Source organism: Nilaparvata lugens, chromosome 11 (assembly GCF_014356525.2).
Source record: "Nilaparvata lugens isolate BPH chromosome 11, ASM1435652v1, whole genome shotgun sequence".
In the NCBI taxonomy this organism is placed as follows: Eukaryota; Metazoa; Arthropoda; class Insecta; order Hemiptera; family Delphacidae; genus Nilaparvata; species Nilaparvata lugens.
The window spans coordinates 17,395,280-17,517,175 of record NC_052514.1 but is presented as its reverse complement, the minus strand read 5'-3'; the positions used below and the strand labels follow the sequence as shown (position 1 = coordinate 17,517,175).

The window sequence follows — 121,896 nt, the reverse complement described above, 5'->3', positions numbered from 1 at the left end:
CCATCAGAATATAATATAATGTCGATATTAAGTGTGTAGTCAATAGAGAAAGTTTGGGGTCCGAATGGACCCACTGGGCACATCATACACAAGCCAGACATAACCTCAATTCATATTCTCTTGTTTGTAATCTATTTATTGAACTTCTGTAACGTTATGAATGAAATATATTGTGTTAAATATTGTCATATGATCATATTTTGATATTTTAAGTTTGTTTCTGATAGGTACTTTGTTCTGAAAATTATTATTGCTGAAACTTTGATGAAATGTAGCCTGTAATCTACCTAAAGACCTACCTAGTTTGTAATCTATTTATTTATTGAACTTCTGTAACGTTATAAATGTAATACGATAGCACGTCCAGAAAGTAAGTTCCGTTTCAATTTATATCCGTTGCAGCACTGCGATCTCAGTTCTGCACATGCGCGGTAGACGCTCTGTATCAAGGAGAAGAAACGTGCGCCATTTGGAGATCGCTGTCAGCCACGTAAGTTTTGTTGTGCTTGTTTATAATGTCAGTGTTGATTGAAAATCCCGCCGCTTGTGAAATCAGGTCTGTGATTCGTTTTCTGAATGCAAGGAAAGTGAACCCAAGTGAAATTTATCAGCAAATTTGCAATGTTTATGGACAAAGTGCAATGAGTGATTCAATGGTGAGAAGATGGGTCTGTCAGTTCGACGGACGTAGTGATGTGCTTGATGAAGAACGAAGTGGGCGTCCATCTTTGGTTACAGAAGAACTGGTTCACGCGATTGATGACAAGATCCATGAAAACCGAAGGTTTACAATTAGTGCTCTCGCTATGGAATTTCCCCAAATTTCACGATCACTATTGCATGAAATTGTTACCGGAAAACTGAAATTTCGACAAGCTGAAAACGACGAGCTGAAAGAAACTGTTTCCAACAGGTTGAAGACACAGGCGGCAAATTTCTATGAAGAAGGCATACAAAAACTTGTGCCACGCTATGACAAATGTCTGCAAAATTTCGGTAGTTATGTGGAAAAGTAGTTTAAGAGTTGTAGAATTTTGTGCAATAAATAACTTATCTGTATCTGTACACAATTTAATTTTATTACCAAACAGAACTTACTTTCTGGACCTACCACGTATATTGTGTTGGATATTGTCATATGATCATCTTTTGATAATTTAAGTTTATTTTTGATAGATACTTTGTTCTGAAAATTTTTATTGCTGAAACTTTGATGAAATGTAGGCTATAATTTCCCTATACATCATGTCAACAATACTGTTTGTACTGTTTCAGATGGCCGTACCTGTTGACAGTAATGAGTGACAAACAATTCTTTTCGATGGAGATTTATCTGATAACGAGCTACTTGAGGGCGATTCTGATGATGAACGAATTGAAGAGCTACTACAAGCCCCAGATGAACAACCGCCTGACGAATTTGATGGCATTGTCTTCAAAAATCCCAATGATTCGGTGCAGGTATCTGATTATTAAACACCAAATTCTTAAAGCAGACCTTCAGCAAGTAGAGAAAAATTGGTTTGGCATTTTGTAGATAGGCCTAATGTAAATAGTGAGTGTGTTGTCAACCACTGCGATCCTCCTCCAGAGTTGACTCCGTTTCAATATTTCAAGAAATTCTTCTTTGATGACATAATTGAAATGTTTATTACCGAAACAAACCGCTACTCAGTTCAAAATCCGGGGGGGGGGGGGAAACATAAATAAAAATGAAATAGAGCAATTTTTCGGCATACATGTCATGATTGGTGTCATACAAGTACCAAGCTATAGACTATATTGGGCTGATGTTAACAGGTTATCATCTATAGCTGACTGTAAGCAGCGAAATAGATTTGATACATTGAGATCAAATCTCAAACAATGAAAATATGCTGCCAAAAAGTCACCCTGATCATGATAGGCTGTTCAAGGTTAGTCCTTTTCTTAACATTTTGCAGCAGAATTTTAGAATACTTGAACATGAGGAGTTCAGTGCTGTTGATGAAATGATGATTCCTTTCAAAGGTAGGAGTAGCATCAAGCAGTATGTCAAGAATAAGTGGGGTATAAAAGTATTTTGTTTGGCAAGAGTCGTAGTGGCCTTCTAATAGACTTTGAAGTGTATATAGGCAAGGGTACAGCTCCATCTGTTTCGGGTTTAGGTCTAAGTGGGGATAGTGTTATTTGGCTTGCTCAGACAATCCCCAAGCATAAGAATTACAAGTTGTCATTTGGCAATTTGTTTGCATCCTATAACTTAGTTGTAGCTTTGAAAGAAATTGTAATTTTGTCCGTACGTACTGTACAAACAAATCGTATACCAAATTGTTCATTCCCTTCAGACAAGGAATTGAAAGATAAAGGTATAGGTTCTTCTTAGTGAAGACTAAAAAAAAGAAGTTATAGTTGCTGTCAAATGATATGACAATAATAGTGTTCACGTTGTAGTCATGTAGGTTGTGAACCAATAGATAAAGTGAAAAGATGGTCTGTGAAGGAGGGAAAGTATGTCGAAGTTGAACTTCCTGCAATGATAAAAGAGTACAATAGCTATATGGGTGGGATTGATCTACATTACATGCTTGTGTCTCTCTATCTTATTGATATGAAAGCAAAACGTTTCTATTTGCAAATTATTTTTCATTTTGTGAACATTTGTATTGTCTATGCATGGCTCTTGTATAAGAGGCATTGCTCACAAAACATGGAGACCCCAATCCCCCTTCTGAAGTTCAGGCTTGAAATAGGAGAAGCTTTGTTGAAATCTGAAAAATCTCTTTGTTTCTAATATGTATGACACCTTCAGAAAATGTCTTGTTATGGCTTGGTCTCATGTGGGCGAAAGCCTTTATAGTGGTAACAAGCTAATTACCTAATTGGAGAGTGGTTAAAGTATCTAATTGCTTAGATTAGATGAGTGACATGTTCTTAGCACTCAAGTTGGAATGGAGACTGATTGAGACCAGCTTCACTAAGTTATTGAACTGGAGGTTCAAATCAAATAAAATCAAATCAATTTATTGCCACAGACAAACACTTTACAATTTGTATCGGCCACGTCAATATTACAAACTATATTAGACTACTCATCTAAAGCAGTACCTAATGTAGTAGCAATACCTAATGCAGTAGTTAATGTATTAAAATAATAATTTATTAAAAAAAAACAACTTATTCATCATTTACATCATAAGCAATTACCTAAAAATCTAGATAGACTCCATGTTAACATTGCAATATTACATCATCCACAAAAAGCCTTTTGAAGCATAAGACAAGGCTGAATTTGGTGATATGTTTGGGATTGAGCTTTGGCTGCATCTTCCATGGCCGCAGTCAGTGCTTTGTCCCTCTTTGTCCAACATTTAGACCACTCATTTGGTGTTTTTATTGCTGCACTCACAAGATAATATTTTCTCATTGGATTGTGTCTCAATAATGTTGAGTCAAAGGGTCCAATACATTGATCATGTACCCAAGCTCTCTCAATTTTTGGCCAAAATCACTTGGTATCAGTGCAAGCATACTGGAAAAAACTGAATAAAATAGATGACGAAGAGTGTATGGTAGAGTCATTGAAAAAGTAGCAATTTATAGAACAAAAACCCAGATAAAACATAAAGTAGATGTTGTTATTTTTTTTCAACAGGATGATGTAAGCCGACTTGAGCCAGGAATCAAAGTACTAAAACTAAACATAAAGTGAAGAAACAGATCAGGACGCTGATGAAAACCTTAAAACTTTTCAATCAAAACTCAAGAAGATTGTTTATTGAGAAAATGTTCAAAATGTTGTCACTTAGATATTTGGATTGAAACATTTGAAAATAGTTAGCATAATGTTGAACAATAGAGAAGAAAGGACGTGAAATTCATGTTTAAAGGAGAAGAGAAAACAATGAAAAAGTAGTGGAAGAGAGATTTGAGATAGAAGTAAAAAGCCTAGTAGAGATGTTTTTCATTTTAGTACCTCCTTACATGAAGCATATTCCATACTTCGCTCTCATAAATTCCAATTTTGAGTATGGCTTGGAAATTTTTTGGGGGGGGGGGGAAGCATATAAGGCTGCTTTACATCCGTTGATTATTATAGAAAAATCATTTATGAGACAAAACAAGATATGATCACTCTGCACCAATTTTCAAAGAACTCAGAATACTGCCTATCTGCCTACTACTTATATATTTATAAAACCCTAAAGCAGTTTTTTTATAGGAGTGGTGAAATGCAGCTGATTAATATGCGCAGGGTTGGGAGGAATCAACAAAATGTGCAAGTCCCTAGACCCAACCTTACAATTTTCAAAAAATTCTTCAATTTTCTAGCACCAACGTTTTTTAATAGACTTCCTGTGGACATAAAAAGGTGTAGGCAGAAGACAACTTTCTGCAGATTATTACATAGCCATCTGATACATGAAGAAGTTTCTGGTTATTATGAAAATATTGTTTGAACTGCAGGCCTGCACAGTAGTACACTTTTTTTACAGGTAAGCGCGACATTTTTTTCAGTTTATAATGTTATTGTTTAAAGTGTAATATTGTTAGTATTTTAATAATGTTAAACTGATACTGAAGTTCTTTTTCCTTTTTTCTCGTCTTTTTAGTTTTTTTTACTCTTTCTCAATTTGCTTTGTAAACTGTAACACTTCTTTTTTATTCTAAGTAGTTTTTTTTTGCCCAAACAGGTTTTTGTAACCTTTGGGATTATTTTCCATGTATATTTGATTTTTGGTATTTTTTTATATTTGCAACATAATTCACCAATACATGTCAGTGAAAGATCTTAAAATGAATATGAAATCTGATTGAATTCTTATTCATATTGATTTCAGTCAGAATATGAGTGCAAATACTCCAAAGAAATGCGAAGTGTACACTTTGCAGGTTATCATCAGCAAGTGACTCTGCATACGGGTGCGTTGTACTACAAAGATAAAAATAATAATAATGAAGTTTAACATCTTTCTTTTAGTTCTATTTCTGAAAGTTTGAGACATGATGCATGGGCCATTGCATCACATCTGAATTGCATTCTCAATTATGCAAGAAAAAAATTGGGGATTCAAAATCAATTCACTTCTTGAGCGATACCCCCAACAACTCAGTACAGAAACAAAAAACGGCTTTATCTGATATTAAAACATTTATCAAAGTTTTCATTTATCAAAGAAGTCTATGACTTCTCAGAATGTGGGCATGGGAAGGGGTCCCCAGATGAGATTGGGGTTACCTCCAAATAATAGCTAACCAGGCAGTGGCTGAGGGACTTGACATACCTTCATTTGACGTTATGAGGTATCAAAAAAAAAGTTAAAACATAGAACTATTCTCAGGGAATAATGAAGATACAAAAGAAGAAATTGATGCTATACTAGTTAGGAAATTCCAACATTCAAAGGAACCATGAGGGTCCGTCAAGTTGTTTGGGAAAGCCAAATGGAAGATTTTCGAATGCGAAGCTTGAGCTGTTTGATTTGTGGATCAAAGGAATGTTCCCACTATTTCATTGGAACATTCAACCCGTACGCTTCAGAACAACAAGAAACTGGCAGTATCCTTTTATTCTATGGTTTTTATTGATTACTAGCTGGCCCGGCGAATAGTACCACCAAATAGATAATGCATCTATGACAAACTTTAGCTGGATGCACACCTGAGGAGGCGCGAAGCGGCATTTTGCATCCAGGTGCTTCTTGATTTGGATGAAAGCCCTCACACACACACAACACACACCCAATCGGGTATGGCGTGGAACGGTGTGATAAGGCAATCTCCATAAGATCGACACTTTGTATCACCAAGCCACGCCTCCTCAGGTGTTCTTAGCCTTAGCTTAATCTGATGCATCACTATATTTTTATGAAAATTATCCAACAATCAGTATTTACATTATATCTCAATATGGACTTTCTATGTGCTTTGTTATATCGTCGATGCAATCAATGGTAAACTCGCGAAACTAACAATTTTGCAAAAATGAGTTTTTTGGTCGAATCATCTGCTTCAAGTATCTAGTTTACCATGGCAAACTCGTAAATCTGTATCTTCTCTCATTTCTACACAATTTGCAATGTAAACTAGCGAAACTAATGCTTTGTTGATTTCTTTACTCCAGTAAAGTTGCGAATGACATGTTTCGTTAGTTTACTGCAGTCACTTTCTTACCAAGTTACTGTTGTATACTGGCGAAAGCCAGTGAATAAAATGAATAAAATACTCATTTGTAAATTTGAATAGCATAATAATATTAACAAATATATTTGTTTTAATAGTCTATAACTTACACTTGAATCAATAAGTGGAAAAGAAACGTTTAAAAGCAGAAGATGGTTACAGGACAGACATACACAACTGTGAAAGGAAAAACTATTGCAGCTAGACCACAAATAGAACCCTGTTGTTTGGAAAAACCTAAGCATCTTTGTTCAGCTCTAGTTCCATTGGATGTGAGAAGTGATTTATACAAACAGTTAGAGAATCTGACACTACAACGTTAATTTATATCAAAACATGTGATGATTGGCAAACCAAAAATAAGGACAACAGAGAATTCTCGGCATGGGACAACGGAATGTTACACTTTTACAGTTAATGGTGAAAAGAAGATTGTTTGCAGAGTTTTTCTTGGATGTTCTAAATATACCTGAAGGTGCTAGGAGCAATTGCAGATATGAATGAAACCGGATATTCGATGTCAGAGATGAGAGGTAAAAAAACTCCACCACAAAAAATAAGTGATGAGAGAGAAGCATTAATAATTATTGAGCACATACGCTCTTTTCCCACTTTGGAATCACATTATTATAGAAAATCAACAGAGTATACGTTCTTAGATTCGTCTCTGAATATTGGTATTATGCACAATACAAGGAGAAGTGTAGTGAGACCACACAGCTACCAGTTAGTTTAGAGAAACACAGAAAAGTTTTCCGTTGTTTCAAGTTGAAATTTCATAAACCGTAGAAAGATCTTTGTAAAACTTGTGTTGCAAATAAAGAAAAAAGTGAAAACTCAAAGAGGTTTTTCTCTCACATTTGCAAAGAAAATAACTTGCTCGTCAGTATACAAATGAAGACAAGGAAGCAGCCAAAAACGACCCTGCAACACTGCCATTCAATTTTGATTTACAGGCTGTTATAAATACTCCTAAAGGAGCAGCTGGTGGAAGCCGCCTGTTTCTCTAAGAAGAGATATGATCGCTGGTAGCACGATTGCTGATACAAGATACGTCTAGTTAGTAGGATAGGGGCTTGTTCGTTATCGGAATTAACCAGACTAATCGCTGCACCAGCTAAGAACGGCCATGCACCACCACCCACCAAATCAAGAAAGAGCTATCAATCTTTCCGGTGTCCGGGCCTGGTGAGTTTTCCCGTGTTGAGTCAAATTAAGCCGCAATTACTCAATTAAGTCAATTTACTTCTGGTGTTGCCCTTCCTTCAAATTTCAGCTTTGCAAACATACTTCCCCCGGAACCCGGAAGCTGCCGGCAGATCATCGGAAAAGACGCCGGCGGATCGCTGGCAGGCATTGTTTATGGTTGGAGATAGGGCGGTATCTGACTGCCTTCAAACCTCTAAGTTTCGTTCTTGATCGACGGGAATATACTTGGCAAATACTTTCGCTTCGATCCGTCTTGCGATCATCCAAGAATTTCACCTCTAACGTCAGCTGTGACGAGACAGTCTACTCTCAGACTTTACAAATGCGGCGCTTGATGACAGGTATATTACTGCATATTGAGCAGTAAATAATCGTGGAGCCAACGACAAGAATCAGCTTATACCTAATAATCAGGTCAAGTCTGCCAAAGGAAGAAAAAATCAGCAGAGAATACTACATAAGAACATACCACCATCATATTGAAACCAAATAACAGATTATATGACCACACTCAAATATCATGACAGACAGTGATTATCACTTTGCACTTGCTGGCCTCCCTGTTCATGTTCTTCTCCACGAAGTCTTAGAGCTGGAGTCTCTTTGAGATCACTGGCATTCATGTTGTGAACATTCTCGAATAGCCAGAATGTCTATAGTCTATTCATTACAGAATGTGATGAGACAGTCTACTCACACACTTTACAAATGTGGCACTTGATGACAGGTATATTACTGCATATTGAGCAGTAAATAGAACGCATCAGCTTATCATCAGCAGTATAATGTACTGGCGAAAACAAACAGTGAAATACTGCTTGTGGAGCAGTACTCTTTTTAGTCGATCAGATCGCTCAGCAATCAATAACTGAAACCAATAAAAATAGATGTTTGCTTGGAAACCAAACTTTACCTGGCCAAGATCGTGCCTCATAATGATAAATTGTCCTGAAATTCAATAATTATTTGATCTGTTAGAGCCATTCATATTGATCCAGCCATAAAGTGGACCTTTAAAAACTCTTATTTAGTTGTCAGGAACATAAACAGCAGCCAGAAAGCAAAATCTTGTTATTTTCACGCTTCAGCCAGGTTGAATATTTAAACTGCCTAAGAAAAGGATTCAACAATAATTGTGAGGAGCGCATCCACCATTTATTTATTCAAGGTGGCAGCGGAACTGTATGTCATCATACACTAGAAATACACTAGTATATTACCTAATATTTTGGCAGTATGAGATAAAATTCTCAAATTGGAGTTTTAGACAACGGCCTGTTTCTTCTTATTTGATTGTATTATTAAATTGACTATATAACAATATTAAATTAACTATAACAATATAACTATTGTATTATTTGATTGCTTCGTCCGACGAATAGTTATCATGATAATCACCATCATCTCAATCATCAAAGTAGAGCTAAGAATAGTAGGATACTGAGACACACACAATTTGGTTTTAAAGCTATTAGGAACAACAAAGTTTAACATGCATAGAATGTGGCGGCTGTGAGAAGCGACATGGAGGGAGATTCACCATATAAAGTCAGTGCAAATTATAGCATAAATGTGCCAGTGTTGCCGCTTTTCCTTTTCCATCTATAGTAGATAGTTATGATTCAAGTTATCCCAGTGAATCTCATCTGTTTGTAATTGTTGATTCTTGTCAATGTTAATAAAATCTTTTTAGATTATAGGCCTATTTTATTTGTAAAGAAATTATATTTTTCCAAGATTTGATAACAAATTACCATAATTGAGATGAAATATTTTGGTAGATCATCATATTTCCACACAGTTTACAAACAATTTGACACTGATGTGGAACTGGAAAAGGATAGAGCTATCTGCAATGTCTAATGACAGACAGGGATAGCAAACCAATATTAATCAGATGCTGACTTAATAACCTGAATCTCACTACAGTTCGCTGCTTATAACCACCATACAAGTTACATTTTGTCACAAGTTACAATAATTACTAGTAATAACAATTTGTAGTTACAACGAACAGCTAGATGAGTCCCTCGCGCAGGGGACGGGGATATAAGTTGCTATGCCACAGCCGACATCATCTGTTCGAGGGAGGGTCACGATTACCCCCTCGACCCCTCAGGATGGTCGATGCGTCTGACAGACTGTAGGTGCCTGGCTCGAACACGGGAGGGTACTCCAAGCCTGGATAGTCCGGAGTGGGGGGACTGCTGCTTGGGTCTTCCTTCTGCAACTGCAAATAATCATTCATTTTCACTTATTTATACATTGATTTATTTCATTTCATCCTAATTGGGGTATGAATGGGGTATGTCGTGTGTGCACACGAGTTCTGTGATTCAAATTATTTCTATGGACAAAATGGGAGTGCCTCAGAACTGCAAGTTTCAATTTGTCTAGTTTACGAACATAACCTTTTAGGTTCTGTTCAATTAGGTTTTGAAGGTTAAAGTAATGGTTGAGGAGTTAGATTTTAAATGGCAATATGTTAATATTATTTTATATGTGTTGATAATTTTATATAATAAACACAAATAACGAATATTTGAAATTCTCGCACTTTTGAGATATCACTCTTGCCAAAGACACCCAACAAAATGACAGCAGTCAATTACAAGAATTCAAGTTCGATTTCTCAATTGAAGAATACTAGTAGTTCTGTGAACAGTAGACCTCGCGCTTAAACTACAACCTCCTCTGAAACTGTCTATCAGAGTAAATTCTGTCCTGTCCGTTCATGACGGCGAGATATCATTGTAAAAACGGGTAATGACCGTTTGGGTTGTTGTATCAACAATGCTAATCATCTGTTGTATCTGTTGTAAACAACTACTATCATCAAAAGCCAACTTCCTACAAGACATACTGTGATACTGGCAACTGTTGCAACTGTTCAGCCCGAGTTGAGAGCAGAGAAAGGCGGAGAGGAAATGCTAAGCTACATTGAGTTATTAATTGCATGTGTCATTGAATGCAATCAATAATCCACTCGACAGCTGATTAATCATGAATAATCCCATAGTCCAATTTATACAGTGATATCGGACTATGGAGGAAATTCCTTTTACTTTTATACTCGTAGTTCTGTGAACAGTAGACCTCACGCAGTTTTTACATCCACAAGTATATGATGGACACAAGTACCACAGTACTACAGATGGACACAAGTATCCACAAGTACAGGATGTCACCTGTTCTAGTTGATTCAGTTGAATCACAATTCACAGTTGAATCTAATTTACTCTTAAAAACTGTTATTTGTTTTCTCCAAGATCAAAAACTCACTTATAAACTCAGTTCACGTTTGAATTTGTATCCCATATGATGATTTTTCCAGTTTCGTGATAATCTTTACATCTGATAAAAATATTTCTCAACTATTTAATTTTTTTTTTCTATCAAGAATATTATTGACCGAGTGAAGTGAGGTCTAAAATTCAAGACGACGGTTTTGCATTTCTCTATATTTATGTTTATGTATGTTTATATTTATGTTCCAAATTTACGGCGAAACGCAGCAATAGATTTTCATGAAATTTGACAGGTATGTTCTTTTTTGAATTTCGCGTCGACGTATACATAAGGTTTTTGAAATTTTGCGTTTCAAGGATAATACAAAAGGAAAAGGAGTCTCCTTCGAACGCCAATATTACCGTAAAAATCAGACTATGGAATTATCCATCATAAATCAGCTGTCGAGAGGCTTATTAATAGCATGCCTCATTGAATGCAATGACGCATGCAATTCATATCTCAATGTAACTTAGTAAGAAATAAGCTGTCGTGTGGGCTATTTATTGCATGCCTCAATGAATGCAATTTTTATGCACTAATAAATGCACTATAAGGCATTTTTATTTTCGAATCTAAAGAATATGATTGCAACATATTATCAAAAATAAATTGAATCCTAAAATCATGAAGTGTAGGAAATCAGCGTTATGGTAGACTATTTAATATTTCAACATACCGATTTCTCGCGACACAACAAAAAACCATCAGAGAAGATGGGCTTATTGGGTTGGCGTATCGACAGCCAGACCTGATAACAGCGCTCACACTTACCGATTCCGGGACGACAAGTCACGGTACGACATGACAGAAAGCTTTCTGATTAGCCAATTGGGTTGACGAATCGAGAATCAACCAATCGGAGAGCTTTCTGTTCTTTTATGCTGTGCCTTGTCGTCCCGGAATCGATGTTAAGCATGAAAATGGCAGTTTTCTATTAAATGTTCGTAACAGCTTATTGAGTTCCACATTAATATTTTTACTCCATGTCATATGAAATATAACAACTCTTCCATAGTGATTTCTATAGTTTGAATTTTCAGTTTAATATTTCAATTTTTCTGCTCTTTGTGTTACAGTTATTATATTCTACATTGGGATTTTTTCTAGACATTTTAAATTGATAGATTATTTATTTATTTTTGAGAAAACATAACAACAGGTCAATGTAACTTTCAGAGCGCGAGGTCTACTGTTCACAGAACTACTAGTAATTTCTTCGGCATTATTCAGTTCATTTAATCTTTTTTTCAATCACCTATTAAATTTGTTTTTCAAATGTGAGAATATCGATACTGATGGGCACTCATCATGAAAAATATTGAAACCCAACCTTATAGAAATAGACACGGCCAGACATCTGTGTAATGTAATGTTCAAGATATGTAACGAAATACGCGAAGCTTGGTCCCGAAAAACAAGTTTCTTCAAGGTTTAAAGCAATTTACTATGTTAAATATACAATAAACACAAAATATTTTTTTACAGAACTTGTAGAAAATTTAATTTCGAAGAGAAAGATGTAGAATAAGTCTATAAAAGACAAACGCAACCTTGAAAAAAATAATCCTTAATTACATACAAAACGCATGAAAAATAGAGAGCTTAACAGATTTTGTCTATTTTTAATGCGTTTTGTTTATAATTAAGGATCATTTTTCAAGGTTGCGTTTGTCTATTATGGACTTATTCTACACGTTTCTCTTTAAAATTAAATTTTTTACAAGTTTTGTTTTTATTGTACATTTAACATAGTAAATCTACGTCAAACCTTAAAGGAACTTGTTTTTCGGGACCAAGTTTCGCGTATTTCGTCACATATCTTAAAAATTACTGTAGCCTCAGGTCTGGAAAAGGTTTTATCCAATTTTTCTGTTCATTTTACATAAAGTATGCTAAATTGTACATCTTAATTAACAGCCAACAAATACCCGTGGGGCTTCGTTTCGGCAGGGTAACTGAAATCTTCCAGCCTGTACAACTTGGTAACTAAGCATTTTCAGACCTATGTTAATTAGAACTTTTCTCTTCTTTTGATGTGAGGGATCACGCCCTGACGTATGGGCACCTTTTTTCAGAGCACCCTGTAAACATGAATACATAAGGAGAAATGCGAAACCGTCGACTTGAATCTTGAACCTCACCTCGCTCGGTCAAATATTGGGTTAATACAAATTTTGAGTTTCTCAATTGGACGGTTTAAAAAAAGAAGACAGTAAATTATTTTACGCATTAGCATGAATTAATTATGTTTGAATAATGTGCTAAGTTGGCTTACCGGGATGACGTCAGCTTCCTCCTCAGGAGGCGATAGAGGAGGTGAGTTGAGGGATTCGCCTCCGGAATCACCCCGAGATGAGTTTCTAAATATTGCTTTGTGTAGTCTTGGTGAGCCTGTCAATACAAATATAATATCATTAATAGTAACTAAAAATTTGAATAACTGAGATGAGATATGCTAGTAGTTTATTTATTATATCTCTATTTCTACATAGCCTACCAATATCCCTGGCAATTTGGAAACGGTGCGCAGTTTGAAAAGTATGGAGTATCAGCTTTGTCGATATGTAGAAAAAACGTTTTTTGGAATCTTGAAAGTTATAACTAATAAAATATGAGTTTTAGAGGGAAATTTTATAGAACAAAATTTGTAGAGGACGGTTTTAAAAATATTTTTGTTCAAAAAACGGTTGAATATCTTGAACGGTTATTGGAATACAAGCGATATAGCAGAACCCTAAACATTTTGGTAGCTATCTTGTTTTCGAGGTGTTTACCTGTGATTTCGACTTATCATCATCATCACGATCCCTATTATGCTAGACCTAACGAAGAAATTGAGACATCTTCCACGGCTGTTATCCAAAAATGACCACGAAGTGCCTTTTTCATGACATTTGCGCCCGGACTAAATAGCCTAACTCTGCAGCGGGTTTATACAAAAGATACGGATTTATCCATAAATATATTTGTGTTTGCATCAATTTTGAAACTGTAAAATATACTGTTGTGAAACAGTAATCTAGAAATCCTTATAACAATAACAAACACCACCGTGAAATTAATACTAAATTATCATTGTTCCTTATAACAACAACAAAGATACCTTTAGGCTGGCCACTAACGACAGGACATGTTACATCATGCATGTTTTGTCATCAGCGAGAGGCTTTGAACAAAAAACAGCTGTTTGACGGTAGCTTCTAACATAATTAAAATAAAGAGCTAATAACAAGAATAAAACACTGGAGAATTACAAATTACAATGATACAAACATAATTTAAACTCGAATAGAGTTGTGAAGAGAGAATAAACAACAAAAAATCGAAGATACAAAAACCTAACAATTTTGTGTGAAGCCTTCTGATGTGAAGACAACAATGTATGACGACATGTGTGTACACACATGTTCATCATGCATGACCTGTCATTGGTGGCTAGCTTAGCAAGCAGTGCTGATAGTTTATGAAACTCATTTAATGAATAAAATCGACTGAATGTGTGAGGGCGGGCATACCTAGCAGAGTCTTGTGATCATTTGGTTTGCCGGTGAAGAGGCTCTTGAGCCGAGCAGCGGGGGTGGGGGTGTTGGCGGTCCCTCCCGAGCCCCTCCGGCCCCCCGTGGAGCTCCCCTGGTTCTGGTCGAGTAGCATCTCAAACGCCGCCAGTCTCATGTGTGACGACTGGTCGCTCAAGCCTGGCAAACCAAGCACACTCATAAATACAATTTTTATCCATTTATACACTTATAAGCACGTTTCCACTGTACCAGTTTGGCTTTGCAATGATAATCCAACAAGCTATCTGCGCATGCGCCGACGGTCTTTCCTATCGACCAATGACAGTTCTTCGTTTGTGGTACATTCTGAATGCACCGCGGTCAGAGTGTGAGGCAGGATTTATTTACCGGTAACTGGATTTTGAAACATGTACTGTCAAAATGGTTCCCATGAGACGTGGAACTTTTTATCGCTAGTAACAATTTACCGTGTTCACAGAACGTACACAATGTTGTATTAAGTTTGCTTCAATTTGTGATTCTTATAAAGATTAAACCACCAGCTGATCCAATTCAGTTTCAGCTTTCACTGTGTAAATGTCACTTATCCATACAAAGTGTGTGATTCAAATAGATCTTCTGTTGCAATTCATTATTGTTATTCTCATAATTAAAATTATTACTATTTATTGATGTTTCTATATAATTGTAAAAATGGATTTGGTAAAATGAAGTTATTATTAGAATAGTACACTTTTAACTAAATACATCATGACAACTGAAGAATACTTTAGTAAATGTTATGCTATATGCTGAAGACGATGTGGGGACAGTAAATATACTTTTATAAATGAAATACTTCATGACGACAGTTAACCATACTAATGTGAATGAAAAATGTACTCAAATGTATGCATAATATGCATGCAGCCAATAAATAAAATAATCAAAAGAAATTGTTTTCCACAATACGCCTATCGCCCGATTTCACTTTAAATAAAACAGTTTAGCTACATGATTTTTAATTGTACTAGCAAATTCTTTTCATTTTCTATTAGCAAATTCTGATCGATTCACGATATTAAATGACTTTCATTGAAAATCATTATGGTTGATAACGGAAATACGATAAGAAATTTGACATAATTATGAATTAGCTAGTAACATATGAAATTTAACAAGTGAAGTAGCTATGAAGGTACCTATACGGCTGGCCACTAACGATAGGACATATAATTATGATAAACATGCAAATACATACATATTTATCATGCACACACACACACATGTTCATCATGCATGTTTTGTCATCAGCGAGAGGCTTCTAACATAAAATAAACTCTGGATAAACCACTTTAAAATTACAAATTATAATGATAAAGAAATTATTTAACATCAAATAGAGTATCGAAGAAAAAAAATAGACAACAAAAATTCGGATAAGTTTTGAGTAGCTACTAAGTAGAAGGAATTTTGTCATCAATTCGGATCTTAATCTTTCTAAATTCAAAATTAATAATTGTTTCAAGTGTTTGTGTTTTGTTTCAATGTGGAAATTAGTGAAGAATTGGAAAGTCGCACATAACCTTTATTTGGACAATTTATTTTATGAAATTGGGAGAAAAGAAGTTTTGGACTGTAGTCTGTTTCTTTGTCCTTAAGTTGATTGTAAATGATAAATAAATAAATATAAAAAAACCTAGCCTCAAAAAATTTTGCTCGAAGCCTTTCCCTGTTATAACGCAACAATGTATGACGACATGTGTATCATGCATGTCCTACAATTAGTGACCATCCTAGGTAAACTACTAACTAATAGATAAACGAACGTAATAGCTAAACTTTAGAAAATCAAAGTTAATAATCTCCAGTTGGGCTAAATTGTGAAAATCAAACTAAATGAGACCAAGTCTATCCAAGTCAACTTCACAAACAGAAAATGTGAGCAAATTCCCCTAGCCATCAATGGGAAACCTGTTCCATTTGCTAACGAGGCCAAATAACTAAGCATGACTCTGGATGCAAGGTTGCGTTGGAAAGCACACGTGAAGAAGAAGAGAAAAGAACTAGGTATCAGATATAGAAAAATCTACTGGTTGATAGGCCGAAATTCTGCTCTTTCAACCTCCTCAAAGGATAGAAAGAAGTTTGGTGTGCTCTGAACAAATGCCTACATAGATTGATAAGATAATACTGACCACTGTTTTCAAGAGGAGCAACAGGAGGAGGCTGATAGAGAGCTGCTTTCTTGAGGTGATGCTTGCCTCTGCTGTCGGTCGAGCTACGCAGAGAGTCGATCCAAAATTTTTCCGGCGATCCATCTCTGTGCAGAAATTGAAACCAATCAAATAAACTTGTTTCCTCTTTATAATTACATTTCATTTAAGAAAATTGCAAGAATCATTTGTTTATTTTTACAGATATATAACTACTACTATTGAGCAAATCTATCAATTCTTCTTCTATTAACTCAATAACAAGCAATACCGTTTTCTCAATACCGTTTTCTCAATTACATTAGTATAAAATAATATTCAATTGATTTGAACCATTCAAGTACGGCTACATAAACATGAGTAAATCATTAATTTATTTATCAATACATATGCCTATAGTGAGGTCCACGTTATAATGGCGCAGTGTACGATTGATAATACTGTTGCTGTCCTTTTCTATCATACAACAAAACAGATAGCGCTATCTATCTCAAGCTTTGCAATGTTGTCTGTTTGCCAGAATATTTTATTTCTACTTTTGACAGTGACTGTACAAAAGTAGACAAACAATTCTCAGCCGCCATTTTTTTCTTCATTCTATCAAAATAGTTGAGTACACAAGTCGTATTATTGATTTGAAATGTATTTTTGAAACAATGGAATAATTTTTAGACATTACCGCATGAGAAACACAAATTGAGATACCTGAAATAACATTTTTAAAGTTGATAACTAACCATTCTAGACTTTATCCACGCTTCAGTTAGCCTACACGTATAATTTAGACCTACTCGTACCGGTATAAAATAATATTGAAAGGTTATTTCAGAATTATATCCATTGAAATTACTTATTTTGAATAGGATTTCTTTTTTTAAAAGAAATTGGAATAGAATACCTACCAAATAACTTTATTTCTGTTGTTTTGAAATTCAGATTGTTGCATCACAGCTTTTTAGATTAGCCGCCATTTCAGGTTTGTATAAAAATAAAAATCTAATCTCAGTTATGAAAGCAAATTTTTGAATCAAATTATGAAAAATATATTTTCTTGATTAATTTGACATCAAATTGATTATTTCATCAAGGGAATGATAATTATTATTAGATCAAATTTAATGGGATGAATTGAGTAACAGCTGTGTACAATCAGTGGCAAAATGGAGAGACTTGGCAACGTTGTTCTCCTATCTTTCTTCACTGCCATTATAGCGTGGACCTCACTATAGGCGAGAGGTGAGAGCACAGGCCTAGCCCAAAACTGCTCTACTCTCAAATTATATAAATAGTAAAATTTTCGGAAAATAGGTTATAATTTCACTTCCAATAATTTGCTTATCATTATTTTTAATTGTTCTTTTGATAATATAATTATATTGTTGGTTTCTTCTTCAATATTCATCTGCAGATAAACATTAAATCTATTTTACTCATTCATTGGACTTGAACGTGACACGTAAAGCATAGTCTTATTCTTTTTCGAAACTTCTATTTATACAAATTTGAGAGAAGGACAGTTTAGTACCTGTTGTCTTCATATTATTGTATGATATATGATCATTTGTGATTTTCAATAAATGAAATAAATAAGACTGTCTTATAAGTACTGGATATTCGATTGATTTGACTATGGCTAACTTGGGCATACATTTTTTTTTTGCATTTCGATTAAAAATTGGCTGGGTGCAACCAAGATTAACCAATACATATTTCTAACAAGAAAACACAAATAATAGAAAGAATGAAAAGTAGAATTTTATATAGCTCATACCGGTAATCTCTGGCTGACGTATCCACTGCATGTTTGTACAGACAATTGGTGAAGGACATCTTCTTTCCTGTTTTGTTGTCGTCAGTAGAGCTTGATGAAGAGTTTTCTAAAAGAAACAAATGGAAAAGGTTATGACAAGAAAACCATAAATGCAAAAAAAAATTACAGAAATTTAATGTATTAAAAACCACATACTTCATTAATCACACTTGTGATGAGAATTAAACGATCAATGCTTTCCTATGAAAAATATACTTAATAGACTATTAAATAGTAATTAAATACAATAATTCACATTAGAATATGCAATTGCATAGAAAGATACTATCATCATATTAACTATAGAGTGCTCCCCGAACAAAAGATTCAATTTCATACAGAATCATTACACAAACATAGATATTGTTGAAGATATTGATATTTAAAGATATTTTTTATATGTTATATAAACATATTTATTGGTGAAGAAGATTGGCTTCAGAGATTGAAAGAGTAATATTGTTCTTAGAATTGATCCTTCATCTAACAGAGAAAATAGAGAGATATCAAAACAGAGCATTGGAAAAAATTAATAATCACAGAAGCACAATTTATAGCAACAACACAATAAAAAATATGCAACAGAATAAATTATTTAGGATAATTAGGATCATCAAGTAAAGATCACCGGTACACTAAAAAATGGCACATTGCAGATTAATCAATTATTATCGTAAACTAGACCATCCTCTTCTAAATAGAGAGGTATCATTTGATTGAAAATTGAGAATTCCTTTAAAATAGAGAAGGTGAAATAAAAACAATAGTAGTGTAATAGTGAAGATTATTTAATAGTATTCATGATGTAAATTTTAAAATAGAAACCCCGAAAACCAAAAAAAAATACAAATACATTATCAAAACAATGCAGATTGCTATTTAAATAAGTAAAACATAAGTTTAATCAATTTCTAAAAAGCCATTGATGGGAAAGCATTGGTGTCGAAATGAAATAAATAAGTGACTTATAGCAACGCTATCACCTGATATTATTAAATAATATTACTTATTTAGGAATTCATATTCATATACGGAAGAAGCGATTACTTCTTTCAAAGAAAAACCACCATTTTTTTATCAACTGTGTTACTAGCCACTGTCGAGGGTTGCAACAAGCCAACACAACACCCATAATGCGCTAATATTGGCTGAGAATCAGCTGTTGGCAAAAAATAGCCAATCTAAGGACATTTCTGGTATCGTGCTGGCTTTTTTGGAACGATCAACAGTGGCCAGCTCAACTCGACCAATAAAATATTTTTACATATTTGTTGATGTAGATCAATATCCCTCCTTTATCATAAGTTAAGCCAAATTGTATGAATTGCTAATTACTTTTGCTTGTTCATGTAACTGATTATAATCAATGTGACAACGCTGCATCAGCTACCCCTAGCAGTTTTGACACACTGAATGGTATATGTGTTGAATAATAAACTTGTATTTCTCACAATATGACAACTCATATTATTCAGATTGTATTTTGAATTATTCAAATTCCAAATTTAAAGTAGGCCTAATAATATTTAGCACTTCATCTGATGGAATTAAAAAGTAACTGAATAATGAGAAAAAAAATTCCTGTATTTACTAGTAATAAATAAATTTATTAACTCAAGAATTTGGTTCAAACATAGAGTATTGTCAATAAAAAGAAAAAAAAGATAATTACACATTGTTAGGCATAGAAACAATATCAATTAATTAATTATTTACAGTTTCAGTCTTTAGTTATTGTTTCTGGTGGATTCACGGATCCATCGGCAGCCTTGATTGTGGGCTGATTAGTTTGCGCTTTCCTCCCCTTCCCCCTCTCCCAAAGAGGCAAGATAACCTCTCTCCCTCACCCCTCCTTCATCCTTCCCGTTTATCTTTCCACCCAGCACTTCAAGAATAGTGCTCGAGAAGTCAGCATGTCGTTTCGTTTCGTTCCGTGGCGTTCGAGTTGAACGCAATTATTACCTCGTCTCGTTTCGTGATATATGTAGCCTACAATATCATATAGGCCTACGCATAAAGACAGGATATCGTCAGCAGTAACTTCTACACACGAGATACAGTCCACTTCCTCGCCAGTTCCAAGGTTAGTGCAAATTAAAGACTTACTTTTGGGGTTGTCGACGTTTTCGTGAATTAAATCTTAACTGTACCCCAATCCATAGGTTTGGGGACAAGACGGGATTACCAGTTTCCTTAATTCCAGTTCAGTCTTTCATCTTACACTTTTAGAAACATCACATTTTAATTGATCTCTAGTCAAGATCAATTGGGTGTTACAAAACAAAGTCATATTGTAAACAGACAAATACCGACAGAAAACAAAACACAACAAACAAGAAACATACATTCAGAAAACATCCATATCACAGTTCAAATCAAGAATCACAGCCTACATGTCGAACTCAGTTTCATTCAAGAACTCAGCAATAGAGTAGAAAGGTTTCTTCTCAAACCACCTTTAAAGTCTACACTTATATTCATTGAAAGGAACTATTCTTACATGGAGAGGTAAACTATTATATAATTTTATACCACCCACAAGCCAGTGGTCTTGTGTCTTTTTCAGTCTACACCGAGGGACATTAATAATATGACTAGATCTTACATTAAAGCTGTGCAAAGAACCTCGTTCATCATAGTTTGATATGGTTTTCTTAACATGTATTAGAACAGTTAATATGTACAGGCTGTAAACAGTCAATAATTTTAATTTGATATAAAGAGGTCGACAAGATTCTCTGGGACTTTTAACATAGCTCTAAGAGCTCGCTTTTGACACAAAAGTATATTTTTTACTGAGGGAGCAGGGAGTATGACCCCATAGTTTAAGGCCAGATTCTATGTGGCATTGAAACAGAGCCAAGTACACAGTTCCCAATTTATCCACAGGAATTGTGTCTCTAAGTTTCCGGAGAGCAAAAGTGACTCTATACAGTTTAGTACAAAAACCGTTCACATGGGATTTCCAGTCCAGTCGCGAGTCAAGATGGATCCCAAAAAGTTTTACAGATGATACAGGATTTGTAAGTCCACCCCTTAGACCACAGACGATACGTTGAGTCTTATTTTCATTGAGGAGCAGTCCACCTTCAGAAAACCAGGCTGCTGTTTGTTGGTAGGGCTCATTTTCAATCTGCTTCAACATCTGCAGATCAGCATGACTCGAGACTAGCGTAGTGTCATCAGCGTAGAGTACTGATCTGCATGGCACACTTGATGACAGGTCATTAATCATACAGAGGAAGAGAAAAGGCCCCAAAACAGATCCCTGCGGAACGCCGAATTCAACTGCCCTTATATCAGATGTTGTGTTGCTGCTGAGTACGAACTGTTGTCTACCACTTAGATATGATTCAAGTAGCCTCCGTGATTCCTTCCGAATACCATATCTCTTCAGTTTGGACAGTAAAATACGATGTAATACGCAGTAAAAAGCCTTTGTTAGATCGCACAGAGTCAGTTGAGTAAATTCACTACTTTCAAATGATGACAAAATACACTTGACAATTTCCTCAACATCCATTGTTGTACATTTCCCTCGTCGAAAACCAAACTGACTTTTTTATAACTCTCAACTTTCTGTAATTCTCAACCATGAATCTGGCACCGTTCTTGTAAACTGGAATCACCTTTGATATTTTAAGGCAATCAGGGTGGTGACCCTCCTTTATACATTGATTAAACAATATTGTAAGAGATGAAACAATAAAACAAATTATTTTCTTCAAAATAAAATTTAACAACCCATAAATGTCTAATGAAAAAATACTCACAGCCCTTCTAAAACATCATTCTCACTTACTTCACACCATCTGAAATGACACTCAACTTCTATATTATTGTCTGACACATCAGTAATCTGTGGAATGTTTCCAGTAATTGCTGCTACAGAGTCTAAGAAAAAGTCATTCAGATTGTTAAGGTGTTACTCAACTTTATTACAGTTGTAGGCTTTTGTTTCCTATCTAACTAGTTTCCAGACAGTCCGACATTTATTAGAAGAATTTGTAATATGTTCACCATAATTATGTAGATTTTTTAGCCTCAATTATTTTCTTCTTGTACAGCTAGTTGCATTCATGAGAATTGCATTTGTACAGTAAGTTTAACGAAAGATTGAAAACTTGTGTTAGAAATGAGTATTTATTTTTAAAAATCTGATGTGGTACACTCACACAACTTTCCTTGCTCATTGAACTGTAAGCCTCATTCTTGAACGAAAATAATTTAGGGGAATAGCATAATGACGATTGGCGGCTACATATTTAAAACTATGATTATAATATTGTTATTAGTTATTAGTGTCATTTGCATTGTAAATAAATAAATATATATAATTGTTTTCAGAGTACATTTTCCTTTGTGTAAATTACTGTGAAATCCAATGATTTTTTAAATGTCGTCAAAACAGCTGTTCTACAGATGAAATATCTCGACTATGTGTTCTTTGGAATAAACTGCTCTACCTACTTACCACATGCACGAGAACGAGGTTATAAAGTCCATTTCTCAAGGATGGGTGGACTCACTGTTAGTTTCCCAGGAAGACTTATGCCAGTTGATAGAGTTGATAAATAACCATACAAGGTATGAATTTGAAAAAAAATCAGTCATTTTTGAGAAAATCGTAATAGAAATTTAACAAAATCCATTTTTCTCAAGAATATTACGGAGTAAAGTAATAAATGATCGACATGAAAATGATAAAAATTGGATGTAGGCCTAAGTAAAGTTATTGGGTAAAAATTACCTCTACGGTGCGATGAAGCTGATCGTGGACTAAGCAAAGGCTGTGCGTTATTATTGTTTGCATAGAATTTCACTTGATTGTGGTTTTTGAACGAGCGCCTCGTCTGGTTATTGACAATGGCGGCCGTGTGCTGATTATGATGGTTTTGATTTTGATTATGGTTGTTGTGCTCTTGTGATGGCGGCGTTCTATGCTGCTGCAATGCTACCAACAAAAAAAGCAAAAGCAAATTCTACAGTCAGTATTGTTGTAAATGTGCTTTTGTAACACATTATTACACTTGAAGTTTACAATAATGAATAAGATGAAAATAAAATACTACACCATCTTTGAACATATCTCATAAAACTCCAACTTGTTATCAACTTGTAAACATTTCTTTGCTAAAACAGTGTCCTTGCCGTAGAGGTAATTACAAGATTAGTATCCATGTAGGGCTTGCCTACATCACTATCCCCCCCCCTTAGGGATGTTGGTCTCCAATATCCAGATTTCCTTGATAAGGTGTTAGACGATTAATGTGTACAACCTTTGGTTTGGTTCTCCCTTCAGTTTTCTTAATCCTGTACACAATTGTCCTCTTCACAATATAGTACGGTCTACCGCCAATTGCTAGTTGTATAACGTTACTCCTTTTTGAAATAAAAATGCATCAGCAGAGATCGATCGATGAATGGTTCAAACGCAGGAAACATTTCAAGTAATGACTTTGCGCGTGAATAGTGTCGAAAAAATGAATACTTTTTAGTTGAAATTACTTTAGGAATCGACATATTTTCGACTCTTAGAAACGAGTCCAAAATGGCTAAAATTCCATTGAGTGACTATTAAAATATGCCATATTAATATACCATATTTTGTTAACGAGATTTGTAATTTTTATGGGTAGGGTGGAAACTACTACTAAAACTACTTTAATTTTTAACCAAGAGTTTTAATGCATCAAATATGTACAATGAAATGAATCACGACCAATAAATTAGGTCAGTGATAAAATGGTCTACACACTATTTTATGTTGGTTGTGTTGTATCATACAAACAATGATATTATGTTATAAAAAGAGAATAGCACAAGGTTACCTCATCTCTCTTCCTATCATTTTGATGATGTACTTATGGTAAGAAAGAATATAGATGTGTGTATTTCATATTACCTGCAGCATTTGGTGTGGACTGTAGATTGTTGTGATGGAAGGGATGATGGTGCGACGACAACAACCGATTGCTGTTGTTGTTAGCATTGTTGATGTTGTTGTTGTGCAGCGGGGTCAACAGGGACGCCTGTCTTCTCTCCTCGTCTTGTCGAGCCAGCATCAGCGCCTCCAGAGTGATGAAGCCTGTGGTGTCATGATCCTGCACTACCGACCGTTGTCTGCAATCAAACATCAAAACAACTTCATCAATAGATCTTAATTTGATAAAAAATTATCGATAAAAATTGCATGGTTAGAAAATAAAACAAGCATATCCCTATACTGAGGTCCACGATATAATGACAGTGGAGAAATATAGGAGAACAGCGTTGTCGATTCTCTGTTTTCTATTAATAGAAGATGGTTGATACCGGTATATCTAATGTAAAACTAACTGTTCACTAGTCCAGTCAATATATACATAAAAAAGAGGGTGTGCTTGCAATATAAATTGTAGTTCTGATTTTTCAATACATTATTTGGATACATGAGAGAAGTCCAAAACCAATTTATCCATGTAAAATTTCCTTGTGCTAGATACAGAATGGCCCAAAAACCTCGTATTTTCTGTTCATTTTCCAGTTTTTAGCTATTTCCGCAAAATCCAGTAATCGGACAGAAAAAGTTGCATCCGCCTTTTTTTAGATTATAAAATTCTGAATAAAATGAGATCATTCGGAACTGTGTATCTCCAATGAGTACTGGGATATGATTTTTCAAAAATAAGTGAAATTTGTAGAAAAAATCAATGTTGATGAATTTTAGTTTTTGATCAACAATATCTTCCGATTGTTATCATTTAGATGTATAATTCAAAATCCTTCTGGGCTCTCAAAAATGAGTAAAATTTAAAGAAAAAAATCAATTTTGATTATTTTCAGTTCATGATTAACAATATCCTCACATTGAATCCATATAAAGTCTCCTTCGTTTTCATGTGATTCATTTTGAGTTTTAGCCACCAACTGATTGAATTCAGTTTAAGCTTTCGCTGTGCAAACGGCCCTTAGATGTATTACTCAAAATCTCTCTGGGCGTAATTTTGTACTCCACAATCTGTGACCAGGTAAAGCGCTCTATCTCATAGATTTCCAGGTACACCTGACAACAATGCTCCTTGTATTGTGAAAAACACCTCATTTTTAGCTTCAATCATCATCACCAACTAAATTGTCCTCGCTGGATGATATAAGTTCATGAGACTATGCTCTTTGAGGATCACTCGTTAGATGCACTCTATTTCAGATTTCAGTATTTCCTAGAGGAGAGGCGCGCATAAGAACACCTCAAGGATCAACATTTCAAACACAACTTTTGACACAATGCTCGAATCTCATCGTACCACACTTCATTCTTCTCGGCTCAAGGCGGTTCAAAATCATGCGGTCAAATTCGATCGAACCACCTTGAGAAGCCGAGAAGAATGAAGAGTAGTACGATGAGATCCGACCATTGTGTCAAAAGTTATAAGTGTTTGAAATGTTGAAATGTCCTTGAGGTGTCCTTATGTCCTAGGAAATTCTGAAATGGAGTGTATCTAACGGGTGGTTCTCATAGAACATAGTCTCATGAACTTAAATCATCGAGTGAAATCTCATTGCGAGGACAATTTAGTTGGTGATGATGGTTGAAGCTAAAAATGAGGTGTTTTTCACAATACAAGGAGCATTGTTGGCAGGTGTACCTGGAAATCTATATGAGATAGAGTCCTCTACCTGGTCTCAGATTATGGAGCACAAAATTACTCCCAGAGGGATTTTGAATGATACATGTGAATGGTAAGAGTTAACTGTTCTCTTGCCTGATCCACTGACCAAAACAATTTTGGTAATTCCATCAGCCAGTTACACACTTGACCAACTTATCGGATAGTGAATGGCCCGCTCAAGGTCTGCAAAAATTAGGAAGTACAAAAATCTATGTATGTGTAACTGGCTAAATTGATTCAGAGATCGGACGATTCAGAGAATCACATATTTTTTCTACGTACCATAGATTACACAGAAAAATGAAAACTAAAAACCACATTGAACAATTTTTTAAGACAATAATCCAAGTTGAACACTGTATTCAGAGATGTTGTAAAATTTTCCCATCATGAAATATGAAGACAATATGTTGTAATTTCTGCTGGTAGTGTTTCATTTCATATGAAACATGAAGGAGTAAAAACGATAAAATAATCAAAGTTCTGTTAAATCGATCAGGGATTTCAAACATGAATAATTTTGGGGTTCAAAAAGCATGAAGAAACTCATTTTTTAGTGTTCAATGAACAAGGTTAATATTATCAGAAAATATTTGTCGTAAAGCACTAATCAAATTAGAAGTGAGGGTTATTCAGATAATACTAAATACTACAACTGATAGAAAGTGTGCGAATAAAATATTTCCAGGGAAAACACTATTTCTACGAATATAAGATAATTTATTTTATGATATAGATAATTACAGAGTAAGTAAAGGGTACAAAAAAATTTCAACGTGCTTTCTCGTGATTTATTTAGAAAAATAATAGAATGCCTTTTATTGCAGGGATCTCTCTTCTTTGAAAACTTCTCCATGCAAGTATGTACTTAGATTTTTTTTTCAAAATTTCTCTATGAAGTTATTTATGCATTTTCATTAGTTTGTATTTATTCAATCATATTTATTATGGAATGATTTGAATTTGATTTGAGACGTGAAAAAATACAATACTGCGATTCGAATGAAGAGCGGGAGCGAGATAACTTTTAACCCGTGATTGAATGGTTGAAATCGTAGTGGCCACCGTCAAGCAAATCTTTTCTTACGATATTATTGTATTATTTTTTGTTTTTTGTGCACATGGCTTAAAGCTCTATAATCATGATAAATAAACAATCATGACAATACTCTATTTCTCCACTCCAATTAAAATTTTATTTTTCAATTAAAATCCGTTGATTCGACGTATTACAGAATAGATTATGAAACTAGAAAGAAAAAATACAAGGACCTTTTTTTTAATTGTTTATATACGACATGTTTCGGTAATTGAATAGGTGTTTGAAATTTATATTCTTACTAGCAGGAACCCGTGCTTCGCAAGTATCTATTTTCAAACTTGATAATCTGAAAACTTGACGTAATGAAATCTAGAAGAATTGAAAATAGGCCTATAACCATCCTTGGTTAATTAAGAATCTAGCCTATATGCAAAATTTCAAGTTAATTAGTCCTATAGTTCAGACGTGATGATGCGTCAAACATAATTTTCCTATCCCGTACGTGTGTATAAGCCAACTCTTTATTTTATCATAGATATGGTTAACAACTGCAAGAGATAGTAGTGTGGAACAGAATAGTTGTGAAACTATGATAGCGCCAGAGGTGTCTCAAACACAATAGTAGGTACTACATGAACTTTTTGAAAGTGATTTGAAAACAAAATGTTAAAACAAGAGAACTGAAAGTTTTCAACCTTATCATTCTACCTCCATTTAAGAGAGGCTTTTGTTTGAGCCGAATGAAATCTTCTATCTTCTATATATATATATAAATGAATGTCTGTTTGTGTGTTTGTTCCCTATGACTTGAAAAATACTTGACATAACGGCATGAAACTTTGGGAATATGTTGTGTGAATATTGGGGATGGTTTCTGACCAGAAATTTCAATAGGGTGGCTGATAATGATTATTTATTAATCCACTTTACAGACCTATGTTTTCGAAATTGTCGGCCTAGCGGCTACCGAAGAACGGAAAGATGATCATGATTCAAGATCATATTGGGATAATAGGCCTATGATTTAGCATCTAAAGTTACCAGCTGTAATAAACACGTCACCCTATGATAAATTGTATAGGCTACTGGTATTACAACGGTAGTTTGGATTGAAGTGTAGTTGATTGATACCAGCTGTAGATAATGATTCCTTAGAAGACCTATACAAATAATTATCACTCCCCTATCAATGAGTAACCGGAGAATGTTGGAAAAAAATTATTCACCTCATGGAAGAGAGTTGTTCATATTGCATTCATTAATGGCAGAATAATTTACAATGTTTTTTTAATTTAGCTTAGCTTATATTCATCCTAAAATGGAAGATGGAAAGAATATGTAATTCTGTGTTTCATTGTACATTGCATATATTTCCTGGACCATCTATTGACAATCAACAACTATGAAAACATTGAATTCATCTTTGAAACACTGATTTATAAATATCTATTTTTTTTTTAATTCAACACTTTAGTGTTAGATATTACTACCAATTGATTGAGAAGAATATGTTTTGGGAATAATGAATGCTGCATGACTAAGCACATAGGAAGTCCGAATTCAGATGTAAATGAAAATTTTGATTGTCAGATACATTTCATGATTCACCAAATAAAGTAAAGTGTGACATGAGATACATTGAATTTTTCGTGGTACGAAGTTCGCCAGGTAAGGTATTTGTACATAAAGCTTTATTATTAATAGTCAACGCTGAAAAAAGACAGGCTCAATCACCAGGAATACTATAAATTCTAAGAAGGACCAGTAAGCCATTAATCTTGAGTACTGTAGTTCAATCACTTCCATTATGGACACTGAATACATTATGGACAATCAATACGTATGAAATTTATTAGCTACAAAATAATAAACTTTGATTGAAGTGACCCCGACTACTACAATATGAATAGCAATTTAGATCAAATATAAGAAATTACTCACATCTCTCATCAACTCGTACTTTTTGTTCACAAAATATCAACACAAAAATATAAATTAAAGTATATTGAATGAACTCACGGCTAGTACCGTACTCAAGTTTGTCTTTTCCTGGCCGTGCTACAAATAAATGTAGGTTTATGTTTGACATCTCGTTTTTGTAATCTTGTTGTCTATTAAGAAATTTTTCAATGTGATTTTTGTTTGCAATAAAATTTGAATTTGAAAAAAGAATTATCAAAAAACTCCTAACCAAAGAAAATCTCTGTGCTCTGTTCTAATCGGAATGTAACAATGGAACAAACACGTGGCAAGCTTGCGCTTTCGATCCAAAGAAAATTAAATTTGATCAGCTGTTTGATAAAATTATTTTAAGCTTTCCAATGATTACAACATATGTTAGAATATCATGTGTAAATTATTTCAGTTCCATATGGCATTCATCTTACCATGTTCATAACCTTACTAAATATGATCCTTTTTCATCCTTTGAAACCCTTAGAGGCAAAATATCTCAAATTCCGTTCTTAGTAGGGATGGGTATCGATACATCGATGTTTAAAAACATCGATGTTTCAACATCAAACATCGATGTTTTTAACATCGATGTTTACTGTTCGATGTTTTTCACTTATCGATGGTTTTACCTAGACATCGGTCATCCGATGTTTTCCCTAGACATCGGTCATCCGATGTTTTCCCCAACTAAAAAGTAAAAACAATTCTAATTTTTTAATTTGATAAAAGTTTTTTTTTTGTTTGAAGAGGATTATCTTGAGAGCAATAAGCAATAGTAACAGAATTACAATCATTATCTCTAAAATATTTAGTTTAGTGTTTTTTGTGAATATAGATCACTCTTGTTAAAGATCTCGCATAAGTTTTGATTTCCTGCAGATTGCTATTTTTATTTTTCAATCAGGCTCTCTGTATTTTTATGCGAGACTGTTGAATACTCTTGAAGATTTACATTACTTCTGTGGCCCGTGTCAAGGTTAGATAGTTAGTTATTTAGAATTGAATAAGAGGTCGGATTCTTTGTTTCTTAGGAAGAAAGAGTTATTTCTTACTACAATAATTATTTCCTCAACATGTGTTTAACTCTAATTAATCTAGCTCTGGAAAAGAGGTCCTCGTATTGTAAGGAGTGCAGATATCCATATAAAAAAACTTAATCCATTTTCATTTCCTAAAAAATCTATCAGGTATTGAATGAATACGATATGAGTATCAATGATTGCTAAAATTAGCTTAGGGTGAAATTTCAAGACCGAATCCTCAAGGATATCCCGAGAGGTTTCAGACTAAACCATGAAGATGACAAATCTTGTGAACTAGAGTTGATGTATCTTTCTAGTCACAACCTGACTTCAATTATTCGAAAGACTGTTACTTGAATACCTCAAGTCCAAAATTGCTGTGATTCCAGTTAGTAACTGTTGAAATATTGGAACAATAGCTCCAGATAAAATTGTAGTCACTTTAGAAGCTCTTTTTGTGCTCTACAATCTGAGATCAGGTATAGCGATCTATCTCATATTCCAGGTACACCTGACAACAATGCTCCTTGTATTGTGAAAAACACCTTATTTTCAGCTTCAAGCATCATCACCAACTACATTGTCCTCACATTGATATTTCGCACAACGACATAAGTTCTTGAGATTATGTTCTATGAGAATCACCCATAAGATACACTTTATTTCAGTATTCCCTAGTGTAGAGGCGCGCTCAAGGACACCTCAAGGATCAAAATTTCAAACACATAACTTTTGACACAATGCTCAGATTTCATCGTACTACACTTCATCCTTCTCGGTTCGTCACGGCGGTTCAAAATCATGCATAATAAGTCAAATTCGGTCGAAAAATGGAAAATTTATTGTTGAGTGTACTTAAGCCCATATTCCAATACACAGAAAATGACCAATTTCTATATTCAAAGTTGCATGTCTTGTGAAATACTTCTGATAAAATTTCCAAATCTAGTGAGAATGTGAAAATTGTCCCCCTGTACTCACTCCAATAAATAATACTTTCGATTCCAAAACAATTTGGGAGTTAAGATTTTGAAAATGGCGATTTCAGTTTTTACATTTTTTTCGTAATTTTACTGTTGATCAAGAGTTTCTAAAACGAGTCTGATACATCATAGAAACTTACGATTGATTACAAATTGTAGATAAATTCATCCTCTACGAGCTCAGTTGCCTGAAATACATATTGAATCACTTTTCGCTATCATAGAACTGCCAAAACCGTTAATATGAGAAAAATATCCACAATTTCCGGATTTTTTTCAACAATCAAATCTCACTTTACGAACATATATTTTTTCATGAATTGTTTACAGCAGATGAAATAGAAAATTCTATTGTACATTTCAAGATCATGTAATAATTTTTATAATAAGGGGTTACCGAGATACATAGCTTTGAATATAGAAATTGGCCATTTCTTATGTATTGAATATGAATAAGTACCTATAAATTTTCAATTTTTTGACCGAATTTGACTGTTGATGCATGATTTTGAACCGCCTTGGCGAGCCGAGAAGAATGAAGTGTAGTACGATGAAATCTGAGCATTGTGTCAAAAGTAAAAATTATAAATGTTTGAAATTTTGATCCTTGAGGTGTCCTTAAGCGTGCCTCTACTAGGAAATACTGAAATTAAGTGCATCAAACGGGTGATTCTTACCCATGAACTTATGTCATTGAGCGAAATATCAATGTGAGGACAAAGTAGATGGTGATGATTGTTGAAGCTGAAAATTAGGTGTTTTCCACAATACAAGGAGCATTGTTGTCAGGTGTACTTGGAAATCTATATGACATAGAGCGCTCTACCTGATCTCAGATTTTATAGCACAAAAATACGCCTAGAGGGATTTTGAAATATACATCTAAATTGTAACAATCGGAAGATATTGTTGATTAAAAACTAAAATTCATCAAAATTGACTTTTTGTTCACAAAATATTAACACAAAAATATAAGTTACAGTATATTGAATGAACTCACGGCTAGTACCGTACTCAAGTTTGTCTTTTTCTGGCCGTGCTACAAATAAATGTAGGTTTATGTTTGACATCTCGTTTTTGTAATCTTGTTGTCTATTAAGAAATTTTTCAATGTGATTTTTGTTTGCAATAAAATTTGAATTTGAAAAAAGAATTATCAAAAAACTCCTAACCAAAGAAAATCTCTGTGCTCTGTTCTAATCGGAATGTAACAATGGAACAAACACGTGGCAAGCTTGCGCTTTCGATCCAAAGAAAATTAAATTTGATCAGCTGTTTGATAAAATTATTTTAAGCTTTCCAATGATTACAACATATGTTAGAATATCATGTGTAAATTATTTCAGTTCCATATGGCATTCATCTTACCATGTTCATAACCTTACTAAATAGGATCCTTTTTCATCCTTTGAAACCCTTAGAGGCAAAATATCTCAAATTCCGTTCTTAGTGCGCGTCTAGCATGTTTGAAGAATATTTGTGCAGAGTTTTAAGTCTGTAGGCCAATTATTTTGAGCTGTAGTGTGATTTTACATGAAAATTTTCAAAAAATGCCCTCTCCTGGACCCCTCTCTGCTCCTGGTCGGAATTTTTCTGCATAGATCTTATTTTGTTTTCGTAGCTGAACAAAAAAGTTCCTCATGACTTTGCTGTGCAATGAGCGGTTTAAAAGTACAAAATTTTTTGGGGGCCCCAGCTCCCTCAGGGGGGCAAATTTCTGAAAATCCTCTCTTAGTGGATGTTTTGAGGCTATCATAAACAATTGTGCAAAATTTCAAGTTTGTAGGCTCAGTAGTTTGGGCTGTGGTGTGATTTCAGTCTGTCGGGGCTTAGCCTTTTATAGATATAGAGAAGAGAAGAGAATAGAGAAGAAGAAGATAAATATACGTTGAATAAAGTAATTATTGATAATGGCATCATGGCCGAAACATGTCGTAAATAAAAAACTTTCATAAAAGGGTACTTAGATGTTTATTTTCTCTTTCTATTCAAGAGCCCTAAAAAAGATAATATGATGAAACTATTGTCATAATTTTGTGATATTTGAAATATAAGTAGATAATTAGAAAATATTCGGTTTCAGTCCTAAAAAATATAATAAAAATACAGTAAACAATTTTCATATTAGTATTGAACAAAAAAATTGAATAATAGTCGTAAATCCCAACTTAGAACACCCAGCACTCATTAAACATTCCAAATAAAAACAATAATAATGAAATAATGGATGATAAAACAAATTATGATAGAAGGAAAGTACAAAAATATACAAAGCAACCCAACATTTACAAACGATCAGTGAGTTTGAAACAAGGAGCATAATGTGCGCTTGCGTATCATTGATAGTTTTCAGCAATGAATACTCACTGATAAAAATCATCAGGATAACACCACCTGAAAATGGCAGCATCAACAACTGTTACCATGTAGCCACTAATAATAATAATACAAATGGTGCCACAAAGCAAACATAGAGTTTGGGTGCTCCTTTGCTCATAGAAAAGCGTTTGAAGTTTGAAGTTTTTTTACACAATATATGACTATATATTATACATTGAATGCATAACAAGCTAGGTTAAGCAGAGATTTCTAACCCATGTGATACAAATCTCAATTCATTAAAATTATAATTTTTATTAGTTAATTTATTTGCTAATCCTCAAATAATTGACTAATTTTGTTACGCATTAGGTTTTCCAGTTCTTTGTCACTACAAGTAAATTTATTAAGTTTATTGTGATCAACTGTTTTTGGTTAATCAAATTTCTATACAAATTCTCATTTTTTCTATTATTTAGGTTTAAAACAACTCAAATGCCGCAACATGATTGAAGAACATTCAATCATTAGAAAAATCCTCTTGAGTACTTGAACTGGAAATTGTATTGAAGAGATTCAGACATTTATAAATGAAATGCATTATGAAACCTTTGTTTATAAATATGTATCATATTGACTGCCTAATAATGTCAGTCTATGATTCTATTAAGGGTCATTTGCACAGTGCAAGTTCAAACGGAATGTCAGCTCAAACTGGATTAAATCAATGTCAAGTTTCATTTGCTATAGGTTTTTGAATTGATTCATATTGTGATGAAACACCCGCTGACTCAATTCAGTTCAAGCTTTCACTGTGCAAACGACACTGCGGCTTGTATGCAGATACTCGGTTTAAACGGAGAAATGTCAGCTGTTCGTTTAAACCCCTTATGAAACACATACGATAAATGCAGCCACATCCATACAAGTAAACGTGGTTCAGCGTTAAACGTAGTAGTAGCCTATGGCCCTAAGGCTAATAACATATTCTAATCTATTCACAAAGAAAACATTCAAATATTACCAAAATATCCACAAATTACCAAAATATTACCATAACTTTCCTTAAGAATTGACCTCAAGAGTGTAACGTCACCCAATCTTTCGTACCTAACCAACGGTCTACGGTACAGAATTATAGAATTATTATTACTGTATTGTTCCGGTTATATTATTTCTCAATAGTTCTTACTATGATCGATTTGAATGCTCCTTAAACTGCGTTCACACCAAAGTTAATAACAAAATGTTAATAACTTAATCCTTATAGATTCTATTGGATTCAACATATATTTTATCATATACATGATAAACATACGTGTTTGTCAAGTTTCTTTCAATCTAATAGAATTAAAAGTGTAGAAATAAAAGTGTATTAAGTTATTAACATTTTGTTAACAGCTTTGGTGTAGACCCAGCTTTACAATTAGAGTACACAATTATTAATCATTGCGCCAAGAGAGATCAATTCTAATCGTGAATCAAAACATGATGAGTACCGAAGTAGAAACTATCTCACTCGAAATATTTCATCCCAGTTCATGAATTCATTTCTTTATCAACAAATTGATTAAAACTATTGAGAGCTGAATTGTTACGACTTGTCTCATTAAATGAGAATGAGGGGTTTTAATAGTAATTTTTTATAATTGTGATTGAAAATTTTGTTGATTAATCATAATTCCACATTTAAAAATAAGACCTGGCAACGTTGTGGAGATAGGGGAGGAGTGGGTTATCAACTTTGTCGAATGAGAGAGAAGGATGGTCTCACCAATTGAAACTATTGAAAACCACAAATTATTGTACAACACTCCATTTTAAATTATATCCTATTATATTAAGCGACCAATTTCTGTATATCTGTTTATTTTTATATGTTTATATTGCATATCCTATTTTATTAAACGAGCAATTTCTGTATATCTGTTATATTTTTATATCTGGTTATTTATGTTCAACGGATCTCGAAAACGGCTCTAACGATTTTCACGAAATTTGGAACATAGTAGGTTTATGATATAACAATTTGATTGCACTAGGTCTCATCCTTGGGAAAACTCGCTGAACGACATTAAGAGGATAATTCATCCTTGGCTGAAACAGCTGAGACTTTTGTCGTCTGTGGATAGTAAAAAGTGAGCGAGTGATTCTGTGGAAAATCAAAATATCGCATACCCGAAATTCATAATCTGACGTATAGCCAGCTGTAACATATAAACACGATCATTTTAGAGAATTGTGTTTTGTTTGTCAATAAATAAAAATAACGAGCGAGGCTCGGTGCCCCGATATTTAGGATTATTTCGGGAAAATGTGAGTTTAGTTGAGTTGTCATGAGATGACTCATTTTTGTTTCCACCCAATTTCATTCACAAAGTAATTGGCCACAATACGGTAGAATATTAATTCTAGTATTATCATAAGTTTCATATTATCATAATTATATACGTTTCATACAGTATTCGCTAACGAGTAGACGAAAAAAATGTTTTACCTGTTTTTTGCTAGAGAAGCTATTCTGTAATCAGCCATATCAGCCGGCCTGTGCTGACTTGCAGTGATTATATGGCCAGGCTGAGTCACGCCTTCCGTTGGAGTGGAGCTGCTGAAAACAATCACACAATGTCATGATGAAACACAATAGCATTACAATGAATTCATAGTTTACTCGACTACCATCATAAATAACAAAATAAAAAAGGCTCCAACAAAAACCAATGAAATATTCATCTAAAACGACGTAAATGCTTCCTGTAAATCCCCAGCAAATTTTTATTCTCAAGAATAATGTGCACGTTACAGTTATTACTTCCTTGAGGTTACCTAATTTAGCAGCATTATTATTAATTTAGAAATATGTTCAAAGTAGATAGCTCCAAAATCATTTCAATACTCCATATTTTAAAAAGCATTAGATCTCAAATAGTGTATTACATTCAAAGCGAAAATACCAATATAAAACTATGCTGAAAAGATTAGTGGAGCAGATTCTTTGTACAAAGGAATAATTCACTAAAAATACTCAACACTATAAAGCTTGATTTATGTTAAACCTTGAAAAATGTGAAAATAGAATATTAATGATTCAGTATTGAATACCAGCGTAATAGAAAGTTTGTTAGTATCAGTTTTAGTAGAAGATTACATATTCAATGAATGTTAGTTGTGAAATTGTTTTCTTACAAGAGAATTCGAATTTATGGTGCAATTCAAGAGCTGAGTTCATGTAGGAACAATTTCGAAAAAAACACTGTTATTGTACTATTTATTCATACGCGATGTACTTAATATTTTAGAACTCTAGTGATTTGAATTATAATAATTATTACTGATAATATTGTTGATTCTCACTAATTTGTCTATTGTTAAAATAAAACATAATGAAATGTAATATAATAAGAGGCTTCGGCCCAATTTTCAATATAAATCTGCCTTTCCAATTATTTATTGGCCAAAATATTGTCTTTGTTCTCTTTTTCTATCTCTTAGATTTTTCTCCAACCAAAAATTAATAGTTCAAGAGTTTGGTGCCCACAAAAATAAATTCAAATAAAATATTGAAACTCTTCTAATGTATTAAAGGAAAAAGTTTTCTGTTTAAAATTTGCATGATCAAAAATTATGAATATTTCATTCAACAAGTGAAGTTATAGTTCTGGATCATTCTTCATTGGAATACCGAGGAGTTAAGGATAGCATTGAGCACACAATCCATGTATAAATTCAATATAATAGACTGTATTACTCCGTATTATAAAGGTTGAATGTTTGTACTTTTTTTCAACTGGACTTGAAGTGTTTTATGAAACCATCTCCTGGTTAGAATGAAAACGGTACTTCCCAAAACTCAAAAAACCTCAACCAGTGTAATTCCTTAGAGTCCTAGAGGTTAGTGTGAAGTAATAGAAAAGATGGTGAGCACTAAGAAAAACATACTCACATGGAGAAATAAAATTCACTTTGAAGGCATTTGTGTGTGTGTGTGAGTGCTAGCAAACGATTCTAACAAATGCAGACCCAGGCAATTAAAACTTTCAAACGCATCTTGTTTTGAAGCAACAGCAAGGTTTTGACTGCTACATCATCTTTTGCTATCATGCACGAGGATTACAGACTTAGTATCCTCTTAAATACTGTGCTGTGCATTGTGAATTTTCTTCAAAGAAGCCATCTTCCCAAAGAATCTTCAAAGTCAGTGGTCTAATTGAAATCTAAAAGAAAGGAGAGCGTGAATTTATATTTATAAATTGAAGACTATGCCGATACTGAGTGAATAATGTATTATTTAAATTAGGTAACATAATGTATTGTACTGATGAAAAAATATTGAACTGAATTTTAAATGAGAATACAGAGAGAAACAAACATTGAAAACGTTTTTTTTTTTTGAAAAAGAAGACTCTTAAGGAAACGTTTCCTAGGTAACTAGAAGATAGATTTATGATGTGAGATGTGATAATATTGACGGAGATAATTTGAAAGATGGACCAAATTACTATAATAGTTTGAAAAAAAAAAAACATTTTCACAATATTTTCAAAGTAATTGAATCCGTCAATCATCTTATAACAAACAATATTTTTCTTAATAGTGGAAGAAATTTGCAACAAACTTCAAGCCAATACAATACCTACTGAATTAAAATTAAAAAGAAGCAAATTTTCAAACAGTTGAAGTGGTTGAAATGTGGACTTCTCCATAGTAGGACTAATTAATGAAACAGATATTTTCTATATCACAAATGATTATAATTAGGAGAAATAAACCTCGATTTTGATGCTCACCACCTAAATAGTTCAGGCTAATCAAGACTAGCGCATTTTTTACAGAAATAATTTTTGAAATGAAAAATATACATTTCACTCATTCATTGAAGCATTGTGATCAAGTTCGACAGGTAGTTAGAATATACTCATGTTTGTTCTGCTATAGTTTGGAATAAAATTAAAACCATGAGAGCATATCTTCAAAAATAATTATGTAACAATTTTAAAGGAATTTTAAAAGATTGAAAATGTATCAATTTCATACATCCAAGTAATAGAAGACACTGCTTAAATTATCAGGTTCGAACATGCTCAAGGTCTAAATGAAGAGAGATTAATGTCTAGCTTTCATGCTGAATGAATAAATATGGCTGGAGGCAGGAGTGAAGGCAGTCAAAATTTCCCAAATTATTTGGAAAATTGTTATTGTACTAATAGTTACCTTACATACCACCTGAAATGCAATAGTCCAAAAGTCCGCTATTAAACAAGCGATGGGCAATAATACGGTAGCTTAATAAATCAAGGTAAAATATTATAATATTGGAATGGAAAATCATCTATTTTTTTATCTTACACTAACTTTACTCACCATTGTATTTTTCAGGCTCAAACAAAGGATTTGTGATAAAACCGTATAAGATGAAAAAATCGAAAAAAGAGAAACACAGTCGTATTTATAAAAGATTTTTGCCAAAGAAATCAATCCAAAACCGATTGGTTGCCGGGCAGTCAGATAACATTAGCCAATCAGAACGCTTCTAATGTTAATTTTTAACTGAACACTAGAACCTGAACTTGGTTCCCATTACTGTTTAAAAGACAACAAATCGTTTTTGGTTCAAGTTCGTTCCAAAAATACGTTAATAAATACGGGCTGTGCATTAACAAATTGAGAAGCGTAGCAGTTCTGACTCATGCTCAGAATCTTTGAGAATCTTGACTTTCAAAATCTTAATCTCAATTTAACTTATCTTAGATTGAGCTGATCAAAAAGGTTCACACTATGAAACATATATATAACATTGTTCAACCACAGGAAATACACAACGTGTATTAATTAATAATCCTATTAATCATGTTTTTTATCATTTAGATAACATTTTCAATCCTCGCCTTTGTAATTTTCTAGATAGAGATGTGTTTGTGAGTATTCAAAAATTATTGTAATACTATTTTATTAATCAATAGTATCGTTTGAATTAATTACATTGATGATCCACTTTAGGGGAAATCTTCAGGCTCCAAAGACAAAAACATAATCTTCGAAAATGCTCAAGCATTTAGTTGAGACAGTCGTAAATAAATTACATTGAAGATCCACTTTAGGGGAAATCTTCAGGCTCTAAAGACAAAAACATAATTTTCGAAAATGCTCAAGCATTTAGTTGAGACAGTCGTAAATAAATAAAGGAAAAGGAAATGATACAATTTTGGTAAGATTAAAGAGTCTTTATTAAAAACAATGCATTGTATATAATTATGTTTTATCCTTACAGATGTAATATCACTTGATTTTTTTTCAATAATGTCCTGCTAAAACAGGAGAGCATAATTTCAAAGTTAAGCTAGTTGATCTAATGAGGACGAATTGATTATTGGGAATTTGAAAATAATGCAAAAATAATTAATTTACTCATGATTACAAATTTTAGAATGGTAGATTGGATTTCTGGGCAATCAAATGTCGAAATTTTTGATGAACTTTGTTGATGAGAGGGGTGTGTTGAAACGGAGGAATGAGAACTGTTATATAGACGAAGTTGTAACAGAAGAGGGAACGGTTTTGAGAGGAGGCTTTGAAGTTTCCAACTATTTTAATAAATTTTTTCAGGAGGCTGACACAAAGAATAATGTCTCTGTACAATTAAATGACAGAATTTTCTCTGACATCTATGATGACAGAACAAGTATTGTGAATAAATTCATAGCTGCTCCTTTTACTAGAGAGGAGACGGAGTCTAAAATAGTCTAAAAGACAAAAAGTCAACTGGTCTGGATGGAATATCTACTATGGTGTTGAAGTCTTGTAAAGAATACTTATTAGATCCACTCACCCATTTTGGTGAATGAATCTTTGAAGTACGGTGTATTGCCAGATAAATTAAAAGAGTCAAAAGTAGTTCCAATTCACGAAGGCGGTGAGGGAAACGTTGCAAATAGTTTCTGACCTATTAATCTCGGAAATTCTATTGGTAAGGTTTTTGAGAAGTGTGTGATGATTCGCTTTGTTGAACATCTTGCAGAAAATCAAATTTTGGTCAAGGAGAAGCATGAGTTTCAGAAAGAAAGATCCACAAAGACGGCAATTGTATCCATTTTAAGGGTATAATTGATATGATGGATAAGGGTGAGAAAGCTGTTGGAATTTTTCTGGATCTAAGCAAAGCTTTCGATTGCGTTGACCATTCAATTTTGTTAAGGAGGCTGGAGTTGGTGGGTGTGAGAGATGTTGAACTGGAATGGTTCAGGCCTGGTGTACCACTGGGCTCTATACTTGGCCCTTTGTTCTTTTTGCTTTATGTAAATGATGTGCCACAAGTTATATCCCAGGGTAGAGTTTTAATGTATGCCGATGACACATCATACATTGGCAGATCTCAGGATACAAATGTGTTAGAAATAGAATCATCCATGAACATTAATGCCATAGCCCAGTACCTTTCTCAACTCAAATTAGGAATTAATGAATCAAAATCCCATTTTTACAGTTTACACATAGAAATAATTCCAGGATAAATCAACTTATTGATGTACAGATAAATGAAAAAAAATTTAATCAGCCTCATTTCGTGAAATTCCTAGGAGTTGCTCTGGATCAGCATCTTTCTTGGGATTGCTATACTGATTAGCTCTGTGGGAGGATTGCATCTGGAGTATTTGCACTTCGACAAATAAGAAGATTGAATTATAACAAACTCACAATGGCAGTCTACCACTCACTCATAATGTCACACATCTGCTATGCCATTATTGTGTGGGGTGGGTCGCGCCAGAATTTGGAGAGGGTGTTCAAGCTCCAAAAAAATACTGTTAGAGAAATCAAAGGTATTAAGCCTTTAGAGTCCTGTAGGAACCACTTCAAAGAATTAGGCATACTAACCGTTCCCTCTATTTATATCTATGAGGTGATTATGCATGTTAGAAGAAAGACTATGACTAGAAATGCTGATTCGCATGGATACAATACACGAAATAGAGAAGACTATGCTTCACTGTATCACAGAACAGCTCTTTTTGAGAAAAAACCAACATATATGGGCCTTGAATTTATTAGACAGCTTCCTACTCATTTGAAAAATTGTGAAGATGTCGATGTTTTTGAGAAGGAGAAAGTTTTTTATGCTTGGAGTATTCTATACCACAGAAGAGTTTGTGTGTAGAGAGGGTTCCTTTGTATGATTTTTTTTCTTTTTTTTATTACTGTATGTATTATAAATTTTAGACAATTCCTATACTCTGATTAGAGTCTCTGGAAGCTTTAAAAACAAACAACAAACAAACCTCAAGCTGTATTATTGTGATCATTTTTAACAATATTTGACTTGGTAGAAGTAATGAGTGCAAACTGTTTTTTATACATCATACAACGGTAGAAAAAAATATTTTGTAGATTTTGAAATCTGCATTTCAATATTCTGTGAATACTGCCTCCTGTTTCACACTAAGCTGGTCCCTATATATATGTTTACAACTCTTGAATATTTGAACAAAAAGTAATAAACATTATAAAAATATTTTTTTCATTATTCATTCTTCCAGCTTGCTTATTAGGAAGATAAAGAAACATATTGATTTTAATAAATAACACCAATGACAATAGCAATTTCAAATTCCCAACTACCAATTACCTAATTATAGTAGTCTTTAGTTTACCTATTATAATTGTATCATCAAAAATATTAGTTACCATTGCAAAGTTTGGAGCTTGGAATGATGATAATATTTTTTTATCAAATTAGCTATTTTCGTGCCCAAAAGTCAAGTTTTTTCATTGGAAGCTTCTAGAAAAAACTATATTTTTTAACGGATTGTTTCAATCATGAATTGTCCTGTTTTGACAATGAGTTGAAGAATTATATTTATGAAGTTCTGATACAGCAGTAGATTTAAGCTAAGATAATAATTATGCCTTGAATTCAATTTCAAAATTGTGTATTATAAAGATTAGCTACTTTTCAAGCAATGCTCAATCCAAGTTCAATATGTTTTTGTCACTGAAATTTCATCAATCATTCCAAGCTCATAACTGTTATAATAAAGATTCTACATAATGCAATTTTGTTAGAGTGTGATGAAAGTGCCATATTTAAATTCGGAAGTGTTTCAAATCGATAAATTCTAGTTATCATTAGGAGATAAGATTATGTACAACTTGATCCATACTGTGACAATTTTTGACATTAGTTTAATTATGACCACACGGTAACAGTCAAGTCTCGGATTGAAATGTTCAAGCCATATTTTCTACTAAATACAAAGGATTCTCTAAGTTTTCTAATAAAACTTTCTTAACTCAGTCCACAATTTGTGCGATGACTAATGACTAATGTGATTATTTCTCAATCACGTTTCTTGAAACAAAATTAATTTTGTTTGCTCTAGACTCTTGGAAAATATTTCAAAATATGCATCTTTGCAGATTAAAAGAAAATACGAAAATTATGCACAAACATAATATATTTTAAAAAACCCTCATGTCAACAACAATTGGACCAAACATTTGTTTTGCACAAATAGATAATAAAACATACTGATTTGCAAATTATGATAAGAGTTATCTATTAACTTTTATTTTTTGTGATAAAAATTTCATTAAAATCTTTCCAAATGTTTGGCATTGAAACCTTTTATCAAATAGAATTCAACTGCCGTAGAACAAGATGCTTTTATTTTCAATAAATCTTTCAATTTAGAAAAACTCCCGTAGAACTCCCATAGAGTTGTGGGAGTTCAACTCCCGTAGAACAAGATGCTTTTATTTTGAATAAATTTTCCAATTAAAAAAAAAATGTTACATGGTATAGTCATGAAATAAAATAGCCAGTTTAATTGATAATATTGGTGTTAACTTCATAAGTATCTAGTTCAATTCATTAAATATCAACGGACGAAGGCCGCTTGCAAATATACAGAATGCAGATAATAAATATATAGTGAGTAGCCTATAATAAATATTATAGCAACAAGGCATTTGATAGCTGTATTAGGAGTATATCAAGAGGAACATGTTATTCAGAACATGCTACATTATATAATAAAAATTGCTTTTCTTTCATCCTGAGATTCGATTCGTCAAGTATCGAGAAGTATTAATGAAACAAGATTCGATCTTTGAAGTGCAATTAATTACTGGAATACAAATTATATTTCTCATGAACTTGAAAAAGTGTGTTACTTTTACAAAGTGAGTAAAAATGTACATTCAGTATGAAAGGAGCTCAAAATAAGTTTATATTCGCCAAAAATATTGAACAATTATTGTTACTTATAAATTACCTTTGAAAAAGGGAGAACTATTTCTCGGAATACTCATGAAATACAGTAATAGATTCTCATAAAACAACAATATTTTAATCAGAAAACTTTCAATTAAAATAAAAAATAATAGTTTCTCCCTTTCGTTTTAGAAAGTTATGCAAATTTAATGAGTAAGTTTTTGATAAATATTAGCTTTACAATTAAGGACATTGAATGTTGAGAACAATTAAAGTTTGTCGGAGCCCATTGAAAAATGCTGCATTGTAGTAATTTTCATATCATGTTTTAATCCTATGCATCAATCAAAATAGTATTACTAATCACTAATTCAATATTATAACTGAGCTTAGTTTAAGATGAGCCTTAAAAGTAAGAATGTGTGTGAATTTACATTAAAAAATCACAATAATTCAGATTAGTTAGCAAAACAATCGAGATTATTATCACAGAACACTTTAACAATCGCAATACCTAATCCGCAACGTTCATTGATAAGTCAACTGCGAAATTATTCATCATAGCTACAGTAATTTAGAATGAAATCATTTCTTTGTACTTGAAACAGTCATCAAGACTTGCTACCCGATTATGGACATGATAAATTGCCTTCGATTTACATTGCATGATCTTTTCTCATGTGAAATTATTCTATTCGAATTGAATTGTAGCCATAATTCGGGCAACGTAAAACGTAACAGAGCTAGGATATTCAACAACACTCCTTAGTCATTCCTAAGACGATCACAGTACTATATAAATTTACCCTAAGATATGCTAATTCAAATTGATGTGCATTGCTTATACTTCTCTACTAGAACTAGCCAACACTAAAACGTCTTCAAATCAAAATACAAATGAAGCAGACATGTAACTTTCGAAAAACGTACAACAGCAAAACTCGTTGGTCAACAAAGTACTTTTCAACACAATATTTTAGGCTTAGAATGCGTTGAATGTTGTAATATAATATTTATATAAAAAATAGCACCTATATATTAACAGTCCATATCATTCAGCTTCCATTTTTTTGTATGGAGACAATCTATCAGAAGGAATGAAAGTAGCAAATCCTTGGAGCAAAAAAAGAAACTACATGATCACATATGAGAAATACTAGTTTTAATCAATCTGAACATAGATACGCCTAAGTGAACCTCAAACCTCACAATTACTTCCGTTCTGTTCAATAACTTCAGGTAAAAGCACCCAATAAATATGACAATTCAAATCAGACCCAACGAAGTACTAATGCAATATTCCAGAATGAGTATCGGTCATAAAATTATTTTTAAAATATCGATCATCGAATTACAAAAGCGACTCTGGAAATTACATTTATTTCATGCAATAAAATAGAAACTGATTAAAATGTTCATCAAGTATGGTTTCAAAAAAAAAAAGAATAAAACATTTCATTTTCATTGAATAAAACATATCTTCCAATATATTATGGGCTTCACAAATATTAATTCAAAACTATCAAGGCTGGTGTTTAGTAATTGTTTTAGAATTCAAGCAAAATCAATAACAATTACAATTTTTCATTATTATACTGATTCAAATTGATTATAAATTTATTCTGCTTTTCTAGTCTGGATTCTTTGCTCCCCACATCAATCAACTATATCTTCTCCGGCCACGGGTTCGACTCCCGTGCATTCACTGTATCACCCCTCGCCCCCTCGCCCTACTACCCACGGCCGGGGTTAACTCATGAATGTAGACAATTAGACATCACCAGCATACTAATGAGTTTCACCCACATTTTTTGCCTAGTGATTACCATATTTTTTATATTTCACGGACAATCCAGTAACATTATTGTGCAGATTTAAAAACTGAGCTAGAGATTCCCAAAATATATTACAGATTTTTCCTCTCATTTTTCAAAAGGTGATTGACGTATTATGTAGAAGCAAACAACAATTCATTGCAAACACACAAAAAGCTTTTACACTGAACTAAAAATTCTCAAAACACAGTAAACGATATTTTCATTTTTTTGAAAAAATGAAAAGTAACAATATTATTTTTCACATTGAGATTCAATGGCTAACATTCAGAAATTTTAATACTGAGCTGGAATTCTCATAACTTAGTTGGGGATTTTCCCCACATTCTTTACAAAATGTACACGTTTACCGTAGACAAGTTACCGTAGGAATAACATACAGATATTCTAAAATAGAGGTGGTTAATGTACAAACACGTAAATTTTATCATTTATTAACTTACAAACTCAAGGATTTGCACTTTCACTCACGATTACAATGGAATGGTAACACAGAATGGAAGAATACTTAATACTATAAAAAATGATGAGTAGAAGAAAATGAGAGAGAATGATTGAGAGAGAAAGTGAGGAAGGAAGAGAGATAGTGTTATGTTTGTTTGACGCTTGCCTTTGCCTTGGTTTGGTTAATTATGAGAGGAGAATGACCTTCCACGACTCGTCCCCTCTTCCCCCTGACCAGGGCCCGGCCTACAAAGAACAATAGTACAACGGTTCACTCACACTCCTTCACAAAACACACACACACACTTCTTCACCAAATTCTAGCAATTTTCATTAACTTTCTTCCTCTCTTTCTCTCATTGTTCAAGTGTAAAAGTTACCTAGTCCTGTATGAAGACAGGATCTCTCTAGCAAACAGAGCTGTATTCAATACTTCCTCATATATAATTTATTATTGTGAATGTAAAGCTAGTTCGCCTTCAAATGATGCACATTGGTCAACGCATAAATGGACTAGCATATAATGGCGGTCAGACAAACTTACGTTCTCCTGACCAAACACTGCACAATATCACAAATAAATTGGAAATAATACATTGTATGTGTAGACATTTAAGACTTATGTGTTATATGTGTTGTGCATCTGCCATACGTTAAAAATAATATTATTGTAAATATATGCTGTCATTGATTTGAACTTTGTTAATGTATATGAAGCAAACAGGACTTCATTCAATCAACTATTTATGACTAGGCCTAGTATGAGACTATTGAACATTGAACAGTTTGTCCCTACTAGAGATGTCTGTGATTGTATTCAAACTAATCAGTGTCGGTGTATTTGATTACACAATCTCCAATGTTGCCAATTGGTGCAATTTATTTGAAGAATTATTCATATTAATAATATTGTTTCTATTTAATTCAGAAAAAAAGTATAAAAAATCTCTTATCATTAGCATTATCTCACCTGTGTCTTGTGTCAAAACTAAGTGCATTTATTTACTTATTTAAAATAAAGTGTAGGCTAATACTCTTATGTTCAAGAGTAATATACTTGATAAGTGAACAATCTACAGTTAGTTTCTTCCAGCTTTTTTGACAATAATTATCTACATCAAAACCTATTATGGACTGAAATTAATTTTTCATCAATATTATTAATTAATCTACTTTCAATCTGTTAATTTTTATATTTTAAGCAGCCAATTACGTTTTATATACAAATTTAGTTACTTGTCTTTGAATAGAAAATTTATGATAATTTTTTAGGTATTTTAATCACATTTTGTATTGGTCGACTAGAATAAAAGTGAAAATTCTATGGTAGTAATTTACAATAGTGAATAGTACTTGCTGAACCCTGTAATGTTAAGAGTCAACGTTGGACTTATAAGCTTCATAGAAATAGAATATTAGGAATTAAATAATTTTATATGAATACATAAACTTTAGTGATTAATCAGGAATTATAAATTGTTTTTCTTCTTCTTGAAAGTTTATGTTTTTTTCATTTTGTACATTATGCATTATATCCTATTGATATTAAATTGGACTGATAAAAGTGTTAGTCTACCATTTTCATCCCGGCTTTTTGGCCGAATCATTCACCAAAATTCATTCAATTTATAAAACTAGCTTGCTATTAAATTAATGTAAAATAATGTATTTTTAACGCAATTATTTTTTAATTTGACATATGAATTTTGCATTATATTTTTTCAATGTTGTGTTCGAACACTAAACTCACGGATATGAGTGTCCAAATAAACTTTTAATAATTGTCAAAATTTAATTAAATTGAACTAATTAAGGCAATATTTATTTTCAAATGATGAGAAGTTTTGTTGAGATAAGTACCGCATCACATTATCACATCAGAATGATTGTTCAAAAGAACCTCAATATAGCGAACCTTAGTTCTGATTAAAAGCCTGGATTAGGCCAAATATAAAAATTACCCTAATGTGGATAGACAAAGGATTTCATTCCAAATAAATCAGTAGCCTACTAATACAATGATATTCATTAATCCACGAATTAGAAAGAAGTCTTCTAATTATTGCCAAAAATTGACACATTCTACTCTTTGAACAATAGCATCATTATTAACCATGATTCTGTGAAACATGGCATTCACATAATTGAATGGTAAGAGCATAATTATAAAAATATATATTTTGAGAATGTTGTTTCGAGCAAACGTGAAGCAAAAAAGCTAAATAAGCGTGTGTAATAGATAATATTGAAATATTGAAACAGGCGAAGCAAATATTGTTGATTTTATAATGTTGCATCACTCAAAAGCTATCTCTACTTATAAATCGTGTGGCAGGTGCTACCACAAACTCAAAAACACAGACTCCTGACTAAATTTGGTCATTTTTTTCAAATTTTGATAAATCCTTTCTCAAATAGGATGATAAATAAAGAATGGAGAAATCGATGTGCACAAGTTTTCTTCGTTATTCCTCTCAGCTTTCATTTTTGCAAGATTGGTGAGAGCGGGATGATAGGCGCAAAGGTAATAGCAAAGAATGACAGCATGGATGAATGATATGTTAAAGATAGTAGGAAAACGAGAAGAATCAAGAATAAAAAATAGATCAAGTGAAAATGACATTTTATAAAATATAATAATTTGTAAAACTAGCAAAGAGAACGAGTCCAATAATATTCTAACGATGTAGTTGAAAAATAACTCCGACAATTTCACCACACAAAAAGGTTGTATAGGTTACAATATATTTAAAAACGCTAACTTACTTTGTTTTTAACACTACACCAGTACACTGTGATAATAATTGTTGTCGATATAATCTTGCCAAATTACTTTAGTAAGTTCATGATATTGATGATCGGGATCGCAGTTGTATTAATAGATATTCAATGATTATATACGTTGATGAATTATTACTCCATCTTCTTTTCATCATCACTTAAGCTCTAATTGAGCAAGATCACAAAAATTCCAGATCAAACTTGAGTCATGTTCATTTTCAATATTCGAAGATTGACTTTCAACTTTGATTTTGTCAAATGCGAATACATTCAACAGCTTGTCTTGCTTCATAGGCATCCAAACGTCACATTTCCATGATAGCGTCAGGACCTCCTGGTATATAAGAATTCCTGGTAGAGTCAAATAATATGAACAGAGCTGGGCTTTAGTAGAATTCAAGCTTCAGCAATCTGGTCAAGGTAAAACGTGCGCCAATTTCCACTTCATGCTGCCACGTCATATAAGTCGTTCTTCACTACTATTTATTATAAATTTTGAAAATATTCCAAGATTCACATATATTATATTATTTTATCTCAAGAGTTATCTGAAGGTAGACACAATTTTACCACCTACCGTACTTTACATGTCACCCAGAAAACCGTTCAATGATTTTTATGAAATTGGAATTTGTATAAATTAGATTTTCCGTATGCATTTATTGGAACTGAAACTGTTACCTGGTAGTAAAATAGATCAAACAATGACAGGATCTGCTAGGATTACAGTACTCAAGTCTATTTCTGCCGAAAAAGATCTTTCAGCTTACACAGTAAAAAGCTTATGGATTGCGAAATAGAAATTATCAAGTTCGATTAATATTTCTCAAGTTGTATTAATAGATATTCAATGATTATATACGTTGATGAATTATTACTCCATCTTCTTTTCATCATCACTTAAGCTCTAATTGAGCAAGATCACAAAAATTCCAGATCAAACTTGAGTCATGTTCATTTTCAATATTCGAAGATTGACTTTCAACTTTGATTTTGTCAAATGCGAATACATTCAACAGCTTGTCTTGCTTCATAGCATCCAAACGTCACATTTCCATGATAGCGTCAGGACCTCCTGGTATATAAGAATTCCTGGTAGAGTCAAATAATATGAACAGAGCTGGGCTTTAGTAGAATTCAAGCTTCAGCAATCTGGTCAAGGTAAAACGTGCGCCAATTTCCACTTCATGCTGCCACGTCATATAAGTCGTTCTTCACTACTATTTATTATAAATTTTGAAAATATTCCAAGATTCACATATATTATATTATTTCATCTCAAGAGTTATCTGAAGGTAGACACAATTTTACCACCTACCGTACTTTACATGTCACCCAGAAAACCGTTCAATGATTTTTATGAAATTGGAATTTGTATAAATTAGATTTTCCGTATGCATTTATTGGAACTGAAACTGTTACCTGGTAGTAAAATAGATCAAACAATGACAGGATCTGCTAGGATTACAGTACTCAAGTCTATTTCTGCCGAAAAAGATCTTTCAGCTTACACAGTAAAAAGCTTATGGATTGCGAAATAGAAATTATCAAGTTCGATTAATATTTCTCAAGTTCAATTAATATTGGATTGAAATAACTGAGAAGATCCTATTATCTTTATCACTAATGTACAACCCATCAATAACTCTTCAATTAACCCATCAATAAATTATTGGAGTGGCCATAGTCGAGTGGATCAGATGCTGGCTTTCTGATTCAGAGGCCCGGGTTCAAATCCCGGCCCGGGCAAGATATTTATCTCGGGCCACTCCCGTGTTTCGGATGGACACGTTAAGCCGTCGGTCCCGGCTGCCTAAAAAGCAGTCGTTAGGTCATGTCAGAGGCCCTGAAATTGATCAGTTGCGACCTGAAAACTCTGACACCAGACCTGAGCCAGCCAGGTCACTCGATATTATTATTATTATTATAATAAATTAATGAAAAATGAATCTTCATAAAACTATCCTTTCTTGATAATCATCATACCTTCGTAATTATTCACATTTCTACTAAGAGATCAATCCAAAATGTATAAAAACCAGCATTGAGCACCGATGACTCAAAAATTCATAATAAAATAAGATAAGTCAGGAAACAACATCGTGAAGCGTGTTGAAAAAACTTATTCAAAAAATACAAAGCCGTTTCCAAGGTTGCTTGACAATGTTTAAAAATTAGGATCACTCTCAGAAAGTTCCTTCTTTAAATGGATATGGATAACATTTCTGATTAAAACTCCATAAAACAAACCACAATTTTCAAAGTAAGCTATCTGATTCAAAAGAAAACGCTTCTTTCTGGGTATAATTCAGCCACAAACATATCTTTTGATAGGATATTTGACATGATTTTATGAACCCTGGAAATACTCATATCACCAGATTTGATAATGAGTTTAGTTTACAAGTCAGGGCACACTGATACAATAAGTTCTAAGGTATTCCTTTATACAATACAAGGAAAATTGAAATTTGAGCTTCAAGGTGCACGAGATTGATATTTATAGAATCTATGTGCAAAATGTGTAGATCTAAATCATTCCCGTTTTTCCGGTATGCAATCCACAAGTTTACATTTTTTGAAACGAACAAACACAACCCTGCTCTCTCTTATCATATAAGATTAATTTATTTCAAAAATTACACTTGGCCACTTTCAAAATATAATGCATTAGTTATACTAACATATCAACTCTTTAAATTGTAGTATCTTTATTATGCTTCAATACTGAAGCTTGATTATGCTCGCATAATGGAATATTCCATACCCAATCAGTTACCACTTTATATGGTTACACAAAAATAATGCTCCTGGGACAACATAAGTATAGTTTACTATGTACATTTTTTACTGTCTGGCTTTACTGGATTCTTTACTGAATCTTTTACTGGTGCTTGGACCAATTAAATGGCTTGAAGAAGTTTCAGCTTTCACAAACTGCTAAGGCATTTCGATTGAACAACCGTCAACAACCTATATAATGTCAAGAAAATTGCATTGCCGTATGCAACATAGATAAAGCTTTAAAAATTGGTGAGCTTGTTCCGTACAGGCTATTCTTATTCATCACGAACTTACTATAAAAGGATTCAGGCTTAATTTTACATAGCAGGATCAAGAACTATAATAAATCCAGTCCAACTTATTGGTGGTCTTGACAGATTTGACAGATTACGTCAAACGTTCTGTTTGTGTGGACAGAAGATTTTAAGTTTGGCATGAGTAAAATTAGTATAGACAAACCTGGAAAAAACTGATCGACTGTTTCACTGTGAAATGCTAATCTGGATGAAGTTTTATTAAACTTACTTGATCGTATAGACTCAATTAATCCAATTCAGTCTTCAATTCAGGCATGATCATGGAAGACTGACAATAAGTTGAAGCGTGTGAAGCGGACTTTATACAATAACTAGCAAGTAACCCGTGCTCCGCAAAGGTCTAATTAAAAAATGATCAACTGAAAACTTGACCTACTGAAGCCTTAAATAATTAAAAATAGGCCTATAACCATCCTCGATAAATTTAGAATCAATATGCAAAATTTCAAGTTAATCAGTCTAGTAGTTCAGACGTGATGATGCGTTATTCGTGAATTTACTATCCTGTACGTGGATAAGCCTATTCTTTCCTTCATTATATTATATACTAGATAATAGATGACCTTACAATAAAAGTATCAATAACCTTATTACATATAAAAGAATCAGGCTGAGTACCTTCCTATATTAGGATCATAGACGTTATTATAAAAGAATAAATCTATTGACATAAACTTGATTAAAAAAATAGAGCACGGACACTATTGTACATGGGTCAACAACCTTATTATACAAGGATAAAAGGATCAACGAATCAATCTAGGACTCTCTTATTCCTTCTCTATGAATCTCTTAAGAAAGAATCAATCTATTGAATTTATTATAAGAGGAGCAAGGAGGCTATTATAAATGGATCGATAACCTTATTACACAAGGCTAAAAGTATCAAAAAATTAATGTCGGACTATCTTAAAAATAGGACGTTTTTATTTGAGACTCCTTTATTCCTAGAGATTCTCTGGGAATCTCTTATAAGAGAATCAATCTATTGACATTGACTTTATTAATAAAAGGAGCAAGGACACTATTATAAATGGGTCAATAACCTTATTATAAAAGGATTAAATCTGAAAATAACAACTTTGACCACCTCCAGCCCCAATCAGCCAACACGCCAGAAACAGCAGAGTGAGAGAAAGAGAGAAAGTGTAGAAATTGAGCCAAAGGGAGATGAAAAGCAAGTGAAGCAAAGTGGATTGATTAGTGAGAAGTGTACATACCTTGACTCGAGCGCCAGGACACTGTCGGCACTCTGGTGGAGGGGTGGAGCGGCGGAGGCCGCAGATGACTGGGGGTGAGGGTGGAGCGGGGGCGGCACTGGAGGGGCCACGCGACGGTAGCTGCGGAACTGAGCGGTGGGCACCATTCGCACCTGACCCTACACAATCACATTTATTCATTTTTCACATTTAACAATACACACATCAAATACATGATTAGAAAAGGATCAACAGGCCTAGCCCAAAAATGTTCCCTTTCCGAATTTTGATAGTAGTAAGCCTATGTCTAAAAGGTAGGTTATGTTGCTTCACTTTGAATCAAATTCCGAGTCCAGAAATATACAAACTGGAATTTAGAAACTGTTTCATTTCCATAAAATATGCAATATGATTGCATTTCCATCCTTGGAGTATTGGTAGGGAGTTCAGAAACTGACTGTTTATTGAAAATGACTTATTGAAAATCACCACCAGCAAACGTACAACTTACTTGCTGGTGGGGGTCTATCCTAATACTTAATTCAACAATAAATATTAAGTCGCCTGCTTAAGCAGGCGATAAAAAAAACCATAAGTTTAAGAATACCGTGCGTGAGAATAAGTTTCTCTACATGCGTTACCTTCAAGTACACTACATGCAATAAGTTAAGAATGATACTGATAAACAATATAGTACTCCCAAATATCATTAACGAAAAAATAGAAAGCTGCTTAGGATGAGTAAAATTTTGAAAAAAATCATCTCACTGTAAATTATACATAATATATCATGAAAAGAGGAGTATTACATATAGTACAATTATATATTTAATATAGTTACTCATATGTGTAACTATAATATGCAATAATATGTAGGGTATAGCCTAATAAGAAAAAACTATTTTCTTACACAAATTATATAAAGCTCAATTGTTAGAAATAAAATGATCTGAAATCCATTTATTCAGAGTTTCACTTCCCTGATAATATGCTAGAATGTCATCAGGTGTTATGTTAATTGATTCAGAGCTTTGTTCCAATACCTTGCCGAGGAAGCGCAGGTACTTGCGGTCGAGGCTGAGGTTGTCGGTCGCCTGCGGCTGCGACTGCGGCTGCTCCGTGTCTGAACCCCGACTGCTGCGGCCCAGCTTCTTCAGCGAGCCGAATTTCTTCTGGCCATCACTGCAAATTTCATCACATTAGTAATTTAAAGTTGTAATCTAATTGAAATCACAGTAGAACCTCGATAAAGTACACTCCCGTTATAGTAAATAATTTTTTGCAGTCCTTTGAAATGTCTATATAGCAATTAAGGTAAAACATCAATATAGTACACATCTTACTGTGAAACCCTCTTCCAGTTATAGTAAATTAAATGAGTTTCAATCAATTTCAGTGGAACATCGATATAGTACGGTACAGTTTTTTCAAACCCTTGAAACATCCATATGGCAATTACAATAGAACCTCGATATAGTACACACCGTTATACTGCATTTCCCGTTATAGTGCATGTTTTCTGCAGTCCCTTGAAACGACCATATAGCTCAATGTCAAAAATTCCTACATAGTGCATTATTTTGGCCTATAGTGAGGTTCACGTTATAATGGTAGTGGAGAAAGGTAGGATAACAGCGTTACCGATTGTCTGCCTTGACACTGCCTTCTATAAAATATAGCTGATACATTTACATTCAATGTAATATTAACGGTTCATTCTTTTTAAAAAAATATTCAAATACATTTTAATAGAATACCAATAGAAATCAAAGGAGAGGGAAATTTCAATAGCTTCAAAAGAAAAATTAGACATTGATTATTCAGTATCGGAATACAAAGTAGTGAGGAACTAATAGTAAGTAGGATTTAGATTTAAAAAGTATTCTATTTAAATAAGGTAATTTATAGGTAAAAAAATAGTACCTCGGTTTAGTATCATTGTAGTAGGTGATGCTTAAGGTAATAGATATAGTTTTAGATTTTTTGGAATTTTTTGTATTAATCTGTTGTAGCATAAATTTGTATTAATTTGATGATAACCTCGACACATATATTATATAGTGAGGTATCATTTTGTAAACCTTGAATTTCGTTATACAGTACAGTATTATTGAAAATTTATGAGAAAATAATATGTAATGTTTCTGAATTTATGAATAAACTCCTCTGGATGTGTCGTCCAACATCCAGAGAAATTATTATTATTTTATTAGTCGAGAAAATATATTCTTCAATTATTCAATAATGAATTTTTATAATTGAGATTGAATACTTAGTTAATCAATTTGTACTTTATGAACGTTCTGGCAACGTTGTGGAGCTAGAAAAGGATAGTGCTATCTGCTTTGCCGAATGATAGACGAGGATAGCAACACCAATGATAATCATTCAAATACTGACATAATAACGTGGACTTCACTATAGAGCCCCATAATATTACATTTTTATCGTTTCAGGAAGAAATCGTTAAACCCCTTACTACATTTCAAGTGTGCAGAACTCTTTAATAGTATACAAAAACAATACGTAGTATTCTAACGGATCTAACACCACCATTAAGTTACGTAAGTAACATAACCTTTAATTATGTATTCCAAATTAAGGTTTGAAGCAGTTTTGGGCAAATGCCTGTTGTTTTTACATGAATTGTATTTGCATATGAATAAATGAATAAATTTTACATTTTATACATTTTTTTATTTTGATAAACCATAGCTGAGAATTGACAAAGGCGGGGTCTGCTGGACCCCAATAAAGTATATATTTTTCTCATCAACCCCGATATAGTACACTCCGATTTAGTATAGACCTCATAATAGTACATTTTTTGAGCGGTTCCTTGAGATTTACTATCTAAGTTCCACATATTTTAAATGAATATTAATGTTATGATATGAGAATTACCTTTTGCTGCTATTGTTTTCAGTGAGGTTGTGATGCGATCGCGACGTTTGTGGTGAATTGGGTGAGCCCGAGAGCAGTCCTGCCAGCTTCTTCATTTTCGGGCCACGAAAACACGACTCGGTTTCAGTCTCTTCCACTGTGGACATCTCACCCTCCGATTCACTGAACAATATAGCTGTAAACATTCACTAAATTACTAACTAACTACTGGAATATTATTACTGTATAAATTATATTAGAGAGTGCCTGTGGGCGAAGTGGTAAAGCCGCACGGCTGACAACGGAGAGGTACCGGGTTCGATTCCCGGTCTGGTCAATTTCTGGACAGTTTCTTTCTTCAATTTTTTTCTGCTATCTTCGGCCAATATTTGCAGTTGCAGAAGTCCTTAGTTCTATTTATATAGCTTTCATTGGATATTTGAAATGATTATTATACCATACAGTAATAAATCATTTATCATTGAATCAATGTGATTTATTCAACAAATCCTCCCAATGAAAAGAAAGCAATGTACAGACTAGTTAAACTTTTGTGCAAATAATTCATTTTGAAAACACAAAAGGAAGTTATCTAAAGCTGCGTTTACACCAAAGTTATTAACAAAATGTTAATAACTTAATCCTTATAGATCGAACATGACTTATCATACACATGATGAACATATGTGTTTGTCAAGTTCCGTTCAATCTAATAGAATCTATAAGAAATAGATCATAGATAATAGATCGAACATGACTTATCATACACATGATGAACATATGTGTTTGTCAAGTTCCGTTCAATCTAATAGAATCTATAAGGATTAAGTTATTAACATTTTGTTAATAACTTTGGTGTAAGCCCAGCTTAACAATTAAATTGATTGGTTAATTCAAGTGAATTCTAAATTAGTTTGAATTTGTTAATGTTAGCACTTACATTCGCTATTAGCATCCAACGCAACGGTAGCCATGGAGAAGCTGTCAAGCCAGGTGGTTAGCTCATCCTGATTTTCAGCAGCAAAGTAGAATATTGTTCCAGTGTGGTAGACCTTCAGCGCGAATTTCCTACTTTTCACTTCTTCGGCTTGCGATACGGTGAAGCCAGGCAGAGATATAAGGCAGTGCGCTTTTTGAGCCTGTAAAATTGTCAAACCCATTAATAATAAAAAAGAAAAGTAATGTCATAACTTGAAAATATTTTCTCTATAAATGTAATGAATTCCGTTGTGCTGAATTATCATTGGTCGAATGAACTTCTTCTTTTTCGTACCCTTTTGCCGTTAATCGTCGGGTTCCTTCAACCATTCTCTAAGCTGTATACGATCCTGTGCCATTCTCTTCACTTCATTCATTTTCTTTCCTCTCCCAGCAGCTATACTCTCTACATGCTGATTCCATTGCAGTCGTGGTGGTCCCCTGCCTCGTTTTCCTCCTGGTCTTGCCTCCATAACCAGCCTTGCCTTTCGTTCATCACTCATCCGAGCTACATGGCCATACCATCCAAGGGTTTTTCACTGAACAGTTGTAATCAGTTCCTCCTGTTTTAATGTTTCTCTGATCACACTCTTTCTCACTCTGTCTCTTTTGGTTTTTCCAACCACCCTCCTTAGGTATCTCATTTCTGAGGTTTTTTTTCAAAAAAACATAATACACGAATAAGAAATACAATATACAACATATTTTGGAATCCCCCTACTAGACTATCCATCTGTGTGTAGGGGGGGAGTTCCACTTTATACATAATAAGCTTAATCTGCTCATAGAAGTAAATAATAGAGAATACACTTTTATTATGGATGTATTATTAATATTCTGATTATAAAATAGATAATATATTGTGCTGATGTATATTTAAGAATGAGTATGTAGAAATATGTATGTAGGAATAAGTATACTTAATACATTGATTGATTAAAAGAATAAATAAAGAAGAAAAAACAATATTTTATTGAAGACCGCAGTGGCAGGGATTCCAGAAATTCTCAGAAGAGAGAATGGAAAAAAGCATAAACCAGAAAGGCAAAACAGTCAAACCGGCTATATCAATGATAAAATAAATACCAATCAATTGTCTGGAAACCTTGAAGTCGTGTTGGTCACCAAGCATAACGAGATTGGAGTAGTTCTTCTGAAGCTTCCCAACCAATCTGGTACAGGCACCTGTCCACCCTCTTCCTAAACACTACCAAACTAAATGCCTCTGCTTCCCTAATCACCCCTGGTACATTTCTGTACAATATATGGGCCAGGTATGAAGGATTTGTCAATTCAGAGCCGTGAGTCAGCTGAGGTATCTCAAAGCTGTAATTGGATCTGTGGCGAGTTGAGTAGCTATGGTTAACTGTTTCTCCCAGAAGTTCAGTTTTGTATTTTTTGGTGTGGATCAACAAATATTTAATAAAAAGTTGTTTAACATTCAGTACGGGAAATTCGATATACAATTGTATTGTTGGGTATCTAAAGTCTCTCTTTAAAATTGTTTTTATAATTGATCTTTGGGTGACTGCAAGAGGCTCAATGACTGAGGAGGAAGCCCCTCCCCAAGCTAGAATTCCATATAGTATTAGAGATTGGACATAGGCAAAGTAAACTACTTTGCACTGATCCACACTCAGAACATTACTAAGCTCTGAAAATGCGTGAAGCAGCTTTCTGAGCCTATTCTTAGCACACTGGACATGTTGTACCCAACTCATCTTGGAATCCAAGACAACGCCCAGGTATTTGTAATTATCAACGCGCTCAATCATACTACAATTACATCCAGCAGACCTGGGATTATTACAAGAATGCATCGTTAGTGTTAGTGAGCCTGGATCAGCTCGATTTCTTGTAACTATTGGCATAAACTTCGTTTTTTCCACATTTACTGTAAGGCTATTGTGATCAAACTAGTTCTTTATTTTTGACAAATCAATAATTGAAACACTCAAGTAGGCCTCCTCCCAAGTGCTCCTAGTAGACACTAGTGCTGTGTCATCAGCAAACAGATACAACTCACCTTCAACTACTAATTTTGACAGATTGTTGATATAGATTAGGAATAGCAGTGGCCCAAGGGTGCTTCCCTGGACTACCCCATACTCAACATTCTCTTTATCACTATTTTCACCATTTATGCATACTGATTGCTGTCGATTGTGAAAGTAACTCTTAAACCATTGGAGAGATATTTTTTATCCCCAATGATTCAAGTTTTTATTAGAATTCTCCTGTCAACTGTATCAAAGGCTTTTGCCAAGTCCAAAAAGGCTATCAGCACTTTTCTTCTTGATTTAATACTACTTGAGATAGCCCTAGACATATTGAAAAGAGTATATTTGGACTTTTGAAAACCATACTGTGAGTTGGAGATGAGATTGTACTCGTTTAAATACTTAGTCAGTTGTATTTTTATACACTTTTCGATTATTTTAGATAATGTTGCCAACAAAGAAATAGGTCTGTAATTGGAGAATATGCCTTTGGGGCCTGATTTATAAATAGGTATTACTCTGGCTGTTTTGAGAGCGCAAGGAAAGTGTCCAACCAGAATGCTTAAATTGACTATATGTAGGATAGGATGTATTAATATGTCAATATTGTTTTTAATCACTCTAGTAGGGATTCCATCACAACCTGGAGCTTATCGCCCTTTCAAACTCTTCACCACCTCCCCCAATTCCTGCCTCGAGACCGGTTGCAGCTGAAATTCAGAGTCCACAGCATGTTCATCATCTCTCACTACTGGTGCATCCTGGGTTATTATAGAGCTTGCTAGGTTTGTCCCAACTGTGGCAAAATATTGATTAAATTGGTTGGCAATTTCTTTAGTTTTTTGAGAGTCGATTACTTCACCAGGGCGGGAGAATGCACTAACGGGGAATGATTGACTATTATCTATACGACCTGAGATTTCGTTTATAACCGACCAAAAGTTTCTAGGGTTACCAGTCGCTTCTTCAACTTTGTTTTTGTAATAGTTATACTTGGCTCGCTTGATCGCTGAATGTAGCATATTTCTATATTGAGTAAACTCTTTTTTAAGGAGATAGTTAAATGGTTGTCTATTGAGTTTTTTTCTGAGTTTATCACGATGTCGAATAGAATTTACCAGTCCAGCAGTTATCCATGGTTTGAGTTGAGTATTTCTAGATGAAACTTTTACTTCATGTGATTTTTCGACAATTATGTTTTGTACCGATTCAATGAAAATATCTGTTGCATTGTCAACGTTGTTTTGTTCAATGACTCGACAAGGTAATTCTACTCTAACCACCAACTGAAATCTTATTTCCTCATAGAAAAGCATTCCATAGGGACAATCTAGAGGTTAAATAATCTCAAAATTGTCTATTTGATGATTTTCTTTGAAAGTCGAATTCATTTTCAACAAATAATGGATGTTTTCCGTTCTCTTCTTCCTGCTACACATTAAACACAGTAATTAATCATTGAATTGATTCCATGATGACCATTGTTATCAAAATTTGAATCGTAGGTCTCTCCATTGAATTCAGTAACTCTTAAATTGCCCCCTGTGGGTTGGGGGAGCTTTGAGTCGATCATCGTACTCAAGAATGTGTTGAAAACCAGAATTCACCCACAGTATCCATGCATGCCGTAGGAGGCGACTAAAATGGACCTCAAGGTAACTCCAGAAGTTACCTTGCCTTCAGACCCACGGGATCTGTCCCATCAGGGCAGTTTCGGAGGGGCAAAAAGAAAAACCCAAGAGACCAGAGATGGGTGAAACTCCAGGCACAAATGTGGTCGAGAGGCTGAGTCGAGGGTGACAAGGCGCCGGGCGCCCTAGAGGCAGTTTGGTGTCCCCTCTCTCAGCGGAAGGACCTACAAAAAGGCCAAAAGTGGAACTCACATAGGTCACGAGTTTGTGAGTGGAGAGGCCAAAACTCACCACTGCTCAAAGAAGGGCGGCCATTTAGGCAAAGCTTCTTGGGAGAGGTGAGGCTTTTGACCCTGCAAAGTTTTGGAGGAGCAACAAGAAAAAACCCAAGAGACCAGTGATGGCACACCCAAGAGACCAGCGAAAAACCAGGCACAAATGTGAGTCAAGAGGCTGAGTCAAGGTTGGCCGGGCGCCCTAGAGGAAACTTGGTCGCCCATCCTCAGCGGAAGGACCTACAAAGAAGGCCAGGAGTGGAACTTAAGTAGGTCACGATGACTTATCAGTCTGAAAAGACTGCCAAGCATATCACACTGGATTGCGACAAGGATTGCAACTAGGTGATGAATGGAATGTTAGAATAGGGAAAACTCCTGGTTTTTGTAAAGGACATAGGTATTGGTTTGCCTAACTAACATACTACTTGAGAACACAATAAGCTTCGGTTGACGTGTGGGGTTCTTTGAACCTTTGGATCCTTGAATCCGTCCCTTCAAAAACACTAAACAATAAACTCTTAAATCGCTGATATCAATAACTATTACTAAACTTAAAATACGATGTGAGGGTGACATCCACTCCATCGAGATCTCAGTTGATCAAGACTGGGCAAATTCAGTACGTCCAGTTTTCAGTTAGACAAGTTCCGGTTCAAAAAGTCCAGAGGATACAGTATCATATATTCAATTATTGTGAAATTATCATAAACCTCTGGTTAATACCATCCTAATATTATCATTTAAAAGCAGAGACCTAACCTCCAATCTTTCCCTAACCTAACCTTCAACTGAAATATCCTCAACCCATTCTTAGTAGCCCCTGACTAGCGTGCAACGTTATAGCTGACTGCAATGAAAACATGATGCCATTAGACTCAACTAATAACTAAACGGCTCAACTTCTCACTGGTATCAATGTCTCAAGAAATAGTCGAAATAGGCACTGCGATTTCGATAAATTGATACCCTCCCTCTCCATTGAATACAGTAATTCTTAAATCAGTGATATCCATCACAATTAACGATATAGAAGCAGGATATGTGAGGTTACCTCTTTGGTCCTGAATCCATAGAACGTTGTTCCCTTGATGACAAACCAACCGGTGTTCCATTGACCCGAGCCTTTGCGACACCGCTGCTGCAGCCAGCCCTGGCACTCGCAGCCAACAGACACATCAGCCACTGACACATTTCTCATTTCTGAAAAATATCAATTCAATATTATAAAATTGAAAATGCTTTAATCGATTTTACTGGAATCGACTTTAGTTTGGTTGTTGTCACGTTATTCTTTCTATTAAAATAACGATTAGCCTCCTGCTTGGCATCAGTCGGTAAAGCATGAGATTTAATATAATTAGGGCGTGGTTTTCTAATAGTATTCAGTCTTAAAAAATCTTGATAGGCCTAGATATGGGCTTCTTCAATAACTCTTGTAATTCAATAAATAATAAATATATATATATATATATACTTATACTATAGAGATGAGGAATATAAAATAAATTGCACACCATGAAAATTTCACACATATATTACACAAATAATGCAAAGATCAATCGAGGCAAAAAAATATATATATATAGAGCGATAAAAAATATAATATAAAAAATAGAACAATATTTGAAATCAATAAAAATATCACAGGCTAACTTTATATTCTAGATTTATGGCACGAATCATTACCATGTGCCTTTATCTTGAAATCATATGCATTCTTTGGCATGTAGCTGTGACATGTACTTGCTAATACTTGTCTGCTTGGATAATTCAATCAAAAATATGTGCTCTAAGATCAGCTTGATAAATTAGCCACTAATAATCCAAATATATATTTATATATTAAAATCTCTAGTATTTAGTAGATTTATTTGTATCGCATATATATTTTTATCTCAGGGTGCAAGATTCGGCACCTGACGGAATAGGTAGAGCCTTTCATCTAGTGAATTAGAACTATGATAAATTATCGCAAATTGTATTGCAAAATTAAATATTGTATGCATACGTTTGATAGCCTAGATTTCGTACTTCTTTGATTAAATAGAAATTTCTAAAATATTGATCTATATATTTTTCTTTCAATTAAATACCTTTAATACTAATTTTTACTTGCGCAAGTATTACTCTTATTAATTTCTTAATTTATAATAACCCTTTCGGCGAGCTAGCTTTGATCATCAGATTATTTCGAAGCACTAGGGCGCCCATCACTAAATTCAAATTTAATCACTCACGTGTCGAAAATCTTCTTGTAAGCCGCCGATGTCGATCCAACTCCATGCGGTCCGGGAATATGGTAGCCGGAATCGTCTCCTCCAGGGGTTATAAATTTAATAAAAATGAAAAATGACTTCTGCTTCACAATAGCATCACGAAGTCTTTTAAGAAATTTAATAATTTACTTTAACTTTAATTTTTTACAAAATTATTAATAAGGTACTTCGCTCTAAAATATTTGGGGTCCTCTTATGGTGGCATCTGGCTGGCGAGTGCTGGTTCTTCCTTTTCAAGTTTTACAGATCCTCTTTCCGACTTTCAAATTAGCATAAAATTTAAATATCTCAATCTTCCGCCATTAAATTCAAATAGATCTTACAAAAAATGCTAAAATATTGCTTAGATTATATGATTAATAATTTCTTTGCATTCGAGCCATATTGATAACATAGGTTACACAAATTTTTACACAAAATCTACTACACTTATATAAATATATATAATATTTTTAAATTGGCCTACAGTTGCCGCCCATTAACTGCCGTTTTACTATTGGTGCATGCAAATTTTATTAGGTATTCATGCGCCTGGTAACTCTTATTTCCTGAATACATTAAATTATTTTTATTTGGTTTTTTATTTATGCCCTTTGCATGCTAGTTAATATTCTATATATTAATATTAATTCCATGCTACCTAATAATTAGCCACGTGGACGGGTGTTTTTTCACATTGCACACCATCCGAATGCAATAAAGCTCTGCCAAGGGGTTTTGGTCAGATTCTACGTTCTTCGGTTTGATCGATCTCTAGGTCACCGATCCGTGAATACTTCTACATAACCTCAATCTTCAAATATTTTATAAATAATCTATTTATGAGTAGTAAACTTCCTTCAAATCCTTTTAGGTTCTTGTACCATTTAGCCAGAACAAGCTGATGCTATCTAATCATGTTTATTATCTGCTTGGCGATATTAGCCAATTACTTTATTTTTAGACCTATTACTATTTCTGTTAGGGCTTTTTATCTACCCAGATTTAAGATGTTACACGCGCCCCTGGGTTTGAATTCAAAATATTTGAGAATCACAATGTTTTTAATGAAAACCCACCCTTCAATACATCGATATACATTATACTTTATTTATAAATTATACTCTCATTACTTCTATCACAGTTTGCAGACATATTTGCTGCATCTCCTTTATACCTTTATCAAATACAATAACAAATTCTCCTCCTCAACACACATAAAAATATCATAAATATAAACTTCTAAACGCACTCCTCCTGACAACATTTACAACACAGTAATTTTTAAATTCGCCGCTTGCAGGGCCGCCAACTTAACTACACACATTTCATAATTCTCATAAATGATTCCTTTTAGACAATAATTTCGATTCATAAACTTCTGGGCTTATATCTTATAGTATTTCTTAGGTCTTAATATAAATAATTTCTATACATCAGGTACAATACTTTCTTTTGCTAATGGCTCTTTGGTTTTGGTAACTGGTATTCACTTTAAGTCTTTTCAGGTAACAAACGTGGCATAATAAAAGTAATAAATATAAAAACATATAAATAAATATATCGACATTAATAAATATAATAAATAACAATAATAAATAACTCTTTGGGTACAGTACTTCTTTTTATAAACATATGTTCAACAGACATTACATTCATTTGATTTGGGTGGCTTTGGTCAGCTGGTCGCTGTTCTACAATTCATAGTGTTACATGTTACATCAGAATTTGCTATCGACTTTCATAACTAACCTAACTGCTCAATTTTTTCTCTTAAAAAGGTAATTAACAAATTTTAATTTTATTATCCCCGCTTGTGTCCTTTTTTATCTGATGTATATAATTTAATTACATATTTAAAAATTATTCTTTTTCTTATTGCAGGCTTCTAACGGTTGGAAGGAATTAAAACATTGGATTGTTGCCACGCGGTCCTATGCCAAGATTAAATTTATTAAGGAAGGTTAGTAATCGGTTTGATAATAATGTTTTCCTTGATTTCTTATCATATTTATTTCCAATTTGACGATATAGCATGTAGAAAATGTTGTGATTTTACTTGCATCTTCTTGCATTCTGTTTGTAGATGTTGCTGTAGGCCAGTTAGGTTATCTGCTATCTGTTGGTGATTGTTGAGGCTGTCCTAATTGATAATTTATCTTCATCATAAATTTAAAGCCCTTGTATCTGGTGTATTCCTTTAAATAATTCCAAGCTTCATTTATGATAATTTCTTTTAATCCATTCTTTTTCCAATAAATCTGTACTCTTAACTCATCCTTCCTTTCATTATCATTTAATATTCTTGATCTTGGTTCATTATAAATTAGTAGGCTCACAACAATAACTATTTTTATAATATTAACTTTCCATTCATCAATACTAGATTCTTTCAATACCAACAATACAATATTTTCCCCTCATATCTACAACACAGTCTTTTATTAATATCACAGCCATCATAACAAATAGTATATAATATATCAGAACCTTTATTATCTCCTTAATAGTATAACCTCTAATCATATAGCCAGGTACTTCCATTTTATTTACATTATTCCTTATTTCTTTCACTCTTCCTAGACACCGTTTATCTTTCATCAATCTCAATAAGTAGTCCATTTCGTTGTTGCCCATGCATGAATCCATAGTAGTCCTTTTAGTAGCTCCGGTTTTAATCCATTCATTCGATCCATTATTCCGGTCACATCGCTGATTGGCTCTCTTGAAGCGTATGTGCCGCGGATGCACGCCGTCGGTCCGCTCCTGTCCTCCTCGGTGTCGGTCCGGTGTTCTCTTCGGGCGTTTGAACCGTGCATGCGGCTTCCATCGGCGCGCGCGGTTCCTCCTTCGCTTTTTCCGCCTCCGGGCCTTGCGATGCATGTTCTCCCGAATGCCGTCCTCCTCGTCCTGATGTCGGCCGTCCGGTGTCCTCGGGCGCTTGCGTCTCCGGGCCTTGCGGTGCATGCTCCTTTCATCCGGTATTCCGTCCTGCCTGGTGTCATCCTCTTGGTCCTCTATCCTGGGTTCATTGGGGTGCCTTGGTGGGGTCGAATGATGCATGGGTGCGGTGGCGGTCTCTTGATGCGCGAGTGTGACTTTCAAAGCGGGTAGTATGGTGGCGGTCTCTTGATGTGCGGGCTGCTCTACCTGCGGTGATGGATCGTCGGCGGGGAATATAAGGCTCAAGAGGGTTGATGTTTTCGGGCTGTTTTAATTACATGTTGAGCGGCGGTTTTTGGTGGTGATTTATCTTGTATTAACATCTGTTTTTCTAATATTTTCGGTAAACCGTTCACAAAGGTGGTATATGAGGCTGTAGTATCTTTATTTTCTCTATCTATTTTTTCTGAGCTTGTGTGGTTGTATCGGGTTATCATGTAGACATAATTGTTTAGATGTAGTTTTCTGTATATCTGGTGGCGGGTCGTTGGGTGCTGGGTTCCATGTTTTTTGTTGATTTATTCCTGTTGCATGCGCTAATGTATAAGTTGTACTAATTTGATGAGGTGGCGGTTTGTAATTTTTGTCGTAATTATTCTGAGTGTTATCATTATTTGTGTTAAATCGATCACGGCCATAATAATACTTTCTTTCATAGGTTTGCTGTGGATAATGGTTTGTTTGACGATTCTGAAAACTTCTATTATTCCAGCTGTTATTGTGTTTATGATCATTTCGGTGTTCAAATTGAGGAGTATGTCGTGAGCAATCATATGGTACTGATTCATAGGCTTGGCTGGTGTACTGATTAATTTTTGAATTAGGTTGATTCTGTGCATACATTTGATCTGACCTGTGATTTGATATTGCCATCATAGATTGTATATTGTATAAATAATCTATCAGCTGTTTGCAACTAGTTATTGGCTGTGTACCCAATGCTGTTCTGACTTGGAAAGGTAGCTTTTTTACGATTATATTTGCTAAAACTGAATCACACATTGGCTCATCTAATTGAGCATTTTTCAGTTTAAGGGTATTAACAAAATTGATGGATGTGTCGTCTGTCCTAGAATTAAACTCACAAGCAATGATATTGGCTAGTGCATCCATTTGTCTATTTTTACTCCAATATTGTTCCAGGAAAGCTGCACTGAACTCGTCTAACGTCCTGAATTCGTGATTATGGATCTGGAAGAATATCAGAGGTTCACCGCTTAACAAACTGGATAATCGAAGACGCCAAAAATTCCAAGAGGTGGGTGTTAATGATTGAACTAGTTTTATCTGATCTATAAATTCTTTAGGTTGGAGATAGCGGTCTGTATTGTCAAAACGGCCTAATTCATTGAAACTGTGTAGTGAATCAAACGTTGCTATGGGAGTAGGCTCTATATTCTCGTGCGGAAATTGATGTATTTGATTTTCAAGTTGTATTAACTTCTCTTGGGCCTGTTTCCAATGACTAGAAGCTTCTGTTTCATTATCTACTACTTCGGCATTTAATTCAGATGAAAATAATTGCTGTTCTCCAACGGCTGTCTCCAATGAATTAAGTTGTACTTTGTTTTGATTTATATCAGAATTTAGGTGAGCTATTTGTGTAGATTTACTATTCTGTTGTTTATTTATGGAATAAGTTGACTATTGTTCCTGTTTGTAGCTATTTCATGAATTTGTGAAGTGTTTTGTGCTGGTAGGTTATCTATTCTTTCCGCAGTCTCCTTACCCATTCTTACCGATGTATCCTTCAGTGATTCCCGCATTTCCTTCATTTCCGCCTTTAAGTTCTTCATTACTGTGGTCATTGTTTTTTCTAAACTATTAGAAAATGACTTGATCATCCCCTCTACTATAACCCTCCTTATTGCTTCTTGGGAGACATTTAACGGTTTATTACTGTTCACAGGATTCTTGGCGGTGATTGAAGATATCTGGGCGTTGGACTCCATCGCGCCCCCCTCAGCGTCGATCTCCGCTACTATCGCCGTCTGCAGTGTGTCTGCTACCTTACTTTGCGTGGACGAAAAGAGACTCATATTTTAAAAATGGATTAAGTGTCAAGTGTTTGTTAAAAAAGTGAAAGTTTTGGCCAACAAGGCATTAATAAGGACACAAATGAGGATAGGCCTATGGACATTACAAGCCAGGTAACCTATTTATTACTTAAGCTCTTATAATATAATAATACTATTCATTGATTTCTGACTAGCAGTTTAGGCCCATAAAATATAATAGCTCTCTCTATAAAATATATTTTCTACAATAATAATAATATAAAATTTTCTTTAAAACATATAATTTCTCTCTATTTAAAGCTCTTGTTTCCCCAAAAAGTAATACAAATTTCCCTTCGCCAGTTTTCCTCACAACTCGTATAAGTTATCTATAATTTTCAATATGGTTATTGACTTAATTTCAAATAATTATTCAATGAGCTTGGCTCTCATCATCAGTCCCACGTTGGTACGACATGTCTTTCTGTCGTATCCGTGGCCCCACGTTGGGCGCCATGTCTTTCTGTCACGTTATTCTTTCTATTAAAATAACGATTAGCCTCCTGCTTGGCATCAGTCGGTAAAGCATGAGATTTAATATAATTAGGGCGTGGTTTTCTAATAGTATTCAGTCTTAAAAAATCTTGATAGGCCTAGATATGGGCTTCTTCAATAACTCTTGTAATTCAATAAATAATAAATATATATATATATATATATACTTATACTATAGAGATGAGGAATATAAAATAAATTGCACACCATGAAAATTTCACACATATATTACACAAATAATGCAAAGATCAATCGAGGCAAAAAATATATATATATAGAGCGATAAAAAATATAATATAAAAATAGAACAATATTTGAAATCAATAAAAATATCACAGGCTAACTTTATATTCTAGATTTATGGCACGAATCATTACCATGTGCCTTTATCTTGAAATCATATGCATTCTTTGGCATGTAGCTGTGACATGTACTTGCTAATACTTGTCTGCTTGGATAATTCAATCAAAAATATGTGCTCTAAGATCAGCTTGATAAATTAGCCACTAATAATCCAAATATATATTTATATATTAAAATCTCTAGTATTTAGTAGATTTATTTGTATCGCATATATATTTTTATCTCAGGGTGCAAGATTCGGCACCTGACGGAATAGGTAGAGCCTTTCATCTAGTGAATTAGAACTATGATAAATTATCGCAAATTGTATTGCAAAATTAAATATTGTATGCATACGTTTGATAGCCTAGATTTCGTACTTCTTTGATTAAATAGAAATTTCTAAAATATTGATCTATATATTTTTCTTTCAATTAAATACCTTTAATACTAATTTTTACTTGCGCAAGTATTACTCTTATTAATTTCTTAATTTATAATAACCCTTTCGGCGAGCTAGCTTTGATCATCAGATTATTTCGAAGCACTAGGGCGCCCATCACTAAATTCAAATTTAATCACTCACGTGTCGAAAATCTTCTTGTAAGCCGCCGATGTCGATCCAACTCCATGCGGTCCGGGAATATGGTAGCCGGAATCGTCTCCTCCAGGGGGTTATAAATTTAATAAAAATGAAAAATGACTTCTGCTTCACAATAGCATCACGAAGTCTTTTAAGAAATTTAATAATTTACTTTAACTTTAATTTTTTACAAAATTATTAATAAGGTACTTCGCTCTAAAATATTTGGGGTCCTCTTATGGTGGCATCTGGCTGGCGAGTGCTGGTTCTTCCTTTTCAAGTTTTACAGATCCTCTTTCCGACTTTCAAATTAGCATAAAATTTAAATATCTCAATCTTCCGCCATTAAATTCAAATAGATCTTACAAAAAAATGCTAAAATATTGCTTAGATTATATGATTAATAATTTCTTTGCATTCGAGCCATATTGATAACATAGGTTACACAAATTTTTACACAAAATCTACTACACTTATATAAATATATATAAATATTTTTAAATTGGCCTACAGTTGCCGCCCATTAACTGCCGTTTTACTATTGGTGCATGCAAATTTTTATTAGGTATTCATGCGCCTGGTAACTCTTATTTCCTGAATACATTAAATTATTTTTATTTGGTTTTTTATTTATGCCCTTTGCATGCTAGTTAATATTCTATATATTAATATTAATTCCATGCTACTTAATAATTAGCCACGTGGACGGGTGTTTTTTCACATTGCACACCATCCGAATGCAATAAAGCTCTGCCAAGGGGTTTTGGTCAGATTCTACGTTCTTCGGTTTGATCGATCTCTAGGTCACCGATCCGTGAATACTTCTACATAACCTCAACCTTCAAATATTTTATAAATAATCTATTTATGAGTAGTAAACTTCCTTCAAATCCCTTTTAGGTTCTTGTACCATTTAGCCAGAACAAGCTGATGCTATCTAATCATGTTTATTATCTGCTTGGCGATATTAGCCAATTACTTTATTTTTAGACCTATTACTATTTCTGTTAGGGCTTTTTATCTACCCAGATTTAAGATGTTACATTGTTTGGTACAAAATAGAAATATTTTATATGGATACTGTATTTCAATTATTAATACATTTTTTGAACGATTTTGTTCGGTGAAGAATGAAATACATTTTTAGAACGATTTTGTTCGATGAAGAATGAGATATTACTGATAACAAAGTAATAAAGCTCTTAGTACACTATTATAGTATCACCTATAAGAGTAACGGGCAGGTAGGGAACCCTGAAAACTGATGTGGATTAAAAAGGAAAAGAATGGATATTGTAGAGGCATTTTTATTCTTCAAACTCAACTAACGTACTAAATTTTTTTTTATTTTATGCACTGCTCAGTTTTGCTCATTTACCTTGAAATAAAAACGAATAGAACTCAAATAATTTATGTGGAGTACATACTCTATAGTAGTAGTAGATGCTGAATAGTATTCATAAAACAATAGCATAATGCCTCTATGAATATTAGAGATTTCAAAAAACAAGTAAAGGGTGGTTCAAGTGTTTAATAAAACATATCAAATCAGTGAGCTCTAACAGCAAAGAAAGTGAATAGAAAACATTAATAAAAACTGTTGAAAAATGATATGTTGCAAAACTATTCAATTCTGTTGCCTTCTTGTGAATACACAATCACGACTAATTGATAGAATGGAATCTCCACAACCTATTAATCGATGGTTTCTGTGAAACTTTCGAAAAAAAGGTTTAAGTAACGCTTCTGAACTCGTCTCTCAATGGAGTCAAAACACCATTTCAAAAAAACTAAAAATATAAGACATATCGAAGGAAACAATCATATAAATACATATCAACGATCATAAAATACGATGAAAGTGAATAGTTTACTCACAAGGAGAAAAAAAATCACAACCGTTAATTGTTCTGGCAAAATATTACACTAAAAATTGACGTATTTCGACAGAAAAGTCGCATTTTGAAAAAGCAATGTAATCCAATCTGTTATGAATTAGATGTAGTGAAAGTGAATACTCACTGGCGAGAAGAGGATTCTTCTTGCGCAGGGCCTTGGGACTGCGAGTGGCGACGGAGGAGCGAGCGGCAGCTGTCACTGTGCGGTGGTAGGTGGGCCGAGGGGGGGCTGGGCGCGGGGGAGGCTCAGGGGGAGCAGCCGGCCGACGACCGTCACCTGTCTTATGTCGCGGAAAAGTAGCCGGAGCAGTTACTGCAAACTCGATATTAGTCACCGGTTTCCGTTCGGGCATTTTCGGCGGCAGAGAAGCGGTGTCAGTCTCAGAGCTGTGACTGCTCTTTGGTAACCGTTCCATTGTGGAGCTGCTGTAATCCGTTACAGTCTCCGAACTGTGGCTACTCTTCGGCAACCGTTCCATTGTGGAGCTGCTGTAATCCGTTACTATTTCATTGGACCGATCGTCGGCTGTTGTAACTGTTACATCGGGGAGTATCCTTCGCGGTGGAACTGGTATCACACGTTCACTGGGTGAGGGCGCATACAAATCATCACGACAGACCTGGGATATGGTTTTTGATAAATCAGCACCTCCTTGGTCCTCTTTCAGTCGGTGCTCGATCAGAGAGGTGCTGATTGTTTCGAGGAGCTTGCCGATTCGTTCAGTCTTGGCAAGGTCATCCTCGTCACAGTCCTTCTCCTTCAGTCGACTTGTTTCATCGGCCTCGTCATGCAGCCTCAACAGATGCAGCTGGTTGATTGTTTCCACGATTTGTCCGTGCACCTGTTTCTCTTCTACAGCCTTGATGTGGGTTCTGGCCGGGGGGAGGGGAGCTACGGGTAGGGTTATTGGTGGAGGATCGATAGTTATGACAACGTTGTCTTCCTTCTGTTCGTCGGGGTCTTGAGCCTCAGCATCACTCCTCACCAGCTTAGGCACAAACAACCGGTTGCCCACAATTTCAGTGACCGGCCGAGCCTGTTGGTCAGCTGAGAAATCATAGGCGGGAGTGCTGTGACTCTTGTCGAGGCGTCCTCTCTCTTTCTTGGCATCGTCCGTTTCCTGGTCCAGCTTGACAGTGCGGGCGGTCACCTGAGGCACAACCGCCACCTTTTCGGGCGAAAGCCGGAACGTTCTTGCAGGCACTTTTGGTTTGGGAGTCTTATCGCCACCAGCCGACAAACTTCTCGCTTTGTCGGCCTCCACAAACACTTCGGAGACCTTTGAGAACATTTCTATCTTCTCCCGAAGCGAAGTGGGTCGATAATCGTCATCGGTGACATCCTCTAACAGCTTTTTACTGTCGAATACATCATCACTCTCGCTGGATTTCTTGCTGTCGGGGGTTCTGAACACATCGTCACTGTCGGTTGATTTGTTTCTGGGCGAATTCTCGACCGTTCTGAATACGTCATCGTAGACACTGTCCGTCGACCGTTTTCGCCGGAAGACAGCTTCGGGACGACACGAGCTGACCAGGTCCGGTTTAGCCTTGAGGCTGTCGAAGCTGCTGTATTTGCGTCGAGGCGACAACGGCGCATGCGCACCACTCTCATCGACGCCACTCTTTTCTCTGCTCGGCTGCGTCGCGTCGCGCCACTCACGTTCCAGCTTCAGTTCTTGCCAAAACTGAAAAACAACCCAATTATTAATATTCCATGTTCTAGAATAAGAAATTGGTTGAATTTATTACAATTCAACTCAATATTTACCAGAATTTAAACTGGAAATTGGTTGAATTTATTACAGCTCAATATTTACTTGAATTTAGTTACAATATGCCATATTTATTTGAATTTTGATAAAATGAGTCGATGAAACTTTATCTTTAAATATCATGAATCTTATTTCACGATATTGCATGGTTCATTAATCATATGTATAGTAGAATGTGAAGATTATATTTATATTGAAAAAGGTACTCCCAGAAAAGCACAGTTTGAACTTTATGGCCCGGTCGCACAAAAGCCTATTCAATTTTAATCATTCATTAAATGCCACGATAATCATATATATATATATATATTATTATTATTATTATTATTATTATTATTAGCCGTCAAGCTCCCAGATGGAAGACGCTGAGCAAAATTTGGTTCATTTTTTGTTTTTCTTGTTCTTTTTATCAATCCACCAGTTTTTCATTTTCAGTGAGAACTCCGCTTTCCTTGCTTCACTCCATTTTGTTCCCACTCTTGGCACAGTCATCTCTGGTTTAACTTCCCATTTTTCAACCTTTTCTCTGAAACTGTTCCTGTTGTATATTTCATCATTGTTAATGTTAGCAAGTATTAAGTCCTTCTTGACGTTTTTCATCCATGCACCTCCATTACTAAGGGTTGCTACATATGTTACTATTCTTTTTGTAAGTCTGTGATCTGGAAGCCTCATTATGTGACCATAAAATTTAAGGCGCCTTTTCCTGATGTCTGCTTCTATGTTAGAGTATTCTTCAACTTTGGCTGTTTTCTGTAGTCTATAACCATCTTCGGTCTTTCTTGGTCCAAGTATTTTTCTAATTATCTTCCTTTCTTCTTTTTTCAAATTTTCAGTATCTGTTTTTCTGCTAAGTGTTAGGGTCTCGCTGGCATACAACATTGTTGGCTTGATTACTGCGTTATAATGTTTGATTTTGGTATTGATAGACATACATCTCTTATTATAAATATATTGCACTAGCCCTAGGCCTTTACGAGCTTTCTGTATCCTTTCATTTTGTGCATGTTTTTCTGATATAATTTCCCCAAGATATTTAAAGTATGGTACCTTCTTAATTGTTCCATATTTTGTTTGTAATTTAGTAACTTCTATATTTGATGTTGTGAAAACAGTTTTTTCAAATGATATTTGTAAGCCTACTTGTTCAGCACATTCTTTTAAAATTTCTATTTGTTTTATTGCACTTTCCAATGAATCTGACATTATAGCAAGGTCGTCTGCAAAAGCTAAGTATGGAATTTGAAGATTATTTTTCTTGGTTCCCAGCGAGATTGGCTTCCAGTGGTTCACCTCCTTCAGTTTCTTTTCCCATTCTTCCATTACTCTATCAAGAACTATGTTGAAGAGCAACATATATATATATATATACAGGGTGTCCCAGATAAGGTGTAAACCCCGGCTACCATAGATTTTAAATGCAATTCGCAACAAAAAATGTTTAGTCAAATTTTCTCCTATCGACCTTCGTTTTCGAGATATATTGATTTTTCGATATTTTTCAAGTAGGCGTACTTCCAGTCATTAAATCGTCAATATCTCAAGAACCATTGGTCTTAAGTGAATTTTAAGGACATCGTTGAAAAGAGGACAAAATTTCACATTGATTTGAGGTATAAAACATGCCAAAGTCAATTATTGAGTAGTATTTTTTAGCGGTCAAAGTTGAAAAAGAGTGATTTTTGAAGTTTCTTTGAAAACTTCAGACACATTTTGACCAAATACAGGTGTCTAGCTCAAATCCTCGAATCAGAATTTCAGTTTAAATTCGATTTTCTAATTAAAAACAAGACTTATCTTGTTTGAGTGTGAATAATTGTCTACAATTTGATAGCTTTGTGTCGAGTGATTGAGGGCGTAAAAATACTTTTTCTATAGGGAAAAGTATTCGTTCGTGTTCCTGAGTTATTAAGTCTAGTTTTTTCATGAGTGTTTGATTTTTCCAATTCACTATTTTAGTTTTGTTGTTTTCTGTTTCCAAGTTTATATTTTAGTTGGAGTATTGTTTTCGAGTGTAGTTTATTTGAGTTTTTTTTAGTTTATTAGTATGATAAGTCTTTTTTTCACTCAAGTTCAATAAGTTATCAAGTGTCCGTGTTTATTATTATGTTACGAACCAACTGTAGTATAGCACCTGAAACCGTAAATATCGAAAAGTGAAACAAAAAAAAACCACAGCCTCTTTACCACATCTTTAATAGCTTAAATTTATTGTTCGTTAGGATGTGTAGAAAAAACGCTCTAAGTTTTCAGGGCGGGGAAAATTGAATTTAACCCTTTAAGGGTTAAAAAAAGGGGTAAAAATGGGTAAAATAAAAAAAGTTATAAAATTTCGAAAAAAAATGCGAAAATAATTAATTAAAGGCCCAAATTTTTTTGAAATATTAAAAATTAGTTAAATACCAATGTGAGATACAAAATGAGCCCAACGTAAGGGTTAAAAAGGGCACATTTATGGGCAACATTTGGTAACTTTCGTTATATTTCAATAAAATTTTTACTGCGTGTGTTTAAAAGGGCAGCGATTTAAAAAATGAATTGAACTGTTTGAAACTTATATATTCCATCATCCAAAACCCAAAGGGCAGCCCTTAAGGGCAAAATGTGTATGTAGCGTTAAATTATCATAAAAATTTATTTGAATGTTGTTTTAATGGGAAGCAACTTAAAGAATTAGAACAAAAATTTTATAAATTTAATTTTCCCTGCAATTTTATGGGTCAAAGGGCAACCCTTAAAATTTTAAAATTTTAAATTTTTTTGTACCCTACTGTGCAAGTATCCAACAACAATAGAAATCCAGACTCCTCTCTAGCGAACACGTTCTATGATCGGCATCATAGCAGGGCGCCGAAGATAAAATACTTGTTTTTTTATAACGAAAGAGAAGTAAAAACAAAATTTTTATGTTGAAAATTTATTTATAAAAAATTACTTGTCGTTAGTATTTTTGTTTTTCAATACAAGACTTCTCAGCTTAAAATTTATGGACAAAATTGGAGCAATTAAAATTTAATTTAGGGCTAAAAATAGCCATGTTATAAGATACGCGGGTCCTACACGGGGAAAAAAAGTTTCGGAAAACTCGTGGAAATGGCGGCAAACATATGTGTAATTTTATTGTATACTGAATACATTTCCCACTCTTATTTTCTCTGGAAAACTGTAACATTCTTTGAAAAAATGCACGTTTCGAATTACATAAAATTGTCTGGATCAAAAAGTGTACTTAGCAAGTACATCAAAATTTGTGTGAGTATGTGAAATTATATGTTTAAGCACCTGCTATTTGGATTTTCAGTTCGGAAATTTCCCTCGCTTTCCACAGGCCATTTTCTTCAAAAAATTTTTTTGGTCATAACTTTCCTTTGAAGAATGTTAGAGACCTCTAACTGGTCTCAAATTGAAGCAAATTTAAATATTTAAAAAAAGGTCCTTACAATTTTTTGTGTACAAATTGCCATTTCTGAGAAAATTGGGGGTAAAGAGTGAAAAATGAGAGTTGTCGGTGACAGCGCCATCTTTGATGAACTGTAACTATTTTCCCAATAGCCGCAAAAAAAAGCTGATTTTTTTCCAGTTTCAATTAGCTTTCTTTTAAGCCATTAAACTTCATTTTCTGACGTGTACTTTTCGATTTATTAAGGGAAAACCGTGGATTTGAGGGGTGAAAATTCTAATTTTCAAACCGCTGTAACTCCAAGGGAAAGCATTTTCAGGAAAAGTCGTAAGAAAGTTTTTTTCTTCAAATAATATGTAAAATACGATTCCGTCATTTTTTTTTTATTTTCCGGTTATGGCTTACGGGGGGGGGGTTACCGCCCCACGGGGGGAGAGTCCCCACCCTTAAAATACAGCGAATACTTAAAACATACTAACAAAACATTTTAACTACAAAAAGTTTTAAATAAACCTGAGAAAATTTTATGCAAGGTCAAAAGCTTCAGGTGCTATACTACTGGGAAAACTTGACTATTGACTGGAAAGACATCATTATCGACTGACTGGAAGCAGGTTACTTTTCATACAATGATTGCGAGAATTGTCTCTATTGTTGGGTGAGCATTGGAAAAACTTTTTATTCTATCAGAGCAGCTGATTAATGAACAGATTGATTTTTTCTTCTCACTCAATTGAATCTCAATGGTATGAATTTAAAACAACGAAAAGATGGCTTTAGGGTGCTCTACTTGAGAATTTTCATTTTTTAACACTCTAGTTTTAAAATTTTCCTGGAAAATTTATACTCATTCGATAGTTTATAAAATGGCAAAGTTTTTTCATTATCGGAAAAATATTGTTACCGTGAAAAAAAAAAATCAAGAAAAAACTGTTTGAAAAGTTTAGATTTTAACTCGACTTTGAACTTTTTTCAACTTGTATCCCAATAACAATTGCAGATACGAACTTCTAACCAGTTTCATTGTATTTCTCAGCCAAATTTCCTATAGAAAAAGTATTTTTACGCCCTCAATCACTCGACACAAAGCTATCAAATTGTAGACAATTATTCACACTCAAACAAGATAAGTCTCGTTTTTAATTAGAAAATCGAATTTAAACTGAAATTCTGATTCGAGGATTTGAGCTAGACACCTGTATTTGGTCTCATTCGAAAGATAATCAAAAAAGAAAGTTTTTGCGCTATAAAAATTATTTCGTACCCTGGAAGAAAAATCGAGAAAAATGTGTCTGAAGTTTTCAAAAAAACTTCAAAAATCACTCTTTTTCAACTTTGACCGCTAAAAAATACTACTCAATAATTGACTTTGGCATGTTTTATACCTCAAATCAATGTGAAATTTTGTCCTCTTTTCAACGATGTCCTTAAAATTCACTTAAGACCAATGGTTCTTGAGATATTGACGATTTAATGACTGGAAGTACGCCTACTTGAAAAATATCGAAAAATCAATATATCTCGAAAACGAAGGTCGATAGGAGAAAATTTGACTAAACATTTTTTGTTGCGAATTGCATTTAAAATCTATGGTAGCCGGGGTTTACACCTTATCTGGGACACCCTGTATATATATATATATCAAAAAAGAAATATATATATATATATATATAATATATATATATATATTTCTTTTTTGAAAAGAATACTTCTCTGATTGGTTCTTGTAGCATTTAATCACGTTTAAAATTTTACGGGTATTTGTCTAACCTATCTACCCAGGAAGGAGTTCCATTTATTATCATGGGTAAAAGAAAGGAGACGGGGCCGCGTAACCTGTGAACTGGACTATTGTTCCAAGAAGGGGCATCCTCTAACTCTCGACTAGCATACTTCATTGTACTCTAATTCCGCTTCATTACCCTTTTAGTGGCCATTAGTGGCCCCGTGTGCTTTCTTGAAGGCAATTCTAGCTGGTAGCTCCAACTTATCTATTACTTTGCACCTTACTTACATCTGTTACTTGTATTTTCTGCAGTTATTGAATGTGAATCAGTGATCAAGTACTTGTATATTATTTTATTATTTCCAATAGTTCATTTGATGAAACTCAACTTGCTCACAATCGATTTTTTGGCGTCCTTTCAAATTCTATTAGATTGAATTGAACTCAACTTGACAAACATATGTATACGTGTATTATGTGTATGTCAAGTCCCCATTCAGTATAGTAGAATTTATAAGGACGGCAAACAAATGTACGCCCAAAAATCGATGTGGGCTTCACTTACACACCACGTACGTTTGACTAAATTTGTACTTATCATCGAAAGTAATGTGTGTGTTTATCCAATCACTGTATTCTACCACTGGTATACAGTTGAAAGTGCCTTTCAGTAATCAAACTGGTCCACCAATATATTCCTCGGAATAGAAACCTTAACAATAGTCCAAGAAAATGTCGAAATTCAACAACAATAGGCGACCACTGAAGGGTCACTAGAACTTCTACCTGTCCATCCATTGTTTTCGGCGGCCCCGTCTCATTTCTTTAACCCATTATCATATTTTTGATCATGTTCAACTACTCGACATTATTTTAATTCACAATGGAATAAGTAGTTGATTGCTTATGTTTTATTTATTATAATTTAATAAAATTACGTTGAATTTTGATATGTTCATCATAGTAGTTCGAGCTCAGTGCCGGCGCACAAGTTGTTCTTTGCCGGTAGTGCCATTTTGTAATTGAAAATATTTATTTTAACAATTTGTTATAATTACTCTTATGGAAAATATATAAATTTGAATCTGAGATCAGACTTCAAGACAGTTAGAAGGCAAGATGCAATGAAAAGCTATCTAGAAAAGAATCATTGATTATCATAAAGATAGAGACATTCTAGACAGTAGATTAATATGAATACATGAATAGATGAATGAAGTAGTAGAAGGATTAATGATTGAATGAATAAATTGTTGTCAAGTACCTGTTGCAGATTAATGGGCGCCGTCTTGCTGATGGGACTAGCACCGGTGATGGTGGCCCTGCGTTGCACAGGGATGCGAGGCTTCGGCAGATAGATGCGCGCACTTGTCGGTGACGCCTGTCCCCCTCCCAATCCACCTTCTCCCTCCTCCTCCTCATCCTCGTCTTCCTCTGAGGAGGAGGGGCGACCTCCTCCTACGCCACCGCCTCCTCCTCCTCCTCCCACCGTTATCACCGTCTCGTTCACAGTCACCTTCGCCTCGCTCACCACCGATCTACACACACACACACACACATACAACCGTTGAAAATATATTGAATATTTTATAATCAAATGCACATTCTCTTTAACGAAGGATAAATAATAGTTTTGTAACTATTTAGGCCGGGTTTCTAAACAGCCTTTAGGCCGTTACTAAACGAACTAAACGTGTTCGTTTAGGAACTAAACGTGTCGTTAGAGGAAGCATAGACAAAATCGGATTTCACCACACGCCGTTAGAGCTAATGAGACGTTAAAGAGTTTTAACTGGCCAAATTTGGTCAGTTAACATCTGTAATCTGTTGTTAAGAGAAAAATGGCGGCGTTCTGTTTACTGTCATGTTAAAAGTAGTTTATTGAGGTTATGTTTAATTATTTATTCGCGGTTTTTACAATTAATTTTTATTAGATTAATTTGTTGTTTCAATATGGAAATGCGAAATAATGCTAGAAGAAGAGCATAAGAACTTGCAGCATTTAAGAGTAACAGTGATGACGATTATGTTGTTCGCCGACCTAGATGGATAATAGAAAGGTTTGATAATTTTAATAATTTGGACGAAATCGACTTATTTTTCAATAAGATTGACAAGATGCGTTCTTTCACTGTTCATGAATGTTGGGTCCCTTCTTCTTCTGATAGCTTTAGGCAACACAACATTGACAGAATGGCTAGGAGACATCCTGTGAAATTTAAAATTTTACTTATTTACAAAAAAAAACAATCTATAGAACAATATTATTGAAACACTACAACCTAAATTGAATTTAATAAATCATACAACTAAAAAACTACACTATAATTATTATTAATTACTAAAATTTGTAGGCTAATCTCTACTAAATTTGGTAAACAAAACTTGTAGTTTCATAATCTAGTTTGATTTTCTAGGTTAGGTTTTTTTTAATAATGATTACAAATACAGTACACATGTATAAATAATATAAATACTTGTGAATTTTCCCCACATAGACAAGTCTGTCTATAATTACATGCTAACAATGTGAAACAAGTGTCATAGCGGCGCACTGCCACCCTGATCCACTCTAATCTGTTGTTTCGTAACGTAACATTATTTTTCGTTGGTGAAATTAATCTTTCGTTAAAGTCATCAGTTAGTGTTAATTTGGAGATTACTAAGCGAAGCGTTAACGTGAATTTGGTAAAACTCGCCCTAAATAAGCTAATCATAAAAAAGCCTGAAATTCCAAGATGTGAAAAGATAACATGAGAATTTCTTGCAACCAAATAACAAATATTAGTTTTATTAATAAGCTGTGAAATAATGCTGTTTGAAATAAAACTGTAATTGTACGTAGGCTGTAAGATAACTGATGAAAAATTATTAAAATAGATAAATTATTACTATAAAACTGGTTTAAATATATCCGACAAGGACCAGAATGTCTTTGTCCAGACAGGATGACCAGAATCTCATTTATTAGAATAATATTAAGCATTAAAGACTTTACCACATGATATAATATTTTTAAAATATAATGAGATTCCTAAATTTTATTATAATTTCCAAGTATTAGTCCCACATTCATTATCAACTCCCTACTTCATTATAAACAGTATTAAAAGACTGACTCCAGGAGAAAAAAACATGTTAGTTCTTATTGAGATAAAATTACAATAAATTCTCCCTTCTTCTACACATTTCAATTTACACAATACTCAAGTTTCGTTGTGAAACATGACTGTGGTTTATAAAACTCGAGTATAATGTTAATGAAACTATTCATGTAAAAAAGAAAATACTGTATTTTCATGTTATTGAAGGAACAATAATTCTATAACATATCTTATAACATTGTTCAAATCAATGAGCTTATTTATTAATTAGTTGCTTGGACTCAATGAATAAATCATTACGATTTAATTATGCTTAGCGTCCTGACATTATATAAAAATGTATTAACTTATAAAATAAGGAGAATCTTTTATATAAATTCAGTTGCTGAATTTGTGAAACAGATTGAAGCTTTACCTTGTGAAGCAGGGAGTTTACCTCCATTTAATTAGGGAAACATTAATCCACAGAGTTTAGTGAGCTATTGAATTCGCAAAATTGGATGTAACCAAAAGTGATCGATCAACTTACTTTGGTATAGGCATTTCAAAGTCAGGAATGGTGAGCAGCTCAGGCCTTGGCGAAGGCACGTTGTCATGCCACCTGGTGTAGGATCGGTGCGTCTTTTTCTTGCTGGGCAGTCTGTAGGGTTTCATGTAGATCTGGCCGTACACCTTAGTGTGGCGGGGCCGCTTCTTTAACGTCAGTAGCACCTCGGTTGGCGACTCTTCAAACAGAGCCATAACTGATTTCACCTGCCAGCCAACCTGCAATACACAATCACATTTATATGCATATCGACTAATCAGAAATTTGAAGAGAAATCTGAGTAAGATAAAGCTGTGATGATAAAAAAAAGATTATGTCGAAAATAAAAAGACTGTCATTAATCACCAACTTGGGTCGACTATAATCGCTGCTGCAACCGTCACGGGTTCGTTCTATTTCCATTGTCTGGAACCTACTCCAATCATATCTCACCTATTGTAATAAATTCACATAAATAACATCTAATCTAACCTAACCTCACTAAATAAGCAAGTTAAAACACTAAAACGTTTTGGAGCAATAATGACAAATTAATATAAGCGGAATACAGTTAATTTATTGTACTTACAACAGTCTGGTAATTAATTTGTACTATTTCATCTCCTGGTTCAATTTTCCCACATTGATGAGCAGCGCTATTCAATTTCAGCTCACCAATTTCATGAATTCCATGGAAACTAGGCACTATGTAAAATCCCTGAAAATATATAACAATTGTGAGTATTATTGGAGAAACTAATAATCATGATTATGAGCTATCATGAAATACAACTTTGTATACATTTTAAGTGTTTAAAACATAAAAAAATTTTGAACATATTATTTTGCAACAAATCATAAGACCACAAATAGGAAATGTATAAACCAATAAACATTTGACCAATTGAGTATTTTGTAAACTATCAACTCATTTCTTATAGATTCTCCAGTTCAAACGAGTCTTTTGGAACTTCCTCCCAGCTTCCATCCCAGTGTTCAAGAACTGTTAAACCAATTAAAAAAGAATAACTGATATAAGCCTATGCATATTGAATTTTTTTCAAGGCAATGATGTATTTTTGTATCTTCTTTGCTTTTTGTGAAATTTTAATAGTATTTCATGTGAATATATTTAAATGATTTGAATAAACCAATATTTGTGATTTAAAAATATTTTACTGGTGAATCTTTTGTTCGTATCTACTTCTTTCTTTCTACGTATCTAACTTTTTTTCTACGTTTCTCGTCATGTTATTTTGCTTTGCTCCATGATTTTCTAATATAATGTTTGTGAGCTTAGTTTACAAATGTTTGGAATAGTGTGTAATGTGTGTAATTGTGTGTAATGTCTCAACTCGTATTACATTTTTGTTCAATTACGGCTGATTATGGTCAATTACGGTTGAACATTTTTGTTGATTAAGGTTTCGTTTAATACTTACAGAATGAAATTGAAAAGAACAAGTTCGTCTTATTTTTCCTCTCCTTATCATTTTGATAATGTACTTATTTTATAAACAAATACAGAATTTTTATTTATTTGAAAATATACATATTTGAGGGCACCAGGAACTAAATACCATTATTGCCCTCATAACACACATGAGCATAGAATTTGAAAAACAATACATGAAAAGGAGAATAAGATAACTAATACTATTGAGTTTAAGATAGAATAAATAGATAAATTTGATAAATTTTGTAGAGTGAATAGGTCTATTGATGTTGTGGAATTTTTCCATAATTGAAGAGACTTGAGATTTAGTCAATATTCCAATTCATTTCAATAAAAATTATCATTTTGTAGGAGCATGCTTTAATGTTGTGTGCTCACACATCATCATCATCATCATAAATCAAGATTGCATTTCATATAATATTTGAAAGATACAGATTTTTCTACACTTTGTGAATGAGACTAGCACATACCAGGTCGTCGGAGGACCTCTTCTTTAGGGTGGCGAGATCGAGGGAGGCGGGTTGGAGCAGGAGGGGGTCCTTGGTGTCCTGGATGAGCGAGTCGGCCAGTTTAGCCAACTTGGCCGAGCTATTCCTGATCTCCTCGACAGGATGCTCGGCGAACCTGTCTCGCTGCCCACTCGTTGCCATCTCCAGGCTCCATGCCAGCAGTTCCGGCTTCAGCTGTTTGTACTCCAGGTGACCATTGAACGGTGGTCTGCAACAATAGTTCAAATATATCAACAATCCAAGTTTTCAAGTTCATATGATATGGATTACATGTGTGGTATCACGATGAGCGTGGTATCGTTGGAGCGTCTGCTATTGAAGATTTTTGTGATATTAACACTAGTGATTGTTTTCACTTTTCCTTATAGGGCTAATAAAATATTATTGGAATTAAATAAAAATCCTCAATTGCCATTTTTAAATCACATCATGTTACAACTAATTGAGGCCATTTTCAAGTACACATAAAATAAACTAGTTTGCGCACATCGGAATAAACATGTCTAAAAAATAGGGTTTCCATATTCGGTGTGTGGCTACCGCAAGATAGCATCACTACCGTTATTGATGAATAAAAGCTATACGATGAAGATTAAAAGAGGTCTGCAGTATTGTTTTGTGCACGATAATTCGAAATGTAAGCATGCCGTTTTGCCAAGAGCAACGAATGTTCCTTCTTTAAAAATATTTTATTAGTATTCAACGTCTCCAGATTATTCCTGTGGTGTTATCTCAAAGGGTTTAATAAATAGGTTTCATCACTTGAAAATGGCATCAATGTCCGAAACATGTGATTGAATAATTCAAAAAGGGTACTGAAATTTTTATTTTTCTTTCTATTTTTAATAAATAGGTATTATTCTCTGAATAAACTGAAAATGGACATAATAAACACTCTGTATGATGAATAAATGCTAGTTTATGAACATGATGTGATTTATTAGAAGATAGAGAGTACTTGGGGATTTTTATTCAATTTCAATAAGAAGATTATATGGGAAAGCAAGCACTTTGAAGTAAAGGCCCATGATGAGTTGAATAATGAAGGATGTAAAATAATATATATATTTTAATGAACGTAAGTGGAAGTAAGATGTTGGGTGCATTACTGATACAAAAATACTTTTCCTTCCTCCATCAGGAAAATAGAGGAAGGTTACACATCAGTCTCTAATCACAAATAACTATTGGGTGACTAGGGAATAAGTACAAATTTTTCTTCCTGAGATAAATCTCAAACAATAATTATGTTATTAATTTTACCTTCATCATGGTCCTTTGTATTGAAAACCTACCTCAAGAATAACCTACAACTAGACTTTACATGACACACGAGCATCGTAGACTAAATCCTCTACTATTAAGCGAGCAATTTCTGTTTATACAAAAACTAAAATTAAACCTAGAGGTGTCCCAAAATAAAGTGCCAAGAAAATCATAATTTGATGTTAATACAGACTAGTAGGCTTCCTTGCTATTTACAAAGAATTGATGTTTTGCTGCCTCGAACCACACATTTCATTATAATAGAAATAAATTATAGATATAATATAATTATATTATATTATAGGGATATTATCTCTGTTATGCTTTGTCCGATTCTCATTTTTATGGTGTTGACTTATTGTAAATAAAATTTCCTAAAAAATTTGTTTTTGGTATCTATCATCGTTCAATTTTGGATTGATAGTTTGAAATGGCCGCCATTTTCAATTTTCGAATTGGACAAAGTTGAATATTTTTTCTACAGTTCATCTCTCTTATTTGAACATACCTACCGATTTTTATAGCGATCGGTTGGAAAACTTTGAAGATAAAAATTATTTTGTAAAAAATACAAAATGGCGAATATCTCGTAAAGGAAGCGTTTTAGGAAAAATTTTTTTCCACATTTTCTCTTTATTTTGACCCATAGAACCTATTCCCGAAGTTTGGCAGTTTAATTTTGGGACACCCTGTATATGTTTGTATGTCAGCGGATCTCAAAAACGATTCTCACGAAATTTGGAACATAGTAGGTTTATGACATAAAAATTCGATTGCACTAGGTCTCATCCCTGGGAAAACTCGCTGAAGGATATTAAATGGATAATAATTATTCATCCTTGGAAAAACATCTGATGATTTCGTCGTCTGTCGATAATGGAAGTGTGTGAGCGAGTGCATGTGTCTGGGACTGAGATAAAATTATGACTCAGCTGTTGAACTATTGTAATCATTCAATCAGGTACTTAGTGCCGGTTGCACAAAAGCCGGTTAAATTTTGATCCTGATTAATTCCAGGAAAACCAATCAGAGAAGCCGTATTTTTAAAATGGTCTTCTCTGATTTGGTTTAATCAGGATTAAAATTAACCAGCTTTTGTGCAACCGGGCCTATGTGAGAGATTTTTTGCATTCCACTGGGAATTAATCTCAATCCACTGTGATTAGATAGAACGTATCTGTATAAACTATAAATATATTATAATTTCCTCTTTCGTAATAAATTTTCTATGCTTTTGTACACCAGAGCGAAGCTCGGTACCCCGAAATTAGCTTATAAAGATGACACCCATGTTATCTATAATTGATTGATGTGAAAGAAACCGAAAATAACATAAAAATTGCGCTTGTGTGTGAGTATAAAAGTGCTGACTCATGTTCGCTTTCAATTGCTCGACTACGGAAAAACAGTTCACAACGCTTTCATTGACAAAATCATGTACTGTGATATTTAGCAGTCTATGACACAGAAATTCAGATTATTGATGTGAATCGGTCTAACTGTTCCAAGATCTACTACTCCAACATGTGCATGAATTGTTTATATTATCTCTCGCCTCACAGACAAACAGCAGATGATTGGTGTGACAGCCATCTTCCATGATAGACAACATCCACTCGTGCATGGATTGTTTCCATTGTCTCTCAGCTCACAGAACAGCAGTACCTATGGGGGTAAGTGACTAATGGAAAGTAAAATATCTCATTTATTCCTTACGAAGAAAAAGTAGTACTTTAGTGTTCTGTTTCCGAGAGTCAAATGTGATATCAGAAATGTATATAGTTAGTGATGAAAATAATATAATTAATCAATATAATTGAATACTTTGTAATGAGAATAACTATGAATGGAGGGTTTAATAACTGACCTATCGAGCCAGCAGACGAGTGGTTTGACAGCCATGACAATGTGTGCGACGTCGGAGAGAGTCTGCGTGGAGACGAGGTGGGAGTTGGAGTGATTGCGGCGCAGATCGTTGTAGAGGCTGTGCGCGAGGCACGAGACACGCAGTGCGAGCAGCTGCAGTGTCTCCCGGTCCAATTCATAATGCTGAAACACAATCACAAATCCTTCAAAACATATCTACTCAAAACATTGCAGTGATCCGTGTTCTGGATAGTGCTTGCGTAGCAACCTAGAGATCCCAGGTTCAACCCACTCATCACCAAAAGTTTTTGTAATGTCACTCCTCTGTTATCGGATGGACACGTAAAAATGTCGGCTCGGCTCAAGTATGACAGTTGAAAGGCCCATTGACGGCTTAAATTAGGCTATTCAGGCTATTATTAGGTGTGACCTTCCCGTAAGGGACTCCCCACCAACTAAAACCATACGAATTTACTCTACTCAATACATTGTTTAACAGTCAATGTATTTAGATGTGCTGATAAAAAATAAATTATTAATAGGCCTTAACAGGATAATGTAGTAATATAATGAAAAAGTGGAGAAAATAAAAGCTGTGCAAAAAATGAAATTTGGCGCAGAGCAGATGCTTAGAACTGCTTACAGAGGAATGAACTATTTGAAAGATGTAATTTTTATGAAAGCATACATTTTGTTATTTTAATAGTACGAGGGCTATTTTTTTTTCAACTTCCGATCCTGCCGCTAGATGGCAATGCGAGCGGCATTGGCCAACAATGCGCGGCAGCTGACTATGCACATCTCACACTATAACCTCACTCGTTTTCGGCCATCTGTCGTCATTACCAGTTCATCTAGCAACACATAAACATGGCTAATATGATAGAATCTCCCGCCAAGTGTGAGTTGCGAAGTGTAATTCGTTTTTTGCAAGCTGAAGGGTTATCCGCAGCAGAAATTCACCGTAGAATGAAACGAGTATATGGTGAAAGCTTTATGAGTGACAGTGCAGTGCGTGATTGGTGTAGGAAATTTGAAGATGGACGAGTTGACATTCATGATGAAGGGGGCCAAGGGTGACAACGCCCGTCCTCACAGTGCTGCTGTGACGAAGCATCTTCTTGACGGGTTTAAATGGGACGTTTTTGACCATTCGGCGTATAGCCCAGACTTAGCACCAAGCTACTATCACCTTTTCCCGCAACTGAAGAAAATGCTAGGAGGGCAGAGCTTCCGATGCTGTGAAAAACCATCTCAAATCACTGGCGGCTAACTTCTATGAACAAGGTATTAAGAAGCTTGTACTCAGGTATGAAAAATGCCTCAATCTGAATGGTGACTATGTTGAGAAGTAACTAATAATGTAAATAACTTTTGATAATAAATTCATTCAATTACTCTCACTAGTTTCTTTTTTATACCACATCGGAAGTTGAAAAAAAATAGCCCTCGTATTATGCTGACAAGATCTGTTCTGGTTCTCCGTCTCCATCTCCCACCCCTCCACACGGTCAGCATCCTCTGGGTTTTCTTTTGAATCTTCTTAGAGCGCTTATTTCATTACAAATTGAAGTGGAATTTGGATTATAAAAGTCACATCGGTTTTGCTTAAGCCACATCAGTGTAATAACAAAAAACTGTCCAAGCAGCTCGTGAAATAGAAATACTGTATCTACAAAATTGCAACTTTAAAATAATTTCAAAGACAAAATGAAAAGCTATTAGATGCCTATCTAAGTGATGACGAACCCAAAAAGTTTGATTACCTTTGATTAACATTGTTGCTATTCTTATCTTATTATGTTTTAACAGCTCTAGCTCTGCAACGTTGCCAGATATCATGAATATTCAGCAATGTAGAAATATAATTAACAAAAAATACAACCTCAATTTATTATTGATCATTGTCATTGAGAAATATTTTTCCTTGACGAATAAATCAAAATCAAATCAAATCAATTTATTGCTACAGACAAACACTTTACAATTTGTATCGGCCACGTAATAGAATATGATCGATCATATTTGACAAGAACGAACAGTTAATATTATAAATCAAATACTCCGATATCAGCTATCCTCTCAAGAAGGCATTGGCAAGAGAGAGAATTGACAACACTGTTCTACCTTTCTCCACTATGTCAGTCGTGAGGCTTAGATTATTTATATTGAGGCAAGGTGGGGGTGGGACCTTCCCGCAAGGGACTCCACACCAACAAAAGCCATATGAATTTACTTTTATTCACCTCTCTCCACTGCCATTATGACGTGGTCCTCACTACAGTTTTGAGAGTAATATCAGAGACGAATAATGCAATGTTAACGGTATATTTTCTCTATAGTAAGGTCCACGTTATAATGGCAGTGTATGATTGATAATAGTGTTGTTATCCTTGTCTAGCATGCAACAAAACAGATAGCACTATCTCTCTCTAGCTTTGCCAGTTGTCAGTTGGCCAGAAATATTTTATTTCACTTTTGACAGTGACTGTACAGAAGTAGACAAACAATCCTCAGCCGCTATGTTTTATTTTGATTTAATAACAAAATGCTAAAGTAGAGGAGTCGTATAATTGATTTTAAGTGTATTTTTGAATAAATGTAATTATTTTTAGATATTACCGTATGAGAAAAATAAATTATACTTGAAATACAACTTTAAAAGTTAATAACTTTGAGACCATCCTAACTTCGCCAATGCTTCAGTTTACCGGAATAGGTTAGGCCTACACTGGTACCGGTAGGCTATAAATAATATTGAAAGGTTATTTCAGAATTATTTCCAGCGAAATCATGTTATTATAGATAGGATTTCTATTTTCAAAAGAAATTGGAATATAATACCTAGCGAATAACTTAATTGCTGTTGTTTTGAAGTTCAGATTGGTGAATCACAGCTTTTCAAATTATCCGCCATTTCAGGTTTGTAAATCTGATCTCAGTTATGAAAGCAAAGTTTAGAATCAAATTATGAAATAATATATTTTATTGACGAATTTTTATTAATTTTACATGAAATTGATAATTTAATCAAAGGAATTAAATTCAATATCAGATCAAATTTAATAGGATGGATTGAATAACAGCTGTGTACACTCAGTAGCAAAATGGAGTCAATTTGGCAACGTTGTTCTCGTATCTTCCTTCACTGCCATTATAATGTGGACCTCACTATAGTTAGTTCAATATCAAATGACTTTTGCCTTTAGGAATTATTATTTGTAATTTGCTGTTAGATTTGAATTAGTTACGTACGAAATTCCTGAGATGTTCGACAGCCTCGAGGATGAGTTCCTGGTGGCCAAGCTTGTAGACACCGAGTATCTCAAGGTCATCGGGACTGATGTTCAGCAGCTGTTGGCCGTTGATCTGCTTGTTCTGGAACGAGTGGATGTGCGGCACTACCACTGCGTCTAGGCCTGAAACACAAAACGTTTCAGTTTTTCCATAGAGAAAATATTTTTAATTATTTTCAAGTTTGGACCGGTTTCTCAGTCATTCTATAAACTGTTTATCCATTCAACAACTTCATTGAATCGATAAACATGATAAATGCGTTTCTAGAACGCTCTATAAACTTATTGAATCCATAAATCTCTCGATAAACTATAGTGCCAAAATCCAGCCTATTATGGAATGGATAAATGTGTCAAATGAAATGCATATCAAATGTTCGGTTTCAATCAAAAAATTAAGTGTAGGTTACCAGTATTTTAAAAATAAAACAGATCCAAAGCTGCACTATATATTTAGCATTGCTAGCCCTTATCTGGTGTCAGCCATCCTTTTTTGGAGACATCAGCCAAAAGATACCATAGGTACCATAGGGAATAACCTACCTCACAACAAGCAGCATAGAATAAACAATCAAAATTTGGTTGGTTACCATAACATAAGGGCCCGGTTGCACAAAAGCCGGTAAAATTTTAACCGTGATTAATTTCACGAGAACCAATAAGAGAAGGCCTTTTTGATAAGACGGCTTCTCAGATTGGTTCTCATGGGATTAATTACGATTAAAATTTAACCGGCTTTGTGCAACCGGCACCAAGATTGTGGCCGAAAGTGGCCGGTTTGGGATCATACCATGTTGCCAGATTCATTGAACAGATAAATCGTTCCATAGCTATAAATAGGATTCTATAAATCCTAGGATAATATAATAGTATTCTACAAATATATTTAAGGAACCAATAAAAATTTATTAAATACATAAAATTATTGGATCAATAGCTATAGCGTTGTTTATTGAACAACTGAGAAACCGGACATTAAACTTCTATAAAGGTCTATAGCTCTACAGCCTAGTTAAGGCTTTGGCCTCCTCTACAACATTCCTCCAAGCCCCTCTGTCTTCAATAAATCTCATCCATCCTCTATAACCAATCCTTATTGAATAATCCCTTATCTCATCTTCCCATCGTATTCTCGGTCTGTCCCTTTTCCTTCCCATTGTAGTTTCTTTTTGAGCACTATCAAGGTTTATAATATGAAAATGTAAGGTGCCATTTTTGGTCTCAAAATGTCTCAGTATTTTCCCAAATTTGCACTTTTCGTTAATATTAGGATTTACCAAAAAAAGTAAGGTAACAGTTATAATTTCAGTTTTTCTAGTTTCTATCATGATTTAAAAAAATAAATGTTTTTAATCCTGTTTCTATCAAGATTTAACATAGAAATATGAGAGAGTTCTCTTCAGATTGAATATGTAATAATATTTTTTAAAAAGGAAGTGTGAATTATATATTTTTTTGCATTATCAATCGTAACCTATTATTATACGTATCACAAACATAGCATTAAAATTATAGGAAGAGACAGGCAAACCTACAACTATTTCTCTCCCAAATTTAGATGGATGATAAAGTCCGATCCAATCATTTCAATGATATGTACTTGCATGTACAAAGTGATAAATAAATATAAAGAATACGAATTGAAATTAGAAACAGGATTGAATGAATACTTCTCTTCTTGATTATTTTTATTCATTGCCCAAACGGAGTTCATCTTCATCTAACCAGAAAAGTTGAAATATTTCACATGAAAAACTTTTTACTCGTACATTCTAAATTTTGAATTTTGAAGGCTGGTACACAGCCTTAATATAAGTAATAGTAGCCTTACCTGATCGATATGTGGGCTACATAGAGTGAATAACTGGAAACATCAAGAAGATACAATCAAATATAGAATTACGTTTGAATCTTTTTCATGCTAAAACTAGAAACAAAATAATTATTTTGTATTGTTCGCCGATCAATAAGGTTCACAACTGGATACAATTATCAATTTTTCTACACCAAGTGACCTGGAAAAGTATGTTTTTCATTATTCATTGTGTTACTAAATAACATTCACTGAATAATGCATTGTTAAATAGCAATAATTACAAACCAATGGCCTTACTGGACATTCTGAGACTCATGAATAATTCTCTGTTGATTCATCATTGGAAAGCTTAGAGCTGCCACTTGTATACTTAGTTATAATTCGAATATTACGATGACTGTACATAGGAGATCTTGTAATAAATTAAGACCCATAAAACTATTAAAACTTAGAGAACTCTATATCAACAATCTATGGATGATATAGGAGTACATCAATAACATTAACTTGAAAAGCGTTTTTAAGAGAATACATGGAAATTGATTCTACTTTTTTGATAGATAATTGTTATAATAATAATAATGAGTGTGATGTGAATTTCGGTCAACTACATCTCCATAGATTTCATTAGCAAGTGTAAAATGTATTTCAATACAGCAACATTTATGAAAATTTTTACTCACTCTTATCAGTTTAATAATAATGGTTCAATGTTATTACTTATTAATAACTAGTCAAAAATTCATGTTACAATAGGTTCCAATTAAGACTGCATTGTGTTACAGCACCAATTCATTCTGTAAAACTTGTTCTTGTAACCAACTTTATTTAATTTAAGCTCTGGATTATTTTCAATTTTCAATGAACTGTTTTCTGAATAAGCCTGGGTGAATAACATTCTCAGAGACACATTTTCTTAAATCCATATCAAGTAAAATTTATAATAAAAGACGCCAAAAATGTAGTTAGATGGCATTATTCATTTCCAATACCAATTCTATTATCTTTAAACAAGTAGCCATACAAGTGTAAATCTAGCTGCTAGTTCAAATCATATACCGCCTAATTCAAGGAAATGCAAAATTAATTATATTGACTGATTTGAAGGGTTTCTATGAACAATGACGCACAAGCTTCATTAAAAATAGTTGACATTATGATCTTACTAGACAAAACCTAGTTTATGAGAGGCATATTCAATGATTGAATTGATAGAGAAATGTATTTATATTATTGAATATTAACAAGGTCTTTGACAATAACTGAGTCAGTCAGTGTACTGATGAAGACACATAAAAGGTCTAATTTTATAGCATACTAGCCGTCAGGCTCGCTTCGCTCGCCATATCCGTCTACCCCCGACTGTATCGTCCAAAAATAAGATCAGCGGGCTCGCTTTGCTCGCCTGCATTTTTCATTTGAGCATGCTTCATTCCATCAGAAAGTTAAAGTACTGAGAAAACGCAGAAAAGCTGAGAAAAACGTATCTGGGCGTATCTTTGATGAAATATTAAAGTCACCTCATCACAAAATTTTTAGACCCTAGCTAAACCTCTGTACCAAATTTGAACATTTTCTGTCTATTACTTGATGAAAGAACTGAGAAAACGCAAAAAACCGCTAATTTTGAGCGTATCTTTGGCGTTATTTCAAATTCCTTCTAACACAACATTATTACACCCCAGCTGAGCTTCTGTAGTAAATTTGAACATTTTCTGTTCATTTGTTCTCGATAAAGCTGAGATAGCGCAAAAAACGCTGGAAAAACGCAGATTTTGGGCGTATCTTTGGCGTTATTTCAAATTCATTCTAACACAACATTATTACAGCCTAGCTTAGCTTCTGTACTAAATTTGAACAATTTCTGTTCATTTTTCTTGATAAATCTGAGAAAAAGCAAAAAAACGCTGGAAAAACACTAATTTTTGGCGTATATTTGACGTTATTGCAAATTCCTTCTAACGCAACATTATTACACCCTAGCTGAGCTTCTGTACTAAATTTGAACATTTTCTGTTCATTTGTTCTCGATAAAGCTGAGAAAACGCTGGAAAAACGCAGATTTTGGGCGTATCTTTCGAAATTTTTCCAAATCCATTCTCAGTGCGCCTCTAAAGGGTCAACTGAACATACCTACCAAATTTGAACGTTTTTGGTCCGGTAGATTTTTAGTTCTGCGAGTGAGTGAGTGAGTCAGTCAGTCACTGAGTGAGTCAGTCAGTGAGTGCCATTTCGCTTTTATATATATAGGTTTATAGATTTAATAATATTATGATTTATTCTGATCAGAATATTAAAAGCAAGTGAATCCCAAACCACAAAATTATCATACAGTATATTAATTCAATGAATAAATAACACAATTTAATTTAGCATCCGCTATCTTACTGACTGGTGAATTTTTATTCAATTGAAGATAGTGTGATCAAATTATTGATTGAATTGTGAGAATGAAAAATTCAACACAATTACCATCATTTACCATCATTTAAGATTTGTTCGTGCTCAATACTTGGAGTGAATATATAAAAAATGTAATTATAAGATAAAAAATTCAGCATCAAATGTACATAAAAATAAGCATGACGTTTTACATGTTTATCTTGTCTCGCTTTTATCGAACCGCCAATTAGATTCCGTCCCTGTTTTGAAATAATCGTATGCCACTCCATTTCCAACCAGAGGATATCCTTTCCGACAAAGTAATTAAAATTCATTAAGAGTTTCATTCATTGATTCATCGTCTTAACGAGCATGAATGGGTGGTCCTAAGAAAATACACAGTCATCCGTCAATCATTGAGACTAGCTTGATATTTATCAACTTTCAAGGACAATAATTCATGTCAAATGAATATAATGCACACTCTTTATTCTTATCAATGAATATTATTACGTGATTACTCTGATTAAAATACGTACAATCAGAATAATACAGTATATTAAAATGCATCGCTTGGTTTTCCACATGCAATTACATTTGAAATTTTGTTATTAATATTGTTTCACTAAGAACAATCATATTAATTTTTCCCACAATTAACCAAGATTCAAGTTTTGTGATTGATATAGCAGTATGGAAACAGTAGAAGTAATGTTTCTATTGGGAAATATTATGTTTATATTCAAAAATCATGCATCAGACAAGAAGGAACATGTCTCAACATGTTTGCTTCGTTTATCGTTTACGACTGGGAAATAATTACTACAGCTTCCTGTTTCCTACGCATAATTTACAATCTATTTTTATCATCGTGCCATGGATCAGTCCAAACATCGGATATGGATTGTAAAAGACATGTACAACATTTAATGACTAAAAAACAGTATCAGAATAGAAAACATTAGTTTTAAAAAAATCAAATCATTTTTTCTACTCTCTGTAATGCATTGTAAATGTAATATAAATTCAATTTAGACTACTTGCTTTCCAAAAAAAATGATGAATTATTATTTCACAAACGTAATTATTATCCACCAACATTGCTTTTACTTTCACTGAAACTTAATGGACCTGACTTTGCAGGAGTTTTTGCTAAGAACAATCATAATATGTTCATTTATTAAATAATAATAATAATAATAATTGTCCACGTTAGAAGAATTATTTTCGATTAGCGTAACGACAGGGACGCCCCCGAAGGTGATTCCAACCCGACTGCTATTTTGAAGGAAGCAGTGTTTTTTAGAGATGTAAATAATTCAATTCATTCATAAGGGTATTGTTTCTATTTACTGTCTAGATCTACTATCAGCGGAAACTGACATCAATTTGTCCATCATCAACTATCGTTTCAATATTGTTATATGTTCTAGGTTCTAGAAAATGGGAGTCTTTGGGGAGTCCGATCTCACAAGGCTTCAAATCTGTAAAACTGTAAAAAATCAAATTTCTGTAAGCTGCATGTGTTCAACGAATAATTCCCCCAAAATTTGAAGAGTTTCAGTTCAACCACTGAACAGTGTGAGTGTTACAAGTTCTTTTGTACCTACAGCTAATTTTTTTTTTTTTTTGTTAATATTAGGTTATTGTATGTGAGGTTTTGCACAAAGACAAAAACATTTTGGGAAATTTGAATTTGAAATGACTAATTAAGATGATTTTCATGGTCCTAGTTGAATGACAGGATCGATAAAATCAAAATTCATAAAATAGAAACTCAGAAAGTGAAAGTGAAAATTTTTAGTGAGAAAACATGAAGAACCCAAAATATAATTTATAAACTTGAGTGTTGATAGGAAATGACATTGGGTAATACGGCAAGGCAAAACATCCGAAAGGATCTCTTTGCCAATAAAAGCCATAAGAATGAATGAAAAACAGGATCGATCCAGTGTTTGATAAATTACAAATTAATAACCATAAACAAATTAATAATGAACTATAAGTAACTGAGAACCCAAATAATATGACCAATCAGTATTATTAAAGTCCTATATATGTTTTTTAAGGTATCAACATTCCTCACTCATTCTATAATAATATAAGGGCTCTTTCTAAAGTAAAGATCGGCCTTCAGTCTTGTCGGTCGGCTAAACTGAAGACCGATATCAAAAACTGATAATAAAACTATAATAAACTGAAGACCGACAAGACTGAAGGCCGATATCACGTATCGACCAAACCATGAGATCAACAAAAGTAGCCCTTGATAAAAATATTCAAATTTTCCGCAAGCAGTCTGGCCGGGCGCCGGTTCGACGATATTAATTTCTTATTCATATCATTGCTATTTCTGAACTTGCCTCATAGTTTGACTTACAGGTTAGAGATAGGTCTTTAGAGCAAGACCATATTGGGCGTTTCAGATTTGGCAGGGCATGGAGCTCTCAGATTGGCTGATTAGGTTAGTGCCTGAAAAACGCCCAGTATGGTCTCCACCCAAGTCTCTTCTAGGTGTGAAGGAAAATTATCCTGACGAAAACAAAATATTAACTTTGCAATTTTAAAGGTACTTTGAAAAATACCTCAGCTATACTTTAAACTGTCAGCATTAGTTGAATGTGAATCATTGACAATTTGGAACCAACAATTTTTTTCTGATAAATTTGATTTTGTTAAACAAATCAAAAGTTTTGTAGACTCAAGAAGGGTCTAAGTAACTCAAAAGGGGCTGTTTGTTGATATTGCATATTCTGGCGACCGTCTTTGTTTCACTCGGGTAGCCAATCAACAGCCCTGCAACCAGCTGATTGCCAGCTTTGGTGTCCAGCGTGCTCTACGCACGGCCGCCAATGGTGACCCACTGGTGGTCTGGTGTAATGCGAGCAACCATTGAAAACCGTGTGTAAAGGAAGCCGGGACAACAGACACCAGGGCCCCACAAGATAGAATACAAGCTGATAGTTTACTGCTTTCCTATTCTAATAACCAATTGACTTCTTGTATAAATAGTTGGTATTTCAACAAGCAATAGGCCCCTAGATTGGGGACTCGAGTGAGACACCAAAATCTGGGATCTCGGCTGGCCACTCTAGTGTACAGTATATAAGGACTGCAATATGAACTCTAGACCCGCAACTCGCTAGAACTCTTGGCGACCCAATAGTAGCCGAGACTAGAGTCATGACCTGAAGTAGAATAAGTTCAAATTCCTTTTAAATAGTTTTATTTTTCCATGCACTATTCATAGCCTAATCATACCATTACAACCATTTATAACCTGATCCCAACAATACAAAGTGACTTGTCACTTTGTAAAGGAAAATACATAATTGTTGAAACCAATTCTATAACTACAGTAATTTAATCAATGAATAGTATAACTAAAACAGTAAATGATGAATAGAAAATTTCCAAAATATAGTATCTAATTGAATGTATTGGACTAAAAGTTTATCTGCTGCAGTCTACATTCTATTGTTTACGACTATAAAAGTCTCCTGAAAAAAGGATTAGGCTCAATATAGAAACTGAGAGATAAATCTAGTTTAATATTAATAAAGAGTTTTTAAATAATGATATTTGACGTTTTATACTAAAAATTGGAATTGTTTAAAAAATTAATTGAATTGACCCTGGAACTTCATTATGAAGGGAGGGGTAAATGTCAGGGCACGAACGAAATGTCATGTGAACGCCCACAACTTATCGAACAGTGGAAGAGGGGATTAATCAGAAAGTATCTAGTGATAAAATTATCAAAATATAGAATTACCTTTCAGCCAGTCTGTCACTTGATCAGGTTTCCATTCTGCAACATTCACATACGCCATTTTTGTCACTGATCATTATTGAATGACATGAATGAGAATGAGAAGAAAACTGTAAAAGATGAATGATTTGAGGTTTGCCAATTTAACAGACGAAAAGTCATTGTTGCTCGTCACAAGGATGATTGAATAATATTGAACTTATTTTAACTTATTTAAAATTTATTTTTATTCATCTTATAAAAAACAGGAAGAAAAATTATGAATTTTCAATTCTCTCTGACACAGGAATGAAATAATAAGGATTAGGCCATTATGGTAAGCCAAGGCACAACCTGTCATTACTGTGTAGCGCGAAAATCAAATTCAATAGGAACTAGAGTGTTATTCATTCAAAAGTGCACAACTTTTACTTAATAATAAAAGTTATTAATAAAATTTCCTTAGTATAAACTTTTTCTATTGGGTAATTAAAGTTTTGTCAGTTTGATAAATTATTATATTAATTTGGAATATTTCAATTACACACATATTAAGTTATATATTATTATTTCCATGCCAATCTTTATGAATTGACATTAAGCTATCGTTCATTATTACTATACAACAAATTTCAATAGCATAAATTTAAAAAAATTTAAAATTTAAAGAACGTTCAACTGGATAATATTGAAACATAGAGAGTTTCCCCAACACAATTCATTTTCTATTTTTTTATAATTTCCAGTTTCCATGTAGGCTACAGTATGTGGATGTTTTTCCATAATTTTGTTGTCGCAACTACACAAATTAACTGTGTTCTTCTCATGGAATCAGCAGACCAAAAAACAAATTTGAACAAATATTATTTTTATGTCCAAGACAAGTATCAAGGCTTTTTTCTTTGTCTAATCGACTCTGTTCTTTTCAGTTACATAGGTTGTACATTTGCTTCTTTTAAGGCTGTTCCGTACACTTTTTTTATTTAAATTGGATAATCTTTTCCAATATAATTGTTAAGATTATTATAAGAGTGAGAAAAGTGGCAACTGAAATTTTAAAGTGGTCTAATAAGCGAGTTATGTGTTTTGAAGAGCTCAATATAACTCTGTTTTCTTTCCAGATCATAAACGGTTTCGAATTTTCCATTCAATTTTTTTTAAATACATTCAGTATATCATTGGCTTACAGTTGCCACTTTTTCTCACTCTTATAATGATCTTAACAATAATATTGTAAAAGATCATCCAACTAAAAAATAGTGTTCCGACCAGCCTTAAGCGAAAAATTGGTTTCAAATTATTTTAACAATTCCACACAACAAATTTTCAAGAGTGGTTGGTCCTCTCCAGGTAACATACATCTTTCTATCTTTTAATCATTTTTTAACTGACTACCGTACTATAGAATTAGATAAGCACCATGTTACCGGTTAGGTCTATCTCATTGAAACGGTGTTTGTTTCAGGCCAGTATTTCTGCTAACATTTCAGTTATGAGCTGCAAAATTACTTATTATAGGCTCGATTACATAAAAGCCTGATTGAATGGCACGAGAACCAATCAAAGATGACTTTTTTGAAATTAATAAGACTTCTGAGATTGGTTCTCACGGTTGATATTCAACAGGCTTATTATGTGAAACATGCCCTTTTAGACTCGTATTTACATAATAATATAATAATGATAATAATAATAATAATAATAATAATAATAATAATAATAATAATAATAATAATAATAATAATAATAATAATAATAATAATAATAATATTTTAATCAAAAGGTTTTGGTTCTTTTTGAACCAAATATTATTATTATTATTATTATTATCTCGTATTTACACATTCGGCCACCAGTTTTGGCAACTAGTAGGTCATCAAATTGGGGGGGCGGCCTTAGGTATAATTACATTAGCCCACTAGGGTTGTCAGCCGGCTGTAACTGACTCTCGGGTCGCCAGTCTGGTTTTTAATCCTGGTGTCTCACTGATGAACCAGCTTGCTTTCCACTCTCCGACAACCCACTAGGCCTAGTGGACAAGACTGGGGGCTGAATATAATACGAGCCTTAATATTGGCACGGAACCTACCTGGACCTGTAAGTTCACTTATCCTACACCATAATATCATTCCTTCTATTATCTATGAACAAGCCCAGGGCTTCTGTAGACATTATTTTGAGCAATAAAGTCAAATCAGAAATCACAACCGAAAATTTCCCTTTTTTCTTTAATTACTAGTGATTATTAAACTTTACTAAAGTATTATTGTGTATTTTTCATATTGAATTCAGTCAATGTATTTTTATTATATTATAAATGTATGTATTTTTATATAACTGTATATTTTTCTTCTATTTTTCATCCTATCTCATTTTCGTAATTTTATAATTGTCTGTATTCATATTGTCATCTTCTTTTTATAGACAATAATTGTATAATGTTGGAAATTATAGTATTGTGTGAAGGAGGCAAAATGGGTTTCTACCTGTTGTCATGATGTCCATGTATAAATAAATCAATAAAAATATCGTAAAGACTATAGTCAACAGCAACAACTAAAACTAATAAAAATAAATAGGTACATTTTCGAATCTTCGACGATATTTTATTGAAAAGAATAGGTATTTACCACAAGATTTACGAATACATGCAATATTGTCCAAAAATAAAATCATAACATTACTGTAATGGCACACACATAAAGTAATACTCTCAAATATTAACTATTTGGGTAATGATTCATTATACATTAGCTTTTTAATAGGAGCTCGAAAGAGTGGATTGTTGAGTAAAACTGAAAATACTATAATCTAAAATCAATATTATGAAAACATGGATATAAACTTATATGTTTTGTTTTCAATGCATATTACAGATAGGAAAACTGTTTGGATGGATCATTGGCTGACTCCATCAAGACACAAATTCTATCATTCTCTGATACAATGACAGGCGGCTGCTCCAAATGGTTGATTTTGAAATCGTGTCTTGCAAATTCTTCAGTTGATTTCATATCGAAAATGTTGAGTGGAAGATTTTTTGAAATGAAATTACTATCCAGTGACTCGTCATTACTTTCACTGGATGTGTTTGGGGTTTCTTCTTGTTCAATTTTGACGTCGTTCATTGCACTCTTCACAACATCTGGCAGAATTTCTTCGGAATTCGGCTCATCGTTACGAGAAGTGAGATCATTAGCGAGCAGCGAGTAGTCAATGAATGGCAAATCATTGTCGAAGTCAGCGTTTTCCAGCATAGTTGGTGAGTTGAACAGAAACGACCAACTGTCGGAGTCAGATTTCGACTCAAAAAAGTTGGCACAATTTTGAGACTCGTTATCGAAGAACAATGCAAACGGTGGAGTGCATAAATCCAGTTTCATCGACTGTGGACAAACATAAAAGGTTGGGATATAGAAAGGATCAGGAAAAGGAGTCACCAAAGGATTAAGGAATAGAATGCTACATCAAATTAATTGATAAAAGCTTAACAAAAGAGTGTATTTGATTCAAGAATGTTTTAATAAATTTTCTTATAAGGAGGATCACTCAATATATGGAAATACATAAAAATATATTTACAGGAATATATGGGAATAAATATATGAAGCACTAAGGATTTAGTAAAAAAGTTGATATATTTTATTGAATAAAAATTATTCGAGATAATGTTCGAGGATCAAGAATAATTTTCAGTAACCGACTTATAAAGCACAAAATTTCCGAATGGTATAATTTATTCGACATTTCTATTGTGTTGAACGACATTGGATTACTAGGATGTCAATTTTTTATTAAACTATTGTGGGGGAACTTATTAAGTCATTCAAATCTTTTTATTGTATTAGATGAGATACCATAATATCTTTTCTTGATTAAAATATGCCGGGGGAAGTGTTGTAAATTATTAATAGGCTATATCAATGGTATATAGTCGTTACAATAATATTGTTTCAAATGTACAATACACATCAATAGTTCTTCTTATCGGTCACACCTATGCTTTAGTTCCACTTCCATCATATTCGTTAATACAGTGGCGTAATATTATTTTGTACAAGGTTTTCCAATTATTTATTTCACTTTTTATCTAACTTGACTTTGATTCTTATAAAAACATATTCGACTAATGGTGTCATCGCTATGAATTCGATTTATCTCTTAAATTAACATAATAAACACGACTAATCGGTTTTCTAAGTAAAACACAATCTATCTCAAGTAATTTATAAGAATATTGTATTATATTAAAATTCATTCGACTCAAAGTAGGTACTTTTTGTACAAGTATATATGTATTATATCGTTAAGGTATATTATTTCATATTTTAATCGTAATTTATTCATATGTACCTTTAATATTGATTAATTTATACATAAAAGGCTTTCTTCCATAATTCACATTATAATCAATATTTTCAATCATCAACAGAGTTCATAATAAGAGAACTGGGATTAATTTGAAATAATTCATTATCAAACGGCATATAGTTTGTGACTTACTAATGAAGAAAACAATCTAATTTCATTATATTCAGGGGACTATATTCCACCATTTGATAAAACAAGATTACTGATTTTGTATGTTATTTAATTGAACTGAACACAGTGGAATAACATTCGAATTCTTTAGAAGGCTGTGGAGATATTTGAAAAGCTAGTTCAACGAGATGCAATTGCTCTGCAGAAAGCTATGCTATCCTATACTAAATAGCATGAATGGTTTTGAAGATAACGTGTATACGTAGATGACATGGAACAATAAATAGGGCTGCTATAACTCATAAGAGCTCATGAAGTTCTGAAGAACTTCTAAATTATGGAGAACTTGGAGAAAATGCAAAATTCAATCTTTTATGGGAAAACGGGATTTTCAAAGACATAAACTGTCAAAGTGTTTAGGAATTATCTGATGACTGATTTTAATCAATTATGGTAACATTTCTAAATTATATGGTATCTTGTGAGCAGTCAGTAGAGAGTAAAGTCCAACTCAGTTAATAGATAATAATAATGTGATTGATGAAATTTTGGAAATAAGTATTACAATATATAAAACCAATGATCAATGCTGTTGTTGGTTATTTATAAAAATACCATTGTCATTAGGTCATTAGGAAAAATAATAATATTAAAATAGCTTTACTTTGTTGAACTAGCATTTCAGTTTACAATTTCAAATGAATTAGTAGAAATATCGCAGTCCTCTTGGTTATGTACCATTTATAATTGTGGAAATAAAAAATCAAATGAAATCGATAAAGTTCCATCAATTCATACTAAGTATAAATAGATAAAAATTAATATTACAGTATCGCTTCGAAGTTGATCGGTATTGTCGATTCATGAACATTCAAAATTGTTCTACTAAAACAATGAAATTAAGACATCGCGTAATATTAGTAATAACTGGTAGCAGAGAGTATAAATTAGAGATAATTAGAGATACTATAAATTAGTATTTCTTCTGATGTACTAATAGAAACTGAGTACTGAGTAGTGAACAGTTTCAAATAAAATATATTGAAAATTACATTTTTTACAATTCATAAGTTCAATCTAGTTTCATACCAATACCACAGACAATAATGTCTACACTTGTATATTTGTGATAATAAGTTATAGGTGACATCACATCTTGTAATAGACATTTAGATTTTTATAAGCATTTACAGTTTTGAAGTGAATCGCCAATACCGGTACCAACAACTAGAGTAACATAAAACCACAAAGCCTATTAATAATAGCCTATTATTTTTTAATTGTTTACTTCAAGATAAATTATTCGAGAGAATAAAATTAGAACTCGCAATAGAATATTGATGGGATCTTATAGTATGATTCAAATTTCACAATTCTCTTGTAATATATAAATAAAATAATTACCGCTCGAATCGTTAGTTAACAATAGTATGATAAATCCAGCGATACAAACAAATCATCACAATAAGACACACCCCATTGGTCCTCAAATCTTGAGCTCATTAATTTAAATTCGACATTATTAATGACTATATATTATATCAAGCCCAAAGCATAGTCAGTCAGTCAATATCAGTTTTAATAATACCAAGGTAAATCAAAAATTTTGAATACATTCAATCTTTCAGGACTTGTGTAGTTTGGAAAAATTGAACTCACAAATATTGACAGAGCGATGTGAATGAAACATTATCTTGGAATTGATCAATGATACTGTATCAATAATATACAGTATCTACAAACAACAGGATCTACCTTTCAAGACCAGGAAGATTATTGCTTCCTGAAGAACGAGAGTTTATAGTACACATTCGGATCCAAAACACTATACAACATATCAACAGTGAATACCGTACGTTATCCTGTAATTCATTTAAAAAATCAAATCATGAAATTAAGTTCCAACGAGGTCTTCTTAATTGAAGTTAAAGAAACGATCTCTTCAGAGAAATCTTATCAAAATTATGACTTCAATAAATAAGTTATAGGCCAATCAATAAAAATTCTGCTCTACAGCTCAAGTTGAAATACTGCAATAATAAATAAGTAGCCTATTTGAGGTGATTCCATGATAGAATAAGTCCTTTATTATAATTATCGCATACCTTGAATAATTTTAGATAAGGTAGGGCTATATTCTTTTTGATATCACGTTCACTTGGCATAACAATGACAAGCAAGTAAGATATTACTTTTTGGTGGAGCTCTACGCTTGAATACTTCTTGGCATTATATAAAAACAATGTTGACTGACTGTGGTCTCACTAAAAATTAATTATTATACTAAATACTCATTCAAAACTCCCAATGTTGATGTTAAATAATTGGGCAGCTGGTTATAGGCCTAACTGAAAATTTACTTATTATTCGAAAAATCATTATCAAACACGTAGAAACTTCCTGAGGGATAACTGATGAGATGAGTACACTTAGAAATAATTTCAGTTAGAAATTGTAAAATAATTTTACAAATTATACAATTATCTTAGAATTGGAAATTATTTTTTATAAAATTCATTCTGATATAAAATAACAATGTCTTTAAAAATGGTAAACACAGACATTGATGAATAACTAATGTAATGGTAAGTATTAAAAAAGATTAACAGTAACATAATTATGTTTTTATTTAGTTTGCTACAACATGTTTTGAAACAATTTTCTTCGAGAAAATAAAGATATAATGTAATGAATAAAATATACTTGATAGAGGAATTATAAATTAAATATATTAACCAGCCACCCGATACAAACACTTATCCGAGGAGTTACAGTTTGACATAGTAATTGATGTCATTTTATTACGGACAAATTACGCAAAATTCCTATTTCTATTATAATTTTCTAAAACTACGTTCTTCTTCCAGAAACGCTAAAATTGTCTATACATAGTCAAACAACCGATACCAGCTAACATACATAATAGATTTATTTCGCTTAAATTATATATAACGCTATATCATTATTTTATTTTATGAAAACTCTTGGCACAATGGGAAATACGGTTCAATTATTTACATACAAATAATAAAATTCATATCCTTATCTAACATTTTTTTAATCATCACATATACGGTGCCTATAATAGCAAATGAAAAGCATTATATCAATATAAAAGTCATTTCAAACCTTACTGGCAAAATGTAACTGGCAAACGAAAAATGTTCATCATTTGAACTCACGCATTGTACTATTTCAATATATATATTATATGGTAAATCATCTTGGAAGAATATAAGTGGATATTATAATTGGAAGCCATGATAATTAAAATTACAATACTATGAAACGATAGAAGATATTACGTCACTGATAGCATATGTGGAAAGGCTCAAGAGGAGTCTGGATTCAAACTAGTTGAGCTGAAAAATCGTAATTGTCCTTGGAAGATCTTTTCTATAGTCTCCAGTCTTTTACCCCCTCAATCTTAAGAAGAGATGTATTCCAGTTCTCACAGTTGAACTAACTTGGGGTGAGTATACGAGTCAGGAAAGGATATGGGAAATTCAAAGCTTGTTCAAAGCTGGATTCCTCATCCAGGTAGTCATGAATAAATTCCGGACAATAATGATTTCTTCATCTTTTGGTACAAACTTAACAAATCGATCAACTCTATTCATCAACGAAGTTTAACGTGGATTTATGAAAAAATTCAATTGAAAATAAATGAATATTTTCAGTAGCCTAGATGAATATGCGATATAATAATTGAATACACATTATAGTAAAAGTTATTTAGCCATATCCCTGAATTGATCAATACAATGTTTCATATTTTTGATTGACATCGGAAGAGTTTCCTACATCACCAAAAATGAAGGACACTAATCTATTATTAAACTAACAATTTGTTCCCAATTCGTATTCTAGTAATAATGCATTCTATCAATTTCTCAACAAGTTTGGTACGGTCACATATACAATCATTAAACATTATTTTAACTAGACAAATTGTTGTGGACATATACAGAGATGTTGCTAACTAACCTTCTTCTATTTTTATAAAGTAACATTTTATTGAGATTACTTTATCTAATAAGGTTAAGGCACATGTCTGTAGGACAATTATTTTTCTCTTTACATCTCACTACATCTCTTACATATAAATATTGTAATGGCAAATTTTCATTCAAAATTATTTGGGTCTGATATATTAGTGAGATAAATCTGAAAAATTTACAATATGTATTCATATAATTGTACTTAGATTCTAGATTCACAGATTACACTAAATTATCAAAAATAATGGAAGGTGACCGATAAATTCACAAATAATTTGCAGGTACAGTAATCAATAATTTATTAATAATCATACAATAATAATGAAATAACCTTATATAAATTTCAACCAATTTTTACAATTAAATGCTGATAGAGGGATCCATTTTTTATTCAATGTTTTTAAGATGCTCCTTAGCAAATTATGTAAATCTCCAAGTTTCAGATGAATGAATTATATTTCCAACAAAAATAATATATAACGAAAAATATTTTAAAATTTTAAAAATCTATTTTAGAGAATTACGGTAATTAATAATTGATTCATAAGATTATTAATTTTTTAATGAGACTATTATATAGGCGGTATAGTAGATATTAACAAGGACATACCATTAAAATATTGATAATGAATTTAAAAGCGTGTTGCACAAACGGCAGTTAAAATTTAACTTTTTAAAGATTTTTTTCTCTCTAAAGATCCGAGATGAACCTCAATCAACTTCTATTGAGCTAGTCATATCGTAAAATGCCATTAATGATTGTTAAAAAAAGATCATGCGAATATTGTTATTATGTTGTAGAAATTTTTTTCAGAATTAGTCACCACTTTGATAGGAATTGCATGCATCTGAATTTATGTACGCTATTATTTAAAAAAAAGTTCACAAAACATGTTATAATAGAATTTAAGTATTCATAATAATTTATTCTAAATTATGAAGGTCAATAGCATGAGAATGGATTTGTAAATGTAATAAAATTTCAATTACTGTATTGGGGATAATCAAAGTTTGTTATGTAGCCTATTTTGAATTACTGTATCATAGTTGGACTTCATTTATTTTGTACTTTACGTCCTTGAAGTTTGAACATTTCACCAAACAGTTCAGAATGTGATATGTATTTCACGTCAAATGCATTTATTCAAGACTACAATGTCTACTAAAATTGGTTAATCAAGTTTCACGGTTAATCAATAGAGAAATTATTGAAAGTTCATCAACAATATTCAACAACTTTTTAGGATATTCATCAAAAATAAATTTTCAAATGCAAATGGTGAATCAAACCCAAAATGCGATCACCTAATTGGCTAATTTATTATACATTTATGATGTGGAAGAAGTGATATACGTTGTACTAATGAAGCAGTAATGATTCATCACTTCAATCCAACATCACAATGGCTTCTTGAATAATGTCTATCTTGTATTATTATATTGGTACAAACGATTATTTTCTACAAAAAGTGCTCAATCGAAAACCTCATTCAAATCCAAATTTCAAAACCTTTCATTTTATTAGTCGTTTTTTGATTTGAATTTATTGCCAGAAAATATAAATTCATTCAAAGTTTTATCAAGCTTCACAAGATTTTTTATCTATGATTTTTATCATTCAGGGTTTTTAATGGATGAGCTCTCACTCTATTATTTTGGAAATCATCGAATATTATAAATTTAACGTTTTAGTTTGTTACATTATTTGGTTTTTAATGCCAATCTAATAATTGTATATTTATTCACTAATATTTAATGGTTCAATAATGTCTGAATATAGCTACAATACAATAATTTACCATTCTATCAATAACTGTTATAAAGATTACTGCTCAAGTTATTTATACGACTTCCACTAGATTTTCAAACAGTACACTTTTAAAAGGCACAATAAGTTTAAAAGTTTCTCTATTGATTTAGTAGTTAGTATCAAGGATTTGGTATTCAATTTTAATAGCAAGTCGAAGGTACCTCATTTTATATCTTGATAAGAACTGGACATTATTTTTTTGAACTTGAAAAAACAGTGCACATAACATAATTTCCCTAATGTTTCTTCACATTAATTGCAAATAAATCATTATTATCATCTTCTTAATATGGAGTGTAAAATTACCATCCTTCTAATAAGTGCTTGAAAAATAGTATATAAATTACGTTACATTGACAACACTTCAATTTATACTTAAATTTAAAAGTTGTTGGCTTTTAGCTAAGCGGTACCAAACATACTAACGGCTTTGGAAAGTAACTTTGGCATGAGGTATTCATTGTTCAAAATGAACATGGTTTTGGTGATAAATCTAGAACTAAATATTCAATTTCAGTAAAATATAAATAAATGGAAAACATTTGGGCCAATTTGGGCTAACAATAAAGCATGGAAGTACATAATTTTTGTTTAAAATATGGCTTAACGAATTCATTTTTTCTATATTGATAATATAGTATTGCAAATTTTTGATGATTTCTATTAAGAATAACCATTTGAATAAATATTAATTAGCAAGACAATTGTTACATCCTACAAATTAATACAGCAATATAAGAACAAATACACATTATTAATTGCAATCGGAAGACAAATAATTATGGAAGCATCACTCAGTATTATCAAAATAGTAAATGATTCTACTGACAAACTATATCCAGAAATATATAACTAAATGAATGTGAATGAATATAAATTGAAAACAAGATTCTTCAATGAGGATCATCGTTTGTGACAAGGCCATCATCCCCCCCCCGCAGTTTGATTATTGATATTATTTATCAAAATGTAAACAATCAATGAGCAAATGTCAACAGTTCTGATCCTTATTCGAATGAAGACTGTAATCATTGAGTAGAGTGCTTGAGTAGTCGAACAACTACAAGCACACTGGGTGCCAAGAAATGAATACTCAACAAACTGACATTTATTATCTGGAAGATCAAACCAATGAGCTTAGCTAGTAGTGTGACCATGGAAGTAAACAACTTATCTAATAATAAACTTAATTAATTCATATCGTAACTTAGATATGATTCAATATTATAACTCAATATACACAAAAAACATAATCAACTCAATTCTTTCATATCGCAACCGAGATATGACCAATGATAACTTAAAATTCACAAAAAACCCTGTACAATAACAAAACCAACAAAAAATAAAATATACTATTTTTTTAAACAAACTTAATCTAGTCCGATTTCGTTAATTAGTAAAACTTAATTATCTTATCACAACTAATAATATTATTGTATTGAGTTGTTTTGGAAACACAATAACAAACTCTGCAAGTTTAGATAAATTTATAGAATTCTGTAAACTTATCCCAACATAGCAGTCATTATAAAATATCATAATATTGTAATTAAATTATAACGAATCATTTGAATAATATTGACAAATCATTCTAATGACGGATAGATTAATAATAAATAATCCAATAAACAGTATAATCCCTAATAATCCTTAATACAGTTGGTAGTAAAAGTAAATTACTTTTTACTTAATAGTTAAAACAGGAACTATTCCAGTAACTACTCAAACTTCAATGATAAAAGAGAGAGAGGTAAGTAGTAGTGAGAAATTAGGCTGTCAAAATTTTTTTCTGAGTAATCCATATTGAAAAGATTTTCAATGAGAAGCAGAATTTATTATCGTCAACCCTTAATGAACTTTCTGATTGGTTGACGAGAATAATATGATAAATCATTTTTATAGTCTATAGGTAGTGATAAAATTGATATTATTGTAGCAACTTGAAGTTACAAAACAAGATAGAATAATTGTTTTATCTCATTACAACACACTTACTCCTTAAAAATGATATTATTTATGGATAAAAGGTATGAAGTCTGGTTACCTAAAACTCTGATTTATACAAAAATCCACTTTCAGTTATCAATTATCACAATAAATCACATTATCATATAATTAATTCCAATATACAGAAACAGACTTCTGGAAACAATTATTTCTTACCTACTTACTAATTCATGAATATAATAGTTATGAGTCTAATATATACTTTTATATTTTTATAGTATCAACAATACTGTACACGTTTTTCAATTGAATGGGTAACAAATACCGGGTATGGATTTCCGGCAGTTGTTTTATCATTTGATTTTGGAAGCTGTCATGAATAATGTTATTGGGATTAAATATTGATATAATAGCATAAGCAATATCTTTACAATAATTAATTATGAAACTTAAGGGATACAAATTGATTTATATTATAATTAGGTTATATACAGTATATAGAGAAAATCTCAAATTCAACCCAAAATGAGATTGAGATTCTATTTGCAAATAAGAAATTAAAAAGGACCAGAAATTAAAATAAAAAATTACTGTCAATAACGTTTGCTTTCAATTTATATTCCTACCAAATTGAAAACCAATTGATTACTAATGTAATCACAATAAATGACAACTAAAATTATATATTTGTTTTAAAAACATGATTTTTCTTTAATCGACAATGACTGCACATTATTTTTTCATGTTATCCACCAAATCTACAAAAATACTCAGATGTAGTAATATTTTAAAGATAATCACACAATAATTTGTGAAGGGAAGCAAAGTATCTTTAGGCCAAATATTCATTTACCAGCCAATGCTCAATATGCTGTCATTGGCCGATTTCACAGTTATACTGTTTCAACAAACTCTCAACACCTGTATTTAGGAAATCGTGAGAAAATCGAAGTGAGGATATTAATAGCCCATTCAATTTTATTAATTTAGAGTTCTACAGATAACCTCATACAGATTACTGGACTTATTGTTTTCATATTAACAGGAGAAAATGAATCCTGTTGACAATATTAGAGGAATCTTGAAAATGGTTATTCAAATGCCGTTCATCATTGATAACAGCATTTATTTCAACAATGTTCCATTGTTCTCATATTAACAGGAAAAAATCCTGTTGAAAATTAATACAAGTGGAATCTTGAAAATGGTTACACTACCATTCATCATTGATAACAACATTAATTTCAACATTAAAAGCTTTTCTAACGCTTCATCAGTTCAATAGCTTCAGCCTCATTATGTTTGGTGAGATTTTATTCTACTACAAGTTATGAACTATCTACTTAATTGTTTTAACTAACATTACAATAAGTCGAAGTTATCAATTAAGCTCATTAAAAACTTGTGAGGAACAGTGCTAGTTCATGAGAAGAGGGTGTTCTCGACCATGTGCCTGAGGCAGCCGAGGTGAGTGTCGGCCTGAGGTCAGACGGGCGGGTAGCCCTGTCGGGGCCAACTGGCATGCATGTGCTGCTGCTGTTGCTGATAGGAGACATTTGGTTCACACTCCAAACGCGCGCCGTACCCACTGTTACTGTAGTAGTCGTAGTGAGCGTTGTAGTAGGAGTGGGTGGGGTGGGGCGAATGGCCCGGATGAGGGGAATGGCCCGGATGAGGGGAATGGCCGTGATGTGGTGAATGGCCAGGATGAGGTGAATGGCCAGGATGTGGTGAATGGCCAGGATGTGGTGAATGGCTGGGATGTGGGTAGTGGTTGGGATGGTAGTAGGGATGACTCCTGTAGGAGGCGGCTGGTGACGGGTAGTAGCTACTGGTGCGCCCCGAGTCATCCAGCTGAGACTGTGGCACTGCACCATAGTAGGGCTGATAGTAGGGCTGCTGTGAGTTGCTGGCATTGGCATGAGAGTGTGGGTGAGGGTAGTAGCAGTCCTGCTGACTGGAACGTGAGGCAGTGCTCATACTCCAGTGCTGAGGGGGTCCATAATGCTGGGGAGGTTCATCCTGGTGCATGTGGGGGTGTGAATACGCGTACCCTCCACTGAAACTGGTGGACCTACTGGGCACAGCGGGTTGGACAGTGTCCTGCTCTGGAGGCCAGCTGTCCCTATCCTGTTGCTGCTGCCAAGCTCTAGTGGCCTTCTCCTCTTTCACTTTGTTTTTGCGGGGTCCGCGGGGGTTGCGTGCCCTCTTGCTGGTGGTCGCGGGCGGCTGCGATGCGTTGGCGGCCGAGGCGGCACTTACCTTGGGGTCCTGCGGCGGGGGCAGCGGCTGAGTTTCGAAAAACTCCTCGTGCTGCGAAAAGCGGCCGATCTCAGTCGACCCGAACGCCTGATGGAATCCGGGCAGTCGCAGCCCATCCTTGCTCCCTCCGCTGCTATTTCCGTCGGAAGCTGACTGCAGCTTTCCTTGGCTCGGCTGTGACAAATTGAGCAGTGATTTCTGTTCCAATAGGTTCGGCTCAAGAAGCACTCCATTCTCCATCTGACAGAAATCATTCAATTAGTTTAATTTCAGTCATTTGAAAAATCAATACAAACCAAATAAACAGAAATAAGTTAGTTAGCCCATTTCAATTGCAGTAAAAAGTGATGAACAATTCTATTATATTTGATATAATATAAAGTTGTAATTTTATTTCTCTGAATTCTGACCTTTTATAAATTATCAATATAGGTGTGAATTATTCTACTTTGGACCACATTTTTAAAGTATATTGATTAAAAGTATATTTTGTGCCTCTACTTTTCTTATAAAGCCTTTTCGTTTCAATTTCTAGCTATTTCAAGAACTTTTTTAAGACTTCAATTAACTTTTTTAAGCAACTCTCACCAGCGGGCAAAGAGTTATCTTTTTGTTGGTGATGCCAAGAACATTTTTTTTAATGGTTTTTCTTCTCTCATGTATATGCATGTATGTGTAATATTGAATTATGAACATTTTATTTTTATTTTTGCTCGTGTATGTGTATGAGTAAATTTTTGTTTGTTTTCTTTTTGGCAATAAATGAATTTGATTTGATTCATAGAAATGAATGAAAATATATCAATCAGTTGGTTAATTTAAGTCAATTTGACAAATAAGCTATACAAATTAATTAACAGAAATCAGCTAGTTGAGTCAGCCAGTTCATTTCAGTTCAATTAACGGTTGAATAATACAAGTAAAGGAGAGGAATCAGTCATTTGATAGGAATAAAAACACAGAAATGAAATGTATAACAAATAATTGAAAATGAAGCCAATGATACAAATCAATTCACAATAAAAGTTGCTATTGTGTCATTTTTGAAACATGGAAATAAAACTGTGAAGACAACTTAGTGAGGGATCAGAAAATTTGGAGCTTACATAATGTTTATGAACACAGACAGTTTCTTCGTTTAGTTACGTTTAAATCTCAAACTTATGTAGGCCTAATTAATACTTCAAACCTGAGTAAGCCATCATAGAATCAAATAATCTCTCATTAGCAGTAACTTTCACCATTGTCAATGATATTTACCTGTATGCTGTATCACACAATCTAGTTGGAAAAAATCATTATTGCGCTTTTTGTTTCATTAATTCCACAATAAGCAACTGTAAAAGTATGTCTATATTGTTTTTACCTGGATTGTATTTTTATATGAATAAATAAGTGGATGAATGAATTGAACATGAAATTGATCAGTTCAAAAAATATTATGAACCGTGCTACAGAACAGTAAGTTATTGTGCGTTCCCTAAAACTCAAATATTTCTAATTTGTTGGAACTCCAATACTTGTTACATAAAAGTAATAAAAGTATACAAAACAAACACAATCTCTTCGTATTTCATGTATTCGTATTTGTATACTGATTTATTTTTCAAAAGTTCCGTTTATTTTGTTAACATACCATAAGTTGTCTAGCCACAGATTTATTTAAAACAATTGTGTAATAGCATAGAACATAGAACGAAAAACACTTCATTCACATGGGCTACTTTTTAAATTAATAGAACAATATAAAAATCTTAAAGCACCCTTTATTTTTAAAATATTTCAACAACTAGTTTTTTTTATAACCTGACCATGGTGTGGTCACCAAAACTAGTTGTTGAAATATTTTTAAAATAAAGGGTGTTTTAAGATTTTTATATTGTTTTATTAACATATAACAGCTATTCCATTATTAAGTACAGTACAGTATCTTATTGTAGAATTGTTTCTCTATGGTAACGGTAAATTAAGAAATCTCCATTCTCTTTTACTCAAGCTTCTAAATTAAAGCCAAATTCCAAATTTCAAATCTCCTTGAGGATGAAATCTAAAAATGAGAAAAAAAACAACCAAAAATACTAATAAAACTCACAACTATTTTTCATTTTCGTTGGAAAACAACTACAGTAGGTATTGGGCGGCAAGTTTTTTCACAAATTACCTCGATGTCGGAGCCAGGCACTGGACCATTGTCTTGGTCGCCAGCCGCTGCAGCTGCGGCTGCAGCTGCGGCTGCGGCTGTCATGCATTGCGGCTGTGGGTGGGGGTGGGGGTGGTGAGGACCCCCATTCACCGTTACCGTCACTGCCTCCCCCCCGCCCCGCTGAGTCCACCAATTCCTCACTGCGGCTTGCATCCTTATCTGCTGAATCTGCAAAAAATCATCCAATAATTTACGGTAACTTCTCTCTCGATTCATGTTGTGAAGTATAGGGGACGTAATTCGACAACAGAGATTTTTCATACAATCAAATTGAAACCATTTCTAAAACTTGACCAATTTTTGTATAAAAATATAGAATTCGAATCATGGGTTATTTATATTCGGTAATAATACATATTTCACATTAGTAAATGCGAACTTTATGTCGACTTAACGAAAGGCGTCATTGCTCGCTGAATGAGCCAATTAAAAAAGTTGATGAATTAAAAATATCCAGTTGAATAATCATAAAAATTTTTCAGTGGATGATGGATTAAGTTTAGAAGGTTCGCTTTCAGAATACTGTACTGTATTTTGTAAAAAAATACAAATCGAATCGTCTAGACTTTGACTGTTCTAATAAACTGAATAGGACTTACATTATATAAAAAATGTCTTATTTATATCTAAATTTTTGTATAAAAATGGTTACATGTACATTGAAATGTACATTTGAAAAAGTCACGAGTGAACATTATCTCACATAAACAACACTGAAACAACATAATTGCTAAGCTTTCTGAGTTGTGGTAAAGGTGATATTGTGGTAAAAGATAGTTATCCATACCATAAGCTGTCTAGCCACAGATTTATTTAAAACAATTTAATCAGGCCAGATTCCAATTGAAATCAAGTTACATAAAAACCAATGAAGATTTCTGCAAAAACGTACAACATAGAAAAAAGCGCGAAGGAAAATTCACGAACAAAATATATTCGTATCTATATAAAATATTGCATCTCATGTTTAGATTGTAGATTTACAAACTGAGTAACACGGATTTGAATAAGATGAGTATTATGCAAAGACTCCCATTGATGAAAAGTCTTCTTCTAGAGAGAAGCTATTTACAAAGGAAATTTTACTCACTTTCTGCACTTGTATGGATGAAGGCAGAATTGCTTTCAGTAGCAAAGTGCGAACTCCACTCGTGGGATTCCGCCACCTTTCTGGATTCACTTCGGACTGGGTAAGCAGATGATGAAGAAGCAGTCTGGTCAGGTCCCTGCTGTAAAAAATATTAATTTTATAATAAAATCACATTTATTAGCTCTAAAATATTATTTCATTCGATATAAAAGATCGTGAACATGAAATCAATAATTTCAAATAGGACTACAGTCATAATTCGTCACTCAGATATTATATATTAATGGAAATTATACAATATTTTGAGACACAACGTCATATATCAATAACTTAACAAAAACTAAAATTATTTCAGTTTGTCGATGAGAAAAATGTTAATGTTTGATAAATTGAAATACAGTATTATTCTGTGCCACGAAATATTGTCTGGAAATTAGACTGAACACAACTGTGATTGAAAAGCAAGCGATAATTTCTTACCATAATACAAACAAGAGATTAGATAATTATTCTAAAAATGATAATATGGTCAATGCTGATGCAATCTATGACCTCACAGTCACTCGAATTTTAGAACAACACATTTCCACCAAATCAAATGGATATTCAAGTTTAATTAATTTGTTCAACTTTTTTGGCTGAGTTTCTTCTTATTTAGTGCAATATAGAGCGTTGAACAATTCAAGACTAGCCATGTGCAGTTGTGCACTAGGATCACACTTGAACTGTTTGTATTCCAGTGATATTGAGAGATAAGTGGTCATGGGAATAATATTATCTCTTTTTCATGAAATTAACACTTATCTTTGAGATCTGTTGAAAAGAGCAGTTCAATAACTTCTGTCAAGTGCATTTGCAATATCACTTCTATTATTAATCATCCTCCATTTCACGAGGGAGATTCTATCGTTACTCTTAGATATTCGAAAGGATCGAAAGTTAGTAGCAATTTTCCTATTTTAATTATTCGTTGTATCAATATCATGTATGAATAATTGGAATTGCAGATAAATTTTTCACTCCATTCTTATAAATTGCACGTGAGGATGCAGTGATGAGCAAGAAAAAATTGGTATTGGATTGAAAAAAAAACATTTAGCATCTAGAGTTGAATAGAATAGATTTATAATTTATTACTACAAGATTTTATAGAAATTCGTCCCAAAGGATAACAATCTCTTTGTATATACAAGTTATCTGTCGATATCTATTGCAAGAAACTTGTCAAATAACATTATTACTAGAAGATCGGAAAGATGACATTCATCAGGCCGGCCGGCGTGGCCGAGTGGTCTGGAGTTTGCAACTTTAGCCTGCTTCCTTCATCCTGGTCTAGGATTCAAATTCCGCCTGGAGGCATGAATATCTGATCATCTTTGCATCCCAATGCCCATGAACAAGCAAAAGCTTATGTGCGTAACATCCAACAAAAAAAATATAACGGCTGACATTTTGGATTGTAATTGATTGACAGTTCACAATTGATCAGATCACTCAATGAACCCAGGATTATACTACCACAAGATCTAGCAGGAGAGTCCCGCTGATATTTTTATTGTACGATTAGAGATTTATAATATATCTGAGCTGTAATTCGTCCCAAAAATACAGCTTCTTCACTTTGACCATATTATTGTAGGTAAATGATTTATTGTCAGGCGTTCTAAATATGATGAGCATTTTGGATTCCACTTGTGATTTGCAGTTAATAATTGATCTGATTTACGCTAAAAATATAGTTACTTTTCTTTGACCGGATCTACAATCGTAGGGACACGATTGAATGTATGGTTCTAAAACCAGTAGTCTTCACCTCCAGCCGTATAAGATTTTTTTTATTTATTATTTTACAAAGGCGACTTTCTAGAAGTATTTTAAGCCTATGTGATGATGATGGGATGAATGATAACACAATGAAGATAGATTTATGAATGAATAAAAATTATAGGTTATGCTATCCACTTGAATTGATTTGAGTCCACTTTTCAGTCCAGAAATTAATAAACTGGCAATTTTGAATTTGATTTGATTAGAAACCGAATATAATAGAATGATCAATAATAAGATATTTGACAAAGCTATTAAGAACAATAAGTATTGCTTTTGCCTAACTGTACCAATGTTGTATTATTTTTGTGTTTTTGGTGAGATGAATTGAATTGATTTGAAAAAAATAAGATGGACAAGTAGGCCGCCTTCGGTTCAACAGAGCTGCCTACCATGTTGTGCACTATACGAGTTTGAGTTAGAGTTTGTACCTGCTGCAGGAAGGTTGACGAATACCAGGAGGACTCTGACTGGTGGTGCTCAGGCAGCAGAGTGTAGTCGGCCGCCTGCGCCACATGGTGGTAGGACAGGTCCAGGTAGTCGTTGTAGTTCTGAAGCATCATGTTGGCTGCCGTGTTGCCACTTCCACCTCCACCTCCACTGCTCTGCTGCTGCGGCTGCTGCTGTCTATTGTTGCAACGCAGCAAAGACTGCTGCTGCTGCTGTTGTGCTTGTTGGTGCTGCTGCTGCTGGAGTTGGATGTACTGCTGATGCTGAAGTTGACGATGCTGCAACTGCTGTTGGTCTCCCACCATCTGCATGCACTGCAAACAACACATAAAAACATTTATTTATTCATCGGCAGAGAGATCCTTTTGGATGCCGTATTACCCAATTACAAAATTAACAATTACAAAGAGCTACAACTAACCTTTTCTATTTTATTTTATAGACTAGGTACTAGTTTCGGACGATTACCAAGTGTAAAAGTAAGACAAAATCAAATTTCAGTAAAGGTAAAACTTGACTGGTGATTACTTTAGGATTCTAGAGGAATATTGGTAAAATTTTTGCATTGTATCACAGATAAAATCACAGTTGACAATCACAGATAGTTGCATTTACATCTACAGTCAGCAATGAATCAACAGTCTTGGAAAAACTGTTGCAGAATATTTACAGGTGTGATTTAATGTTTTTAGGGAGAAATTTTGTGCCCTTCGATCCCTCGAATCAGCAGTCTTGGAAAAACTTTTGAGGGATATATGTATGAAGGGAATTCAAGTTTTCAAGAGAGTAATGTTCTGCCTTTGGTAAACGAGTATTTCAGGGATCCTTGGAAGGAGCAGCAGTCTTGAAAAGCTGTTATTTATTTATTCGTATGGCTTTTACCGGCAAAGAGATCCTTTAGGATTTTCTGCCTTGCCGTATTACCCAATGTCATTTCCTATCAACACTCAAGTTTATAGGTTATAAGTATTGGGTTCTTCATGTTTTTATTTTATAAAGTTTAAAATCCAGAAAACTTATTTATAAACACAAATTCACCTTTAAAAAACAAACAAATATAAAATTTTGATGATAATATTGAACTGTAAATTTCACATTACAAAATCGAAAAACTGTTGAAGTATATTTACAAAGGAATAAAGTTATTTAGAGAGTACTTTTGTGCCCTTGGTAGCCTATCTTTCATGGATCCTTCGAAGACCTGTAATATACATTCAAATATAACTTGAGGTTTGAGAAAGGCCCTGTTCACCAGAAAGATGGAGACATTTATCAGTTATAGCCTACATTTTTATGTATAGTGGGTGAGATAGGTGTACTCGTTCTTTATCAACTTATGAGACTTCCATGTCTAGTAGCAAGTTGTTTCTGGAAATAGTGAGATAGTACCTACTTGAAGAAGATTTCAACAATAAATAATTTTCAAAGCATATCATAAGAATAAATTAGCATCTATACTATATCTGTATGAAACGGATATCATCAAGAGAGGAAAGTGACAGCACCCTTCGATCGGTTGGTGACCTAGAACCAATATCAGTTACAGTATCAGTGTCGGCCAATATCAGATGAGTGATGTGCCAACAAAATATCAAGTCATATTGACACTGACTTTAATAAACTGATAGAGCTAATGAAAAAGAACCATTCTCAAAACATCCTTTTCAAAATATACAATAAATTGATTTGAAGAGAAATACCACTTTTTCTCTTTTAGGGTAATTGATTCATTGGTTCAGATTCATACAACAGAATTTTACGTAACTGTTGAGGATAAGAAAGATAATGTGTATTGACAAATGCAAAGTGGGTACACAATATAGCCTACTGCTTGACTCATATTTATAGTCAGTATGGTAATAGTGTAATGATTTCTAATGCGATAAACCTGCTCCACTAGTTCCCATAATGTATGCTCATAGGGGACAGATATACATGATAAGGGAAATTCAGACAAAGGCAGGAAACACTTAACGATCTTCATTGACCTGGCAAAAGCGTTTGACTCTATCCCGTGACATCCAAGACAATAATCTAGAGCTCGTTCATTTCTGGGGAGTATGTTTTTTCCGGATTTATTAGCATAATATTGAAAATTTACTAGTATCCTAATTTAAAAGGTCAAAAGTTATAGTTTGAATGTTTGTAAATGATGCAAGTTGACAGATGCCCTATGCACTCCAGTAATGCCACAATTATTTTCATGACTCACTGATCTTACATAGGCATCTGAGACAATGAATAACCAAGCTGTGCATGGACCAGTAGCACAATAATGTAAATTAGTCAGTGACCACATTAGTTTTTGTTGACCTGATCTATAAACCAAATTATTACAGTGACAACTATAACTATAACGGTAGTGACGGGTAAATCAGAATTTTACAAAATAGATGAGGATGGACGCTATATAACAGTGCTGACCGTAATTCCAGTCATCTTAAGTCAAAATACCTCTCTCATTGGTTCATTAGTTGAGTAAGTTTAAAACCCTTTCACAGAAAGAAACTTTAAAACTTCCTCTGACCAACCTATCAGAATGGTCTGGAGCAATTTTGCGATTTCATTCTCATGTCACTTTGTGTGAATCCAGCCAAGGATATGGTTGTTTGATAATCACATCTCATTTACCACGCACTATCAAGAGCTTATGTGGAAATCATCAGCGGAAAAAAAACTTCAGAACTTCCCATCTAATTTTTTATTGTAATTTAATCCACTTTTCATCTGCAGTCCTGAGCTGGTTAACCTCTAAGCCTTTACTTTTCCCTGAAATCTATTTAGGAAGTCACTCTATGACAAAAAACGAAAAAACTATATCTGTTCAGATTCCAGTAAAGAAATACCGTAAGTGATTTCACGCCCTTGCATATACTCATCTCTTATCTGCTACATAATATATTGTACGAAAACAAATCTGAATAGGTAAGGAACTGATGAACTTACAATCAACTTCATAGACTTAGGATAATAATATGAGCTCATCAATTCACAGCAACATTATTCACTTTTGAATTGAACTCAATTGCCCATTTGTGTTTACGGTCTACGTCAAAATTAGTTTGTTAAAGCGACGAATCGTCAAACTTGTTTTTGATAAACAATGTAGCGTTCACAAATTCAAGTTGAAACAATAGTTAAAACTTTGCTTTAATTTAAACACAAGTGATAGATTAAATAAACGTTTGTGGTTAGGTAAAGCAGGCTTGTTTCCAGTAATGTATTTTCAACCAGTGATTCATCAACAAACTAAAAATAGCTCCAGAAGAATAGTACAATTTTATTCAGGCGTTTTCTCCTTCTAAACTGACTATCGAACTAAAAATAGCAACACAAGAATAAATTGCAAGATATTTCCGAGCGACGACGTGAGAAATCGAGAGTAAAAAATTTCGCCGGTGGCATTGGAATGGTGAGAAGGCAACCGATTTGAATAGAAGGCGAAAGGGTTTGAGAGTGGCATCATCAGCTGATCGGTGGTTGTCTTGACAACGGTTGCTATGGCGACGGGCGCCCCGGCGCTACTCGGACGCCACCCAACGAGACATCAATAAACGGTCGAGCCGCGCGCACGCACGCATACACACCCGCACACGCCTTCTGATAAGAGCACGCCGCACTGATAAGGAGTGGCGTTCGCCAATTCACTTTTTCCTTTGACGACCAGAGATCGAAGTTGGTTCAGTGTTCGGCTTGCTACACCAACTTGTCAACCACTAAAAGTACATTCGCTTTTCAAGTACCCCACTTTCACTTTTCGTCATCTGTTATTTGTTTTCTCGTTGGTGGTGTGGTTTTTTCTCAATACACAAAGATTGTTTAGAAGTTTTCGAGTTTTCTCAAACGATAATCACAATCAATTTCGAACTTAATTTC

At 33.6% G+C, this 121,896-nt stretch overlaps 2 protein-coding genes across 12 annotated transcripts in view; both read right to left on the bottom strand.

Moving 5' to 3' along the window:
- Nucleotides 1–8,396: 8,396 nt before the first annotated feature.
- Nucleotides 8,397–98,119, bottom strand: LOC111050039. 4 transcript variants are annotated; one of them, XM_039437705.1, is made up of 22 exons: nt 97,970–98,119; nt 89,956–90,119; nt 86,702–86,883; nt 83,530–83,776; nt 82,190–82,318; nt 81,604–81,839; nt 79,235–79,508; nt 71,194–72,757; nt 61,548–61,696; nt 56,550–56,748; nt 55,631–55,805; nt 53,770–53,908; nt 52,748–52,905; nt 35,657–35,767; nt 33,208–33,234; nt 24,091–24,308; nt 22,936–23,139; nt 18,147–18,252; nt 16,358–16,482; nt 14,178–14,357; nt 12,938–13,053; nt 8,397–9,601 (listed from the first exon to the last, which is right to left on the bottom strand). In XM_039437705.1, exons 1-22 carry the CDS (start codon nt 98,025–98,027, stop codon nt 9,446–9,448), a joined length of 4,917 nt encoding a protein of 1,638 aa, XP_039293639.1. In that variant the 5' UTR covers nt 98,028–98,119; the 3' UTR covers nt 8,397–9,445. The 4 variants fall into 4 exon arrangements, with proteins under 4 accessions (XP_039293639.1, XP_039293640.1, XP_039293641.1 ...); XM_039437706.1 differs by having other exon boundaries at nt 35,657–35,764; XM_039437707.1 differs by lacking the exon at nt 33,208–33,234.
- Nucleotides 98,120–100,527: 2,408 nt separating this feature from the next.
- Nucleotides 100,528–121,896, bottom strand: part of LOC111057854 (sex-determining region Y protein) — a 124,813-nt gene continuing 103,444 nt past the window's right edge. For 3 of the 8 annotated variants that reach the window (XM_039437723.1, XM_039437722.1, XM_039437724.1), the window contains 4 exons: nt 118,002–118,334; nt 115,744–115,882; nt 114,612–114,821; nt 111,574–112,690 (listed from right to left, as the gene is read on the bottom strand). In XM_039437723.1, coding sequence (XP_039293657.1) covers nt 112,668–112,690; nt 114,612–114,821; nt 115,744–115,882; nt 118,002–118,334 — 705 coding nt within the window. In that variant the 3' untranslated portion in view covers nt 111,574–112,667. Of the gene's footprint in view, nt 101,332–102,641; nt 112,691–114,611; nt 114,822–115,743; nt 115,883–118,001; nt 118,335–121,896 lie in introns of those variants that run through there. The other 5 variants (XR_005572474.1, XM_039437725.1, XM_039437721.1 and 2 more) reach the window with 3 other exon arrangements.

Bases quoted from the DNA above. Each gene is read 5' to 3' on its own strand.
- LOC111050039 (XM_039437705.1), bottom strand. From the start codon at position 98,027: ATGGCGTATGTGAATGTTGCAGAATGGAAACCTGATCAAGTGACAGAC. The intron at 83,777-86,701 runs GTCAGTTATTAA...CTATTGTTGCAG, and splicing joins CTCGTCTGCTGGCTCGATAG to ACCACCGTTCAATGGTCACC. The intron at 18,253-22,935 runs GTAATTTTTACC...TGTTTCTTTTAG, and splicing joins AGCTTCATCGCACCGTAGAG to AAAACTCTTCATCAAGCTCT.